Source organism: Giraffa tippelskirchi, chromosome 6 (assembly GCF_054371585.1).
Source record: "Giraffa tippelskirchi isolate mGirTip1 chromosome 6, T2T-mGirTip1v1.2.pri, whole genome shotgun sequence".
Classification (NCBI taxonomy): Eukaryota; Metazoa; Chordata; class Mammalia; order Artiodactyla; family Giraffidae; genus Giraffa; species Giraffa tippelskirchi.
The window spans coordinates 16760281-16904459 of record NC_137280.1 but is presented as its reverse complement, the minus strand read 5'-3'; the positions used below and the strand labels follow the sequence as shown (position 1 = coordinate 16904459).

The following is a 144179-nucleotide window of genomic DNA, read 5'->3' as shown; positions in this document are numbered from 1 at the left end:
GGTTGAGCGGGCAGCTCCATATCCATTTCCCAGCCTCTTGACACCACTTACAGAAGAGATGACAAGAACAAGAGGAAGACTTAGAAGTACCCAGAAGCTTCCAAGAGTGAGCAGCTGACTTCCCCAGAGGGTACTCCCAAGGAGGAGTTCAGAGAATGATGGCACATCAGTGACAAAAGGGACTTCAGAGAACTTCAACCCCTCCCCATTACAAATGAGGAAGCCGAGAAACCCACGTGGCACCAGTGGTAAAGAATCCACCTACCAATGCAGGAGACACAGGAGACATAGTTTCGATCCCAGGTTCGGGAAGATCCCCTGGAGGAGGGCATGGCAACCCACTCCACTATTCTTGCCTGGAGAATCCTCATGGACAGAGGAGCCTGGCGGGCTACAGTCCATAGGGTCGCAAAGACTCAGACGCAACTGAGGTGACTTAGCAGGCGCGCATGAGAGAAACCCAAAAGAGAGGTGATTTTCTTCAGGTGGACCCAACTGGTGGGTGGACAGGATGCTCATCCCAAAGGTGGGATGAGCACTTCCTGAGCGCTGGGGCACACTCTCATCAGGTACAGCTCTACTCTGCCCTGGGGCCTCTGGTTGTCTTTGTAGAGACAACCACCTTCCAGCTCATATGTGGACCCTGGATGTCTTGAGCTGACTTTATTTGTTGGTCATATTCCTTTACTTCTATGTTTAGAGTCAAAACCTGCACTGTCCAATGCAAGATCTGCTTGCCACGCGTGACTGTTAGGAACTTGAAACGTGTCTGGTCCAGGCTGAGATGGGCCAGATTTCTGAGGGTTAGTATGAAAAAAGAATGTAAAATAAACTTGCTAATGTTTTTATGTTGATTATAGGTAGAAATGATAATATTTGGCACATACAAAATTAAAAGGCATATATTTTTTAAATTAATTTTTACTTTTTAATGTGACTACAAGAAAATTTTAAATGACATATGTGGCTTACATGCTATTAATGATGGTCAAAAAGTAAAAATCACTTATTAAAAAAAAAAAACTTTTCAAAAAGTTAAGAAAAAACTCTTAAATGTAAAATGAACATGTGTCAAGAATTTTTAAAATCTCATTAATTAATTCAGTTCAGTTCAGTTGCTCAGCCAAGTCCGACTCTTTGCGACCCCATGAATTGCAGCACGCCAGGCCTCCCTGTCCATCACCAACTCCCGGAGTTTACCCAAACCCATGTCCATCGAGTCAGTGATGCCATCCAACCATCTCATCCTCTGTCGTCCCCTTCTCCTCCTGCCCCCAATCCTACCCAGCATTATGGTCTTTTCCAATGAGTCAACCCTTCGCATGAGGTGGCCAAAGTATTGGAGTTTCAGCTTCAACATCAGTCCTTCCAATGAACACCCAGGATTGATCTCTTTTAGGATGCATTGATTGGATCTCCTTGCAGTCCAAGGGACTCTCAAGAGTCTTCTCCAATACCACAGTTCAAAAGCATCAATTCTGTGGCGCTCAGCTTTCTTCACCGTCCAACTCTCACATCCATACATGAACACTGGAAAAACCATAGCCCTGACTAGACGGAGTTTTGTTGGCAAAGTAATGTCTCTGCTTTTAAATATGCTATCTAGGTTGGCCATAACCTTGCTTCCAAGGAGTAAGCGTCTTTTAATTTCATGGCTGCAATCACCATCAGCAGTGATTTTGGAGCCCCAAAAAATAAAGTCTGACACTGCTTCCACTGTTTCCCCATCTATTTCCCATGAAGTGATGCGACCAGATGCCATGATCTTAGTTTTCTGAATGTTGAGCTTTAAGCCAACTTTTTCAGTCTCCTCTTTCACTTTCATCAAGAGGCTCTTTAGTTCTTCTTCACTTTCTGCCATAAGGGTGGTGTAATCCGCATATCTGAGGTTATTGATATTTCTCCTGGCAATCTTGATTCCAGCTTGTGTTTCTTCCAGCCCAGCATTTCTCATGATGTACTCTGCATATAAGTATATAAGTTAAATAAGCAGGGTGACAATATACAGCCTTGACGTACTCCTTTTCCTATTTGGAACCAGTCTGTTGTTCCATGTCCAGTTCTAACTGTTGCTTCCTGACCTGCATACAGGTTTCTCAAGAGACAGGTCAGGTGGTCTGGTATTCCTATCTCTTTCAGAATTTTCCACAGTTTGTGGTGATCCACACAGTCAAAGGCTTTGACTAATTAAGAAACCAATAAAATGTTATGACCAGTACAAAGAACACATGAAAAGCCAAGATGTTAGGAATTAACAATGAGTGAATAATGAAATGGTAGGACACAATTGCTGGATTAGATATAAAACCAGTGAAATCTTAAGGGTTATTTGTTCCACTCAACAGAAATTATCTGCATCTCTACTGGAAAAAAAGTTTATAAATTAACAAGTAACTTCATTACGTCTAGAACTTTTAATCAATAGGAAACAATGAGATGTACTAAGTACATTCCACTGGACCAGTCCACTCAATAGAAATAAAATGCAAACTGTAAACATAATTTAAAATTTTTGATTGGCCATATTTAAAAAGGAGCTGAAATTAACTTTAGTAATAAATTTTATTCAACCCAATATATCTGAAATATTATCACCTCAACATGGAATCAACATGAACTTTTTTAATAAGCTATGTTACAATTTTTTCCATGCTGAGTCTATGAAGTCCAGTGTGGAGTTTCCACTTAACAGGACATCTCAATCCCGAGGCCACCATTCGAAAGCTCACAGGCAGAGTGGCTAGTGGCTACTGCATTGGGCAGGGCAATTCTAGACACTCTCGGGTGCTCTTTTACCTGCTATGATGTGAAAAGGATATGCCATTTTCACCTTCTCTGCCGTATTTCCAAATGGTGGTTTTTACAGAGAGTACCCAGAGCTCCATATGAAATAGGTGGGCTCTGAGGATGTTGGGATGGAGAAGCTTGTGCAGTGAATCTGAGCGTGGACTATGGATGATTGAATACGATGATACATGTCATATTAAGCTCAGTGTCTAGCACATAGGAGATGCCCCATAAGAGCCAGTGGCCCCTCTGGTGAGGGAAGGAGTCATTCAGATGAGTCACCTGTACACAGAGCATGGCAGAGACTCACCCCAGCCAGGGCTAAAGTACTGCTGGCTGAGAAATGTTTTTCAGAAACTTCCCCCGTTTTTAGTGCTCACTCATCCACAATTCTCTGCAGCCTCCATGGGGCTCAAACACGTTCAGTTCAGTTCAATTGCTCAGTCGTGTCCGACTCTCTGTGACCCCATGGTCTGCAGCACGCCAGGCCTTCCTGTCCATCACCAACTCCCAGAGTTTACTCAAACTCCCGTCAATTGAGTTGGTGATGCCATCCAATCATGTTAGCTTCCTTCTTCTCCTTGTCCCCAGAAAGGCTGAAAAGGGAAAATGCAGCTTCTAAACTCTTGTAGGCAAGTCAAGTCCCCTTAGACCCAAGCAGCAGCCAAAAGGAACAGCTGTGTTGTACACTCCACAGGTGGCTTGGAGGTGAAAACCAGTCCGGACCCAGCCCACAGAGCCGAGAATCATTCACTCGGTAAAGGAGGAAGTGAGGGCAGGAAAGCCTGATAAGAAAGGGCCACAACCTTCAGTAAAAATGCAGATGCGTGAAAAGCTTCCATAATAGTTAAAGGCAGGCATGATATTCAGCCTTGAATGCTGGATTCAAGCATTGAATTCAAGCATCAGTCCAGCTGTTGACAGCCACTGCCTATTCTAATAGGCTGGCAGCCAGGCCTTTCCATTTAAGATGTTATTATTCAAATAGTTCCTCTGGATGGAGGCGCCCTTTACTGAACCTCTCAGGATGCTTCGTGATGCCGAAAGGAACTTACGGTCCTTCACTCATACTACTTCCTTGCCCTTTCCATCTCTCTTCTCCTCTCTTCTCCGCTAGATTCAACATCAACAGACAAGCCAGCTACTCTCCTGTAGCTTGCCTGGCCCTTGGAAGAGAGACTTCCCAATACTATGCACTCGGTTGATTGGACCAGAGATGGTCAGCTGAGCCCCAAACAGTTGACTAGTGGTTAGCTAGTGAGTTGGGTGTCCTGGATTGGACAACTGAGCTGGATCAATCATTCTAGAATTCAAATGAATTCTGTGCCTTGTGGTCAGGTAGTGATAAAGCAAATAAAAACAAAGCAAATCAGAAACGGTACTAGAAGTTTATCTGGATTCTGGGCTTGGAGCCTATGGCAGCAATTTTGGGGATCATTTACAGGCTGGTGAGCCCACAGGGAAGCTGATCTACAGAGAAAAAGGAAGAGACGTACAGAGGGAATCAGAAATGAGCAAGAGTGAGGAATGGAGGGTGGTGGGGAAGGTAGGAGTGGGAGAGAGAGAATGAAAGAGAGGCGGGCTTTCCTGGTGGTTCGGAGGGTGGTTTCCAGGTGGTTCCTGCCAGTGCAGGAGACACGGGTTTGATCTCTGATCTAGAAGATCCCACATGCTGTGGAGCAACTAAGCCCCTGCATCTACTGAGCCCAGGAGCTGCAACTACTGAGCCCATGCACCCTAGAGCCTGTGCTGTGCAACAAGAGAGTGCACCGCAGTGAGACGCCTGAGCACAGCACCCAGAGGAGCCCCCACTCGCCACAACTAGAGAAAAGGGCCCGCGCAGCAGTGAAGATCCAGCACAGCCAAAAATAATTAAAAAAAATTTTTTTTTTCAAAAAGAGAGAGACCATGTGTCTCCTCTGTTCTTTCCAGTGTCCCATTTCAGATCGATGACCCTGGGCTACATAACTCATTTTCTGGCTTAGGTTCCAGCAGATCCCTCAATCCCTCATTTGAAGAGATTTCTATTCCTTGAAGTCATATCAGCCTTGGCTAGAATATTATTCTTTGAGACTCAGATTGAGTGCCGCCTCATGCAAGGACTCCCCCCACCCTTCCCAACTCTCACTGTCCTTGGCTGTTTCCTCTCTAGGTCCGAGGCTCCTCCAAGTCGGGGGCTTATTCTATGCTTCTTTGTATTCTCAGCACCCAGCACTGAGCTCACTAAATATCTGTTGCCCCATAGATGATTGAGAGAATTAAGCATATCTTAATGTTTCCCATCTCCAGTAAAAATTTCTTACCTTTGCATGGGTTTTGTACCTTATAAAACCTGTTCATCCCCAGGCTTCTAGCTCATAGAAGACCTGGTCAACCTGACTGTATTCTTCTAGAATGACACAGACTTAGTTAGAGATGACTGCCGGGGAGGGCTTCCAGAGCCGCCTCTTACTTGACGGACCTGGGCAACAGAGCAGTTCAGTGACTTGCCTGATGTCACACAGTTGGTGACGTGACAGGCTGGAAGTTGGGTCTCCTGACCTTGAATCGGGGTATTTCCTATACTTGTAATCTGAATCCTTGCATTTATCTCCACCTTAATGTAATTTAGGCTGTGACGATCCCCCTGAAATGCTAAGATGATCCTTGAAGAAAGCTTTTTCAGTCCCACCTCTGAGCGCTCTCACCTTGCTCCGAGCACTGACTGCTTAGCAAATCTAGGGCAAGGCTTTAAAGGACATCAGCTCTCTAGGAACTAGGGTGGCTCTGCCCTTTCAAAGCAGCACTTGGCTCCCTGGTTGCTCTCCCTGGCTATAACCCTGCACAAAACCATAGTAATCAGGCCTCTGAGCTCCACACTCTCCCCATTCCCGAGCTGAGAATCCCTCCTCAGCTCATCCATTTCATTACCAAAGCATTCCCCATGATTCCCACCCAACTCATCATGTCTTGGTACCACTGAGAATGCTGAATGAAGTATCCAAGCTCCAGAAGCAAGCTTCATCCTTCCTTGCTTGTATTAGCCACTCCTCCCTACCCCCCAGCAGTAACATGTGGGATGTCTAGTTCTCAAAATGTTACCCTTTAGTCAATATGCTGTTGATAAAAGAACAATTCTCTACAACATTTTAAGTGGAATCTCCAAATTCTAAATGCTTCACATTAGTGGATTTTCCCCATTAGTTTACAATACTAGGAATATATATACTAAACCAGTAGTCTGAGTATATCCCAGTAACTAATGCAATTAAAACCATTTTGGCATTTTGGAAACACTATTGAGTTTGTCAAAGAAAATGACTTATTCTCTTATTTTACACTCTGTCCTCCATGACAGGCCAGTATGTGTCTTTTCTGACAAATGCAAAATATTCTTTGAAGCTCTCTACAAGGGGAAAAAAAAATCCCCAAATTATGAGAAACATTTATGCTCCACAAAAACAACCACCTCTTATTTTTTTCATTGATGTGAATTCATGTTACACAATGTAAATCATTTTAGAGTGAACAATTCAGTGTCACTTAGCACATTCACAAGGTTGTGTGGGTGACCCTGTCTAGCTCCAAACCATTTTCTTCCCTCCAAAAGGAAATGGAATGCCCATTGAGCACCTGCTCTCTTCAGCCCCTGGCAACCACCAATCTGCTTTCTGTCTCCATGGGTTTACCAATTCCGGGCACTTCATATATTGAATCACAATATCTTCGATGGTAGATCCCCTTTCATTTCACAGGAGAGACCTGAGAGGTTAAGGGACTGTCCCAGGGCCAGGGAGCACCAACCGCCAAGCCCCTGGCCCCACCGCCTTGCTGTGGTGCTTCTGAAGCTCACTCTCCTCTTGGCTCCTGCCTTTGTCCATTCAGGTTACAGAAACAAAATACCAGAGACTGGGTAGCTTATAAACAACAGGAATTTATTTATCAGGGTCTGGACTGAGACCAGGTGCAAGCATGTCAGGTGAGGCCCCTCTTCCGGGGTCAGGCTCCCGTGTCCTCACGTGGCAGAAGAGGCCACAGAGCTGTGTGGGGTCTTTTCTGGGTCAGTTCCATTCAGGAGGGCTCCAGCCTCATACGCTAAGCACTTCCCAAAGCCCCACCTCCTGATACCACCACCTTAGGGGTTAGGAGTCAACAAATGAGTGTAAGGACACACAAATATTCAAACTGTAGCAATGCCTCTTCCTGGTTACCTGACCTCAGGTCATGCTCTAGCTAGATGGCAGATCTCACAGGTCCATTCCCGTCTCCTCTAGCACCTAAGCAACAGTTCACAGCTTTCAGCCTGACCTTCCTTTCTGCTCCTTCCTACCTTGAGGTGTGCCCTCCAGCACAACTTAACTGCTTCTGGTGACAGAATATTCCAGCCCCCATCATTGCTTGGTGCCTTTGCACATGCTGTTCCTTTGATGGGAGTGCCCTCCTTGTTTTTCTCCTTGGCAAACATACTTCTCCTTGGCTTCCCTTGTGGCTCAGATGGTAAAGAATTCGCCTACGATGTAGGAGACTTGGGTTCGATCCTTGGGTCAGGAAGATCTCCTGGAGAAAGGAATGTCAACCCACTCCAGTATTCTTGCCTGGAAAGTCCCATGGAGAGAGGAGCCTGGTGGGCTACAGACCATGGAGTCACAAAGAGTCAAATACGACTGAATGACTAACAACACAACAAAATACTATCTCAGTACCTAAATCTCCGCTCCTCTGTGAAGGCTCCTTGATGCCCCCACGTAAAATTAAGAGCTGGTTCCTGTGGGTCCCCAGGGTGCCTGCTGGTCCTCTGCTGTAGCTTTTGCCATCCCATCTGAGCATCTCCAAGACTCAGCCGCGGTGCGTGAATGTATGCTCAGTCATGTCCAACTCTTTGCCACCCCAGGGACTGTAGCCCGCCAGACTCCTCTGTTCATGGAGTTTTCCAGGCAAGAATACTGGAGTGGGTTGTGGTTTAGATCTTCCTGATCTGACCCTTAGCCTGCAGTACCTGCCCCAAGGCAGCTGCACCCTCACCCCAGCCCCTCGGTCCAGCTCCCCGGACAGTGTTCCAGATACGCAGCAGGTCATGGGGCCCTGGGCCAGATGAGACAGTTCTGAAAGGCACGCTGTGCAGGGGTTTGATGGAGGGGGCTAGAGTTCTCCAGTTTCTTTTGCTGAGCCGCCGGCTGTACACAGTCTCCTTTCTCTGGTGAGGACCAAAGTCTCTCTGGAACTTTGTACCTCCTTTTTCAGACCATTCTTTTTCCTTTGCTCCTGTTTTTCCAGCACTTATTTTATCTTCTTTTCCTTCCCCTGGGTGGGGGAAGGGTCCAGGTTGGAGCGAGGAAAGGGACAGTGAGATGAAGGGGCAGAAAGAGGAACAAAACTGTGCGTTTTTTAAAGGATCTTTTTTTTTTGACATGTACATGCTGCTTTATTTATTTATTTTGGTTGTGCTGGGTCTTCGCTGCTGCGCAGGCTTTCTGTAGTTGCAGAGAGCAGGGGCTACTCTAACTGTGGTCCTCGGGCTTCTGTAATCGTGGTGCTCCGGCTTCTCACTGCAGTGGCTTCTCTTGTTGTGAGGAACAGGACCTAGAGCGGGCGGGCTTCAGTAGCTGTGGCGCATGGCTCAGTTGCTCCGCGGTATGTGGAATCCTTCCATACCAGCAACTGAACTTGTATCCCCTGCATCGGAAGGCAGATCCTTCTCTACTGGGCCACCAGTGAGGTCCAAAATTGTACTTTTTTTTATCCTGAGGGAATTTTGTTTGTTTTCTTGGATTCCCCTCTACAAACAAGTGCCCTGAAGCCATCATTTCTGTGTTGTTCAAACCTTTCCCACTTTTCCAGAATTTTCCTGAGGTGGGGCATTGGTTAAATGCCAGAGTTTCAGGTGGCTAAGCTACTGAATCGATGCCAAATAAGAGAGCAGAAAAGAGCTTGAGGAAAGCATATTTTAGAAACTTGCAGAAAAAAATTGTTTCAAAAAACCCATTCACCACTAGTCTCCTTACTGGGGCCCTGCTCTCCGTTAGGGGACTATTCAGCCCCTCTAATGCCAGAGCTGCTATGATCTAGTTAGGGCACCCAAAATGACTTCAGCAAGTCCTGTTCCTCAAGTTTGTCTCAGACAAGGTGACAAGAGCGGAGCTTCTAAAAAACATTCCATTTCTGTGGCATTCCTTCATTAATTGATTCTTGCATTTGTTAAACAAATATCAGTTGAGCACCTTACCCACCCCAGAGAGTATGCTGGCCCTAAAGTTTCACCAAGGGACCACAGAGACTTTATCTGCCTTGTGTAGCTTCCAGGAAGAATAAAGATCACCATGTATCACATGTACTTCCTGCCAGATCTCTGCCTGTCTTCCTTGAATCACAGAGCTGAAGAACTTGGAAATATCTAGTTCAGTGCATACCCGTTTCAGGTGAGAGAAGAAAGTGCCAGAGGGCTAAGTGATTTGCTCAAAGCCACTCCGATGGTAGGTGGGGGCTGGGCTCGTACACAGATTCTTTGAGAGCTAGTTCTGTGCTCTGGTGGTGACCCTAGAGACTGAGAAAATCCATGGTTTTCTTTCTTTTTCTCTTAACTTCTGAGATAACAAGAGCTTTGTAGCAAATACAATTTCTTGATGTTGATTATCCCCCTAATTGATGCTCTGTGCGATTCAGCAGTTTAGCTGGGCTGGTGCCCGCACACGCCGGAAGATCAGAAGTGGTCTGGGCTGTGTAGAAGCTGATGAGACTAGCAACGGTGACCCAGAGCGCTATATTGTTCAAAACCCCTGGCTTTCAGGGTTGAGGTGTTAACCTGAGAGCACTCTGGAGCCAGCTGGGTGCCGATAGGCATGGAGCTCTGGGAGTGGGCCGGGATGCCCCTGGGGTGGGCCAAGGAAGCAAACAGAATACAGAGTCTGCTATCTGAAGAGGACAGGAGTCAGTGCAGAGATTTGGTGTAAAGGGCTCTGTTACAGGTTGAACTGTGTCCCTCAAGAAGGTGTTGAAGTTACAAGCCCCCACACCTATGAATGGAGCCTTATTTGGTAATAGAGTCTTTTTTTGGCTGCTTCTTTTTTTCCAGTTTTATTGAGATATAATTGACATATAACATTGTGTAAATTTAAGGTGTACAACAAACACAGACAGTATATTAAAAAGCAGAGACATCACTTTGCCGACAAAGGTCCATATAGTCAAGGCTATGGTTTTTCCAGTGGTCATGTACCGATGTAAGAGTTGGACCATAAGGAAGACTAAGCGCCAAAGAATTGATGCTTTTGAACTGTGATGCTGGAGAAGACTCTTAAGAGTCCCTTGGACTGCAAAGAGATCCAACCAGGCCATCCTAAAGGAAATCAGTCCTGAAAATTCATTGGAAGGACTGATGCTGATGCTGAAACTCCGATACTTTGGCCACCTGATGCAAAGTGCTGACTCATTGGAAAAGACCCCAATGGTGGGAAAGATTGAAGGCAGGAGGAGAAGAGGACAACAGAGGGTGAGATGGTTGGATGGCATCACCAATTCAGTGGACATGAGTTTGGGCAAGCTCCAGGAGATGGTGATAGACAGGGAGGCCTGGTGTGCTGCAGTCCATGGGGTCGCAGAGAGTTGGACATGATTGAGAGACTGAACAACGAACAACAAGGTGCACAACGTGTTGACTTGATACATTTCTATCCTGCAAACTGAGGTAATAAGATATTTTCTTATTGGATATTTTCCAATAAGACCCTTATTTGGACAATTCTTTGGAAATAGAATCACCAAATGGATAACCAAGATGTGGTCATTAGAGAACACCCAGTAGGACTGGTGTTCTTATAAAAGGGGAAATCTGGATGCGGAGACAGACCCACACCCACAGAGAACACCAGCTGAAATAAAGGTAGATATTAGGATGACATAGGAAATGCCCAAGAGATACCAAAGAGTGCCAGCAAACCACCCCCAGCAAGGAGAGCTTCCTGGAACAGAGCCTCCCTCAGAATCCTCAGACAGAGCCAACTTCCTGACACCTCGACCACTGACTACTAGCCTCCAGAGCTGAGGCAATAGACCTCTGTCGTTTAAGTCACCCAGATTGTGGTACAGCTGACCCTTGAACAAGACAGTTTTGAACTGTGTGGGATCCCTTATACATGGATTTGTTTGAAGAGCAAATACAGTATGAAACGATCCCAGTTGGTTGATCCTCGGATACAAAGTGGCAGGTACAGGAGGCTGACTATAGGATTTTGGATCCTGGAACCAATCTCCTCTGGGAACTGAGGCTCGACTAGCAAACTAGTACAGGCTCCAGCTGGAAGTGGACAAGAGGGAGCAGATTAGAGTTGGGGCTGGATGCTGCTTGAGAAATACCCAGAGTTCTAGAGGAGCCCCTGGGGGTTCACACATAAAGAACATTGCGAGGGAAGGGGGTGGAGGGATAAATTGGGAGATTGGGATTGACCTGTACACACAACTAAATATAAAATAAATAACTAATAAGGACCTACTGGATAGCACAGGGAACTCTACTCAATATTATATAATGACCAATATGGGAAAATAACCTAAAAAAGAGTGGATATATGTATATGCATAACTGATTCACTTCACTCTACTGCAGAAACTAACACAATATTGTAAGTCAAATATTCTCCAATTAAAAAAAGAATCAGTGGGCAAGCTCATAATTCTAGCCAAGTTCTCGGGCTGCTTCCAGACCTGATCAGGGAGAGTCCCAGACCCTTTGAAAACCTGGATCTCTTCACCATCTCTGCCCACAGGGACCTTGAGCATCTCTGAAAATCAGAGATGTCTCCGCTTTGTTAGATTCAGAATCAATTCAAATTGCCGTCAGCTTGTCTTCCAGCTGTCAACTCCAGCCAGAGCATCATATATTTCCCATCAATAATTCAATTATATCAGTGATGGAGGCTCCAGGGTGTCCCCAAGGAGCCAGCGAACACCATTCATTATTAAGTTCCAGCCCGGATGCCTTCTCCCTGACTCCTTCTCTCTTCCTCTCTCAGCCGTTCCTCTTCATCTTCTTTTTCTGCTCCTTTCTCTGAGGTTGCTCCCCATCATCTGGTGTGGATACCTTTCAGATTTTGAACAGTTTCCCACATCTATATGCGGTCACGCCACACTAGCAGGGATGCAACAATTTAAGAGGAAAGGTGTAGTTAAGAATTCTTCCAATTCTTCATCCTGCTTAAAAAGGGTTTTGATTGAGTGTAGGAACATTTATAAGTGTTTGCTGATTTGTTTCTCTTCCCCCCACCCAAGATCCTGGTGAACTGTTCAAACAGGGCATCTTGGCAGGGAAGCTGGAGTAAAGGACCACGGGGTTCCTCCTGATGGCTCCTTCCACCCACTGATTGCCTGGGAGCCACTGGTTTGGGGAGTGGTGGAGGAGAAGAGCGAGTCAGGTGAGTGGGCTGTGTAGCAGCCAGGGGAGAGAAGCAGGGTCAGGAGAAAGGGACCAGCTGAGGACTAGCTGTTTCCCGCCTGGCTCCTTGAGCAGGACAGAGCCTTCGTTAGGGGGTGAGGACAAGCAGTGAAGCAACTGGCTTCATCAGAGACGGTGAGGTTCTGGGCTCATCTCACACCAGAGATGAGTGGCTGAGACAAGCCCTGGGACAGCGTCGGTGACAAGGCCAGTCAACAGTGGCAATGGCAAGACAGCTGTCAGTGACAATGAACAAAAATGAGTGGGATTTGCACAGTCCATGGTGACTGCCACCAGCAGACAGTCTGGTTTGAGTGCACATATGGGATCCTAGTGGAGAAGGAAATGGAAACACGCTCCAGTATTCTTGCTGGAGAATCACCATGGACAGAGGAACCTGGCAAGCTACAGTCCATGGGGTTGCAAAGAGCTGGACACGACTAAGTTACTAACACACACACCTGGGCTCCTGCAAGTAACCAGGAGAGTGAAGCAGAGTGAGCATCAGGGCAAGGCCTGCTGGTGACTCAGGGCCTCTGCATTTTGGAGATGGATGTTAATTTGATCTCTTTGGAATTCACAGTCTGTGAAAGCCTGCAACATGCAACTTAAAGCCAAAAATATGGATGATTAAAATAAAAACAATTGTTGGTCACTTTCAAATATTTATTATTCAGTGTTTGAGCGATCTGAGGCTAGGAAACAAAATGACCTAAGCTTTAATGACTTAAAGCAACCATGTGTATTTTGCTCATGATTTTGCAGGTCAGGAATTTGGGGGAGAGTTCACTATCTCTTTTCTACGCAATGTTGTCTGGGACAGCTGGAGGACCCAGTCCTGAGAGAGATTTTCACCCTTGTGTCTGGCCCATTCAGTGCCCCTTGGTCTCTCTTCCTACATAATGTCTCATCTTCCAGGTCCTGTGCACACAGCTTGATCTTACAGCATGGGCATCTCAGGGTAGCAGCATTTCTTACAGGGAGACTGGTTTCCAAGAGGCAGAATGTAGAGCATGCCAAGCCAATTAAGGGCTGCAAAAAGAACTGGCACCAGGTCATTTCCACTGTGTGGCCTTGATCAAAACAGGCACGGAGTCTTTCCAGGCAAGAGGAGAGGAGAAATAGACTCCACCACATGATCAAGGACAGCAAGTTCTCATTGAAGAAGAGCATGTGGAATAATCTGGCCATCTTTGAAAAATTCAACATCCCACAATAAATATGTTATGTGTGAACATATACTTAAAATTAATTTGAGAAAAATCATAGCTATCTCTACAATCAATATGCACACCTTGTGTCATATGGTATGCATCAATTCAACAGTCTTATTCACCCCAGACACCTTGGAGCACGTCACCATCAGTGGTGGAAAGTGGTGGAAAGGACAGCCAGGATGCATTCTTTCATTTTCTAGAGGCCATGAGGAAGAGGATCACAGCTATGACATTCCTGATTTTCACCACTGGGGGCAAGTGAGCTCTCTGGGTTCTCTTTACTAGGCCACTAATCTCATTTGTGAGGGCTCCACCCTTACTACCTAATGACCTCCCAAGGCTCTACCTCCTAATACCATCACCTTGGGGGTTAGGACTTCAACATATGAATTTTTGAGAGGACACAAACATTCAGACCATAACACATGTTCATTCTTAAAAGAGTCAAGACCCGTAAGTCAAAATTTTGGGGAGTGCAAAAATTTTGTCTGTGTGAAATGAGTACACATAATGACTTCGGAAAACTCATAAAGTCTATCAAAGACTCCCCCCCTTCCAACTGCAACCCCAAAGCAAAACAATAACCCCCCAAAAATACTGTTCTCTAGTGGATAACACTAATAGTCACTCATACAAGGCTCTTTCCTAGTGTTTAGAGTCTTGGCACTGGCTGTCATCTGACTTTGATTTTGCCTAAGAAGGATGTCAGTTGGGATGAAGGCAGAGTCCCATCACATTAAGTTCTTAGGGTCCTAGAGAGGTTGTTTTGGAAACGTGGAGAGGTTGTTTTCTACTCATGCTCCCCTTGGAGAGATTTTAAACTACTCATTATTTTCCAGGCCTGCGTGACCTAATGGGGAGATAGCTGTGTACAATTTTAAAATGTCTTCGGTGTTCTTAGGAAAGGCTACTTAATAATTAGCCAACTGCTTATTTTCCCTTTAATCTCTGTAATTATCTTTTTATATCAGATGCAGGAGGAGGGCTGGTAGCCAAACAAGCCCAACAGGTGGAACAAATTTTAGGATGAGAAGAAAAAATGAGCCAGTCAAAATGAGGCGGAGAGACAGGGTCAACACAGGGAGCTAAAAGCTGCCGCGGTCCGCAGAGGGAGGGGCCAGAGGGAAGCATCAGGAAGCAGAGATGTTAAGAAGGAATCTGACCCTTTCAGCAAAAAGTTCTCCAGAAAACGTATACTTTCCTGTCTTAGTACGTGAACAGCACCGAAAATAATGGAATCACTAATGGTTGACTCATCCTTAGAAAAGCTACATCAGCCTGCAATTATACTCACATTTGTGAACTCACTGGAATAATGGCTTCCACCTCCACTGGTCTGAATATTGCATGAGACAAAATCTGGGTTAGGTTTGCTCACCATGGTAACCCCAGAGGCTAGCAAGATGCTTGGCACATGAAGCTCTTAGAATAGCGCCTGGTAAGTACCAGTGAGTATAAAAATGTTGGCTATCGTAATCATTATTGCTCATATAAGCTAGAAAATGGTTTTGGATAAATCTCTGATCTGAGTTGCAATGCTTTGCTCTTTTTAAAAGAATTTAGCCTAAACTAACCAATAGTTTCAGAAAGCTGTTTTTTTTTTTTACTTTTTATTTTGTACTGGGGTATAGCTGATTAACAATGTTGTGATAGTTTCAGGTGAACAGCAAAGGGACTCAGCCATATGTATACATGCATCCCTTCTCCCCCAACTCCCCTTCCATCCAGCTGCCACTAACATTGAGCAGAGTTCCATGTGCTATACACTACATATTTATCCATTTTAAAGGTAGCAGTGTCCATCCCAAACTCCCTAATTATCCCTTCCCCTATCCTTCCCCCTCTCCCTGGCAATCATAAACTCGTTCTCTAAGTCTGGGAGTCTCTTTCTGTTTCGTAAGTTCATTTGTGTCCTTTCTTTTCAGATTCCACATATAAAGGATGTCATATGATATTTCTCCTTCTCTGTGAAAGTCTTGAGGCTTTAAATGCAGTGAAATTATGACGCATAATTGCTGGCAGTTTCCAGCTTATCCTCACTCTTCCTACATCTGTGACCAGCTCTTTTTTCTGACATTGACCCTGCCTGCTGACCAATAGCATCTGCAGGCTCAACCCCAGACACAGAGGTTAACAGCCTCCCATGGACTTCTCAACCAGCCATGTGTGGGTCCTCCAACCGCACACCTGGCTCCCCAGGTTCCCTGAAAGCACTGACTTGTCCATCCATGCCAAATCAGCTTTGGCTGATCTTCCAGCCCTTCCTTTTAAACCCTCCTTTCTCAGTTTCTTCCACAATTGTGTAAGGTCTTATTCATATAACAAATCTCTTATTTTGTACCCACAGGGGTTCTGCTTCCCTTATCAAATTCTGTTATGGTTATGGTAGGTAGCTGGCGTCCAGACCTGACCCCCAGTTAGCCACCCAGAACTCTGTGAAGTCTGGCTGGCCTTGTGGCTCTCTTAAATCAACAGAGACCACAGTGGAAGCGACAAATATCTCTTTTGGCCCTAGGATTCAAGAAGGCCTGGAGACTTTCACTTTGGCACTTGTAGGACTCCCCCCAGTCACCACGTAAGAAGTCCTGCAGGACAGACCACGAGGGACAGCCTGGAGAGGGAAAAGCCCTGAGGCTATAAGAGAGGGAGGCCCGCCCATCTCAGCATCCCTCTAGCCCAGCTTCGCGGTCACCCTCACCAACACTGGGGGTGAGAGAGGGAGATGTGAGTGGCACCATCTTGGATATCCCTGCCCCAGCCAACGTCTGACTCTAGAGGCAAGAGATCCTGAGTAAGACCAGAAGAACTGACCGGCTGAGACCCACAAGCTCCACAGAAACAGGAAGAGCAAGAAAATCATTGTTATAAAACTCTTTTTATTTTGACATAATTGCAGACCTGCAGATATGAAAGCAGTATCAAAAAATCCTATATACCATTCACCCAAATTGCCCAAATGTTAACATTCCCTCTCCCTACCATCCACCACTCTCAACTGTTTGAAAGTCAAACACGGTAACTCCTTGCGCTTGTGCTTACTCGCTCGGTCGTGTCTGACCCTTCGCGACTGCGTGGACTGTAGCCCACCAGGCCGCTTCATCCATGGGGATTCCCCAGGCAAGAAGACTGGAGTGGGCTGCCATTTCTTTCTCCATGGTGACTCCTTATCCCTGTGTAATTCAGTGTGTATCTCTCTGAAAACAAGAAAATTCCTCTTTCATAAACAAGTTTAATTATTAAAACTGGAACATTGTATTTTATAATGCTATCTTGTAATTTACAGACCTGGCTCAAATTTTTCCAACTGTCCAAAACATGTCATTTATGGTAAAAGAAAATCCTGCATCACATAGTGTATTCATTTGCCATGTCTATAATCTCCTTTAACTTGTACCAGTTTCTGTGGCTTTCTTTGCCTTTCATGGTATTGACACTTTTGAAGAGTAACTAGCTTGTAGGCTATCCTTCAATATGGGTTTCTGCTGTTTCCTCATGATTAGACTTAGCTTATACATTTTTGACAGGAAATACTCCGAAAGAGATGTTGTCTCTTTTTCAGTGCTTCAGATCAGGAGATATTCATTGTTGACTTGCCTCATTACCAGTGATGTTGAATTTGAACTTGGTTGTGATGGTGTCTGACGGTTTTCTCAAAGTTACAGCTTTTTTCTTTGTTATTAATAGGTGTCTTACATAGAGATTCTTTGAGACCATGTGAATATCCTGTTTCTCATGACACTTTAATCGACTAGCTTTAGTATCCATTGATGAGTCAATTGATGAATCAGTTATTACCATTATGATTGCCAAATGATGATTTTCTATCTTCATCATTCCTTTTGCATTTGATGTATTCCATTGTAAGAGAGCTCTTTTCTCCCATTTATTTATTTTTATCAGTTTTTACGAATTTATTTGTATTTGGTTTAGTGGGTTATCATTTGGTCCTTTCACGATTTATTCCAAAGCTGAGTTGTCCAGGTCAGTTCAGTTCAGTTCAGTCGCTCAGTTGTGTCTGACTCTTTGCGACCCCATGAACCACAGCACGCCAGGCCTCCCTGTTCATCACCAACTCCCAGAGTTTACCCAAACTCATGTCCATCGAGTCGGTGACACCATCCAGCCATCTCATCCTCTGTCTTCCCCTTCTCCTCCTGCCCCCAATCCTTCCCAGCATTAGGGTCTTTTCCAGTGAGTTAACTCTTCGCATGAGGTGGCCAAAGTATTGGAGTTTCAACTTCAACATCAGTCCTTCCAGTGAACAACCAGGACTGATCTCCTTTAGGATGGACTGGTTGGATCTCCTTGCAGTCCAAGGGGCTCTCAAGAGTCTTCTCCAACACCACAGTTCAAAAAAATCAATTCTTCGGCACTCAGCTTTCTTCACAGTCCAACTCTCACATCCATACATGACTACTGGGGGCTCTTTGACTGGTTCTATATCCTTTCATATTTTCCATCATTCTTTGAGTACTTCTATACTTTTTTGGCATAAGATGTTCCAGGCTCACTTTGTCCTAGCCCTGCCCCAGCCTTGAAATCAACCATTTTCCTAAGAAGCCTTCTTTCTTTTTAGTGGGAAAGATTTAGAAACCAAGATCTGGGTGCTAGGCATGCTTGCTGCTACTGGAGTGTCATTGCTTTTTGTCCTTCTTAGTGGAAAGAAGTAAGAAATATATATATGTTTGTGTGAAAGTGAAAGTTGCTCAGTTGTGTCTGACTCTTTGTGACCCCATGGACTGTAGCCTGCCAGACTCCTCTGGCAATGGAATTCTCTAGGCAAGAATAGTAGAATGGGTAGCAAGTCCCTTCTCCAAGGGATCTTCCTGACCCAGGGATTGAACCTAGGTCTCCTGCTTTGCAGGCAGATTCTTTACCATCTGAGCCACTAAGGAAGCCCATATATATGTATACACATGCATAAATATATATGTATATATATATGTATATATATATATGTATAGATATATATAGCTTCACACTTTATATATCTACATCTATATTAAAAACCATTAATTCAAACCATGAGCTCATGCTGATACCTCTCATCCTCGCACTTTCTATATTTATAATTTCCTTTTCCAACAATGAAAATCCTGGATCCTGTTATCCATGACATACTGACTTTTCTTCATAACCCTAGAATATATAAAAAGGCATTTCAAAATTGTTAAACCACACCTCCTCCCAGCTTTGCCTGGGAACCCCTCCCAAACCTCTGTTAATCTTTCCAGGCTCTCAGCTGTGGGTCCTTGATAATTATTTTGATCCCCAGTTGGGGAACTAAGATCCCATATGACGTGCTGCATGGCCCAAAAAATACAAATAAAAAAGTAAAATATGCTGAAGAATGATGCTGGCCTTGCTGCCGTCCCCACAGGTGGGACATCGGTGACTTCTCAAATTAAGGAGCTTAAAGAAAACTCCTTATTGCTGACTTGCTCCGGTGCGTGGAGCGCTGTAACCACCACAGCAACAGCCCCACCGGGTGGTGAGTGGGCTTCAGAAGGATTGATCATAGACTTGGTAACCATTTCTCAGCATTGAGACATTATTTAGGGAAGGAGGTGCTTATAATAAGAACAGAGTTTCCATCATAATCAGGATGAGGGCTGAGTCATTTTATTTGAATTTTCAAAGAGATGCAATCTTATTCGGTACTCCAGACTGGCTAGGCAGGGCATAACTCCTTATATAATGCTGTGTCAGGTGAGAAACAGGGCCTGCCCATCCAAATTGGTCTCCGCAGCTAATTTCACAAGTGTCTCAAGGGCAGAGCATGATAAGTGGGCATAATGAATTTCAATATTACAGAAAGATTTCCAGGGAGTTACATTACAAATTAATAAGCTGAGACTGAATTTGGTGGGAATGATTATTAAAGTGCCTGCCTAGTCTATCTTCTGCGGCAGAGCTTTTTAACCTGAGGTTCAGGGGTGCATTTCAGGAGATCCACGCTCTCTCAGATTTTATGGTATTTTTATTTAGAGTTGTGCTTTGTGCATTTCAAAACTATTTATCTATTTTTGGCTGCCTCAGATCTTCGTTGTGGCACACGGGCTCCTCTCTAGTTGTGGCTGGAAGATTCAGAGGCTGTGGTGTGGGGGTTTAGTTGCCCTGCGGCACGTGGGATCTTGGTTCCCTGACCAGGGATCGAACCCACATCCCCTTCATTGGAAGGTGGATTCTTAACCACCAGACCACAAGGGAAGGCCCTTTCTAAAGAGAATATTTATTTATTTATAGAGTTGTGCTTGTGCATTTTCACAAGGAAAGAGTCAACAGTTTTTTTTAGATTCTCAGGGAGGCCCTTGACCCTCAAAGGTTAACATTCTTGATCTCTTTCCAAATCTCTGAGATGGGGCTTCCTGAGACAAGCCCGGTAGGAGCCCTCCAGCTGAAGGATGCCCTCCCATTGTGTGTTCAGGTTTTAACATCCTCCCCCCTCCTCCACCCCAAATTGTGATGGGAAGCAGGACACTACCTGGCTGCAAAGTGCCATAACTATCTGTGCTCCCTCAGTAGAAGTCTCTTTCCTCCTCACAAGGGAATATTTGAATGCAAGCGAGGGTGTGCTGCTGCTGCTGCTGCTAAGTCGCTTCAGTCGTGTCCGACTCTGTACGACCCCATAGACGGCAGCCCACCAGGCTCCCCCGTCCCTGGGATTCTCCAGGCAAGAATACTGGAGTGGGTTGCCATAAGCGAGGGTGTACGAGGAGCTAAATGCCTAATTTATTTCAAAGAGGAAATCAGTCCCAAATGAAATTATTTCCAACATTCCTCACACTCGGTTATGACAGATTTGAGAATCAATGCTCAGCTAAACAGTGAGATGTCCTTTGGAAGAACAATGAAAAATAAGAGTTTGAATTATGCAGTATTTGTGGCCTGATGAGCCTGTGAGCCCCAGGGCAGACTTCCTGGGAGCCAGTCTTGGCTCTACTGCATCCCAGCAGTACAGTCTCGGAAGATTACCTCCCTGGGCCTCAGTTTCCTCATCTGTAAAATGGGGATGATAACAATAGCACTGACTTTGTAGGGTTGTTTGTGAAGATTTAATGAGTTTATAGTTTCTAAATCCTCAGAACAGTATTCAACATGCAATAAAGACCCCATAGACTACTACTGTTCCTATCTTCACCATCAGTTTGAGCGTTGATGCCTCCCGATGCTCTTAATAGTCAAATTTATCAGCTAGTCAGTTGATTACTTGTGTAGACCCAAATTTTGCATCTACTTTGCTTTCAATTGCTGTGTTAGAGTTTCATTAAATGGTCGGTAGGTTTGATGAATCATTTCAGGAAGCATTTATGGCAGGGAGTGGATGGGCTTGCTTCTTTGGGAAACCCAGCTTCAGTCCCAAAACTGTGGATATAGCATTTCTGTGTGTGTGTGTGCTCAGTTATGTCAGATCTTTGTGACCCTATAAACTGTAGCCTGCCAGGCTCCTCTGTTCATGGAATTTTCCAGACAAGAATTACTGTAGTGGGTTGCCATTTCCTTCTCCAGGGGATCGTCCCAACCCAGGGATTGAACCTGTGTCTCTTGCGTCTCTTGCATTGGCAGAGGGACTCTTTACCACCTGTACCACCTGGAAAGCCCTAGAGCATTTCCGCCTGCGTGGAAAAATCCAGATCACATGATGGTGATGAACAGTAATGATCCCAGGGACCACTTACTGAGGGCCTTCTATTTTGTAAGGACTCTACAGATATTATTACACTTATTTTTCATCATAATTCTATAAGATCAGCCTGATATACCATTTCACAGATGAGAAAATTGAGACTCAGAGAGGTTGAATGCTGTTCTCAAGGTCACACAGCTGACGGATACACACATGGACTGACTTCAAAGCCCACACTCTCCCTTCTAGATTTGGCTTCCTCCTGTTGTCACAATTACCAATCAATGAGATGAGAATAGTTTCATGATGCCTCCCAATGCTGTTTTATTAGCAATGCAGCTTGTTTCAAGGGGGTCTCTCTGGGAAAAGTTCCAGCGGATGTGACCCATCGATTTCTTCATCCGGTCACCTCTCAGATTCAGTGTGTACTAGGTTAGCCTTACTCGCCCACGCTCCTTGTTCTATGCATGTCCTTCCCAATCCCTCCACCTTCTGTAGCCTTGGTCCTACTGACCAGCTCACTCTCTTCCCTATCCCACTGGCAGGAAAGCAAGGAACCTCTCGGCTCCTTCGCCCCCAGCCTCCACTTTTGCTCAGTCACCAAAGCCTATTGTTTCAATCCTTAAAACACTTCTCCATTCTCATCACTGTTTCTTAATTCGGGCCTTGTCATTTTGTGGCTTGATTATTTCAACACTTTCCCAAGCCTTGAGTTTCTCCCCATTATGATTCATTTCCATGTTGTCTACAACATTTCTAAAGCCAAATGTGATCTTTTTCCTTCCTCTCAGTCTCTCCAGTTGCCCACAGGATAAAGTCCAAACCCCTTATCGTGGCTTCCAAGGCCACAGGTGAGAATCTCTGGGGTATCCACCCAGTCCATGAGTCACAGGTCCCCTTTCTCTGGGAATCGTTCCTTCTCCCATCCAGGGTGGGGCTACCAGGCACCATATTCACAAAAATGTGACCTTGGACTTGAGCAATAGTTGATTGAACTAGGGGCAGTCCCATGACGGGAGCTGTACCAACCAGAGTTGTCACATCAAGAACTGGCACTGGGACCACAGAATTATTTTCTCCAGGTGTCTGCGTCTGTTCCATGCAAACTCTAGTGCTGTGAACAGGACAGGCGTCACAGAGACTGGATTGACCAGAATTCCTGTCTGAAAAGAGAAAGAAGGAAACATTTCTGTGTGCAGAGAGAACAGTAAAAATTGAAGTGTGAACACTGCCTGGGCTCACCATGACTTTCTACCTCCAAGTTGTAGTCCTTCTTGGCTCCGTGATGTGGTCTTGTCTTTGGGTTCTGAGAAATTTCCTGTTTCTTAAGCAAATCCATCTTTTCAACCTCAGTCAGCTTCAGTGGGTTTTCACATACCATCCAGGCACGCGTGCTAAATCACTTCAGTCGTGTCTGACTCTGTGACCTTACGGACTGTAGCCCACCAGGCTCCTCGTGGGGATTCTCCAGGCAAGAATACTGGAGTGGGGTTGCCATGCCCTCCTCCAGGGGATCTGCCCAACCCAGGGATCGAACCCGTGTCTCCTGTGGGTCCTACACTGCAGGTGGGTTCTTTACTTCTGAGCCACTGGGGAAGCCCACATACCATCAAAGCCAGGCTAATTTGGCCCCTACTTTTCTTCCTCCCATTTCCTACTAACGCTTTCACCTTTCCTCTGATCTTCCTGTGACTCATCTTTCACGTCAGCCATGAAACCATCCTTAGCATCTTCCTTACCGTCTCCTCCACTCTCATCACTCTAAGCCCTAGGTCATTCTGTTGTTTCTACCTGGAATCCTCTTCCCTCCCTCGTGGTTCGGTGAGACTCTAACCCTTTAAGGCATCATTCATGTACCACTTCCCTTCTGAAGCTTTACGTTAGTCCTTCCTTTGTGGCCTCAGAACTTCCTTTCTGTACTGTTGTAGAACTTACCCTCCTGACCCTGTGTTTGTTTATGTGCCATCTCAATAGATACTGAAGAGGCATTTGAAAAAATTCAATAACCTTTCATGATAAAACTCTCAGCAAACTAGGACTATGAGGAAATTGCCTAAAAATAATAAAGAAAATATAGAATTTGGATTTCTAACAAGTTACCAGGTGATGCTAACACTGTTGGTCCAGGGACTACACATTTGGAACCACTGATTCAGAGCCATGGTTCTCAACCTAGGTTGTGCATTAGAACTTTTTAAACACCCAATTCCCAAGTTGCACCCTGTGGATATAAATGAAAAAGACCCAAAGCAAATCAAAAACCATTTATTCACAGTTTGCTCTAGCAAGAGAAACAGCCACCATCACCAGCATTTGGTAGACTCAGAGGCAGGCAGAAGAGTAGGAAAGCTTTAGGGTGGAAAAAAAGGAAGGCTCCAGGGGTGCCTTGATTGTGGTTGCTAGCATGGGGAAACTGAAGTGGGAAAATGAGAAGAAGCGTTTCCTATGTAGTTGGTTAGGGGTGCATATTTGACTTTTCTTGGTTCTTCCTAAGTTGGAAGCAGGAGCCCAAATTAGGGAAGCTGGCAGATATAGGTTAAGTACTGTGTGTTTGGGGCCAGTTGCTAAAGAGGTTGTAGTTTGGTTTCCTGAGCTGGTTGCTGCAGACGGTGGGTCAGAGTTCTGTTGTCATATGTGGTTTGGCTATTATCAGTTTATATATTCAAGTCTCTCAATACAGACCAAATAAATCAGAGTTGGCGATCCAGGGGTTTGGGCTTAAATATTTTAAAAATAAACTCTCCAGATGATTCCCATGAGAGCCAAGGTTAAGAAGCGGATTTTGAGACAGCTCGAGTTCTCTTCCAGGGGAGGTGGAGAACCAGAAGGTACAAGGGAAGTGTTCTTCCTCTGCTCTCTTCCCCCAGGAACAAATGGCCTGGGTGAGGTGACCGGCTCTCCAACAAGCTGGTTAGCAATCATCTTATACCTTGAGGCACCCTTAGAGGATGGGTCCCTAATCCCAGTGCAGAAACTTACCAAAAACATGACAGTGAGCAGGATTTGTCCTTTGTTTTAGCGTCTCTTATAGATCGGCTTTTATTGAAATTAGCATAAAAATCCAAATTCACCAGGACCTATAAAGCGTTAGTCACTCAGCTGTGTCCAACTCTTTGTGAGCCCATGGGCTGTAACCTGCCAGGTTCCTCCGTCCATGGAATTCTCCAGGCAAGGACACTGGAGTGGGTAGCCATTTCCTTCTCCAGTGGATCTTCTCAACCTAGGGATCAAACTAGGGTCTCCCACCATGCAGGCAGATTCTTTACCATCTGAACCACCAAGGAAGCTGTAGGACCTACAAAGTCCCTGCCAATTCTCTGTCCCGCCTTCTGTCGCTGTCTATCCCCGTCTCCACACTCCCCCTTTACCATCCCCGGCTCAGCCTGGTCCTGAGGCAGGGCCTGTGGTCTTCTCCATCCACTGTGCTCTCCCCTCAGATCTTCCCATGATTTGCACGTGATCATTCAGGATTTAGAAGAAACTCACATCTCGGGGAAGCCTTCCCAAGCCCCCTTGCTGGGGCACTTCTCTTCCAGTTCCTTTTTTATCCTATTGGTCTATTTTATTTTTCTTATAAAATTCACCTATCTGAAATTAATCAGTTTATATATTTATTGCCTCTCTCCCCCAGCAGCAGTATAAGCTTCCTGAAGGTAGAGATTTTTGTCTGTTAGCAAGACACAGCTGTATTCTTAGTGCTTGAAATATAATAGATGCTAATAATAAACCTTTATTGAGTGAATGAAGGCGATCAGGACTTTGCTCTCAATTCGTCCCTCTGTCATTTACTAACTGTGACTTTGGGTCAGTCAGTTCAGTCTTTCTGAACCTCAATTTTCGCATCTGTACGATCTTCCAGTGCTGCTGTCATGGTCTAGTCATATTTTGGTGGATTTAGGCTAAGAGTGCTCTTGAGATCACCACATCTGCATTTCAATAGGGCCTTCAACCAACATAATGGCTTAAATGTCCAAGAGCAAGTCTAGTGAAAATGGGGATATTTTGAGGAGACTGGGCACTTCCAGGGTCCTCAAATTCTGCCACCTAAGCAGCTATCATCTCTGACTACACCCAGAACCAGCCAATGGGCTACCTTCTAACACAGTCTGTATCACTCATGACAGGGGTGCTGCAATTCTCGGGGTCTTTGGGTGAAATCTACATCAGTTGGTTCAGGGGTGGAGGTGGCGGTCAAGGAGATGGTCCCCTCCCATCTCCTTTCAAGAGGACCTGCAGAAAGCAGAGGTAACTGACAACTTCTAGCTTGCATGCCTTTGTCTCCACCATGGCATTCACACCAAGACCATGGTTTCCCGGAAGCTACTTCCAACTAATGCGTGAGCACAGTAGAGATTCTGGAGCTGGGCATTTCTGCCCAGTGTGGGATCTTCCAATGGGCAGCCTTTGCTTGGAGACTGCACTGTCCAGGTAAGACTCTCTCAAGCTGTACCACAGTCTGAAGTTATTCCTGTCTGGGGCTCCTCCTTTCCTCTCTCCTTGCATAGGTGTCAGACCTGCAATGTGAACCGAAGCCTCCCCCTGCCTACTCCTGATTCCTCCACTTTATCCTCTGCAGTATTTCCCTCAATCTCTCTCTGGCACATCTAATCCCATTTTGGTATCTGTGTCTCAGAAGACTTGAACTAACATAGAAGAGTTGCAGGCAACTCTCTTTTTTCCCTGTAGCCATAACCTCCTCGTTTTGATCTAAGCCCAGTAACAACTTGCTAGGTATAAAATTTTAATAAGCATCATCGATTAGGAAACACCCTGTCTCCCCCTCCTTTAATGGAGTCTGGAGCAAGCTCATCTGATGGAGTAGACATCACTTTCCTAGCTCAGGGCTGAGTAAGGCAGCCCAAGGGCCCTGGTAGAGAAGACTTGTGGAAATCACAGAAATGCATACTTTGGGAAGTCCTCTCTTTTCTAGAATCCCCGGAGGACATGTGCTTCATTGACCTCAAATCCAGCTCTTCCTATAAGGAAAGAAGACCTAGGAAAAGAGGTTTGGAAATTAGGACAAACTTGCTAAGTAGAACTAATCAATGATAAGATGCAAAGAAAGTCAGGGAGGAGGAAGTAGCAATGCACTTAGGGAGATGTGCCTGGTGGACAAGATCCAGGAACAATTCCCATTCATCATGTAAAAGCCTTCAGTAAGCCCCTAGTACAGAAAGTACTGCTTGGAGAGCTTGTCCAGGATAAATGAGAGACAGGACCATAGGACTTTAGAACAGGGGTGCTGAGGGAACATCTTCCAGCCCAGTGCATTTCAAACAAGTCCCAAGCCATTACCTCTGACACTTTCTGGAAGGGGACATGGTGGTACCTAAGGATGAGTCTTGTCTTCTCACTGCAATCAAAACATTTGAACCACAAGGGTTCTGCCTCTCAAAACCAAGCCTGGAAACCACTAAGGTCATCTCCCTCTTTCCTGTTATGTACAGAATAATGGAAGCCCAGAGAGGCTGTGTGATTGCTCAAGGTCACACAGCAAATTAACAGCGACGGTGATAGGATTAGAACTTGGGACCTTTGACCTTAGTCCTTCCTGCTCTCTTTCTGTTTCATAATGCCACCCCTCTGAGGAATTTATAATTTATATGTCAGCTTGGACATAATCCATCAAACTGAATTGACACATTAACCACATCAAGCAGATGTTAAGGCTGCACTGGGCAGATATGTCAATTTTCTGTTCAGAGAAGATGAGTCCAAAGGGATTTCCCTGCTTTTCCCTCAAGGTGTCATTTATACATGTGTTACTTGGATTTACTCATGGATATTTAAATCCATCATTTGACCAACGTTCTACTACAGAGGCGATGTAGAGAGGTGGCAACAGACAGGCCTGAGAGCTGAGCAAGTACAGGGTTGAGCCCTGACTCCTACCAGGACTTCAGAGAAGTTATGGCATCTTTTGGAGCCTCAGTTCTTTGTCTGTAAACTGTGGAGAGCACTTACTCTCCAGGTTTCTTTGAAGATTAGAAATGATGCAAGTGAAGCACCTAGGGGATCCCTGGTCACTCAAACCGTAACGAATCTGCCTGCAACGCAGGAGACCTGGGTTTGACCCTGGGGTTGGGAGAAACCCTTGGAGAAGGGAATGGCAACCCACTCCAGTATTCTTGCCTGGGAAATTCCACGGACAGAGGAGCCTGGTGGGCTACAGTTCAGGGTCGCAAAGAGCTGGACACAACTGAGCAACTAACAAGTGAAGCACCTAGCCGTGCCTGGTGCATAGTAGATGCTCTGTAACTGGCAGAGAGTGTAATGGAAAGATTAGACACATGCCCTGAAGCCCCTTGCAGGGTCCCAATGTTGTGGGGAAAACAAGGCCGGGGGGAATGAAGGAACAATGAACTGCTCATTATCTCTGCTGATGGTAGGCATTCAGAGGTGGAAGAAGTAGGAGACTACTCCCAGAGATGATTTAGAGGAGAAGGGATGTGCCTTGAAGCTTAAGGGTTGGGAAGGCAGAAGGTATATGAGAAGAGCCTAACGACGTGAGCAAAGCGGCAGAGGAAGCAATCAGAGTCAGAGCCGTGGAGCTCCTGGGAGTGGACTCAGCGAGCAGCGGCCGAATCACTGGAGGGCCAGGAGAAGCTCTGGAAACCCATGTCACCAGATAGATTCTTACTGCTCCAACAGGAAGGAGAATTCTGTGATGTTTCAGTCAGTGAGTTCTGGAAAGGGTTAACAGTTCTTAATGTGAACTCTGCTTTGGTTTAGGAGCTGAAGAAGGCGTTAACCCTCGGTTTTCTCCTTTTCCTGTCTCTGAGCCCTTATCCCAGTTTTCCAGAGGTGAGGAAACTGAGAACCAAATGACTAAGTGCCTTCCCCAAAGTCACCCAGCTGGGAAGTGGCAGAGGTGGAGCTGGAGCCCAGACCTTCTGCCTCCTCAGGTCCATGGCCCCCGCCAGTTTCGCAATTCTTTGGTTTCTCCGTGGTGTCAAACACAGGACTGGGCAGCTAGACAAATACTTGGGGGGAAAGCGATAAACCTTGACTGCAAGTTCAAATAAATTGCAAACCTTACAGCAGCGCTCTTCAACTCTTAAATGCACGTTGGAATCATCCAGAGAGCTTTACCAAAGAGAAATGCTGATCCCCCAGGCTCCGAGGCACCACTCACAGCCGAATCTCTCTCTGGGGCTGGGCATGTTTTAAGACCCTCAGGTGCTTCTGGTGGGCAGCCAGCACCGTGAGTCATCGAGCTGCTCTGTTTAACACGCCTGGGCCAACCTACGCCGCCGTTTCTCAGAAGAGCTCTTGAATGACACGCCATCTGTGTGCCCCTCGGGCCCTTCTGTGCTTGCCTCATCCGCAGGCAAGGATCTCCCTCCCTCTCTGGTTCTCTGCCACGTTGCCTCTGGATTGGGTCTTCATACTCGCGGTGGTGACTAATTAATCTTCCTGGAACAATCAAAGAGGACCTCGTCGTGGGTGAGCCATCTGGAGATGCCTTGGGTTGACTTGGACTTCGGGGAGGCTGAGGGGAAGAAAGTGGGAGATGACTCATCCGTGAGATGAAACACAAAAATTGCATTTATTCAAGGAAGGTTGTGGCGCTTGGGGCGGTAACTTTTCCTCCTGGTTCTCAGTGGTTCCAGATGGTCCATTTCCCCCTTCCACACCCCAAAGTCCACACTCATCACCGTATACAGGGACCGTGTGCGAGCCCTGCTTACGTCCCTTTGTCTGGGTCAGGGCGCTCACCCCTCAACTGCCATGCACGGTGGCCGCAGAGAGCTCCCAGCTGCCACCCTCTCTGAAGTGGTCTTGGCCATTAGGTGCCCCCGGCCCCGTCCAGGAAACCATGCCCATAGCCCATGACTGCCCAACAGGGAGTACAGGATGCAAACCCCTTGCCTCAAATTGGGTGTGGTTTATGGCCCACAAAATCATGGCTTGCGTAGACGTGAGCCACCCGCCTTGCGTAGCATTTTCACTTCTCTACCCCCAGCTTCCCCTAATCACTTACAAGACTCCCCTTAGGCCACTGCCTCCAAATGCCACAGACTCTGAGATCCATTCTCAGAATCCCTTCCAGGAAACTGTCCAGAGACAAGAAGTTCTCTAGGTGATGTGAAGAGCTGCAAAGATGTTTAAGTTGTAGTTGTTTAGTTGCTAACTTGTGTCCAGTTCTTTTGCCACTCCATGGACTATAGTCCACCAGCTCATCTGGTCCCTGGGATTTCCCAGGCGAGAATACTGGAGTGGGTTGCCATTCCCTTCTCCAGGAGATCTTCCCAACCCAGGGATTGAACCCAGGTCTCCTGCACTGCAGGCAGAATCTTTACCACTGAGCTACCTGGGAAGCCCAAAAGATGCTTAAACCCCAATTCTTATTTATAAAATGCTTCTTGGTTCACTACAGAGGCAACATATTAACATGAAAAAGTTAAAGAAGTTAACAACAATGAAGTTACTTTGGGACATGTCACAAGGTACTAGGCCATATTCAAACAAATTTTAGTGGTAGAATGGCTCAAAGGAGGATGACAGCGACCCATGAGAAGCATGCAGGAAGAGGAAATAGGATGAACAAAAATATGAAGAAAAAACAATGTGTAGGAGGCACTGCTGCAGGGCAGGGTTCCCAAACCTTAGCGTGCAGCAGATTACCAGCAGGGGCTGGGAAAACGTGAATTACCTGCCCCACGCAGTTTCTGATTCCATAGATGTATGTTAGGGTGCAAGGAATTTGCCATTCTAACAATGCTGGTGCTGCTGGCCTGGGACCACACTTTGCAAACACTGCTATCATGAGATGGGCTTCCAGGGTGGCACTAGTGGGAAAGAATCCTCCTACCAGTGCAGGAGAGGTAAGAGATGTTGGTTCGATCCCTGGATCAAGAAGATCCTCCTAGAGGAGGGCATGGAAACCCACTCCAGTGTTCTTGCCTTGAGAATCCCACGAACAGAAGATCCTAGCAGGCTATAGTCCATAGGGTTACAGAGTTGGACATGACTGAAGCAACTCAGTACAAACACACACGCTATCATGAGATAAAGTTTGAGATACCAAGAATTTTCTTTCTCCTATGCATTATTCCAGGGTCCTCCCTGCTACCACGCAGGTAGCAGATTTCAGGGGAGAAAGGGTAGAACCTTAAAGAACGGATTGTCAAGTTCCTGGCTTCTGACCTTTCAGGAGACTTTCCTAAATAGCAGGCAGAGAAGTAATGACCTTAAAAGCCATGACTTCCTAATGCAAGAACCAGGGCTCAGAGAGAAAAGGGTCTTGTGGGTTTTAAAAGCCTGGTTCTGAGTATCAAAAGCTAAAATCACTAAGACTGAGATCATAGAGTTTCTACTATGAATCCAGGATCAGCAAACAGGGCCTGTTGCCTGTTTTTGTGAATAAAGCTTTATTCACTCACAGCCACACCCTTTCATCCACATATTGAACAGGTGCTTTCCTGCTGCAGTGGCATGGTTGAGTTGTCACAGAATCAACAATATTTAATAAATGAAAAATTTTGCCAGCCTCTGCCATCAACCACAGAGTAAGGAAAATGGGGGAAGAAGAGTCTGATGATGGGAGAGCAGTTTTCCCATCTCTGATGAAGAAGACAAATCTGTTACCAGCTGGAGGGAAAGCAAGAAATCATTCAGGTTATGAGAATTTCTCTCTGAGTCCGCAAATGAGGATGCAAGCAAAGTTAAGTTTAGTTATCGGAAAAAATCTTCCATTTTTGCATTTCTGAATGATCTATAAAATTCCTATCTGCATAGGAGTAATTTAACAGGATCAGAATAGGAAGAGAGGGAGAAAGTGAGAGAAAGGTACATGTGGGTCAAACTATAGAGCGCCTCTACGCTTGGAGGATGAGGACTGAGTGTCCAGCCCTGGCGCAGAGCAGGGCTGCTGGCTGTGAAGAGCTGTAGAACCACCATCGTTCCAAACTGTCCTCCCCGCACTCCCCCGAGGCCACACCTCATGCCTGGAGAGCTGCTTTCATGCACTTCACCTCAACCCGGCCTCACATCACCTCTGTGGGGGCACCTCCTGTCCCATCTTAGAGCAGAGGCACTGGAAGCTCTGAAAGTCTCCAGAACTTGTCTTGGGTTCAGAACCCAGGTTTCCAACTCCCTCTTCAGCGCTCCCCCAGTTCTGCCCAAGGAAGGGAGGGGCTGGCCCATACCTCAGGAAGGTGACTGCCAGAACTTTCTCCTGAGCTGGGCACCTGGGTGTGAGAGAGGATACAGCACGCAAGGAGGCTGTGCAAGATGGTTCTGTTATAATAGAGGGAATACATTCACTCATTCATCCATTCACTCATTCATTCACTCACTCATTCATTTTCTTGTTTCAGAGGGCCTGTTCCTCTTGACTTCTGAAGAGAGTGCATTTTGATCTTTGACCTTTTTTTTTTTTAATCCTGAAGAGCTGTTGATCATCCTTCATAGTTAGCCAATCACATTGGTTTTGTAAAGCGGCTCAGCAGGTGAAAAAAAGGGGGTAGGGGGAGGCATAAGGCTCTATAGTCAGGTAACTTTAGGTTTACATTCCAGCCTTATCCATTTACCTGCCAAGTGACCAAGCATCTGTGCCTCAGTTACCCAGTCTGTAAGTCGGGTTAATAAGACCTGCCTTCAAGCCCGCTGGGTAACAGCAGTATGTGAAGAGACAGGATTTTCTGCTGAGTGACCAGGTGCGAATTACAGGTAGCTGGGCGCTGAGCTGGCTGAGATGGGGGCTCCCCCTCCTCCAGGAGGAGGGCTGTACTCATCTCCCAGAGGGGTTCCTGGCTCCTATCAGCATCAGTGTGCACTTCCAAGAAGCCTTTCTCTGCCGTCCAGACCACTCTCAGGATTGCAGAAGCCTGCATTGTCATATGCTCATCTGGTGCTATTCTGTCCCCACCCAGAGTCCCTTAAAAAAAAAAAAAAAAGGAAAGCACAGGGGCTGGGGTCCCTCTCCTGGAGCACAACCTGGATATTGTTCAGCCAAGCTCAGACAGTGCCAAGCCAGGTAGGCCCCTTGGCCACCCCCCCATTTTATTCCCAGCAGTAACTAAAATATTTATTTAAAGTAATACATTTACAGCCCAAATAGTTCTACATTGTACATTTCAGGTTTAACCAACTTTATAAAAATACTTGAGAACAGCTGTATCCACAGATTTAGACTACTAAATTATTTCTTTCCCATTCTTCTCTCTCTTTTCTTTCCTGAATGACCTCTTTCAGATATAGTTCAAGGTAGAATTTATCCTCCTCATACTCTGTCCACTGCTCTTTAGGCAGGATCTGCTGCCTCATGCCCAGGTCCAGTGGTCTATTAATGAGAAACACTCTGTCGTTACAAAGGTTCTCAGGAAGCCTTCTTATGGCTTCTTTTACATCGTCATCCTCATATATTGCATCATCTCTCATTAAGCCCAGTTTATTGAACCTATGCTGCACCAGGGGTTGGGATGAATTCCAACATCCACATGGCATGGATTAAAGAACATGCTCTATTGGCGAAAGGGGAAATTTGCAGAGTCCAGTGCGGAACCAGGGAAGAGAAGGAATCTTCTCTGGTCCAGTGCAGAACCAGAGACGAGGAATCTCCCTGCATTCTCCTTTCAGCCACAGAGAATTGTGCCTGGGGCTCAGACTCTGCTGACTGGCAGTTTGGTCTGTGTTCCATGACCAGACCCTCCCCCATGGGCCTCCCTTTGTCTAGGGTAATTGTAGGACAGCAGCTTTGACTGGAGACTAACTAGGCAGCTTGGACCGGTGGTCTGGATCAGGGGCAGTGGGAGAGGGCGTGGTATGCAGGATGCAAAGAATGTTTCCTGGCCTGAGCAGCCACAGCAGCTCCAGGCTAGCCCCTCCTCATCCTCCAGGCTGGGGGAACCTAGGAAGAGGAGGGGAGTCTGCATCTAGTCACGCTGCACAAAAACCACCCACAGGCCATCTTGAACACTTGGGCCTGGACCCCAGGCTGTCTTCCCAAGGCAGGCTGACAACAATGCTTACAACCAAGTTCAGGGCTTCTGGAAACACTCACGATTCACAAAGCAGAGCTGGCTTTTAGCAGAATCATGAGTTTCATTTGGGGATCAAATAGGATCTCCCTCCCTGGGAAGTGGATTGAATCAGAAATGCTCTATTTTGACTCAGTGACAGAGAGGCAAGTCTGGATGAGACCAGATGACTAAAGGATGGCTCACAGAAGGGTTCTTATTTAATCCTATTCTTCCTACAGAGCAGAGGGCCCATGCAGTCACTGGGCATTGATGCCACTGACAACCTTCCAGAAGGAGGGATGAATAATGCTAGCTGATGAGTCAGGCTGGCTGCAGGCACTGTGGTGAGCACCCACAAGGCCTGGGGCGAGTTGAGGTAAACTGTTGTATCCACTTTGGAATAAAATGACTAAACAGTAAGATCCAAGCCTTGTTCTGAAAGGAACAATTTGTTTAAAAATAAACTTTCCCCAGGAAAGTAAAGAAAAGCAATCAGTTCACGTTTCCTGCGACACTTTCTACATAAAAATCTGTGTTCTCAGTGGAGGCTGGAGACACAGAATGGGCTGGTTGGGGAGGTGGTGGGGTCTCCTGCCTGGGAAGCCAGGAGTGTTAGGCTGAATTCACTGGCCTGAGATGATTTAAGTGTTGTTCTGCCTAAAAGCAAGTAACTGAACCACCAAAGGGCAAGCCTGTGGGGCAAACGATGGTGTCTTTAGCTGAATATCTTGTTTGAGAAACCATTTGTTAAGCACCAATATCCTCCTGTTTAACCCTAGTAATAACTCTATGAGGTAGACATTAATATGATTGTCACCATTTTACAGGTTAAAAAAATTGTGGCAATGTCCTGCAAAAGGTGAATGGATCACCTATCACATAGCCAGATGACTTAATATTAAAAAGAAATGAGCTATCAAGCCACAAAAAGACATGGAACTTAAATGCATTTAGCTAAGTGAAAGCCAATCTGAAGAGACTACATACATGCTGCATGATTCCAACTATAGGACATTCTGGAAAAGGCAAAACTCTGGAGATGATAACAAGTCAGGGGTTATGAAGGAGTGAAGGATGAATAGGTAGAGCTAGTATTCTCTGTCTGACGTTATACTGGTGAATATACATCATTATGCATTTGTCAAAACCCATAGAATGAACAACACAAAGAATAAATTCCAATGTGAACTATGGATTTTGCTTGATTGAAAAAACAAAACAAGCGAGGGGAGGGATAAATTGGAAATTTGGGGTTAACAGGTATGCACTACTGTACATAAAATAAACAATAAGGACCTACTTGTAGCACAGGGAACTATTAATATCTTGTAATAACCTATAATGTGAAAGAATCTGAAAGAGAATATATAAATATAACTGAATCACTTCGCTGTATACCTGAAACATTGTAAATCAACTACAATAAAAAAAATATTGTACAACACTGGGAAATAGAAAATATTTTATAATAATTATAAATGGAATATAACCTTTAAAAGTTGGTTACAATCACTGTATTGTATGCCTGAAACTTATAAATATTATATGCCAGCTACTCTTTAATAAAAAATAAATTAAAAACAAAACAAAACTGTGGTAGGTACTTATCCACCATCCATGTTCCCTGTGCCACACCTCCACCATCCTTCATGCTGTGCCCAGCATGCAGTGCTCAATAAGTGTTTGTCAGATGAACAACTGAATAAGTGCCTGCTAACAGACCCAACTGTATTCAGTTAGCAGGTGGACATTTCTCTTATCCCTGGGAATGAATCATGACTAGTTCAAATCAGTTGTGGCAACTTGGTTTCCTTGTGCAGTGATTGGCCTAGGAGTGGGTGTACAGCTCAGTTTGGTCAATATGACAGAGCAGAACTGATGTTTAATGAAGTATGTCAAAATGGTGGTACTAATTATTAAAATAGTGAAATACTTCTGTACCAGGTAGTAAATACTGTTCCCCTGGTCTTCTCTTCCCTTGCATCTCTTCATAATCCAGCACCTACAAGTTTACTTCTGGCATTGAAGGGGCTTCCAAGACTTTGCTCCATGGCTATATCCAGCATTTGATCTGTTCTGATTATCCAAGGAAAGTTTCTAACGAAAGTTTCTCCTTGAATAAAAAAGCAAAGGCTCATATCTTTTTGCTCATATCCTTTCTCCCTGCTATATCACTGTTGTTGGCACCATGGCAGCCATCTTGTAACCATAAGGCAACAAGATGATGATAAGACAAACAGAGCCTGAGTCCTTAATGATGCTGGTAAGCCACACTGCGTCAAACCTGGAGCTCTCCTCCCTCTAGATGTGTTATTATGTGAAACAAATATCTTTCATAGAAGGTTTAAGTTTTCTGTTATTGTTCTAAACAATACAGACTCAGGCTCAAAGGGTTAAGTAATAACCATGTTGACACTGAGTGCTAACCATGTGTAAAGTGCTATGCTAAGCTACTTGTGCCCATCATCTCCTTTGCTCTTCTCAGTAAATTTGAGAGGTAGTATTGTTATCCTCACTTTTCAGATAAGGAAACTAAGGCTTGGGAGATTTAAAAACTTTCTGAAGCTCATGAAACCAGCAAACTAGAACTTGCACCCAGCTCTGGGCTGTACTAGAATACAAATTGTATTCATTCTGACTACATACAAAGAAGACCCTGTGGGGAGATTGTTGGGGGCAGGAAGGATTCACCTTGGGAGGGCCACTGGCCCTCAGATGGGTCCTTGGCATGAGGCAGCTCCATGGCCTGGTCCCGTATCCCAAGTCTGGCCCTTGATGTGCAGGTTAAGAAATTCAATTGTCAGTTACCCCAGGAAGTGGGTACCAATTACCTGCCACACAAAAAACACGAGTAAGTGGGTGAAAAGAAGAGCTATAAAGCAGATCAGGTGCAGGTGAGCACTCGCTGGCACCTTCTCTTCCTTGAGGCTTGGAGATGCCCACGGAAAATGCTGCCTGCTAGACATGGGCTCCGAGATGGTAGAGAGCTAGTGATCCTCACTGCAGATGTTCCCAGGCTCTGCAGCCCCTGAAGACAGACGGGGAACTCGCTGTGTGGGCCAAGGCACCCACCTGCAGACACTTACATCATTGGGCTTGCTCAGATTTTGTACATTTTTCACTTGGATGTGTGAATACCTTCAGGCAGCTTGCCCCTAGCTTCCCAGCTGAAACCAAATCATTCTCCTTCAGGGTGATTCTACCTAGTTTGTATGCAGCCATTACAATCTTGCTTCATCATTAAACTTCCTGGAGGCAATCTTGTTTCTGACTCTTTGTTAGTCCAATACTCCACCTTAGGTCTACATTTTGGTCCTACATGGAGTTTCATTCAAAAAAGCACCCTCTGAGTGTGATAGTAATTTAAAGAAATTCTGATCTTTACTTGAGTGGTTCAGGAACACTCAAGGGAATAATCCATAGCAATCCCTGGGTTGGGATAATCCCCTGGAGGAGGGCATGGCAACCCACTCCAGTATTCTTGCCTGGAAAATCCCCATGGACAGAGGAGCTTGGCGGGCTACCGTGCATGTGGTTGCAGAAGAGTCGGACATGATTTAGTGACTAAACAACAATAACAAATGTGTCTCTGAGCTCATCTGTTCCCTGGCTCTCATGGTCCCACACTTCCTCCAGAGTCTCCAGCATCTGAAACAAGACTCAAGCACAAGCGGCTTTTTTCTTCTTTTTCTGCTTCTTACTTTGCAGCTCTTTGTTCTATAAATTGACTCAGCCACTCTGCTAAGACCCTTGCCCTTTTCTTCCAGCTTGTCCTCTCTCTCCTGGTTCTGTACCACAAAAGCTATCCCGTTAGGGGACAGGAGAAGATAAAAGGAGAGGATGGGAAAGCAGGAACAGGTGTTAATAGGTTTGCACCCACCAGAATCTCCCCCAGCAGACACCAAGCTGGACCAAGATGGTGCCCACAGCAGGGTTCTGGCCTCCACGGAGCTTCCCAGTTCTTGAAAGAGAGAGTTCCTGGCAACCTAGCCCAGCTGGAGGGAGCTCTGATGGACAAGTGGGTGTGTGGATAGAGACAGAGGTTGGGTGCATACTGAGGACCGTGTGGACCTATTGCACAGATATTTATTGGCTGTAGTGCTGCACCACCATTGGGAACCATGGCTGAGAATGTGGAGTCAGTGGAGAGAAAACCTCAAAGAGGAAAAGGGGCTACATCTTGCCTTAAGAGAAGTTGAAGTGCTTTAGTAGAAGGAAAGCAGCCTTGCCCTGGTCAGAGAGAGATATACAAGATTATGCATCTTCCTTCCTGTCACACCAAGGAAAGGGATCAGAGCAGCAGAGAGGCTACCATTACTGGCCACGGGGATAAACTGGAGAAGTCAGTTACCTGTGCCTGTCTGTCCTGTGGGGGTGGAATAGAGGAATGGAGAGATGTGGGCGCAGCCTAGAGGATGGGTAGGCGCAAGCTCCCAGGGGCAGACTTATGAAGTGCAATGATGTCCCAGGATTTGTTCTGCTTCATCCATTCTCACCTCCCAGCCTCCCAACGTTTTTTCTATTACAAATAATGTGACTAAAACATCCTTGGACATTAGCCTAGGGTGCTTCAGCTTCTATGGGGTAGATTCGCAGGAATGAAATTGCTGAGTCAAAACTTTTTTTTGTTTTATTGTAATGGATGTTGTCAGATTGCTTTGCAAAATGCCTATAACCATTTGCCATTCCACAAACAATGCAAAAGAGTTCCTTTTTCTTTGCATGGTTCAGTCACTCAGTCCTGTCTGACTCTTGCCACCCCATGAACTGTAGGCTGCCAGCCTCCTCTGTCCATGGGATTCTCCAGGGAAGAATACTGGAGTAGGTTGTCATTTCCTTCTCTAGTGGATCTTCCTGACCCAGGAATTGAACCTGGGTCTCCTGCATTCAGGGAGATTCTTTACTGACTGAGCTACAAGGGAAGCCCAATTTCTCTACATCACTGCCACCAAAAGTGTTCCAGCTATTTTCATTTTTTCCAGTGTGGTGGATATAAATTACTTTAATCTGCATATCCCTGGTGAGTTTTGGGCATCTTTTCAGATGTTTGTTGCTATTGAGATCTGCTTTCTCTGAGTTTTTATTTTTTTCCTTTCTTTTCTTTCCTTTCTCTCTTTTCTCTTATTTTTTGATACTTTCTTTTCAATTGTATATTACTTGTATATTATAAATATGCTTGTATAAAATATAAATATTTCTTATTACAAATATATTTATTATAAGTTTGTATATGCTATAGATGTATATTTGCATAAATACAAATAAATATTAATATTATAAATATTTTACTCTGAAGATCTATGCCCTTCAGCTTGAGAAAATTATTTTCTGCTATTTGATGATTTTCCACTCTTATTTTCCATGTTCACCGGAACTCATGAATCAGCTTGAAGTCCTGCGGGCAGGCAGTTGGGAAAGGAAGATGGGGGTGAAGTGGGAAGAGCAGGGACAAGGTGGAACCACAAGCACGAGCTGAGCCCCACGGGGAGGACAGAGTGATACCAGTGCCTGTTCTTATCGCCTTGACCCTTTGCTGTGACGTGGGTGTCTGCCAAACACACACCTGGACCCCAGGAGCCAGAGAGGCTAAAAGTGGAGCAGGAGCTGCTCATCAGATGAGCATGCAGATAATTCAAGCTACAAATTGGTGGCCACTTCACTTCTACCCTCCAAATCACTCCAATCTCTCTGGTGGCCAACCCCAACCAAAATATACAGGGAAGGGAATTCTGGGAAATGTAGTTCAGCAGAGCCAAGAGGGTTAGTCACAAAGCCACCACAGCTTTCTTTGAAATCTTACTTAATACTCTTATAGCACACATATAACTATATGTCAACTACTGTGCTAAACATTTTGTGTATATTAACTCATTTAATTTTTATAATGCTCCTAACAAGTGGCTATTGTTATAAATATTCCCATTTTGCAGAGAAAGAAACTAAAAATAAAAAAGCTAAGTAAGCTGCCTAAGGCACACAGCAGGTAAGTGGGAGAGCTGGGCTGTAAACCCAGGAAGTCTGACTCCACGGTTTGCACACCATGCCACAGTGCAAAGGCAGCATTGTGCCCTGGCCAAGTAGATATTTAAAAGTGAAAATTGGTGAGCTGCAGAGCTTTATGTGGAGAGTTGTTTATTTGATTGGTTGTGTTTTTATTTTGGACTCTTCCACAAATTTGTTGAATTCTGTGTGTATGTGTACGCTAAGGAATGTGTGTTCCAGTAAACAGAGGATCAAGATGAAATAGACTGCTCGAAGCATCTGCATTTTGTCCTCTCTTGATTCCTGTGCCCTCATCTCTCGAGTGCAGGCAACTCTAGCAGAAGGATGAGGTGGGCTCTCAGGAGGCCACCTCAAGGCCCCTCCTGTCTCTCTGCAGGCTCCAGGCTCCCAGGACTGAGATCCCTGGGCTGGGACAGCCCCAGAGGTGCCTCTGCATCCTGAGCCTCTCTCTGCGATGTAGAAATGTGAGCTAACAGAGCCCGCTTTGCCCCGGGTGCTATTCCCCTGGCACAGAGGAGAAAGCACAGGGTGCCTCTATGTTTAGGCACAGCCTGGTCTTCAACAAGGAACCTGAATCCCACACAAAATGGCAAGCTACCTCCCCATGCCTTTTGCCTGGTGGCTCAGCAGTAAAAAGTCCTGAAATGCAGGAAAGGAGGGTTTGATTACTGGGTTGGAAGATCCCCTGGAGGAGGAAATGGCAACCCACTCAAGTATTCTTGCCTGGGAAATCTCAAGGACAGAAGAGCATGGTGGGCTACAGTCCATGGGGTCGCAGGAATCGGACACAACTTAGCGACCACCACTGGACACAACTTAGTGACCACCACCATCATCACCAAGTAGGTCATTAGAAGGGGTGGGGGTAGCAACCTTGGCTTCCTGCTCTGAAGCTCCTCACCCATGTATACAGAACCCTGGTGTCCCCAAGGGCGAAGGTTGAGTGTGGGATCACCTGGCCCCCTCAGCCCCGCTCAGGAGCCAGGGACCAGACCTCTCCCAGGGAACAAAACCTTCACTCACGGGTCCTATCTGGGGCTGCTGTGGGAGGTGCAGGAGGTCACAGAGAAGCCTCCGGCCTGGCTTCCCCGCGCCGATACCCAAGCCTGAACTCAGGGGCAGATGCTAGAATGGATGTTGGGACTGGTTGGCTGGACCCTTGTCTGCTCAGCAGCTGCCCCCGCCCTCCCCCGAACCCCTACAGTGGGTGTGAGAAGGCAGGTTAGCGCGTGACGCAGTGATCCTCAAACTTGAGTGCACAGCAGATTCCCCTGGAGGGTTTAGGCCACCAGCCCCATCCCCAGAGCGTCCGAGGCCTGTGACTGTGCATTTCTTACAAGTACCCGGTCGCTGCAGCTACCTCTGCCAGGAGGATCCCGCTTGGAGAACCACCTCGGCGGAATACCACATTGTCCTCTGAGGCATGACGCCCTTCCAATATGCACTGCTAAACCGCTGCTGCCAACCCAGCCCCCGGTGTTAGCGGGGGTGGGACGGGGAAGCAGCCTGGAGGCCGGCCTTTCCTGCTCGCTGGCTTCCAGCGTGGAGTTGCACAGCATCAGCAAAAGCCGCCAGGGAGGCCCCGGCCCTCAGTTGAGCCGATCGCCTACACAAAGCGTCCTCTGTGGTGCAGACTTGCTGACAAGCACCACCCTGTGTTTTGGGGATGAACCAAATCTTCATGACATTAGACCCGTGGATTCCTGGCTCTAAAAACTGACGCGAAAAGTCAGCACGCTCTGCCAGCCGGCTCACCCGGGGGCAGCCCCTGCAGGCCGGAAATGGAGTCTGGCCTGCCGGAAGTCTAAGAGCTTCTTCCGGTGCCCCTGACACCGCCACCTCAATACAGCTGAGGTGAGAATACTGTACTTCACAATCCCCTCGGCCTCTCCCACTTTGGCCTTAAAGGGCCTGTGGCCGGACCCAGTACTCAGAACCACAGTCACGGGCCGGGCTGGCGGCTAGAAGCTGCTGAGACCCGTCAAGGATGTCAGCTTTGCAGACAATCACGGAGGCGCAGGGCAGCCTCACTTGACTCAAGCGTCCCTCTCAGAGCTTCCGTGGACGCCTAATGGTTTCTCCCACTTTGGCTTTCAGAGTCTCGAGTCTCCTGTCCTCTCTTCATTTTCCCATCACAATGAACTTCAGGTGAAGGGCGAGGTATTCGTGTCTACAAAGATCTACTAACGACCTTCTTCGTGTTTAAACGCAGACTGTCTGGTCCACGTGTCTTAATCTGGGCCCTGAACCCAAATACGGACAAGGAGGTGAGTAGGTCAGCAGGTGCTGAGGTGTTATTCATCAATCACGTGCCCCCAAGTGGAACTGGAGGGTTCGGAAAGATGGTTCCTGCTTCCACAGGCAACACTTGCCTGACTGGAAACTCTTCAACCGCCCTTGGTCTCAGACTCCAGAGAAAAAACAGAACATTCCTCACTGGGGTTCTTTCTGTTGAGTGTTTTTGCATGGTGCCCAATCCGCAGACATTTGCAGTCGGTAGAATAAATCACAGAGTTGTGCTGGCTATCAGAAGTCATTTATTTCACTAACTTTCAAGGGAATTTAAGAAGTTCAGAAAACTGCATGTATATAAGTAAATTCTAAACTCAAGCACAAAGAGGAGCAGTACTTTTATTGATATAAAATTTGTTTCTCTCTGCTGCTGCTAATAAATATTTGTTAAAAATGGATTTGAAGGGGATGCAAAATTATAACTTGTCACAGATCTCAATATGACTCTGTGTAGATGTTACTGAATTAAGTTCTGTGGCCCCTGCTCAGGCCCTAGGCTGACCTAGGCTCTCTGCCTCAGGTTTAAGTAAGCTAGTAACCAAGATTGAGGCAGTACAAACTTTATTAGGTTGCCAAAGAAAGGAGAAGCAGGAACTAAGTTTACAGCTCAACTTCTTGCCCATGTGGAAAAAGACAAAAGGAAGAGGAATGAGGCTAGTGATGGGGAGGCAGGTGCATTAGTCTGCTGGGAAAGGGACCAGGCTTCTTCCCAGGCAGTGGATGCTATCCTCTTTTTATCCCTTTTGGTCCTTACTGTCAGTCCTGGTCACTAATAGGTGTGCCATTTATTCACTAATGAAGTAAAGTGAATGAAGTGTATGAGACTCAGCATCTGTTGAAGGTCAGATTCCTGCCATCTTGGTCCTGGCTGGTTCCATTTGGTTTCTTTTTTTTTGGCCACACCATGTAGCACGCAGGATCTTAGTTCCCCAACCAGGTTTTGGGGAACCCTGTGCATCCCCTGTTTTGAAAGCACATAGTCTTAACCACTGGACTGCTAAGAAAGTCTCCATCTGATTATTGTTTGTTGGTAGCTTCCTTTCTAATATATGGGCCCTTTAACTTAAGATTTATGTTAATTCCTGCTAAAGGTGGGGTTGCAGGTTTTGAGCAAAGATCTAGAGCAGCTCTGGTAGCATAAAGTCTATGAAATGTAAGCTTGTCCAGTTTTCCGGATGAGTATTCATAGCTTTTGTTCCATCACTAAAAGCACGACGAACAACATCACCAGCTGGAGAAGGACAGGAACCAATGGCTTAGATAAAGCTCATAAGCCACTCCTGACTTCTCTCCCCTCCCCTCCTTCCCTCTGCCCAGATGTCTCCAATCCTGGCTTTCCCCTGTGGACCTGATGAGGCACTAGTCTGGAGTCATGCGTTTCACGAATCACCACCCAACTGTGGGTTAAAGTGAGCTGAAGGGCTTTTATAAACCAAATGAAATACTTTACAAAATTATCCAAAAGTAAGGAGTTGAAAAAAAGGTAGGGAGTTGCCAGTATTGTGTTAGTGCAAAGACCAATTCCCCATCTCCTGACTATGTATCCATGGGTGTTTACTTAATGCTGTAAGTGCTGAAGGGTACTGATGACCACAGCTAAGGTGTGCTGGTAGCTTCCTGTTCCATTTAGTCCCCACACTAACCCTATGGGGCAAGCAGTGTTATTATCAGCACTTTACAGATGAAGAAACCAAGGCCTGAGACAGTTTAGGTAACCTGCCCGAGTTACTGGAGGATGTTTGAACTGAAGGCATTCTTGCTTTGGCCCTTAGCTAGTAACCGCCCCTGAGAAGCTGCTGTTTACCAGGAGCTGTGCTAACTGTGCTATGAGTATTAACCTCCAGAGTCTTTACAGTAAATCTATGAAATGAGTTCTATTAGTATTCCCATTTTACAGAAGCCCAAACTGAGCTAGAGACTGCCTGTCTCTGGCCACAAAGTACAAAACTAAAAATACTGGAACTGAGATTACCCCACTCTTACTCCAGAGTTCACACTCTTAACCCTCACACTGAAATTCTAGACTTTAAAAAGCTGCTTAAACCAGCCTCCAAATAAGTATGTGGGGTGGGGATGGGGTGGGGAGGTGCATTCATTAAAGGCTATTTCTGTTTTTGGAGGATTTGAGCTATCAAGATGCAAAATCTGATCAGTAAAGAATAATTTCATCAGTCTTTTCCCACTTCCATGATCCCACTTTGGCTTCAAGAGATACTCTCTATACACCTATTGTGTAGAAGCACTGGGTGCAGGGTGTAGGGGCTGCAAAGTTGAAGAAGAGTGGTCCTCACTGGCTGGGGGTACTTGTCTAGGCTGACAGATGCGGCCATGTAAACACCACAGAAAGCAGACTGATGAGATGGCCTGACAAGGTACTAGGGAGTTTGGGGAGCATGCTGGGGACCATTGGGTTCCCTGGTTGGGGGCTGGGGTGGGTGGGGGCTTGGTTGTGTCAGGTGTCAGGGTTTTAAGGGGAGACACACAGGGCTGAGATGCTACTCAGCCCACTAGCTCCTCTGCTGGTTCCAAACTAAGGAAAAGGAGGATTTGGTCTCATCATCCATCTGGTCACATGCCCCAGCTGCTCTTTATTTCCTCTGCCCAATTTCTCTGTCCATGCCCAACACAGGGACACATTTCAGGGTTGTGGGGTTCTGCGTGGTCACACAGGAACAGACACATCTCTCAATACTTCTGGCCTTGTGTTGGAGACATGGAGCCCTTGAGGCCCCCACCTGCTTGTTTCCTAACTGATGATTAACTGTAGCTGACAACCTTGCATTACATAAGAGGATTATGAAACTCTGTAACAGGGAGGTAGGTGATCCATGTGTATAAATAGACAAAAACCTCATGACTGTGCTACTTTAAGACTTAGAGACATCTAGTGGCAGAAAATTATATCTGCAGCCCTAGCAAATCTCCAAATAAGTAACTTGAAAAAGTTTTAATTTGTACCCAAACTAGGAAACTTTAGGTTAAGTTATTTTGAAAGAGAAGAAATGTACTGGTTTTCCACTTGTTAGGAGTACAGTATTGTCCTTTTTTTTTTTTTAATTGAAGTATAGTTGATTTGCAACATTTCAGGTGTACATAAAAGTGATTCAGACTATATTCAGATACTTTTCCATTATGGGTTATTACAAAATAATGAGTAGAGTTCCCTGTGCTATGCAATAGGTTCTTATTACTTATTTTATGTATAGTGGTGTTGGCATGCTAAGTTGCTTCAGTCGTGTCTGACTCTGCGACTGAATAGACTGTAGCCCGCCAGGCTCCTCATTCTATGGGATTCTCCAGGCAAGAATACTGGAGTGGGTTGCTATGCCCTCCTCCAGGGGATCTTCCTGACCCAGGGATCAAACTCACCTCTCTTATGTCTCCTGCATTGGCAGGCAGGTTCTTTACCACAAGGACCACCTGGGCAGCCCCACATGTATTCCTTAATCCCAAATTCCTAATTTATCCCTACTCACCCTTTCCCTTTGGATAACTATAAGTTTGTTTTCTATGTCTGTGAATCTGTTTCTGTTTTGTAAACAAGTTTATTTGTATCTTTTTTTTTTTTAGGTCCCACATGTGATATCACACTTATATTCACACCCTTTCCAGCATTTATTATTTGTAGACTTTTTGATGATGGCCATCCTGACTGATGTGAGGTGATACTCACTGCAGTTTTGATTTGAATTTCTTTGATAATTAGTAGTATTGAGCATCTTTATTATGGTATTGTCTTTAACAAAAAGTACTATAAGTCTGGGGCTTCCCAGGTGGTGCTAGTGGTAAAGAATCCACCTGCCAATGTAGAAGACACAAGAGACATGGGTTCCATCCCTGGGTCAGGAAGATCCCCTGGAGAAGGAAATTGCAAACCACTCCAGTACTCTTGCCGGATAATTCCATGGGCAGAGGAGCCTGGAGGTCTACAGTCCATGGGGTCACAAAGAGTCAGACGTGACTGAGCGACTGAGCACATACACCATAAGTCTACTTTAAGCCTGTATTTCCCAAAGTTTTAAATGCACACAATTGAACAGTGTGTGAAAGAGAAAATCAGAATATAAGAAATGACTCTATTAACCACCTCTACATACTCACCTGTCATGATGCTGAACTTTTTTTGATGTGATTAGGTTTTACACCAACTTCATAATTATCACTATCAAATTGGCCTTGTAGATGAACATACACAGACTGAGTAACTACTAGGTAAAATATTTAGGAGAATATATGATGAGAAAGCTTCTCCATGGTCAGACTAGAAAATATGTTTCCTTGATTGAGGAGAAACAGAGAGAGCTGCAGGGGGAACAATTTAAGGATGGGGTTGGTGGGTCCCAGAGACTGAGGCCCCGTAGCCTGAACCACAGGCTGGGATCCAGGAAGATGGTAAGCTACGTCGTGGAAGGACAGAGTGAGAGCAGCGGTGGGACATGGGTCATGTGTCCCTGGCTGAGCCCTAAGGGACCGGCTAGACCTAGAGAAGCAGTGATTATACATATGATGTGATGGTGGGACTCAGGCAGCCTCCCAGTTTCCGATACGCCAGAATATCACAGGAATAGCAGAACAATACCTGCATGCCTGTGGGCAGCATAGAAAGAGGAGAAGAAAACACTGAAATTCTTGAATTGTTCATTGAGGACAAAAGAGCAATGGGGTGTCTGAGTGGTAACATACAATGACATCCCAGTTGCCAATGCCTCAACACCAGGAGAGTGCCCCATCTAAGGCACAAAACCAGGGAAAAGTAGGTGGAGGCGTAAGTCCCAAACCGAGTGACCCTAAGTGTTGCCACTCCAATGAAATGGACATGCAAAATAGAAATTAAATGGAGCTATAGAAAATGATGAAAGTATTATTTCTTTAGTACCTGTATTTGTGGTCTGAGATATATGCTACCTATCTGCTACATACTCACAGAACAAAGTGGGACTTTTTGATAAGACTATATACAAGATGTTTTGAAGAAAATTACCCCTCTTCGTATTATACACACATACGCACAACACACACACACACACACAACAACACACACACACACACACACCTTGTGTATTAGGATCCTAGCTGGAAAAAGATGGCACACCCAAAATGGGTAATTTACAAAGTCATGGGTAGAATTCCCAGAAACTAGCAAGAGGTCATGCAGTACCATGGGTTAAGGAGAACAGGAGAGTTTACCTCCACTAGACAGAGGATGGGGCCCAGAGGGGTTTGCTGGACATGGACAGAGCCTCCAAACAGGAGCTGGGGAATTTGCTAGAAGGATGCAGCCTGAGACATAGGGAAGGAGCTTGGGAACTAAGTGCTGGTCTCATGTTTCATTCCATAGTCTCTGTTAGTGCACTTCCATTGGAAATCCCAACCGGAAGCCAAGATGCAAGGAAATCATCCATGGCATACACGTGGGTTAGCCTCCTCACACACAGAGAAGAAAGGAAAAGAGTGGGCAGGTGGAAGAAATACAGCCCCGATAGCTTTGTTCAAACTTCATCACCTTAAATATCTACTTCTATCTCACTCTACCACCTCCTTATCATTGCCTCAGCTCCTGCCACCCATGCATATTCTAGCCACTCCTTCATTTTCAAAAACAGAAATTAAATGGATGGCTCAGTTGGTAAAGAATCCTCCTGCAATGCAGGAGACCTAGGTTCAATCCCTAGGTGGCGGAAATCCCTTGGAGGAAGAAATGGCAACCCATTCCAGTATTCTTGCCTGGAAAATCCCATGGACAGAGGAGCCTGGTGGCTACAGTCCATGGAGTCACACAAAGAGTTGGACACGACTTAGTGACTAAACCACCATAGAAAATGATGAAAGTATTATTTCTTTAGTATCTGTATTTGTGATCTGAAATGTATGCTACACGTCTGCTATATACTCATTGTAGCCTTTGTTATTCAGGGTACAACCAGATTTTTTCTGATTATAAAGGTAATACGAAGACGTCCCTGGTGGTCCAGTGGCTAAGACTCCATGCCCCCAATGCAGGGGTCCTGGGTTCGATTCCTAGTAGGGGAACTAGAACCCACATGCTGCAACTAAGACCCGGTGGAGCCAAATAAAATAAATATTTTTTAAAAATTAATATGTATTCATTAAAATATGTATATATAAAGGTGTAAAGAAAGTAAAACTCATCTTAGTTCCACTACACAGAGATGACCACTGTCAATGCTTTGATCTGTATCCACTTATACATCTTTTCTATGCATATCTGGATATATATTTAAGAAATGAATCTTACCAACAAAAGATATTTTACAGCATATTCTCACTCAATAAATTGCATAGCTCTTTCAATGTCAGTGTAGTTACATGTCATCAGTAGTATACAAGCATAGTATCGTATACTGTTCATAAACCATGTCACTTTTTTGAGGAGTATGTAGGTGGTTTCTAATTTTTTGCAATTATAAGAAGTGTTGTGATACACACCCTTGTGTGCTGAGATCTTTGGTTGCTTGTCCAGTTCTTCACCCAGGACAGTGGGTTTTGAAATACATTTCATGGAGCCCATGGGAATGCCTCAGGGGCTCTTGCGGGGGTGAGGTGAAGGCTGCAGGGCTCCAGCCCTCACCTTCCTTCATAGGTTACCTTATCAATCATAGGTTCACTTCTGTCTACTCTATTTGGTGAGAAGAAAGAGTTCATCCCTAACTGAAGCTGGAAATCCAGTGCTTTAGAACATAGTCAAGGAAAAATAAAATTGTTATGTCAGAGAGTAGGCATGTTTAAAGATCTGGTATGTACTGCCAGATGACTCCTGAAAGGATAAACTGATTTACATTCCTACCAAAAGCATATGTGTGCCTGTGTTTCCCACACCAGCACCTTTTATTTATACAGATCTAAAGATATTCTTTTAATTTATATTAATATAAATTTATATATATAAATTAAATTTATATTTCTTTGATTAGTCATTATATTACTTTCTTATTGCTGCTGTAACACATTACCACAAACTTGGTAACTTAAAACAGCATAAATGTATTATGTTGTAGACCTAGAAGTTAGAAATCCGGCACGGGTCTTATAGGACTAACACCAGTGTGCCAGCAGGTCTGCATTTCTTTCTAGAAGCTCTAGTGGAGAACCTGTTTCCTTGCCTTTTCCAGCCTCTAGAAGCCCTGCATTCCTTGGCCTGTGGCCCCTTGCTCCATCATTATTCCAATCTCTGCTTCTTTCCTTACATCTCCTTTTCTGACTCTGACCCTCCTTCTTCCCTCCTTTGGGACCACCCAGATAATCCAGAATAATATTATAAATATTATAATAATATTTCAGAATAATCTCAAAATCCTTAGTCACTTTTTCAAAGTCTCTTTTGTTACATAAGGTTAACATATTCACAGTTTCTGGGGATTACAACATGACGTCTCTGGGGAGCCATTGTCCTACCTGTCACAGTGGTGATATAGAGCATGTTTTCTTTTATTAATTGACAACCTGTAGTTCTTTGATGTCAGAGAAGGCAATGGCACCCCACTCCAGTACTCTTGCCTGGAAAATCCCATGGACGGAGGAGCCTGGTAGGCTATACAGTCCATGGGGTCACTAAGAGTCGGACACAACTGAGCAACTTCACTTTCACTTTTCCCTTTCATGCACTGGAGAAGGAAATGGCAACCCACTCCAGTATTCTTGCCTGGAGAATCCCAGGGACGGGGGAGCCTGGTGGGCTGCCATCTATGGGGTCGCACAGAGTCGGACATGACTGAAGCGACTTAGCAGCAGCAGTAGCAGTTCTTTGATAAATTATTTCTCTGTGACCTTTGCTCATTTTGCTATTAAGATATTTGTATTTTCCTGGTTGATTCGTTTAAATATATATATATATTTTGGAATTATAACTGTGTTGCCTATTACATATATTGCAAATCTTTTCCTTCACATTTCTGGTTTCTGAACTCTCTTTAGGTTGTGTATTTGTCTGCTTGGGTTGCTGTAAGAAAATAGAATATAGTCTTGATACTTTAAACAACAGAAATGTATTTTCTCACAGTTCTGGAGGTTAGAAGTCCAAGATCAAGGTGCCAGCATGGTCGATTTCTAGAGAGAGTTTTCTTTCAAGCTCACCAAAGTCTGCCTTCTTGCTGTGTCCTCACATGGCAGGGAGAGAACAAGCTCTCTGTGTCTCTTCTTATGAGATAACTAATCCCATCATCAGGACCCCACCTTCTTGACCTCATCTAACCCTAACTACCTTCCAAAGGCATCATCTCCAAATACCATCATGTTGAGGGATAGGACTTTGACATACGACTTTTATAGGGACACAGACATTCAGTCCATAATAGGAAGAATTTGGATCTTTGTGTGGTCAGATCCATCAATCATACTTTTGATAATTTTGGCTTCAATGATATGCTTAGCTTAGCAAGGCCACTTTTACCAGAGATTTGTAAACATGTACATACACTTTCTTCTTCAACTTTTATATATTTGCCTTATTTAACATTCAAATTTTAGTCATTCAGTAATATAATTTGGGGTAAGGTCTTACTCTGTGTTTTGCCACCTTTATTTACCATTTAATTCTTCAAATGCAGCTTCAAAATAGTTTCTAAGGACATGGCCCTTTAACCAGACAGGAGTCCTGAATTTGCAATCACGTGGATACTGGCCTGCTGAAACCAGTTTTCTTCCTTTGCTTTCTCTGCTAGTTGTAGAACACTATTTTCTGTCTTTCTGGAAAATCCATTCATTCAATAAAAGACCAACAGCTGAAGCCAACTTTTATTTTAAAAGGAAACAATGAGTTTCCTTAATATTTCAGGCTTGAACAGCATTCCATGTCGAGCAATTTACCATCAACTCATCTGAATGTGTACTTACAGTTTTCACATTCCTTTGAAGCCTAAAATTATTGATTTTCAAAACCAATGGAAAAACCTATCCGTGGAAGAAAATTATTTAGATATTTGAACTTTAAAAAACTTGGGCTGTATCTGTTGGGGCCATTCAGTGTTCTGCACAAACCAGCATGAAATGTTTGTGCCTGGGAATCAGTGATTGGGGTAAAGCTTCAAGCTGCAGAAAAATGAGTTCTAAATCTTATGAAACTGACTGAATAACTTGCAGCCACATGCAATAATTGTATATTATACATTAATAATTGTAATTCTAAAATAACATAACAGTAAATAATAATACAAGTATAAAATGATCTCAACGATTAAATATTCAATTGGATTAAAATTCCCATTTATTCCAGCGCCTTTCCTAAGCTCCTATATGTGTCTTGGCCCTGTGTTTCCAGGGACTAAAAAAATGCATGACAACAAAACAAACATTTGTGATGCAAATAATTTTGAGATACAAACAACAAATATAACAATGTATATAAATTTACATGTTGTATATATGGTGTGATATTGCATGTGATATGGTGTCATATTACATGGTACATTTTGAGTAATACAGTAGAAGCAATTTTTCTTCTTCGTAGTCAAACCTTGAAAATGAATAGTTTCTAATCCACAAGTGTGTCAAATTTGAAAAATTTGTTTCTAAATCAGTTGTTCAAAACTCAGAAATTATGTAACTATAACGATAAGATTCTAAGTGGTGGTGAGAGCCAGCCTGTGGGTGTGTGCCTGCTTAGTTGCTCAGTTGTATCCGACTCTTTGTGACACCATGGACTGTAGCCCACTAGGCTCCTCTGTTCGTGGAATTTTCTAGGCAAGAGTACTGGATTGGGTAACCGTTCCCTTCTCCAGGGGATCTTCCCAATCCAGGTATCAAACTTGGGTCTCTTGCATTGAAGGTGGATTGTTTACCATTGAGAGCCAACCTAGCTATAGGTTTTTTGTTTGGTTGAAATTATATGCATTTTCTATGAGAGGTAGTTGAAATAATATACATTTATTACAAGGAATACTTTTCAGATATGATACTAGTGATTAAAAGAAAAAAATACTACTTAGTAAGACATATTTTGTTTATCTAGAACGATAATCCTTAAGGAAGTTGAAAGCTTAGTGAATGCTTTTTTGTGGACATTTCAGAAAGCTTCGGGATCTTTCTAAGGGGTTAGAGGTTGATGGCATGGGTCTAAATTATGTCACAATTGCTCTTCTCCTTGTTTTTAATACAGTGTCTTGCCCTACTGTTCTTGCTTATCAGTCATATTCACTGCTCTATTTTAATTAATAAACGGGATGCTGAGAAGCCAGAAGAGCAGTGAGTTAATGAAGGAGAGGGCACAGCATTGTGAGATCCCTTGGGGGGAAAAAGGAAAGGTGGAGAAAAGGATGGTGGAGAAAAGAGTCAAGGGCTTCTGTGAATTGGCCCTAAGGCCATTTTGGGGGAATCCTGCTAAAGATGCATAAGCTTCCTCAAATAATAATGATGGTCTCTGCTGCCATGACTTCCTCATCTAACCTGGTATTGAACATTGCCAGAATTAGGACTAAGACTATTGCTTCCCTAAGGGAGGGGAGATTTACATAACTTGGGGAAGAATTTGGGGATTGATGATAATTAAAGAAACAAAAGCAACAAAGTTAATTATTAATTCAGGAGAAAATAAAAAACCAAGTAGGGAAAAAAAAGTGACTATAGTATACTACATGGCTCAGCTGTCAGTAAGATTTTTACAATTATAAGAGATAACTTGTACCAGTTAGCAACTTGTTGCCTTTGGCCCCAGATTCAAACTTCATTTCCTGACAAAAATTGACCTGGATCTTCCATTTCTCCTTTGCAGCTGACATGGTGTTAAAAACTGTGTCAGTAGAGGGCGCTGGAGGGACACTGGAGGACGAAGGGGCCTCTCTTCCAGTCTCAGCGTTTTGTTTTCCTTCTTCTTGCTCCTGCTGTTTGGTTGCCAGCCGTGGACAGGTTGGGAGAGACATCAGTGGCATTCACCTATATTAAGTTTCAATAGCACCTCATGGAGAGCTTCCTAATGAATTTTCATGGCACTCCAATGAGTAGGTTTCCACTGAGTCATGCCAGCACCCTAGTGGTTGGCTTTTCAGTCTTGACCTGTCAGCCCTCCTGAAAAGCTCCTTCTGCTTTCCAGTCTTGGCCATGGTTTTCTACCCACCTGGACCCTGGTGTTTTCTGCTTGTCCAGTGACTGTTGACTAGCTTTGACCTAGAGTAATTCAGTACATTTTTCTGCCAACTCAGCCTCAGGAAGGAATGTTTCTTCCTTGAGTACGCTTACTAATTTCTAGGGTTATTGTTCAGAGTTATGTTTCTCCAATAATATAGTCCTATATTTCTGTGAATAGTTGTTATACTAAGCTTCCCCTTTACAAATTTCTGTGTGGTTTCTGTCTCCTGATTGGACCTTGATTAATTCAACACTGAAAACTAACCAAAATTGATTTCACTATTTTGAGAAGATGGGGAGTTGGAAAGCATGAGTGTGTGTGTGAGAGAGTCAGAGACAGAGAGAGAGAGAGAGAGAGAGAGAGAGAGATAAGGTAGTTAAATCTTTATCTTCCAGGCTTCCTGGTGGCTCAGTGGTATAGAATCCACCTAACAATGCAGAGGGCACAGGTTCAATTGCAATCCCTGATCCAGGAAGATCCTACATGCCATGGAACCAACTAAGTGAATGCACCACACCTATTGAGCCTGTGCTGTAGAGCCCAAGAGCCACAACTACTGAGCCCACATGCCCTAGAGCCCATGCTCTGCAGCAAGAGAAGCCACTGCAATGAGAAGCCCACACACTGCAACTAGAGAAAACCCGTGCAGCAACAGAGACCCGGCACAGCCAAAAATAAATTAAAAAAATTTTTTATATCTTTACCTTCCATAGTAAGAAATTGATAAATAAAATCTAAAACTGAAAATTTATAGAATATAGTATAAGATTGTCATTTGGATATTTGAAAGAGGTAATAATAGGAAATAGAGTGTGAGGTATCTGCTATTTTTGTAACAAGACTTACATTTGAAACTATGAACATAGACAACTTTGACAAGATCTTAAGTGATTAAAAGAAAATCACTGGGGTTGAAACAAACAAAAAAGAGAAAGAAGGAAAGACAGTAACAAAGTTTGTACAATATCAAAAGATGTGTTGCTGAGATAGTTTGGTGATCTTTTTTTTTTTTTTATCAAACACACAATACATGATCAAATAGTAAAGACAGTTGAGCAATCACTTATAAGGCTTGTAGGAAGGTTAAGAGACAAAAGTAGTAAAATCATCTATATCCATAATAAGTGGTTAAGAGAGGCACATAACAACAAGATGTAAAATATGATGTCAAAAACATTAAATGTGGGGTGGGGAAGTAAAAATGCCAGACTGTTTAAAGGTATTCAAACTTAACATAATTACATATGTAGAGATATTACTGTATATAAACCTCATGGTAACTACAAAACAAAAATCTAAAAAGAGAATCACACACAGAAAAAGAGAAAGAAATCCAAACGTTAACACTGAAGATAGTCATCAAGTCACAAGGGAAGAGAGCAAGAGAAAAAGAAACAAAGAAGGACTCCAAAACCAACCCAAGAACAATTCACAAAGTGGCAATAAGTACATACCCACCAAGGATGATTTTAAATGTAAGTGATGAAATGCTGCAATCAAAAGATATATAGTGGATGAATAGATACAAAAGCAAGACCCATAAAATATATGCTTCCTACAAAAGACTCAATTCAGCATCTAAAGACACACGGACTGAAGGTGAGGAGATGGAAAAAGGTATTCTATCCAAATGGAAATCAAAAGAAAGCCAAGGAGCTTCGCTGGTGATTTAGTGGTAAAGAGTCTGCCTGCCAGTGCAGGAGACACAGGTTCGACACCTGATATGGGAAGATCCCAAGTGTCACAGAGCAACTAAGCTCTAGAGCCCAGGAGCTGCAACAGCTGAGCCCATGTGCCACAACTACTGAAGCCCACACGCCCTAGAGCCTGTGTTGCACACGAGAAGCCACTGCAATGAGAAGCCTGTGCACCACAACTAGAGAGTAGCCTCCACTCACTGCAACTAGAGAAAAGCCAGTGCAGCAACAAAGACCTAGCACAGCCACAAATAAATAAAATTATATTTTATAAAAGAAAGCCAGGGTAGCAATATTTACATCAGACAAAACAGATTTTAAAATAAAGATTGTTAAAAGAGACAAAGAATAACATGACATAATGATAAAGGGATCAATCCAAGACAAAGATATAATAGTTGTAATACACCTAAATAGGTTGTATATACATCTAAATACACAAAGCAAATATTAATACACAGAAAGGAAGAAACTGGCAATAATGTGATACTAGTGATGGACATTAACACCCCATTTACATCAATGGACAGATCACCTAGAAAGAAAATCCACTGGGAAACACTGATCTTAAATGACACATGAGAATAGATGACTTAATAGATAAATATATAGAATATTCCATCCAAAAGCAGCAGAACACACATTCTTCTCAAGTGCGCATGGAACATTATCCAGGATAGATCACACACTAGCGCAGAGAACAAGCTTCAGTAAATTTAAGATTGGAATAATATCAAGCATCATTTCTGACCACAACCCTACGGGACTAGAAATCAGCTGTAAGAAAAATACTACAGAAACACAAACACGTGAGGGCTAAACAATACGCTACTAAAAAACCAATGATTTCTTGAAGAAACCAAAGAGGAAATAAAAAAACACCTAAAAACAAATAACAAAAATATGATGATCCAAAATCTATGGGAAAACAAAACAATGTACAGAGAATTTCCTGGTCCAGTGGTTAGGACTCCGTGCTTTCACTGCTGTGGGCCTGGGTTTAATCCCTGCTCAGGGAACTAAGATCTTACAAGCCATGCAGTGTGGGGACCAAAAAAAAAAAAAAAAATCTATGGAATTCAGCCAAAGCAGTTCAAAGAGAGAAGTTCACAGAGATGCAAGCCTACCTCTGGAAATAAGGAAAATCTCAAACAACCTAACTTTACACCTAAAGGAAGTAGAAAAAAGAAGAACAAAGTCAGTAGAAGGAAAGAAATCATAAAGATCAGAGAAGAAATAAATGAAATAGAGGTTTAAAAACAATAGAAAATATCAATGAAACTAAGAGCTGTTTTCTTGAAAAGATAAACAAAATTGATAAATCTTTAGGCAGGTTCATTAAGAAAAAAAGGGCCCAAATAAAATCGGAAATGAAAAAGAAGTTACAACTGGCACCACAGAAGAAACAAAAATCATAGAGATCACTATGAACAACTATATGCCAATAAAATGGATAACCTAGAATAAATGGACAAATTCTTAGAAATGTACAATCTCCCAAGACATAATCAGGAAGAAATAAAAAATATGAACAGACCGGTTGTCAGGAGTAAAATCCAATCAGTAACAACAACAACAAAACTCCCAACAAAGAAAAGTCCAGGACCAGATGGCTTCACAGTGAATTCCAGCTTTTAAAGAAGAGTTAACACCTATTCTTCTTAAACTATTCCAAAAAATTGCAGAGGAAGTAATGCTTCCAAACCCAATCTGTGAGGTTAGCATCACCCTGATACTAAAAGTAGGCAAAGATCCTGGAAAAAAAAAAAAAAAGACCAATATCACTGATGAACAAAGATACAAAAATCCTCAACAAAACATTGGCAAACCAAATTCAGCAATTCATTAAAAAAGTCATACACCGTGCTCAAGTGGGATATATCCCAGGCATGCAAGGATGTTTCAATATTTGCAAATCAATCAATGATATACCACAAATCAATCAAAATGATATACTACACTAACAAATTGAAGAATAAAAGTCATATCATAATCTCAATAAATGCAGAAAAAAGCTTTTGACAAAATTCAGCATCCATTCATGATAAAAACTCTCAACAAAGTGGGTGTAGGGGGACCATACCTCAATATAAGACTTCCCTGGTGGCTCAGATGGTAAAGCATCTGCCCACAATGCGGGAGGACCCAGGTTCAATTCCTGGGTCGGGAAGATCCTCTGGAGAAGGAAATGGCACCCCACTCCAGTACTCTTGCCTGGAGAATTCCATGGACAGAGGAGCATGGTAGGCTACAGTCCATGGGGTCGCAAAGAGTCGGACACGACTGAGCAACTTGACTCACTCATTCATGTACAACAAGCCCACAGCTAAAATACACTTAATGGTAAAACGTTGAAAACATTTTTTCTAAGATTAGGAACAATATAAGGATACCCACTCTCATACGTTTATTCAACATAGTATTGGAAGTCCTAGCCACAGCAATTAGAAACAGTCACAATTCAAATGGTTTCAGGCACAGCCCAGGAAGGCAAATGAGTCACGTGGGCCTGGTGGGGACTGTCGCCTGTGAAGACAATCTAGTCAGAAAGCTTTCACTCCTGTCAGCTAATGTTGAAGCTGAACTTCTGAGTATGACCTGCTGCAGGGTTGATGTGCTTAGTTGCTCATTCGAGTCCAACTCTTTTCACCCCCATGGACTGTAGCCCCAGGCTCCTCTGTCCTTGGGGATTCTCCAGGCAAGAACATGGGAGGGGGTTGCCATGCCCTCCTCCGGGGCTAAAAGGAACGGTAACTACTAGTCCGCTCCTGTGCAGTGCTCTCACCAGGGGTCCTCCATGACCCTGTTGGCTCAGGATAATCAGAGAGACCTTATCTAAGCCCTGTCCTCCCCATTTGGGGCGCTCATCTTCATCCCCCTCCCAGGACCCTCTAAAGGCCTGGCTAAGGCAGTTTTTCACACTGCAGTGTTAATGAATTAACAGCTCCCTGCTCACAATGGGTGTCTACCTTTTCAAAGAGAATGCTCAGGATGGAAATAGATCTGGTTACCAATGCAGGGATTTTAGGGCCCTTCACACGTCAGAGGAGGGTCTTCCTTGGCTTTTCAGATCACACCAAACGAGAACAAAACTCGGTCTTTGTAGGAAGCTAGCTGAGTTCCAGCCTCTTCTGGGGCCTGGTTTAAAAGTCTTCAGGGACCCAGTCTTCCCTGCTGTTGAACAGTCAGTTGACTTATTCAATGCCCATTGTCAAGTTAAGAGCCGTTTAATATCTACCATGTATTGGTCAAAAAATAAATCAAAAAAGATATACTAAACCAGTAAAGAGAATGATCACTATAAGTTGGTCTAGAATGATTAATCATTATTTCTAGTATTAAAAAAAGTAATCAGGTTTTTTTTTTGGTTGTAAGTGCATTTCTTTGGTTTTCTCCATTCAGCCAAAGGATGTCCCCCTGGCTCCTAAAAGCAGGCCCTGCAATTTAAATGTGTGGTCACCAGGTGGTGGAAGTGGGCCATGTCCATGGAATCTAATTGGTGGCCCAAGAAGCTGAGTTCACCTTGCCTCAAACTGCCTTAAACCTAGGACGAGGTAGGACTTCTTTTCCTTTCAGTCATGTTCAACATGGAGTTCATCAAAAGATGTTTGCCTTTCTGGCAATTCCTGGCCGAAAATGTCTAGGTTGTAACGTACAGCCCTCTTGCTGAAAGATTTCACCCTTCTGTTCACTTCTGAGAAAGTCAAGAGTTCCTGTAAAAGCCTCAGAACGCTGTTTTTTCAAGCAGTGCATCCTTGTCATCTGACACTTTCTGTTTCCCTTTCCCCTCTTGTTTCCTTGGAAGAGCCTCTCCCCTCTCCTTACATGCTTAGGGAGGACTGCACGCTCTGCTTGGGGGCAAGCCTGGAGGCTTTACTGAGTTGTAGAGGCAGGCAGCAGGCTGGGAGGGACCTATCCAGGCAGGAGGGGATGGTGGTGATGGACACAAGAAGGGATGAATGTTTCCTCTCCTTCCACTGCTGTATCTGACAAGTTGATCAGTAACTCCTTTTGGATACTTTGCTCGCTGGGAATGGCCTCACCTAGTCCCTCTGGTCCTTTACTGGTTTCATTTCCCCTCCAAGGACAAGAGATTCTCATTATTCATGGTTGTTGTGTCCCATAGAGTTGCCACAAATAATCAACCATCGCACCTATGAAAACACAAGTTTAGGTTTGCATAAGCCTTGAACATTGCCAACCATTGACCAACATCTAATCTTGTTTCATATATATTTCTATTTAAAGACACCTTACTTATCTTTCGTAGCTCAGTGGGTAAAGAATCTGCCTACAATGCAGGAGACCTGGATTTGATTCCTGGGTTGGGAAGATTCCCTGGAGAAGGAAATGGCAAGCCACTCCAGTATTCTTGTCTGGAGGATCCCATGGACAGGGGAGCTAGACTTAGCGACCAAACTACTGCTACCACTTAACATATTGATTTACTTTATATATTGTGTTATTTTTATATACTGATTTGATATATTGATATATTTGATATATTGATTAACCTTGATAGTAGTGGCCGATAGTAGTATAACTACTATATAACTACTATAGTAGTTATAGTATAGTATAGTATACTATACTATAGTATACTACTATACTATAGTAGTATATAACTACTATACTATGAGTAGTATAACTCATACCTGAATAAAGCTCATCTAACACAAGGATTTTCTCCATGAGGCACATGACAATCTTTCTGTACTTAGAGTAGGATCACGACTGCACTTAGGGGCCATTTCAACAGTTAAGTTACCAATAAAAGGCATAAAGGTATGATGTGTGATAAAAGGCATAAAGATGTAAAAAAACGTGGCAGCAAATGGACTGCAAAAAGTTTACAGTATAAAAGCTGAGACAAGAAAGACTTGTCTTGTGTGGTCTCAGCTGGGAACAGATACATCAGGCAGCTCGAACTTTTACTGATCTGCATCATGTATTGATGTGGGGGTTACAACTGAAGTTTAGCAAGCAGGCAGATTTACAAAGGCAGACCTTATAAATAACAAGGATCAGCTGTATACATGCTCCCAAAGTTCAGATCTCAGCTCTCTGAACTTTTCATTTCTCCTTCCAACAAGAGCTCTCCTGTTCTCACATTGTCAGCTATCATCTCCAGGCAAACTGCTTCAGAACATTCATTCAGAGCCTTTCCGGGGAATTCCCTGGTCGTCCAGGGATTAGGACTTGACGCTTTCACTGCCAGGGTCCCAGGTTCAACCCCTGGATGAGGAACACCAGTGAAGCTTTCCAGCAGTGTCCCGCAATTCCTCTAACCAGACTTTCGTTCTTTCCTCGAGGAAGAGGGTGGTGGAGAGGATTTGGTGGCACGTGGGAGATGGCTTGCTTCACTCCATATGCCAAATTGTTCTGCATCCCTGTCATAGTTCATCAGGACAGACCTTTACAAGTGAAACAAGTATGAATATATTCCACTCACAAACTTACGTAACTAACAAGTCACCCTCCCCTCTTCCTTCTCCCTAGGATTAGTGCTAAATCTCACGGCTTATGCAATAACCTGATATTGGTGTGGAAGGGCTAATGCTTCTTGATTTTAGTCTGGCCTATGCTGGCCTTCAAACCACTTCAGTATTCTTGTCTTGAGAACCCCATGAACAGTATGAAAAGGCAAAAAGATAGGACACTGAAAGATGAACTCCCCAGGTCGGTAGGTGCCCAGTATGCTACTGGAGATCAGTAGAGAAATAACTACAGAAAGAAGGAAGGGATGGACCCGAAACAAAAATAACACCCAGCTGTGGATGGGGCTGGTGATAGAAGCAAGGTTCGATGCTGTAAAGAGCAATGTTGCATAGGAACCTGGAATGTTAGGTCCATGAATCAAGGCAAATTGGAAGTGGTCAAATAGGAGATGGCAAGAGTGAACGTCGACATTCTAGGAATCAGCTAACTAAGATGGACTGGAATGGGTGAATTTAACTCAGATGACCATTATATCTACTACTGTGGGCAGAAATCCCTTAGAAGAAATGGAGTAGCCATCATGGGCAACAAAAGAGTCCGAAATGCAGTACTTGGATGCAATCTCAAAAACGACAGAATGATCTCTGTTCATTTCCAAGGCAAACCATTCAATATCACGGTAATCCAAGTCTATGCCCCGACCAGTAACACTGAAGAAGGTGAGGTTGAATGGTTCTATGAAGACCTACAAGACCTTATAGAACCAACACCCAGAAAAGATGTCCTTTTCATTGTAGGAGGCTGGAATGCAAAAGTAGGAAGTCAAGAAACACCTGGAGTAACAGGCAAATTTGGCCTTGGAGTACAGAATGAAGCAGGGCAAAGGCTAATAGAGTTCTGCCAAGAAAACACACTGGTCATAGCAAACACCCTCTTGCAACAACACAAGAGAAGACTCTACACATGGACATCACCAGATGGTCAGCACTGTAATCAGATTGATTATATTCTTTGCAGCCAAAGATGGAGAAGCTCTATAGAGTCAGGAAAAACAAGACCAGGAACTGACTGTGGCTCAGATCATGAACTCCTTATTGCCAAATTCAGACTTAAATTGAAGAAAATAGGGAAAACCACTAGACCATTCAGGTATGACCTAAATCAAATCCCTTATGATTATACAGTAGAAGTGAGAAATAGATTTAAGGGACTAGATCTGATAGAGTGCCTGATGAACTATGGACAGAGGTTCGTGACATTGTACAGGAGACAGGGATCAAGACCATCCCCATGGAAAAGAAATGCAAAAAAGCAAAATGGCTATCTGAGGAGGCCTTACAAATAGCTGTGAAAAGAAGAGAAGCAAAAAGCAAAGGAGAAAAGGAAAGATATTCCCGTTTGAATGCAGAGTTCCAAAGAATAGCAAGGAGAGGTAAGAAAGCCTTCCTCAGCAATCAATGCAAAGAAATAGAGGAAAACAACAGAATGGAAAAGACTAGAGATCTCTTCAAGAAAATTAGAGATACCAAGGGAACATCTCATTCAAAGATGGGCTCGATAAAGGACAGAAATGGTATGGACCTAACAGAAGCAGAAGATATTAAGAAGAGGTGGCAAGAATACACAGAAGTACTGTACAAAAAAGATCTTCATGACCCAGATAATCACGATGGTGTAATCACTCACCTAGAGCCAGATATCCTGGAATGTGAAGTCCAGTGGGCCTTAGAAAGCATCACTGTGAACAAAGCTAGTGGAGGTGATGGAATTCCAGTTGAGCTATTTCAAATCCTGAAAGATGATGCTGTAAAAGTGCTGCACTCAATGTGCCAGCAAATATGGAAAACTCAGCAGTGGCCACAGGACTGGAAAAGGTCAGTTTTCATTCCAATCCCAAAGAAAGGCAATGCCAAAGAATGCTCAAACTACCGCACAATTGCACTCATCTCACATGCTAGTAAAGTAATGCTCAAAATTCTCCAAGCCAGGCTTCAGCAATGGCTGAACTTCCAGATGTTCAAGCTGGTTTCAGAAAAGGCAGAGGAACCAGAGATCAAATTGCCAACATCTGCTGGATCATCGAAAAAGCAAGAGAGTTCCAGAAAAACATCTATTTCTGCTTTATTGACTATGCCAAAGCCTTTGACTGTGTGGATCACAATAAACTGTGGAAAATTCTGAAAGAGATGGGAATACCAGACCACCTGACCTGCCTCTTGAGAAGCCTGTATGCAGGTCAGGAAGCAACAGTTAGAACTGGACATGGAACAACAGACAGGTTCCAAATAGGGAAAGGAGTACGTCAAGGCTGTATATTGTCACCCTGCTTATTTAACTTATATGCAGAGTACATCATGAGAAATGCCGGGCTGGAGGAAGCACAAGCTGGAATCAAGATTGCTGGGAGAAATATCAATAACCTCAGATATGCAGATGACACCACCCTTATGGCAGAAAGTGAAGAAGAGCTAAAAAGCTTCTTGATGAAAGTGAAAGAGGAGAGTGAAAAAGTTGGCTTGAAGCTCAACATTCAGAAAACTAAGATCATGGCATCTCGTCCCATCACTTCATGGGCAATAGATGGGGAAACAGTGGAAACAGTGTCAAGCTTTATTTTGGGGGGCTCCAAAATCACTGCAGATGGTGACTGCAGCCATTAAATTAAAAGACGCTTACTTCTTGGAAGGAAAGTTATGACCAATCTAGACAGCATATTAAAAAGCAGAGACATTACTTTGCCAACAAAGGTCCGTCTAGTCAAGGCTATGGTTTTTCCAGTAGTCATGTATGGAAGTGAGAGTTGGACTGTGAAGAAAGCTGAGCTCCGCAGAATTGATGCTTTTGAACTGTGGTGTTGGAGAAGACTCTTGAGAGTCCCTTGGACTGCAAGGAGATCCAACCAGTCCATCCTAAAGGAGATCAGTCCTAGGTGTTCATTGGAAGGACTGATGTTGAAGCTGAAACTCCAATACTTTGGCCACCTCATGCGAAGAGTTGACCCATTGGAAAAGACCCTAATGCTGGGAAGGATTGGGGGCAGGAGGAGAAGGGGACAACAGAGGATGAGATGGCTGGATGGCGTCACCGACTCAATGGACATGAGTTTGGGTAAACTCCGGGAGTTGGTGATGGACAGGGAGGCCTGGCATACTGCAATTCCTGTGGTTGCAAAGAGTCGGACACGACTGAGCCACTGAACTGAACTGAACTGAACTGATGCTGGCTTTCTTTATGATATGATAGAATCATATCGGTGAGGAAGATCGGCTTCCCCAGTGGCTCAGCCTCTCCCCTCTCCTTACATTCTTAGGGAGGACTGCACGCTCTGCTTGGGGGCAAGCCTGGAGGCTTTACTGGGTAAAGAGCCCACCTGCAATGCAGGAGACACAGGAGACATGGGTTCGATCCCTGGGTCAGGATGATCCCCTGGAGAAGGGAGAGGCTACCCACTCCATTATTCTTGCCTGAAGAATTCCATGGACAGAAGTGCCTGGCAAGCCATGGGGTCACAGATTCGGACGCGACTGAGACTTAGCATGTATATGCTGACCTCCTTTATAATGTGAGGGAATAGACTTGGGAAGAAGGTGTGAGGAATCACCACTATGGTTTCTAGTCCTGTGTCATTAGGGAGTCCCTTCCACAGACTTTGTTTCCAGAAAGATCCCCATGGTAGCCAAGGCACATAGATTGCTTTTCTCTTGGGAGCTAGTTACTGATGCTTGATAATAGTGAATGTTTATTGCACTCTTCCAGTGGGACAGTCTCCATACTGGAGGCTTTTAAGACTTTATCTCATTTAATTGTCACAAGAATCCTATGAGATAAGTATTGATATTATCTCTACTTTATAGACAGGCTTAGAGGACAAAAAATAATTTGCCTCACTTAACAGCTAAGTAGCAGAACTGGATGTTACCCCTAAATCCATTTGAGTCCAGTGTTCATGCACTTAGCTACTCACAATAAAACCCTTCCTCCCCTGGAAGGCTCTGGAGCCCTCCCTACTCTCCACTTTGCTGCAGTGACTCTTGTGTCCTGGTGCTGGTTGAGGACTAAAATTAGGTAGCTGTGTGTGCTCTGCTATACTGCAGTCAACTGTTTATTCCATAAGCCAGGGTAAAGAAGAGAACCAGACCCTGCCTTCTAGAAGTTCACACCAAGCTCTGCCTAGCAGTTTGCTCCAAATGCTTCCTTTGAAACCATTCATCTCAGATTGGAACTTGAACCCATGTGCTGGGACTCAAACCAGGCCAAAACCTTGCTTGGGACTTGAACCCACATGGCCAAGACTCAAACCCAGTCAAACTCCAGTCTCCCAAATGAGATCACACACTTGGTTTCAGGACCTAACGAAGCTCAAATTCTTGATGTGTCATCACAGAAAGAATTCTGTGAGAGACAAAGTGATAGGCAAGAAGTGGACTTATTTAGAGAGAAACACCCTCCATAGACAGAGTGTGGAACATCTCAGAGGGTGAGTGGGGCCTTGAAATGTGGTATGATTAGCTTTTATGGGCAGGGTCTTTTCATAGGCTAATGAGTGGGAGGATTATTCCACCTATTTGGGGGAGGGGATGGAGATTTCCAGGAATTGGGCCACTATCTGCTTTTTTTGGGGGGTGGTGCTTCCCAGGTGGCCCTAGTGGTAAAGAACCTGTCTGCCACTGCAGGAGACATATGAGACACAGGTTCAATCTCTGGGTCAGGAAGATTCCATGGAGAAGAGCATGGCAACCCACTCCAGTATTCTTGCCTGGAGAATCCCGTGGAGAGAGGAGCCTGGTGGGCTACAGTCCGTAGGGTTGCAAAGAGTCAGACATGACTGAAGTGACTTAGCACCCACTTTTTGGTTTCTGATGATTAGCCTTAGAACTATCATGGTGCCTGTGGATGTCATTTAGCTTGCTGATGTGTTACAATGAGCATACACTGAGGATCAAGGTCTAGTCAAAGTTGACTTGTCTGCCATCTTGGACCCATTTGATTCTAACCAGTTTATGTTGGTATCCTTGGGCTATGTCATTCCTTCAAAGGTTGTGCCCTGACCTCTTCCCTCCTGTTTTCACTTTTGCCTAACACGAGCCCATGTGTCCAATGCACAGTGAGGCCAAACATACTGAAACAAAGGTCTAAGAGGCTGAAGTCTTTTCCCCACAATCAAGGAACACTGGAAAACTTTTATACCCTGGAGGCTCCACAGGGTCCTTCAAGACTGCCAGGGTAGAAGCTGTCCTACTATTAAAAACAAAAACCATCATCTTTGTAGCTTAAGGCCACAATGCCTATTAGTTAGGCCCATGAAGAGCCAAGGAGAAGGGCTAGTTGATTCTGACATGAGGCCTTTGAGGAGTCCCAGAGCCTTCTCCAGAGGCATTGCCCTGCAGAGGGAACCTCAGTCAGCCGAAGGTACAGAGAGGCAGAAACAGAGGCTGGAGAGGGAAGATAGCAAGAGGGAGGAGGAAAGGTGGCAGAGGGCTAGTCACAGACAAGACGCCTGGTGTTCTCAGGGAACACGTTCCAGGATGCTGCCTCACAAAGACTTGCTCTGTGCTGAAAATGTCATCTAGCAGGGAATCCTGTCTCCTGCCATTTTGTACCAACTTCGCCCAAAGGTCACCTATTGTCAGAGGGAGCCCAGGTAGAAAGTAAGACGAGAAAGGGTCCAGTAGGCTGATTTCATTCTGATTTTGATGATTTCTGTTTTTTTTTTTAATTGAAGTATGGTAATTGAAGTTGATTCTTGACTAAAAAGGTTCACAACATGAGAGTTGTGAGCTAAGTTTTATTTGGGGCAAAATGAGGACTGCAGCCCGGGAGACAGCAGTTCAGTGAGCTCCGAGAGACTGCTCCGAAGAGGCAGTGGGGTAAGGTCAATATATAAGATTTTGGTGAAGGGGGAGTTCAGTGCAATCAAGCACTTACTTTACAAAAAGTTTTCTGCTAGTCACAAGGAGCTGATGTCACCATGAAGGGATTTAGTGCTTTTCTAGATACCAGGAGATGCAAGGATGCAAGGATTTTGAAATCAGTTCCTGAAAATATCTCACTATCTAAAGACCTGTTCTACCAGTTTCCCTGGAGCACAGAGTCCTTCACTCTCCACCCTGAATTCTTTTCAGGGAGTGCTGAAGGTCAGAAGCTGCAGCAGCACATGTGTGGCTACGACGCTTCAGTCATGTCTGACTCTATGTGGCCCCATGGACTGTAGCCCGCCAGGCTCTTCTGTCCATGGGATTTTCCAGGCAACATTACTGGAGTGGATTGCCGTGCCCTCCTCCACGGGATCTTCCCCACCCAGGGATCAAACCCATGTCTCTTATGTCTACATGCATTGGCAAGTGGGTTCTTTACCACTAGAGCCACCTGGGAAGCCCACAGACAGATGACAAATGCCCTTGTTGTTGCTGATCAGTCACTGGCAAATGCTCTTGGCAAGTGTCAATTTGTAGTTGACATGATTTACGATGTTTCAGATATACAACAAAGTGATTCACTTGTACATTATATGTATAAATCTGTATTTTTTAAAATTCTTTTCCATTATAAGTTATTACAAGATATTGAATATAGTTTCCTGTGCTCCACAGTAGGTCCTTGCTGTTTATTTTACATATAGTAGTGTGCATCTGTTAATCCCAAATTCCTAATTTATCCCCGCCTTTCCCCTTTTGGTAACCATACCTTTATTTTCTATGTCTGTGAGTCTATTTCTGTTTTGTCAAAAAGTCCAGTTGTATCATTCTTTAGTATTCCACATATAAGTGATATTGTTTGTCTTTTCCTGAGGTACTTCACTTAGTATGATCATCCTAGGTAGCTGGTTTCTGTTTAAGTAAATTAATAGGGGTAGAATTCCAACTGGTTCCCAAGTGGCAGTGAATGGTACCCTGCCACCCCAAAGTGATAGCTGATTTTAATATAAACAGGATTGTTCCACGTTTTCTGAAGGCAGTGGTGATCCAGGGAAGCAAAGATGGATGCCCAGTCACCTAGAGAAGCTTGGAGAAAGCAGCCTTCAGAGAACAACTATCTGTTGGCCAAAGTTGAAGGTCGACACTGGTCCATGTGGCAGCAGAAGAGAGTCTTGAATAAACCACAAGAAAAAGACAGAAAAAGTTCTCAAATAATTGCAAACACTTGTATTACTCAGGGCACTTGGGTTGCAAACAACAGAAATAAATTCTGGATAACTGAAGGCAAAAAGAAGAGTATTTCTTTAAAACTTTTTATTTTGTATTGGAGTATAGACAGTTAACAATGTTGTGGTGGTTTCAGATGGACAGCAAAGGGACTCGGCCACACATACACATGTATCCATTCTCCCCCAAACTCCCTTCCCATCCAGGCGGCCACATAACATTGAGCAGAGTTGCATGTGCTATACAGTAGGTCCTTGTTGGTTATCCACTTTAATATAACAGTACATACATGTGGATTCCAAACTCTTTAATGATCCCTCTCCCCTGGTGACAAGCTTGTTCTCTAAGTCTGTGAGTCTGTTTCTGTTTTGTAAATAAGGCAATTTGCATCATTTCTTTTTAGATTCCACTAATAAGGGATGCCATACAATATTTCTCTTTCTCTGTCTGACTTACTTCACTTGGTATGACAATCTCTAGATCCAGCCATGTTGCTGCAAATTGCATTATTTCATTCAAACAGAAGAATTTGAGCAGCCCAGAGAACTGAGAAAAGGCCTCAATAGGGGCAGAAACTAGGGCAGCTCAGAGATCCAGGAAGCAGGAAGTGATGGGCAACCCTGTCCTTGGGGATGAACCTGTTTTGCCATTTGGGGTCCTTGTGTTCCAAGGCCCAGGGTCTAATTTTTATAGGACCACAGTCCCATTTGCTTAGTTTGGAACGTGTGTTCACATTTGGTTGGAAGTGGGGCATCTTGCGGGACAGCCCCACCAGGCCTGCGTGCTGTGGACAGGGCAGTGTCTGGATGGGAAATAGAGATGCAAGGACCATGCAAGGAATGTGCCCCTGTGTATTTACTCACCTGAGCTTTCCCTGGAGACAAGCAGGTAGGCTCTCATTGGAGTGAATTTTAGAGCAGCCCTGGTGGTTAGAATTGAGGTTGGAAATAAGAGAAACACCAATAGAGAAAGTAGTATAGGAGGAAAGAAACGGGAGGCAATGTCAGAAAAGGGCACCGTTCAGGGATGTATGTGAAGAGAGGTGGGACACTTCTCTTCCTGTTATCCTCTCTTCAGAGCTGCCATGTACAGTTTGGGGAAAACGCCCCATTAGCTGTGCCTGCGGGAAGGCACTAGTGCTAACCACAGATAGGAGAAAAATATGGAAGAAAGAAAAGGAAAAAAATTCACAAACTTTGAACCAAAGCATAACGGCTAGCCTATGTTCAGGTGTCTAAAGACAAAATAAGTAAATGTCTTCAGTCAACATAGTCCCTCTTAGATTTCCCTAGTGGTCCAGTGGTTAAGAATCTGCTTGCCAATGCAGCAGGGGACATGGGTTCGATCCCTGGTCCAGAGACACAGACTAGAAGACTAAAAGGACTATGCTTAGAGAACACTTGAAGTCAAGACCAAAGGCCTACTGAGCAACAGAGACAAGTATGTCCTTAAATAGAAGAAGGTTGAGAGGCCTCTCTCTTGCTTCATTTACTCAACGAGCAGATACTGAGCTTTGTTTGAGGTGCTGTGGCATGCCTTGAAGAGATACCACCACTGACTCAAGGGATCTATATTTACTACCACCTTACCCTCTCCTACTGAAATTCTTCTTTAAAGACCTAGTGACAAAAACAGGGCAATATAGGGATTTCCCTGATGTCTAGCAGTTAAGAATCTGCCTTGCAATGCAAGGGACGCGGGTTCAATCCCTAGTTAAGGAGCTAAGATCCCACATGCTGCAGGGGAACTAAGCCCGTGCACCGTAGCTACTGAGCACACGAGCTATGACTAGAGAGAAGCCCACAGAACCAAAGAGAAGATCCTGAGTGTTGCAACTAAGACCCCATGCAACCAAAAATAAATAAATCTAAAAAATTTAAAATAGGGCAATATAATGGTCACCAAGCTTTACAATTTCATTTCTATATATCTTCTTGAGGATTTCTCTGGTAGGTCAACTGGTAAAGAATCCGCCACAGTGCAGGAGACCCTGGTTCGATTCCTGGGTCAGGAAGATCCTCTGGAGAAGAGATAAGCTACCCACTCCAGTATTCTTGGGCTTCCTTGGTGGCTCAGATGGAAAAGAATCTACTACAATGCAGGAGACCTGGGTTCAATCCCTGGATCAGGAAGATACCCTGGAGGAAGGCATGGCAACCCACTCCAGTATTCTTGCCTGGAGAATCCCTGTGGCCAGAGGAGCCTAGCGGGCTATACAGTCCATGGAGTTGCAAACAGCTGGACATGACCGAGCGACTAAGCACACACATAGCTGCTTGAATCCATCATTTGAAAAAAGAAGCACAAAAATTGCAAATACAGTATGGAACTTGAAATCAAATTTTGTATCAGTTTTCAAAATTTTTCTAATTAAAAAAGAAACTCTTGAAGCTTATGAACTCATTTTGCTGTTCTTTCAAAAGCAAAGATAGAATCTTTGTTTAAAAGGTCATGCTTCTCTTATGATAATAAAATAGTTTTTTAAAAAATTATTTAACATATTACTCTACTCAGTTGGAAAATTACAGTAAAACATGAAGCAGGTTCAGAACTGAGAAAGATCTAGTCTAGTCTTGTGGGTTGTTTTTGGAGAGAAGAAATAGGGTAAGAAAGTTTTTGGATTTTGTCCAGGTCAGATCCAGTTCAAACTTCAAAGAGAGAACAATATTGTTATTTGAGTTCAGTTTCAATTCAAATTAAAATATCACTTTCCTACTTTGGGTTTAGTTCAACTCCCAGCTCAGAGTTGAGAATGCCATTTAATGGAAGGAAAGACTCCAGGGCAATTATTTTTTAACTCATTTTGTTGCTCCTGAAGGTAGTGGAAGTGTTAGTTGCTCAGTCGTATCCAACTCTTTCCCATCCCATGGACTGTAGCCCGCTAGGCTCCTCTGTCCGTGGGATTTCCCAGGTAAGAATACTTGAGTGGGTAGCCTTTCTCTTCTTCAGGGGATCTTCCTGACCCAGGGATCAAACCTACATCTCCTGTTTGGCAGGTGGATTTTTTTTTACCACTAAGCCATCTGGAAAGCCCTCTGTTCTACCTACTGAGAGTTTTAGTAGCAATAGGTATTGAATTTAATGAAAAGTTTTTCGATATCTCTGAGATATTCAATTGATTTTCCTCCTTCAATCTATTAACATAGTGAATTATATTAATAGAGTTCCTGATGTTGAACCACTTTTGCAGCCCTAAAATTGAACTGCCTTGGTCATAGTGCATTACTTAAAATTTTTTTGTTTAGTATTTTTGCATCTATGTTCTGTGAGAATAGGACCTTAATTTTGAAGACTCTTGAATGCCAGGCTAGGGAATCTGGATTTCTTTGCTGGAAACAATGAAGGTTTGATTAATATTTTTACCACCTTTGAGCATCATTTTGTGATCAGTCCAGTGATAAGAATGTATCTTCAGTTAATTGTCTGGGTCTCTTCTCTGCTCTCTGTTGCTGAATGTTTGTGACTCTGTCTTTTTCCAAACAGCCTTATTTAGTGACTATTGCAGAGACATGACTATTAAATCTTTCCTCTTTGTATTGGAAGGGATGGATTCTATATACTGACTTGTAAGCATTTTAACTGGAAAGCAATACATTTTAGGCAAGTAGTGTTTCTTTCATGCTTTCATGCCAACTACTCTCCAATAAAAATTAAAACAAGCAAACAAACTGCACTTCCTGGTGGTATGATAGATAGGGATCCGCCTGTGAGTATAGGGGACACGGGTTCAATCCCTGGTCCAGGAAGATCCCACATGCCTTGGGCAACGAAGACTGTGCGTCACAACTACCGGACTGAGCTACAGAACCCACAAGCCACAACTAATCAGTCTGAGAGCTGCAACTACTACAGCCATATGCCTAGAGCCTACGCTCAGCAACAAGGGAAGCCACCACTATGAGAAGCCCACCCCCAACCCCACACAGAGACTGGAGAAACACCGTGCATGGCAACGAAGACCCATCACAACCAAAAATCAATCAATAAATATGTTATTCAAAACAAACAAAAACAAATTAGTTACACACTTCTGATGGTACATTTTCTACTTTCCCAGAAATAGAAGCCAGAGTTGGAAGAGAAAGCCCACACGTCACACATCTGTCCCTCACTCTCCTGTCATAAAGGTACTAAGTCGTATCTCTTCAGGGCTTGCCTAACTATAGGGGGACAGGCAAGCTTTGGCAGGTGAGGGACCAAGGGTCAAGCATTTTTAAAAAATATTTATTTATTATTTACTTGGCTGCTCCCGGTCTTAGTTGCATGATAGGGTGTATCTTTCATTGTGGGACATGGACTATCTAGCTGGGGCATGCGGACTCCAGAGTGCTCAGTAGTTACGGCACAGGTTTAGTTGCCCCAAAGCATAAGGGATCTTACTTCCCTGACTGGGGATCAAACCCGAATCCCCAGCATTGCAAGGCAGATTCTTTACCACTGGACCACTAGGGACCTACCTTGGTGGCTCAGTGGTAAAGAATTTGCCTGCCAATGTAAGAGATATGGGTTTGATCTCTGGCCCAGGAAGATCCCACATGCCTCGGAGCAATGAAGCTTGTGTGCCACAACTATTGAGCTTGTGCTCTAGAGCCTGGGAGCTGCAACTACTGAAGCCCGCAGGCCTAGAACCCGTGCTCCAAAACAAGAGAAGCCACCACAGTGAGAAGCCTGCACACTGCATCTAGAGCATAGCCCCTGCTAGCCATAACTAGACAAAAGCCCCATGCAGCAACAAAGACTTTGCACAGCCAAAAATAAATCAATAAATAAAATTATTAAAAAAAAAAAAGACCCCGAGGGCCACACCTTTTAACCTCTTCCTGTACCTAGAGACATGTCTGCTGCGTGCATGTTGGTGAGAGACAGGCCCCACTTGCCACGGAGGAAGCCCTAAAGACCTGTTGTTACTCACACAGAGAGAGAACAAAGCTTAGCCCACAGGTACGCCTGCCAGCTCAGAGGTAGGAGGCCTGGAGATGCCAGGGCAGTTTAATATCAGTTGGAGGAATGAGTAATAATAGTACAGTAGTTAAACGTGTATTAGTTCAAAACATAAAGAGTGAGAAATTAAGTAGAATTGTTATAGCAGATACAATCAGACATAATGAAATAAAATTCAGGGGAAAAATTTAAATCATAAACACAAGGGAACATTCTAATATCAAGCTAACTAGATTATTACAAAATATTTTAAGATTTCCGGCAGGGCTCCTGCTTCTCTGCAAGGCAAATTAAGCAACACACATTTAACTTTAAATTGCAACAAGCCAACTTAAACGTTGGTTAAAGCTCGGAGAGTATGACTCCCTGGGCTGGGCACAGTGGCAAAAACCTCCAAGGAGAAATTATTTTCAGAGGCACAAGCTGAAAATATAAATAAATGAAGCAAACTTACAAATCAATTAAACAAGTGAACTTTAAAAAATAAATGTTCTTTTCACAAATGGTGCTGGAACAACTGGACATCCATATGTAGAAAGGTGAATCTAGACACAGACCTTAACACCCTTCACAAAAGTTGGATCATAGACCTCATTGTAAGGTGCAAAACTATAAAACTCCTAGAAGGTAATGTAAGAGAAAACCTAGGTGATTTGGGGTATAGTGATGTCTTTTGTAGATACAACACCAAAGGCACAATTCATGAAATAAATAATTGACAAGCTGGATTTCATTAAAATTAAAAACAGAGGATTTGAGGGGACTCCCCTGGCGGTCCAGTGGTTAACACTCTGCTCTGCCAATGCAGGGGGCTTAGGTTCGATCCCTGGTCAGAGAACTAAGATCCCACAGCACAGACAAAAGATTTAGAAAAAAGAGAGTTGGAGGGGATTTTTGGAAACTATAGTGGTGGACATGTGTCTTCATACATTTGTCCAAGCTCATAGAATGCTCAGTGTCAAGAAAGAGCCCTAAGGTAAACCACGGACTTTGGGTAATAATTATGTGTCACTATAGGTTCATCAATTGCCACAAATGTCCCACTCTGGTGGTAGATGTTGGTAATGGGGGAGGCTAGGCATGGGATGGGGGAGGAGGTATATGGGACATCTCTGTACCTTCCTCTCATGGTTTCTGTAGAGCTAAGGCGGCTTAAAAAAATGAAACAAACAAAACTGTTTTTAAAAAGGAATGTAAAGAACTAAAATGATTAGGGCCAGGCATTCTTAGACAACTCATTTAGCTGAAAGGGCAGGAGACGAGGACTCAAAGAATACGTGTTCTCCAGGCCCACAAATCCATTGAAGTCTTTGTAGCACTTAGCAATACCTGCAGTTTTCTTATTCGTTTGTTCCCATGTTTATTCTCTGTCTCATAACACTGTGCACATAGGGATGGACTCTGTCTGCTTCTCACTGTAGAGACCCAGCACCTCAAGCACACAGGCCAGATGCTCAACATAGATTTGTGGTGGCTTGATCCCCTTCCCCTTTCTTTGGGACACATCAGAACCTCAGTTCTGCTCACTTCCCTGCCGACTTTCTCACCCTCTACTCTCCAAGCGGAGGAGTCCTCACTAGATCTGAGATGTGTTGGAGGGGGGCTGGGGAACCTTGCCCCATATCATTGCCCACGATTCTCCCAGACTTGGCTTTGCCAATGTGCTTCCTTTGCCCCATAGGCCCAAATTATTGAATTGATGAAAGGCCATCAAAGACCCCTTTGCCTCTGAGCCCCTCTCTTCCTAAGGCAGTGAGCCAAGGACCACCAGGCTGAGAGGCCAGAGTCACCTGCAGCAGCGCCAACCAGTAAAAAGTTCATCTGAGCCACTGATGCAAGCCACATATCTATGTAATTTTCGATTTTCTAGCAGTCTTATTAAAAAATATTAAAAGAACATGAAAACTAATTTTATTACTACTACCCTATTTTACTTAACTCAGTATATCCAAAACATTATCATGTCACTATGCAATCGGTATGAAAGAGTTATTAATGAGATAATTTCCCTTTTATTGTACTGTCTTTGAATTTCCATGTATATTTTATGCTCACAGCACTACCACATTTCTTTAGGTTTGCACTAACCACATTTCTTTTTTTATTTCTAAAGAATATTTTCTGTAAACTCTTATTGAAATACAACACGAATAGAAAAGTGCACAAATCTCATGTATACAACCTAATGAGTTTTCACAAGTGAACACCAACAAGCATTTTAAAGTGTTCGTTATATCTATATGTAATCCCTGAGAGGATTCCAGATAATACATTTTATTCTTGAAGAGGACATTGGTGAAGAGGATTCCCTTTCCCCAAGGACCTTTTTCTTTTTAAAAAATTTATTTATTTTAATTGGAGAATAATTACTTTACAATATTGTGATGGTTTCTGCCATACATCAATGTGAACTGGCTACAGGTATACACGTGTCCCGCCCCATCCTGAACCCCCCTCCCATCCCCCTCCCCACCTTATCCCTCTAGGTTGTCCCAGAGCACCTGCTTTGTGTACCCTGCTTCATGCATCCAACTTGCACAGGTCTACTATTTTACATATGGTAATGTACATGTTTCAGTGCTGTTCTCAGAAGTCTGTTCTTTACCCGGCTATGTCTCTTTTGCTGCCCTGCATGTAGGATCATAGGTACCGTCTTTCTCAATTCAATATGTATGCATTAATATAGAGTATTTTTCTTTCACTTTCTGAACCACATTTCAAGTGTTCAGTGACCACACATGGTAGGTGGCTTCGCAGTTTGGAGCAAGGAAAACACGGGGAGAAAAAAACCTCCATCGGTATTTTAAGATGTCCCCTCCCACCCTCATGGTGGCATCTCCACTATACTTGGTGCGTCCAAGGGAAGGGGAAGGAAGGGGGGGATGGGTGGCAGGGGCGGGGCAGGGCGGAAGGAATTGGCCACGCCCCCTGTCTTGGATCCCTTGACTACCTCTAAGACACTTGCTCCCTTGGGGTGTCTGGCAGGCCGCTTGGGCCTTGCTGGGGAGTTGGAAGCGAGGTGCCAGTCCCCCCGAAAGCTCACAAGCAGACAAGCGGAGACCGCCCCCTCCGTGGTTCCACTTGGTCCTGACCCAGGTGGCATGGAGGGCTGGCCGGCAGAGTGGCAGGCGCATCTCCAGGCTTCTAGTGGGCTTCCCCTGTGTCCTGAGGTGTTAACAGCATTACTCCAAACGCCAGCACCCTTGTGCTATTCTGTCCGCGTTCCAAATAAATGCTTTTACAGCGTCTCGGCGCCAATTAGCCTAAAGCGTAATTGCCCTATTGTGAAGCCCGGCCTTCCTTTTAGAACTTGCCATCAAAGATCTCCGGGGCTGCCTACCAAGTACTCGTGAGCTTCCTCCCCCTTTTTACTGGAGGCGAAGCGGCCTGAGAAGCCAGCGGCTGCCTATAAACAGCCGGTGAGTCAGGCAGGAAGCCAACGCCTCGCCTCTCCATCCGCAGGAGGCGGAAGCCCGGGAAGCCTTCCTTATTGAGCGAGGTCACTGTCCACCTAAGGAATGTTTCACATGCTTGCAGCTCACCCTTGTAACCACCTTTTGACCGATAACCTAAAAGGGATTATGTACGGAGGATTATGGACATGATCTAACTTTTTCTTCATGAATCATGCTGATGGCTTAGGACCAGTAATTCTTAAATTAAGCCTCAACAAATAGCTTTTGTCTCTTCTCTAGCTGTCACTCCTAGCTGTCACTTCTGTTACATGAGACCTGCTTGCCTCAATCGCTCTTTTTCAAATGGTCCATGAAAGTCAGACACTATGCCCTGTAGGAATGTGTGCAAACGAAGAGATAGTTAGAAGCCCTGAATAAGGATGGAGGGGGTCTCTCTCTTAGTGGTACTTAAGTGCTTGGGCTTTGTCACAGCTATTTTAACTGGCAGGTTTTTTTTTTTTCCTGAATGTGATTTCCCCCCCCTAAAGTTACACTTATCTACAGAAAATTGAGAAATTCTTTGATTTGTTTGTAAACATTACTTTCCCAGGTTATACCAAGTTTTATTTCATGTAATCTTAAGATATTGGAGAAAATGATTCTAGCTTAGGATCCAAGCTTAGAGAACTTCCGGGAGAACACACAAAGCTGGCATTATTTGCTGTATCAAATGTTCTTATTTTTCACTAACCTCTGGGCACATTTACAAATATTCTTAAAGAAGGCATTCATAGCTTATTATCTATCCAAGGAAAAAATGGAACCGAACCTGCTTTCACTAACACCTACCTTTCAAAAACACATTCACACAGTTTCTTATTATGAAAGGGAAAAGAATGGTTGCCAGTCGGCAACAGATGAGGTTTGTTTTGGAATCTAGTGTCATGGTTGTTTTGATGGAATCAGAGTTCACTCTGGTTTTTTTTTAATCCTTGGGAGCATTTCTTCTTTGCTCCTAACTCAATCAACCCTAAATTCTGTGAGATCTTGATAGGTATAAGTCTCATTATAAGGTATAAGTCTCATTTGTGGTAGAGGAAGAAATGCCATTACTCTGAATTCTCCCTTCACAGAGTGAAGAGCTTCCCTGGGAAAGAGACCAGATGTGGAGCTGGTGGCAACGTAGAAAGTGGAGGGGCAGAAAGTTTAGCAAAGCTCATCTTCATGGAAATGGGATCACATAACAGCAGGTGAAACAGATGACCCCACCATCCCAAAAAGTTTCGTTCCTACACACTGGGGTAGGATTTGGGGTGGGGAAAGCAATGTGACCCTGGAGGACTTCTAAGTGGTAATTTGCTAACGAATTGCTGAAAGGTATTGCAACACATCACAATAGAAGGAGGTGGGATTCTGAGGACTGCAGATAAACCTGCACAGGGAAGCTGGTGTTGTCCAAGGGGGCCCTCTGCTTCTCATTTCCTTCTCAGGGACACAGCCTCCTCCAACCTGGGGGAACGTTTAAAAGCCCACAGCAATGCTTATTCGCCAGAGAAGCCATGAAGAAGCTACCCCTTTCCAGGAAGTCTGTGACAACAGGGGGTAAGCATAGGTGAGCAAGAAGGTATAACCAGCCCAGCCAGCTCCATCTCTGACTCACATTTTGACTATGCTTTTCTGGCTTCCCTGTGCCTCAGCTCCTCTGCCTGTCAAATGGGAGGAGGAGGGCGTGGGATCGTTTGGTAAAAGTCTCTGAAATCTTTTGCTGAAAGGTTCTTCAAAAGGGCAAGATAGTATAATTACCCCTTAGCTATCCGGTGTGAGGTTGCTATAAATAAGGTCTGGAATACGGTCACAATGTCACAGGTTTGTTTACAACAATATAAATGGGGCCATATAATGATCTACAGGAAGCTTAGCAGAATTTTTTGATAGTACATGCATTCAGGAAAGCTGAAACTCAGTCCTCCCCAGGACCAAATAGCCCCTGTGCATGGGCTTTCAGCAAAGATTTTCCTTCCTCCCAGAGCCCTGCTTCTCAGTGTGACCAGCCCAAGGCAGCTGTAGAGGAAGGTGGGTTCTGGTTGATCTAGGAGGCTGGTCCAAAATCTAATTTATACTGAAGTGATGTGCAGGAAACTGCACGTGTGCGCACATCCAGGCATCTTCTTGCCAAATCTGAATGTACCTTTAAAAATACAAAAATGAGGGGACTTCCCTGGTGGTCCAGTTGTTAAGGATCCACTTTGCAATGCAGGGGATGCAGGTTCGATCCCTGGTAAGGGAACTAAGATCGCACATGCTGTAGAGCAACTAAACCTCCACACCACAACTAGAGAGTCTGTGCACCACAATGAAGTATCCCGCGTGCCACAGCTAAGACCCAGTGCAGCTGAATTAATTAATTTAAAAAAAGTTTTTAAGTTAAACATGTAGGCTAGACGACCCCACTAAGTCAGTTCTAGGATGATGCATGTCTCTGTGTTATAAACATGGTGGTGGCCAGCCTTTAGCTCTACTAGACTGAAATGGGAAGCATTGAGCACAGAAACTGTGGTATATTCTGAAAGGATGGGTCAAAGAATCCCTTTAGTTTGGGAAGAAGCAGGAGCAAAAATGTTGGCTGGGGCAGGATTTCAGTAATGTTAATATCCTCCTAACCCATAAGGGATGACTGGGGCGTGGCAGAGGGGCAGGTTCAGGAATAAACACCGGAATGGGGTGTGTGACCCCATTGTCTGTTATCACAGGACACTTTGGTAGACGTATATGGGACTCATTGGTGCATGGGGAAGCCGAATGTTCAGCTTTAGCCAAGTGAAATGGTAAGGTTTCCATTCTACTTTCTCTGGAGTGCAGAACTAAGGAAGGCGCTTCTTAAAAGAGATTTAATTATGGGCATGAGCATAAGAAACATATCAGAACTCGCTCTCGCCCTCCCCCACTCCCTCAAACCTCTTATTTCCTCACATTTTTGTTGACCTAGGTGATTAAATTTATTGTTTTAGATGCCTGGTACAGAGTAGTTGTCCAACTGATATTCAATGATTGAATGAAAAATAGCGTTTAAACTTTTCAGAAATAGACACTGAAGCAGCCTGGTGAAGGTTAAGTCCATGACTGATCAGCAGAAGGAAGGCAGTGGGGAGAGGTTCCACAGAGCAGAGACTCCCTTCCTGCCTGGCTTTCTGTCTCTCCGCTTTCATTTGGGCCTCACTCCGCCTGCCTCATCTGCCTGGAGCCTCTAATCTCTTGGAAAATGGATGTTGATACTACACAACTGTGAATTATCCTGGACTCTGATGCCCTGGAAGGGCCAAAGCTAGATTTCCCAGTCATTCCTGCCTGCCTGGAGTAACAGGGGGACACTGAAGATGTCACGTAGGAAGGACAACCTGATGAGGTATCCCCACGTCCCTGGCGAATCCCAAGTGAACTTCCCAGACAGCCGAGTGAGGTGGTTTAGAGCTTGGGCTTGCATCCCAGCTCTGCCACTAGCCGCGTGTTCTTGTAAATGGATTTAATAATTGCACGGACCTGTACGATCAGGCCACCCAAGATGCCTATTCTCCTGCTCTCTTATGTCCCCTACTCAATCAGGCCCTTTAAAAAAAAAAAAAAATTATTTATTTATCTATTGCTGCACTGGGTCTTCATTGCTTTGTTTGGACTTTCTCTGCTGCTGCTGCTGCTAAGTCGCTTCAGTCGTGTCCGACTCTGTGCGACTCCACGGACTGCAGCCTACCAGGCTCCTCCATCCATGGGATTTTCCAGGCAAGAGTACTGGAGTGGGTTGCCACTGCCTTCTTTCTCTAGTTGCGGTGATCAGGGTCTACTCTTCATTGCAGTACACGGGCTTTTCATTGCTATGGCTCCTCTTGTTTCTGACCACAGGCTCTAGGCACGTGGGCTTCAGTGGCTGAAGCACACAGGCTCGATAGTTATGGCTCTCGGACTCTAGAGCAGAGGCTCAGTGGTTGTGGCACATGGGCTTAGTTGCTCCACGGCATGTGGAATCTTCCCGGACCAGGGATCAAACCCGTGTCCCCTGCTTGGCAGGTGGATCCTTATCCACTGCACCACCAGCAAAGTCCAATCAGTTCTTTCTTCACCTACACCTACTCACATGGCTGACCTTCTCTCTTAATCATAGAGCTCCCAGCCCCAGCTAGTGATTGTTTTAATCTTTACATCAGAATGTCTCTACTACCATAGCTTATCAAAGGGGCTGTGAAGGGCATGTTCCTCTCCTGGTTTCCCTGGTAACCAGTGAGCCAACTGATGTCCGTTCCCCCTGTAACTGGTAACCTCCACCTTCCCCCAGAGCAAAGACTACTTCCATGGTCTGCCTGCCATCCACTGCACACAGTGGACTATCACCCCAGGACCTTGCTTCAGACCTGTAAGATCCTCTATCCACTAAGCTGCTGAGGTCCTTGTCACTGATGCTGGGCTCTTTCTTCCAGCTTGAAGCTGGGCAGATACAGGACCTGCAGGCCCATGGGATGCAACCCAACCAAACCTGTCAAGCTGTTGTGAGGACTAGGAAAGAAAATCCATGCAAAGCCTCTTAGTGCAATGCCTAGAACATAGTAGGTATTCAACAATGGTTAGATTATTGTATTCCATGATTCCTGCCAAATGGTCTCCTACCCATGCTTCTGAGCCTCCATCACAGGTACATTGATTCAACCACCCATTCTTTCAGTAACCATTCCTGAGGATCTATGGTTTGTTAAGCCAGGCATAAACCATAGGATTCACGTATGAATCTGAATCTGACCCGAGTCCTGCTTTCAGACAACTTATACTAGGAGTGACCAAAGTGTAAGAAACAGAAAGTGTCTTGAAAGAGATAGGAATAAAGCGTGATATGGACACTCAGAAGAGAGAACACAGTGGGGACTCCCCTGGTGGTCCAGTGGTTAAGACTCCACACTCCTAGTGCAGCGGGTGCAGGTCTGATCCCTGGTCGGGAAACCAAGATCCCCAAACTAAGATTTTTGGGGTGGCCAAAAAAAAAAAGAAAAGAAAGAACACACTGGCTTCCAGGAGGGGAAAAGAATCTTCAGCTGGCCCTTGACAGCCGGGCAGCTTTTGGAAATGGTTGGAGGTAGGAGTGGGGATGAGAACATTTAGGGTAGAAGGCAGAGGAGGAGAATCCACAGAGTGGAGAAAGCAGCAGAAGGCGTGCTTGGCTTCAAGTGTCAGTGAAAATGGTCTGGAAGGGGGTTGGAGCCAGTTAAGGGGCACGGGCCTCATGTGTTTACTCAGCCTCCTATCCAGAGCCTCTTCTAAGCCCCTAGGTCTGTTTTTCAGGACCAGGATACAGAGACATAGGTGAGGGCATTGGGGTAGGCATCGGACCCAAATGCAGGCAATAGACTGGTTAGTAACCTATAGAACAAAATCAACGAGGCTAAGACTTCTTTCTCGAGAACTTCAATAAAAATGGTTCTGGTTACTATTGCTACACCACAAGTTATCCCAAAACATAGCTACTTTTGCTCTGCCAGGGCAGGACTGGGCCGTCATACATACAAGAGTGGTGCTCAGACTCTGTGACCCCGTGGACTGTAGTCCTCCAGGCTCCTCTATCCATGGCATTTTCTAGGCAAGAATACTGGGGTGGGTTGCCATGTCCTTCTCCATGGGATCTTCCCAACCCAGAGTTAGAACCCAGTATTCTGTGGTTCTGCATTGCAGGCAGATTGTTTACCCACTGAGTCACTTGGGAAGCCCTCCCTTCTCCAGGGATCTTCCTGACCCAGGGATCGAACCTGGGTCTCTGGCATTGCAGGCAGATCCTTTACTGTCTGAGCCACCAGGGAAGCTCCCGAGCCATTATTACACAAACCAAATAGCCCTCAAAGCCATATTTATCATCATTGAGCTTTTTGGAGAAAGTTTACCAGCTGTGTTGTAGGAAAACCAGTCCAGGAGCTGTGTGTAGGATGGGCTGGCAACAAAGAGAGTGGAGGCGAGAAGATGCATTGAAGGCCACTGTCAGGCTCTGGTAGTAGGAGGTGGAGAGGGAGTGACAAGAGGAAAGGGTGTGTCAAAGGTTAACCAACAGGTCTGGACGCTATTTGTGCAAGGAGAACCCAGGGAACCTGAAGCCTGCATTTCCAGATGACTGTCCATTGTGTTCTTCACTAATATCTAGCAACAGGAAAAGCAGAAACCTGTCTATATATTTCCCACCAGACCCAGGGGAAGGTAGGTATAAATGGATATGCAGCCATGACCCAGGACACTATGCTCTGAACTAATTGTGAGATCAGGTAATACCCAGAAACAAAAATGAGAAAACAGACCATGCAAATGAAGGTAATTTCAAAAATTTTCAGATCCTTTTCTTTCTTTTTAATTGAAGTGCAGTTGATTTATAGTGTTGTGCTAGTTTAAGGCATACAGCCAAGTGATTCAGTTATTTATCTTCTTTTTCAGATTCTTTTCCATTATAGGTTATTACAAGATATTGAATATACTTTGCGATACAGTAAGTCCTTGTGTATCTATTTTATATATACTAGCTTGTATCTGCTGACCCCAATCTCCTAATTTATCCTTCCCCTACTCCTTTCCCCTTTGATAACAGTAAGTTTGTTGTCTATGTCTATGAGTCTGTTTCTGTTTTATAAATAAGCTCATCTGTACCCAGATTTCTCAAATGCCATGAAAGAGGGATAGGTGGCTGCTGTCCCTACCTACACCCCTGCTCTTGAGTGGCTCATGGTTCTCCTCCCAAAACAATCCAGTATCTCTAACAGGCTTCTGGGTCCTCAGCCTCTTATCACACTTCTTTCTACCTCCTCTCTGAAATCTCCATCAGGGAAGCCACATTGGCTTTGGCAAGGCCTCAGGGAAGATGGGGAACTGGGTCGAACCTGGCTGGAGTTCTCACTGGTGCACTGAAGAATAACCATAGGCTAACAAATCTTAATCTCATCAAAACAGGATCCTGTACACACATGATCAACATCCTCCACCAGAATGGTACTCTGAGTAGATATGATAGGGGGTCCATGGGAAAGAGAACCAGGAAAGGGGGTCCACAGGGAAAGAGAACCAGGCATGACTTTCTTGACATAGGAGAAGCCATTTTGGTCTAAGCCATTTTGTGATCTAAGCCTGGCCAAAATACAGGGGCCTAAATGGGTCTCAGTGATTACTGATCTCAAGAGAACCAAAGAATGCAGGAACAAATAACTGCTATTAGGCAAGAGAAGTAACAATAGTAAAAATAATATATCAGTTGTAAAGATCCCTCAGTTCCATTCAGTCGCTCAGTCATGTCCAACTCTTTGTGACCCCATGGACTGCAGCACGTCAGGCCTCCCTGTCCATCACCAACTACCGGAACTTGCTCAAACTCATGTCCATCGAGTCGGTGATGCCATCCAACCCTCTCATCCTCTGTCGTCCCCTTCTCCTCCTGTGTTCAATCTTTCTCAGTGTCAGGGTCTTTTCTAAGGAGTCAATTCTTCACATCAGGTGGCCAAAGTATTGGAGTTTCAGCTTCAGCATCAATCCTTCCAATGAATATTCAGGACTTATTTCCTTTAGGAGTGACTAGTTGGATCTCCTTGCAGTCCAAGGGACTCTCTCAAGAGTCTTCTCTCATACCACAGTTCAAAAGCATCAACTCTTCACCGCTCAGCTTTTTTTATGGTCCAACTCTCACATCCATACATGACTATTGGAAAAACCATAGCCTTGACTAGATGGACCTTTGTTGGCAAAGTAAGGTCTCTGCTTTTTAATATGCTGTCTAGGTTGGTCATAGCTTTTCTTTCAAGGAGCAAGCATCTTTTAATTTCATGGCTACAGTCACCATCTGCAGTGAATTTGGAGCCCCAAAAATAAGGTCTCTCACTGTTTCCTTGTTTCCTTATCTATTTGCCATGAAGTGATGATACTGGATGCCATAATCTTCATTTTTTGAATGTTGAGTTTTAAGCCAGCTTTTTCATTCTCCTCTTTCACTTTCATCAAGAGGCTCTTTTAGTTCTTCGCTTTCTGCCATAAGGGTGGTGTCATCTGCATATCTGAGGTTATTGATATTTCTCCCAGGGAAGTAAAGATTCCTAGTAGTAAAAATTAGCCTGAAGACAACCACCAGATAGACTGGAGCCTAATGATATTGTTTATTTCTGGCCTTTGTGACTTTAACTAAAGCTTGGACTCTGTTGACCTTTGCCTCGGTTCTATGCTGAATTCTCTGCCAAAGCCCTTTCATTAATATACATGTATGCTTAGATTAAAACTTTCCCAATTTTGCTGTTCAGGAAAATTTAGGAAAGATCCTCGGTGTTTTCCTTACTTGTTGCAAGTAATAAATTCTTCCTTATCCCAATCTTTGGCTTGGTTGTGTCTTTTGGATCAACACCCACCAAGAGGCAAACACAGCTTTTTGGGTAACAGTACTTTTGTTACAATTGCTGAACCTATATTGACACATCATAATCACCTAAAGTCCATAGGCTTCTTTCTTGGTGTTGTAGGATCTATGGTTTGGACAAATGTATAATAACATGTATCCACCATTATAGTATCACACAGAGTAGTTTCACAGCCCTAAAAGTCCTATGTGCTTTCTATTCACCATCCCTCTACCACTAGCCCTTGGCAACTACTGACCTTTTACTGTCCCCATAGTTTTTCTTGTTCCACAGAATGTCATATAGTTGGAATTAGACATTATATAACTTTTTGCATCAGTTTTTTTCACTTGCTGATGTTCAGTCACTACGTCATGTCTGAGTCTTTGCAACTCCATGGACTGCAGCATGACAGTCTCCTCTGTCCTCCACTATCTCCCTGAGTTTGCTCAAACTCCTGTCCACTGAGTCGGTGATGCCATCCAATCATCTCATCCTCTGTCACCCCCTTCTCCTCTTGCCTTGAATCTTTCCCAGCATCAGGGTCTTTTCCAGTGAGTCAGTTCTTTGCATCAGGTGGTCAAAGTAATGAAGCTTCAGCATCAGTCTGTCCAATGAATATTCAGGGTTGGTTTCCTTTAGGATTGACTGGTTTGATCTCCTTGCTGTCCAAGAGACTCTCAAGAGTCTTCTCCAGCACCACAGTTTGAAAGCATCAATTCTTTGGTGCTCATTCTTAGTAATACACATTTATGGTTCTTCTGTGTCTTTCTTGTCTTGATAGTTCATTTCTTTTTAGCACTGAATCATATTCCCTTGTCTGAATGTACCACAGTTTATCGATCCATTCACTCACATTCAAATAATTGTTGCTAATACAATTATGAAAAAATTATTATCTATTATATCAATTAAGAATGAAAAAAAAGAAAGATTTGGTTTTACTTTCCCTTATTCTTTCTTCTATGTGCCCCTTTTATGTAGCTCAAAGTTTCTAACCTACATCATTTTCCTTCTCTCTAAAGAACTTAACATTTCTTGCAGTGCAGATCCATTGGCAAAAAAATTCCCTCAATCAATTTTTGTTTGTCTGAGTAAGTATTCTTCCTTTACTATTGAGGGTTAATTTCACAGAGTACAAAACTGTTGCTTTCTTTCTCTCATCATTTTAAATGTTTCACTACATTCTCTTCTTGCTTGCCTGGGTTCTGAGGAGAAGTCAGATATAATTCTTATCTTTGCTCCTCTCTATTGGTAAGATTTTTCCCCTCTGGCCTTTTTTGGGATTTTTTTTTAATCTTCTATTTTCTCTAGCTTGAAAATTATAAGCTTAGGTGTAGTTTGTTTGTTTGTTTGTTTGTTTGCTGTTATTCTGCTTGGTGTTGTCTGAGCTTCTTGGATCTGTGTTTTGGTGTCTAACATTATTGTTTCAAATTCCTCAGCCACGTCTATTAATCCATCAAAGGCATTCTTAATTTCTCCTGTGCTTTTGTTTTGTTTCCTGTTATAGTATTTTAGATCTCTAGCATTTCTTTATTCTTTCTTAGAATTCCATCTCTCTGCTTCCATGCATGTGTATGTGCATACTAAGTCACTTCAGTCGTGTCTGACTCTTTGTGACCCTATGAACTGTAGTCCACCAGGCTTCTCTATTCATGGGATTTTCCAGGCAGGAATACTAGAATGGGTTGCCATGTTCTCCTCCAGGGGATCTTCCAGACCCAGGGACTGAACCTACGTCTCTTGTGGCTCCTACATTACTGGCAGATTCCTTACTGCTGAGCCACTAGGGAAGCCCCTCTCTGCTTACCTTGCCCATCTATTCTTGCACTTTGTCCATTAGAGCCCTTAGCGTATCAATTATAAGTTGCTTTAAATTCCCAGTCTGATAATTCTAGCATCTCTGCCATAACTGAGTCTGATTCTGACGCTTGCTTGCTCTGACCCTTCAAAATGTGTTTTTAATTTTAAATTAAAAAACACTTTTTTCTTGATAGCCAGATATAATGAATTGGCTTAGAGGAACTGCTGTAAATAGGCCTTTGGTGATGTGGTGAATTGCAGGGCAAGGGGAAGCATTTTATAGTCCTAAGATTAGGGCTCAGTCTTTTAGTGAGACTATGCCTCTGAACTGTGAACTTCACAGGTACTTCTCAGCACTCCCCTCTCTTTAGGTGGGCAGGATGCCTGGAGGGAGCTGGAGTTGGGGACTTCCTTTCTCCTCTGTGGAAGGCTACAGCCAGCTGAAGTCAGCTTGGATCTGATAAAGCTCCAGCATGTGAGGCTCTGGTTAACTAGTTTCTCTTGAGAGTGGATCTTGTTAAGAACAGAATGCTCAGAAGTATTTCAAAATGATTCCTCTTCCCTTTCCTTACCAGAAGCATGGGGGAATTTTTCTCCAACATTCACTGTAAGAATCCAGTAGAGCTCCAGGAAGTAAAACTCAGGAAAGTTTCGGGTGTCCTGATGACTGGATCCCTCTGGAATTTTTCACTTGCCCGCACTGAGCCTCCAGTAATTCATCAGTTACAGTTCAGGTTTCCCTAACGTGACGCTGGTTCCCATGAAGGGTTCTTCCTTGGTAAGTCGTGATTCTCTGTATTTGCCTGTCACTCTTGCCAGTTTAGGGGACAGTGATTTGTCCTGTGACCTCACTTCCATATGAATCTAAAAAGAGTTGCTAACTTTGCAGTGTGTTCAACCTTTTACTTGTTGCTAGGATGGAGTGGTAACTCGCAAACTTCTTACAATGCCAGACCAGAAACCAGAAGTTCCATCCATATGTTTTGAAAAGTAGAAGGACAACTGATATGTATTGAGCACCTGCCCTAAATCAGGCGCTTTACCTGATCCACTATTTCATTTTTTCCTTTTAATAGTCCTCTGTGGAAGATATGATTCTCCCCATTTTGCAGATGAGAAGCTGAGAGTCACAGGAGAAAAGCACTTGCTCAAGTGTTGATGACAAGTACATGGTCTCCTTCACTCCAGACGCAATCTGATTCCAACTGTGTTCTTACATAGGAAATAAAGGAGGAATAAAGGGCAGAAGTAAGCAACAAAAATCATTTTCCATGATTATAAAAGCAGCTTATACTATAATATTTACGAAGAAAAGAACTTTTGTGTGATTAGATTCTACAGAGATGAGTGTTGGTAAAGCCCCAGAGACTGAGTTTTTAGCATACTGCTCCTTAGACATAGTGCTAAGTCATTTCAGTCATGTCCAACTCTTTGTGACCCCATGGACCATAGCTCACCAGACTCCTCTGTCCATGGGATTCTCCAGGCAGGAATACTGGAGTGGGTTGCCATTTCCTCCTCCAGGGTGTCTTCCCAACCCAGGGATCGAACCTGCGTCCCTTATGTCTCCTGCATTGCAGACAGGTTCTTTACCACTAGCACCACCTAGGAAGCCAGACATACACTGGGTATTTAATAAATTCTTGCCAAATGAATGAGTGAATGAGCATTCCATCCGGTGTGTTGTATGTCATTAAAGCATTCTTTCAGTGGGCCTGGCACTGTGCTAAGTACTTTACATTCTTTATTTCATGTAATCCTCATAACAACACAAGGGAGGGGCAATTTTTTCCTCCGTTTTTATTGTTGAGGAACCAGAGACTTAGAAAAAAATAACTTTGTGCAAGGTCATATAACTAACAACTGTAGAGGTGGGGCTTGGGCTAGGCCTGTACAGTTCATGCTCTAGACCGGGACTGTCCTTCTTCCTGAGAGGAGTAGGGGAGGGGTTTCCTCCACACACCCACCACTATAGGCAGGCACCCCTGCTGATGCTCCCACTAAGTGCCTTACATCCACGGCACAGGATATGCCCTTACCTGCCCCAGATGCCTTCTCTCAGGTGCAGAACTGAGGGTGTTTAAAGCTTCCCCTAGACTGCAGTTCATGACCTCACAGAACCAGCTAAGCTAGAGAATCAGACAGAGGACAAGCCCAAGTGCTCCTGCCTGAAAGACTTGCAGTGTGGCCCAGGAAAGTCAGGGTCTTGGGGTCCCTGCTTGGGTATGGACATGATCCTTGCTCTGGCTTCTATTTCTGACCCCAGGGCATCAGATGGATGGAGTACAGGATTAAAAGAAGGTCAAGCTACAGAGACCTGAGCCAGGCTGGCTGTGTCATCCTGGGAAAGACCCTTAACTTCACCAAGACTCAATTTCCTTCTCTATTGCATAATAATCAGAGTAAGAATAACAATTTCTATCTCTTGGGGCTATTGTGATAACTCAGTGAGACTGGGCAGAGGAAGGTTCTTTGTAACTGGGACGCACTCTACAAGTGACTCGGTTCCCAGAGCCCAGGACAGGGGCTTTTCTACTCCACCCTGCACCTCTTCATAAGGGGACAGGAACACATTTCATGAAGCAAGGATCTCCCAGGACCTGGTATTTTGCCTGTGTCTGTTTTTTGACCCCAGCATCTGGAAGAATAGGCAATGAAGGAGCTATAGCTTCCCAGGCCGTTCTAGCTGTGGTCGTCCCTGTGGAAGAGTAGGGTTCGAGGCCTATCTGAGGTCCTTATATCTTTAGGAACCTAGAAAATTTAGCCTCTCCTTTCTCTCCCCTGATGATCACTGACACCTCTCTCTACTCCCTGCACAAGACTACTAGTTTCTCTCCTCCTGTAGAAGGTAAAGCTGAGACATTGTAAGTGACATGGGGCTTTTTTCTCCCTTGGGACACTAATAATCATGCCAAGACCCTCCGTTGTCCTTACTCCACCCTGGGACAGCCAGTGTCTGCTGGGAGCAGGTGTGGGTCAGTAGGAGTTGTTTAACCCCTTAATCTACATTCCTACCCACCCAGAAGCACAGAAACAACAACACAACACACACACACACAAGTTAACTAGTCACTCTTCCTGGACCTCATTCTTCACAAACTGTTGCTCAAAGAGTGTGGTTATCAGAGACTGCTTGGTGAACAGTCTTCTACTCTGAACTGAAAAGCTTAACTTAGAAGGAGTGGCCAAGATGGTGGACTAGGAAGACCCTGAGCTCACCTCCTCCCACAGGCACACCAAAATCACAAATATTTACAGCAAAATTATTAAGAAGAAAGACCTGAAGCCTAGTGGAAGAGATTTCCTACAACTATAAAGAAGAAACCACAACAGGATAAGTAGTAGGACTGGAGACATGGTATAATCAAGACCCATATACCCAGGTAGGTGGTCCACAAATGGGAGGATAATTACAATTGCACAGGTTCTCCTAAGGATCAAAGGGTACAAGCCCCACAGCAGGCTCCCCAGCCTTGTGGCTCTATATCAGGAAGACAAACCCCCAAAATGTTTGGCCTTGAAGACTAGTGGGGCTTACTTTAAGGAGGGCCAGAGAACTGTGAGAAATACAAACTCTATTCTTAAAGGGCACACACACAATCTCACACATTCTGAGACTCAGAGAAGAAGCTGTAAATTGAAAGAATCCTGGATCAGACACACCTTCTGATCTTGGAGAGCCTCCCAGAGAAACAGAGGCAATTGGAGCTCACCCTGGGGACACAGACATGGGCAGAAGTCACTTGGAGAAACTTATTCTACCAAGAGGACTCTGGAGCTACCAAGCACTATTTTGGAATCCCCTCTCTAACTTAGCACTAGGTCATGACCCCACCCACCAGCTTGTCAACACCAGTACTGGAACACTTCAGGTCAAGCAGCTAGCCAGGTGGGGACGGAGGCCCACTCACCAGCAAACTAGCTGCTCTGGGACACAGTGCCATCCACCAGAGGACCCAGGACTTGGCCCCACTCAGCAGAAGACCAACACAAGCTCCCAGACCATAGGCCTTGCCTCCAGGGACCCCCAGGACCCACAACATCAAGTGTACTAACATTCATATCATAGGAGTCTCAGAAGGAGAAGAGAGATAAAGGGACAGAGAACATATTTGAAGACATAATTACTGGAAAGTTTCTTAACTTGGGAAAGGGAATAGACATCCTGGTCCAGGAAGCATAGGCAATCCCAAACAGGGCTTCCCTGGTGGCTCAGTGGTAAAGAATCTGCCTGCAACACAGGAGACTTTGGAAAACCCCAAACAGAATCAACCCAAAGAGGGCCACACCAAGATACATTGTAATTAAAATAACAAAAATTAAATATAAAGCAAGAATCTTAAAAGCAGCAAAGGAAAAAGCAACAAGTTATGTACAAGGGAATGCCCATAAAGCTATCAGCTGATTTTTCAGGAGAAACTCTGCAGGCCAGAAGGGAGCGGCCCAATATGTTTAAAGTGATAAAAGGGAAAAAACTACAACCAAGAATACTCTACCCAGCAAGGCTTTCATTCAGAAATGATGGAGAGAAAGAGCTTTACAGAAAAGGAAAAGCTAAGAGAGTTCAGCACCACCAAACCAGCTTTATAAGAAATGTTAAAGGAACTGCTCTGAGCAGAAAAGAAATGAGAAATATAAAAATTATGAAAGGAAAAGTCTTGCTGGTAAAGGCAAATATACAGTAAAGAAGGTAAATCAACTTGGTATAAACCTAGTAGGAAGGTTAAAAGACTAAAGTAGTAAAGTCATCTATATCCACAATAAGTAGTTAAAAGAGACACAAGACAAAAAGATGTAAGATATGATGTTGAGAACAGTAAAAGGGGAGGGGAAGAGTAAAAATTCAAAGTTGTTAAAATACATTAGAAATTAAGAGATCAGCAATTTACAATTGTATACATACATAAGTTTATATATATATATAAACTTCATGCTAATCACAAACCAAAAATCTATAATAGATACACACAGGAAAAAGAGTGAAGAATCCAAACGTAACACTAAAGATTGTCATCAAATCATGAGAGAAGAGTGCAAAAGAAGAAAGGAACAAGAAAGAACTACAAAAACAACCTCAAAGCAATTACCAAAATAGCAATAAGTACATTTCCCATCAATAGTTAACTCTTAAAGTAAATGGGCTAAATACTCCAGTAAAAAACCTAGTGTGGCTGAATAGTTACAAAAGAAAGACCCACATATAAACTACCTACAAAAGACTCACTTTAAAGACACACAGGTAGAAAGTGAGGGGATGGACAAAGGTATTCCATGTAAATGGAAGTGAAAAGAAAGCCAGAATAGTTTCATAAATATAAAACATTCCATCCAAAAGCAGCAGAATACACATTGTTCTCAAATGCACATGGAAAATTCTTTAGGCTAGATCACGTGCTTGGCCACAGAACAATTCTCAGTAAATTTAAGAAACTGAAGTCATATTAACTTTTTTGACCACAATGCTTTGAGACTAGAATTCAACCACAGGGGGGAAAAAACTGCAGAACACGAACACATGGAGGCCAAACAGTATGCTACTAAATAACCAATGGAACACTGAAGAAGTCAAACAAGCAAAATAAGGAAACAAACAAAAATACCTTGAGACAAATGAAAATGAAAATGCAATGATCCAAAATCTAGGGGACACAGCAAGAGTAGTTTCTAAGAGTGAAGTTTATAGTGATACAAGCCTACCTCAGCAAACAAGAAAAATCTCAAATAAAAACCATAACCTTACACTTAGAGGAACCAGAGAAAGAATAAACAACCAAAATCTATAGAAGAAAAGAAATCATAAAGATCAGAGCAGGAATAAATGAGATAGAGACAAAAAAAAAAAAAAGATCAATGAAGCTAAGCTGATTCTTTGAATGGATAAACAAAATGGACAAACCTTTTCCAGAAGGTTTTCTTTTCATCAAGATAAGAAGATAAAGTCAGAAACAAAAACATCACAGCCACCACAGCCAACGCCACAGAAATTCAAAGGATATCATGATATCCCTATGAACAATTGTATGCCAATAAAATGGGTAACCTAGAAGAAATGCCTAGAAATGTATAATCCTCTAGGACTGAATCAAGAAGAAATAAAAAATATGAACAGAGCAATTACTAGTAATGAAATTTAGTTACAAAAAAGAAAAATTGCCAACAAACAAAAATCCAGAATCAGATGGTTTCACAGGTAAAATCCAGCAAACATTCAGAGAAGAATCGACACCTATCCTCAAATTATTCCAAAAAATAGCAGAGGAAGAATTTCTTCCAAACTCATTCTATTAATACAAGGCCAGCATCACCCTGACACCAAAACTAGACAAAGATAACACAAAAAAGGAAAATTACTGACTAATATCACTGATGAACATAGACACAAAAATCCTTTTCAAAATATTACCAAATAGAATTTAATGGCATATAAAAGGAGATCTTCCCCAGGTCGGGGAAATCCCCTGGAGAAGGGAAAGGCTACCCACACCAGTATTCTTGCCTGGAGGATTTCATGAACAGAGGAGTCTGCCTGGCTACAGTCCACGGAATTGCAAAGAGTTGGACATGACTGAGTGACTAACACTTTCGCTTTCAAAAGATCATACACCATGATTGAGTGGAATTTATCCCAGGGATGCAAGGATGTTTCAACAATCATAAATCAATCAGTGTGATACACTATGCTAACAAACTGCAAAATAAAAATCATATGATCATCTGAATAGATAAAGAAAAAGCTTTTGACAAAATTCAACATCCATTTATGATAAAAACTCTCAACATCCTAAAAGCCACATATGACAAGCCCAAAGCTAACATCATAGACAATGGTGAAAAACTGGAAGCATTTCCTCTAAGAACAGGAATAAGATGAGGATATTTCCACTTTCATTCAAGATAGTTTTGGAAATCCTAACAACAGTAATCAGAGAAGAAAAAGAAATAAAAGAAATCCAAATTGAAGAGGAAGAAGTAAAATTGTCACTGTTTGCAGATGACATGATACTATTCATAGAAATTCCTAAAGATGTTACCAAAAAGCTACTAGAACTCATCAATGAATTTGAGAGTTGCAGGATACAAAATTAATATACAGAATATGTTGCATTTCTATATACTAACAAAAAACTATCAGAAGAAGAAATTAAGGGACTTTGCTGGTGGCTCAGTGGTAAAGAATGTGCCTACCAGTGAAGGAGACACAGGTTTGACCCCTGATCCAGGAAGATCTCACATGCCATGGAGCAACTAAGCCCATGCACCACAGCTCTTGAGCCTGGGAACCACAACTACTGAGCCTACATGCCACAACTGCTGATGCCTCCATGCCCTAGAGCCAATTCTCTGCAACAAGAGAAGCCACCGCAGTGAGAAACCCACACACTGCAACAAGAGAGTAGCCCTTGCTTGCCACTAGAGAAAAGCCAGCACAGCAAGCCAAAAATAAAATAAATAAATAAAAGTAAATAATAAAAAGAAGAAATTGAGAAAACAATCTCATTTACAGTTGCATCAAAAAGAATGAAACATCTAGGAATAAACCTAATGAATGAGGTAAAAGAGTGTTTTCAAAAAACTGTAAGACACTGATAAGAAAAATTGAAGATGACACAAACAGATGGGAGATATATCTTGGACTGGAAGAATTAATTGTATTCTAGTGATCACACTCGTCAAAGTAATCCAAAGATTCCATGCACTCTATCAAAATACCAATGACATTTTTCACAGAACTAGAACAAGTAATTCTAATAATTGTATGGAAATACATAAGACTCAAAACAGCCAAAACAATCTTAAGAAAGAATAAAACTGGTGGTAACACACACTCTGACTTCAAACTATACTGCAAAGCTACAGTAATAAAAACAATATGATGCTGGCACAAAAGAAGACACACAGATCAGTGAAACAGAATAGAGAGACCAGAAATAAACTTACTTTTGTATGGGCAATTAACGTACCATAGAGTAGGCAAGAATATATAAATGGAAAAAGACAGCCTCTTTAATAAATGGTGTTGGGAAAACTGGACAGCTATGTGCAAAGGAATCAAACTAGACTATTCTCTTATACAAAAATACATTCAAAATGAGTTAAAAACTTAAATGTAAGGCTTGAAACCATTAGACTTAGAAGAAAATATAAGCATTACACTCTTTGACATCAGTCTTAGTAATATTTTTTGTATATGTCCCCTTTGGCAAGGGAAAGAAAAGTAAACAAATAGGACTACATCAAACTAAAAACTTTCACATGGTCATGTGGAGGAAACTCTCGACAAAACAAAAACCCTATCTACTAAGTGGGATAAGATATTTGCAAAGGATATATCTGACAGGATTAATGTTCGAAATATACAAAGAACTCATACAACTCAACTTCAAAAAAAAACTATACAATGTGATTAAAAATGAACAGAAGATCTGAATAAACATTTTTCCAAAGAGGACATACAGATGGCCAGCAGACACATTAAAAGATGCTCAACATCACTAATCATTAGAGAAATGCAAATCAAAACCACAATGAGGTATTTCATATTTGTCAAAATGGATATTATCAAAAGACAAAAAATAGCATGTGTTGGTGAGGATGTAGAGAAAACAGAACTATAGATGGGAATATAAATTGGTTCAGCCATTATGAAAAAGAGAACAGAGATTCCTCAAAAAAATTTTAAAAGAAAGTATCACATAATCCAGCAGTCCACTCCTGGATATTTATCTGAAGAAAATGAAATCTCTATTTAGAAAAAATGCACACACCCTTAGGTTTATAACAGCATTTTTTATAATAGCCAAAATGTAGAAGCAATCTAAGTGCCCATCCAGAGATGAATGGATAAAGAAGATATGACATATATATGTATACACACACATATATATACACATACACAGATACATACACATTAAACGGAATATTACTCAGCCAAAAAAAAGAATTACGTCTTGTCACTTGTAACAATATGGATAGATCTGGAGGGAGTTATTTTAAGTAAATCAGAGAAAGACAAATACTGTATGGTTTCACCTACATGTGAAATCTCAAAAATAAAACAAATGAACAAACAGAACAATACAGAGTTATAGATGCAGAGAACAAACAGGCGGTTGCCAGAGAGGAAAGGAGAAGGGGGAGGAGAGAATTAAATGAGGGGAATTAAGAACTACAAACTTCCAGTTGCAAAATAAATGAATCACGGATATGAAATGTACAATGTGGGGAATATAGTCAATAATTATGTGGTATCTTTGGAAACATATCATAATGTATCATCAGATTTATCATGGTGATAATTTGAATTGCATAGAAATATCAAATCACTATGTTGTGTCCCAAGAAGTAACATAATGTTATAGGTCAATTATATTTCAGAAACGAAGGAGCAAACTTATAGAAAAAGAGATCATATTTGTGGTTATCAAGGGCAGGAGGTTTGGGTAAGAGAACTGGATGAAGGCATTCACAAAATTCCCACTATAAGATAAATAAATACCAATATAACGTATATAATTAATGCTGCTATATATTTAGTATAGAAATTGTTGCAAGTAAATCTTAAGAGTCCTCATCACAAGGAAAACTATATACATTTTTTATTTCTTTAATTTTATATCTATATGAGATGATGAATATTCACCAAACTTACTGTGGTAATCATTTCATGATGTATGAGCCAAATCATTATGCTACACGCCTTAAACTTATACAGAGCTATTGGTCAATTATATCTCTATAAAACTTGAAGAAAAAAGTTTAATGTAAGACTTGTGATTCAGAATAGAGCTAGTGCTGTGTATCATATGGAATTCCTTATCACTTTTCACCGGAGGTTTGCTTCTGAAAGAAAGTTTTCTCCTATTTCCTCTTGTTAAAAGGCAAGATCAGCCAGGGGACATCTCTTGAGGTTGAAACGTAGCTCGGAGAATTAACATTCTATTAGACCCCTGGATGATAACCAAGGATCCCTCTGGAACCTTTGTCTAAAGATAGTTGCCAAATGTCCCAATGACAAGTCAATATTGATTATCATACTTATAATTAAATACGTTATGTAAGTACAAACTATAGCAGCAACAGTTACAGCAGGATTCTTTTTAATCTCCCTCTGTCAACTATTAGTAACTGAGTCTCCCATACGATTTCAGAGCAAAACATAAATAAAACAAAATCTCATCACCTGTTACATGTATGTACTTCCTTTATTTTTACTTATAGGTCATAATATCCCTCCTATTACTAGGAATTCGAATATGGTTGATTAAATAACTAAAGCAACAATTCCGAATTTGTCTTTATCATTCAATCAAATAATATTTTGCTGAGAGCTCCCTGGTGGTCCAGTGGTTAAGAATCCACCTTGCAAAAAAAAAAAAAGAATCTACCTTGCAATGGAGGGGAGGCAAGTTTCATCCCTGGTCGAGGAACTAGGATTCCACATGCTGCAGAGCAGCTAAGCCTGTGCACCACAACTAGAGAATCCTCATGCCGTAACTATGATCTGGACTAATACTATCAACCCTAAACACAGACATCTCTATATATTAACACTTCATTGTGGTGAGAGACAGTGACTAGCTCAGGAGAGCGATCAGGAGAGACTGTCTTACTAACAAACAATTCTTTTGGAGAACTCTCTAAGAATACTAATATTTTTGCAACTTTGACTGTGTTTCCAGAACATTATCTAAGATGCATAAGCATCATAGAATTTGTTAAGGGTCAGGAATCTTGAGAGGCCATTTTAGAATTCTGCCTACCGCACAGATGTCAGTGGCTACATAGTCTTTAAACTACTCACTTCCTCTCTCTGAAGCTATGGGTGTTCTGAGCCCAGGAAGACAAACAAAAATGATATCACATACGTGCTGTGAAAAACGTATACACAAAGCAGAAAGAAGAAGTGATCTGCTATGCACAGGTGGTGGGGCTGCCTAGGGGATATATAAAGAAAGTTTCAAGAAGTGATATTTAACTGGATGGTTAGAGAAAGAACCATGCCTTCGCATTTTTGTCTTCACTGTCTGGCACAGTCTTAAGGTACATAACAGACCCCTGTTGATGTTTACTGAATGACCTTGTAGGTGTCTTCTAGTGGAGGAGGGGAAAGAGAATTCTAGGAGAGTGAATCTCATGTACCGAGACCCAAAGCGTTGTTTTTGTTTTTTTTTTTATAAACATTTGTTTTTATTTTTATTGTTTTTATTTTTATTATTTTTATTTTTATTTACCTTGTCGTCATATGGCATGTGGGATCTTAGTTCCCCAACCAGGGATCGAACCTGCAGCCCCTGCATTGAAAGTGTGGAGTCTTAACCACTGGACTGCTAGGGAAGTTCCCAGAGACCCAAAGATTTAAAGCCACTTGCTAGGTTCAAGGATCAGTGAGAAGTGTCAAATTATCTAAACATACAAGGCAAGATGTGGCAAGAGAAGAGGCAGACGATGGGGCCAAAACATGGGAGGCCTGGAATATGGTGCTAAGGAGACAAGACTTTATTTTGTAAATGAAGAGGGATACTTGAAGAGCTTTAAGGAAGTGAAAACGAAAAATTTGTGTTTGAGAAAATTAGCTCCAGTGGAACGCATGTGTGAAGGCTACTCTGAGGTGAGGGTTAGGATGGATGGGAGTGAGGCTAACCCAGGGCTGTAGAAATTAGTGCCTCGTGGTCTTGGAGTTCAAGTGAGGGAGGAGGGTCTACACCAAGACAATGGCAGTGGGATGAAGAAGGGATTGGCTCCCAAAGCTAGTTGGGAAGTAGAGGGACTGAAGAGCATGGCTGGGAAGAAGAGCTAGTTGAATTTGAAGGATGACAAAGTCATGAAGGATGACCTGAACATGACTCTGGTTTAGGAGATGGATAAATGATGAGACCATCCATTGACCTTGAAGTCAGAACAGGTTTGAGGAGGAGGAGGAGGAGGAGGAGGGTGTTGGCAGTGATGGAGAGAAGGGCAGTTGTTAATGATAAGTATGCTTTGGGGCATATTGAGTTTGAGATGCTTGTGGAATATCCTAACAGAATCCAAGAAGAGGCTGTTGAGTTCTGAGCTCTAGAGCTTAACAGGGATGGATGCACATTGGATTCTCTAGCTCCTAGGTGATCAATCAAGTCATAGCATTGGATAATCACAGAGGGACAGTGTACAGAGTAAGAAATCAAGGAAGCTGAATATAAAACCATGAGTCACCAAAAGTTGCCATGTTGAGGGCAGAAAACATGAGCTAGAATCAAAGGTGGGAGAAGAGAGGCTTTGATGGGAACCAGTGAATCTGGGAATATGTAGTGACCACAGAAGGTAAACAAAGAAATGAGCTTCATGGTCAGAAAAAACTGTACCCGTGAAAATATTTGCTGGTATTGATTTCACTGGCTTGAACTGGTTAAAAAAAAAAGCCTAGGGAGGGCAAGACCCACCAGACCACATGTAATTTAAGCACAAAACTCTAAGTAAATTAGCTCATAGGACAGATGGTCACAGATTTCTTTACTGGGTTAGGAAATACTTGGTTTCACTGGGTTCTATTCTTCTGAAGAAAAAAAAAAGAACTTAGAGTGAAAATGTATGATTCTCCTTTGATCTCTATAATTAATAGATTTGACCCGAGTATTCATCAGCCCTTAATGAAAATCAGTGGTGTTCCTGTTACTTTCCATGGTTTGTTTTCTCATAAATTGAAGAACAAAAGAATATCTTTCATAAGATCATCAAGGGTAAACAGGATGTCGCAAGGAGAGGTCACTGTGGAATAATAAAATTTTTAAAAGAGGGCTGATCCATTTCTAATTTAGTTTTCCTTTGCCCATGTCAGTTCAGTTCAGTTCAGTCACTCAGTCGTGTCCAAGTCTTTGCGACCCCATGGACTGCAGCACACAAGGCCTCCCTGTCCATCACCAACTCCTGGAGTTTACTCAAACTCTTGTCCATTGAGTCGGTGATGCCATCCAAGCATCTCATCCTCTGTCGTCCTCTTCTCCTCCCGCCTTCAATCTTTCCCAGCATCAGGGTCTTTTCAAATGAGTCAGTTCTTCACATCAGGTGGCCAAAGTATTGGAGTTTCAGCTTCAGCATCAGCCCTTCCAATGAATATTCAGGACTGATCTCCTTTAGGATGGACTGGTTGGATCTCCTTGCAGTCCAAGGGACTCTCAAGAATCTTCTCCAACACCACAGTTCAAAAGCATCAATTCTTCGGCGCTCAGCTTTCTTTATAGTCCAACTCTCACATCCATACATGACTACTGGAAAAATCATAGATTTGACTAGACGGACCTTTGTTAGCAAAATAATGCTTCTGCTTTTTAATGTGCTGTCTAGGTTGGTCATAGCTTTTCTTCCAAGGAGCGTCTTTTAATTTCATGGCTGCAGTCACCATCTGCAGTGAATTTGGAGCCCCCAAAAATAAAGTCTGTCACTGTTTCCATTGTTTCCCCATTTTGCCATGAAGTGATGAGACCGTATGCCATGATCTTTGTTTTTTGAATGTTGAGTTTTAAGTTAACTTTTTCACTCTCCTCTTGCACTTTCATCAAGAGGCTCTTTAGGTCTTCTTCACTTTCTTCCATAAGGGTGGTGTCATCTGCATATCTGAGGTTATTGATATTTCTCCCAGCAATCTTGATTCCAGCTTGTGCTTCCTCCAGCCCAGCGTTTCTCATGATGTACTCTGCGTATAAGTTACATAAGCAGGGTGACAATATACAGCCTTGACATACTCCTTGCCCTATTTGGAACCAGTCTGTTGTTCCATGTCCAGTTCTAACTGTTGCTTCCTGACCTGCATACTGCCCATGTCAGACTCCACCAAACAACCTGAATGTGAAAGTTGTTCAGTCATGTCTGACACTTGCGACCCCATGGACTATACCGTCCATGGAATTCTCCAGGCCAAAATAGTGGAATGGGTAGCCTTTCCATTCTCCAAAATAACCTGAATAAATACTAGCAATTGCTGTGCCCCACCAAAATTTGGACATGCTTCAAACATCTCCGAAGAAGGACAATATACTTTTTCAAAAAAATATAAAGATGAAGTTAACCAAATGCGTGTAAATTCACCACAACCTCTCCTCATTATCCAGAGGGGATGGCCCATGATGATAACTTAAGGCCAAGTTAAGTTAAAATGCAGAGATTCAAGTGCCAAAACGTCAGTGTGTCTCTGCTTTTCTCCTCTGCTCCCTGGAAGCTGATGTCTTGCTAAGTAGCTGGCTAGGTATTCACATTCTTGGTGACTTGGAGGAGGCGGGAGCCTTGGCAAAGCAGCAGTAACACACAGAGACACCTCATTTCTGTCCTCTACGATCCCCTCAAACAGTAAGAATGTCAAACTTTCAGTTCTAGAATGAGACTGAGGGTGTTTATGTGAAATTATTCTGTGTGTGTGCTCAGTCGTTCAGTCGTGTCCAACTCTCTGCGACCCCATGGACTGTAGCCTGCCAGGCTCCTCTATCCATGGAATTTTCCAGGCAAGAATACTGGAATGGGTTTCCATGTCCTCCTCCAGGCAATCTTTCCAACCCAGGTATCAAACCCTCATCTCTTGCATCTCCTGCATTGGCAAGCAGACTCTTTACCACTGCCTGGGAAATTATACTATTTCTCTGCTATTCAGTTAGCAGGTGGCTGTGTGACTGGGTTCGCACCAGCAGATGAGAGGATTGGTGAGGATCTTGACCAGTGGAGCCAATAACATGGTCAAGAGAGACCCAACCTAAGGAAAGAGGAAGAGGCTCAAAAGAAACAGAGCAGCAGGGGAAGCAGCAGTGGAAATGCCAAGAGCTCCTGGAGCCCATGAGAACAGAAAGCCGAGGTCGGGTAGTCCATTCATCAGAGCAGAAGTGGAACCAAAGAAGAAAGCACACACAACTGGAAAAAATAGAAAGGACAGCAGATTTCCTTAGCAAGACTGAGAAAGTCACACACCCTTCTCCTCCCCTCCCCAAGCATGCGTGGAGTTTGGTTTCACTCATCTCTTTGAGAAGGTGTTCCCATATGTGCTCTGGCCTACCAATTTACAAGAACATGTATTAATCACTCCCATTAAAAAGGAATGTGAATGTCACCCATGACTAGTTTCTAAAGTGGCACGGAAGTAGGGCAGGTTTGAGTACTTTATTTCCTGCCACATGAAGGTTTGCTGTCAAGCTGAGGTGATCACATGCAATGGGCTGAACAGAAGCAGACTGAGTCCAAACGCTGGCCCTGTCCCTCTCGGTGTGACCGTGGATAGGCTCTTCATGGAGCTAAACCTCAGTTTTCTCACCTGTATAGTAGGAATTATAATATTATAGATCCACAATCCCTTTGTAGCAATTCTGAAATCCAAAGGGATCCAAAGAACAGAGTTTTTTGTAAACTTGTACGAAATTCATTTGATGGCAAAACCTGACCTGAATTAATACTGTGAGACGTAGTTTTCATTTATCCCATTAAACATGATTATCTGGAAGTTTGCTGCAGAAACATCAGTGTGTTTGATAACAGATGGATATTATGGGGATGTTATCAATAATCCAGTATATGCACTGATTTGTCTCTCACAAATGTGAACCATTTTGAATTCTGAAGCATACCAGGGACCTGTGTAGAATCTGAATAAGAAATTGGGGACCTGTTCTTTGGGGTTGTAGGAAGTACTAAGGGAAAATAACGTGTATCAGGTGATTCTAACAATGCCTTGTTGCTGCTGATATTTAATCACTAAGTTGTGTTCGAATCTTTGCAACCCCAAAGACTGTAGCCTGCCAAGCTCCTCTGTCCATGGGATTCTCCAGGCAAGAATACTGGAGTGGGTTACCATTTTCTCCTCCAGGGGATCTTACTGACCCCAGGCTCAAACCTGCATCTCCTGCATTGGCAGGCAGATTCTTTACCACTGAGCCACCAAGGAAGCCTACAACAATGCCCGGCAGTTTGTAAATGCTCAAGAAATACAAACTAGAATTTATTATTATAAAATATGCAGATTGGGAGTGCTCTGCCCCAATCCTGCTACTCTGGAGTTCACTCAGGGGAAACATTAAACTCTGAGGTTCTGACTCCCCATCCACCAACTATATCACTGAAGAGTCTGGACTTTTTGAGAAAAGAACCTCCCTGAAAGGCCGTGTGTACATTCCTGCAGGCACTGTGGAGTTGAGACCCAAGACCTAAAGCCGAGAAAGAAATTTCAAATGCACAACATTTGAGGATTGCAAGGACAGGGAATGAAAGAAGGGCTTAAACTGGACATACTCCTCCCCAAAGGTGATGGGGCCTGGTGGAGGGAGGCTTGAACTTGGAGCCAGAGAGATCTCATTCCTAGCCCTGCCCTCCCTCGTGATGGGAACTTCCAGATCTCAGTTTCTTTATGTGGAAAGTGGGCTAACAGTACTTCTGAAAGCTTCACTATGATGGAAAAGCATTCTTCATGGGGGCCTGGTACATAGATGAGATTCAGCAAGGAACAGGCGGAAACACACAGACACCAGTATACTGGATGCTAAGAAAGCCAAAGTTTCTACAGAGTATAATTCTGCCTTGCCCTGATTTCCTCCCCAGAGGAAAAGCCTTATGTTTCCTGCAAAAGTGAGACTAACAGGCCACGCGGAGGGGGCATTCCGTCTATGAAGAACTCTAAGCCTGTAGTGAGAGGTTCTTCTCTCTCGACAAGACAGTCACCTGTGCTCCTTGGAGGACTTCTGACTCAGGAGGACAGCCATGCACAAGGTCAAGTTCAAAACTGTAAAGGTGATCTGTGGATACACGGATGGTCGATAAGACTTATTCACCCCTTGAATCCAATTTTGGCTGGATGACCAAGTCCCAGTGTGACCCCTTATAAAAGGAACATTTGTCAAGGGTACTTGGAAGAAAAGAGGTTGTTTTCTGCTATTCAAAGTGGACCGTTTCATGAAGGAGACCTTTCACCCAAATAATCACCTTGTCCTCGCATGTCCAAATCAGGACCAACACAGAGAGTAAACAGATACCCATTATAGAGGCGGCCTTGAGATTAACCCCAGCCAATGCCTGGTTTTCTACAGAGACTTTGACCTGAGTAATCATGTTCTCTCCAGACCTGAGCCACATGACTTGAGACACGCCAGGTGTTAAGACATTCGCAACCTCCGGGCTTTCCTCAGCACTCCTTTCCTCTTTCCTGCCCGTCATGGCTGGAGGTGAGGATTCCCCTCTTTCCACCCTCCTGAACCTCAGGGCTTCAGTGCCCTCATTCCAGGAGAGTCAAGGCAGCACTGAGAACACACCTTAGCAGTACCTGTCCGCAAGCCCAGCATGAAGAGGCTTCCTTGGAACCGTGGCTCCCTGTGAACTCATTCCCATTTCTTCAGAGCAGAGGCTCAACAGCCAGACCAATCTCAGGGTTAGGGTCCTGCAATCTCAGGGTCAGGGTCCTGTCAACCAAAAAGAAGCACAACGTGAGAGTTGCGAGTTATGTTTTATTTGGGGCCAACCTAGATAGCATATTTAAAAGCAGAGACATTACTTTGCCAACAAAGGTCCGTCTAGTCAAGGCTATGGTTTTTCCAGTGGTCATGTATGGATGTGAGAGTTGGACGGTGAAGAAAGCTGAGCGCTGAAGAATTGATGCTTTTGAACTGTGGTGTTGGAGAAGACTCTTGAGAGTCCCTTGGACTGCGAGGAGATCCAACCAGTCCATCCTAAAGGAGATCAGTCCTGGTTGTTCATTGGAAGGACTGATGTTGAAGCTGAAACTCCAATACTTTGGGCACCTCATGTGAAGAGTTGACTCACTGGAAAAGACCCTAATGCTGGGAAGGATTGGGGGCAGGAGGAGAAGGGAACGACAGAGGATGAGATGGTTGGATGGCATCACCAACTCGATGGACATGGGTTTGGGTAATCTCTGGGAGTTGGTGATGGACAGGGAGGCCTGGCGTGCTGCGATTCATGGGGTCGAGAAGAGTTGGACACGACTGAGCGACTGAACTGAACTGAGGATTGCAGCCCAGGTGACAGCACCTCAGATAGCTCTGAGAGACTGTTCCAAAGAGGCAGTAGGGGAAGGTCAATATATAAGATTTTGGTGAAGGGGGAGTTCAGGGCAATCAAGAACTTGTTTTACAAAAGGTTTTCTGCTAGTCATGAGGAGCCATGTCACCATGAAAGGATTTAGTGCTTTTCTAGATATCAGGGAGGAGATGCAAGGATTGGGATCATGAAATCAGTTCCTGAAAATATCAGTATCTAAAGATCTGTTCCACCAGTTTCCCTGGAGCACAGAGTGCCTCACTCTCCACCCTGAAACCCCTTCAGGGAGTGTCCAAGGCCAGCAGCTGCAGTAGCACAGGCACATGGAAAGCCCATGTTGCTGTTGCTTGGTTGCTGGCAAATGCTCTTGGCAAGTGCCAATTTGTAGTTAACAGTACCAACAGAGCTGGAGCACCAGAGAAAGGCATAGAGAATGAACATGAGAGTGAGAAGAGGGAATTAGTTTAGAAATAATTTGACATTTGATTAATTTCTTAAAGCATCAAAGTATAAAAGAAATATCCATGAGTCCATCCTGGTATAAATAAATAGCTGAATAAATAAATAGATGGGGACCTCCCTGGTTTTCCAGTGGCTAAGACTCTGTGCTCCCAATGCAGGGAAACTGGATTCATTCCCTGATGGGGGAACTAGATCCCACAGGCCACAACTAAGGGTTTGCATGCCACAGCAAAGTCAAAGATCTTAAGTGCCGCAACTAAGACCAGGTGCAGCAAATAAATAATAAAATAAATAAAAATAAATACTTTAAAAGTAAGTAAATACATAAATGTAGGAGAAAAGACAGCTCTTCCTTGCAAAAGAATTCCACTTAATAAATGTAGAAAGAATGAAGAAAATAGAAATTGACCATTAGAAACCACAGGAGTAACTGTGGCAGGGAAGATCCTGCTAAAATTAGCAGGCAAAAGTTTGAGGAGAAACGGAGTATTTGCATAGTTTCCAAGTGTTTCTCCTTTGAAAGCAAAAACTCAAAGTGTTTGTGGCTCGGTCGTGTCCAACTCTTTGCAACCCAATGGACTGTAGCCCGCCAGGGATTCTCCAAGTAAGAGTACTGAAGTGGGTAGCCATTCCCTTCTCCAAGGGATCTTCCTGACCCAGGGATCGAACCCGGTCTCCTGCATTGCAGGTGGACTCTTTAGTGTCTGTGCCACCAGGGAAGCCCATGTACCTCAATACTGTTGATGCATTAGTGTTCCTCCCCAGGTTGTTCTTCCCACCAGCACTGCCACTGCTACCATCACTCCCACCACTTCCAGCTGAGGACCCTGAGCCACCCAGGGTGATAATTTCACACCTAGGCTCACAGTCTAAGGTTGGCATTGCTGTGACCACTGTAGCTGAACTTGAAAGTCACTGTTAGTGTTGTATGACATCTGCTGCTGCTGAGTGTGTGGCCAAACACTGCTAAGATGCTGTCACATGGCTGGCGTTTCACCTCCCGTATCTCTCAGCCCTGGTTTTGTGGCAAGGCTCCCTGCTGTCTCCTGAGACTTCATGCTCAGCCTTCTGTTCAATGAGGATTGTGTGCAGAGTCCAGACCTTGGATGCCAGGATGAGACACTGTCTTGCAGAATTTTTCTTTTTTTATGTTTTTCTGTAAGGAACACTGTATTGTTCCACATTTTAGCTTTGGTTTTGTAATCACTGATTATATAATGAGTTCTGGTTCTCTGCTGGCAAAATTGGTCTGCACTGTTAAAGACACAGCTGCTTTAGAACACACTTAGATGGAGACCATGTTCATATGACCCACTGCCTCCACCACCATCCTTGCTAATCTCCTGAAAGATCAGGCCCACGTTATACTACAATGTGGTGGGTGGCAGTGCGACAGCATGACAACTCCACTGTTGCACAAAGAGTAGCAGATCCTTGTTGTGAAGTTGGCAATTTTGTAAAACATCAGCTACCTCTAGTGGGGCCAACTTGATCTGGTTCCCTCGTGTCTCAGAGCTTGAAAGTCTGTGTCCTTGATTTCCAAATTTGGGTTTCCAGATAAAACACACAACTCCCAGTTAAATTCCAATTGCAGATAAACAATGAAAACATTTTTTCAGTGTAAGTTTGTCCCATACAACAGCTGGGACATACACTGAAAACCAGTATTCATAATTTGTCTGAAATTCAAATGTAACTGGGCTGTGCTAAGTCGCTTTCAGTCATGTCTGACACTTTGTAACCCCATGGACTGTAGCCCACCAGGCTCCTCTGTCCGTGGTATTCTCCAGGCAAGAAGACTGGAGTAGGGAGCCATTTCCTTCTCCAGGCGATCTTCCCAACCCAGGAAAATGCAACTGGGCAGCCTCTTATTTTTATTTGCTAAATCTGGCAATCCTACTCAAGATCAGACTCTTGTCATTGTCCTGTCCTCTGGGTCTGTCCTTGTGGGACTCTGATAATTCATTCTGCCAAGAAGCTTGAGACAGAATGAGGCAAAGGAAGAATCTTAATCACTCTTGGCTTTTTGTTCTTATCTAGCTCTGAGTGTCACAGATATGCATTAAATTCATAAATAAATTAAAACCTCTCATTTGAAGTTTGATTCATTTCTATCCTGAAACTTTAGCAACATTGGATTCCACTGAGAGGAAGGATGGTGTAAAGAGGAAAGAATGATCTAGGGATGGAGGAACCTGGCCAAGCGGCCATGATGTGGCAATCCCATGGCGTAGCACTCTCTCTTTAGTCTCTGTTTGAGAACTTAAAGGAGTCAATAATGACCTCTAAGATCCATGCCAGGGCTAATAATTCTATGGTTCTGGCTTCAAAAAGTCTGAAACGTATGACGTGGCTGGCTGTGGCTGTGAAAGTCGCTCAGTCGTGTCCAACTCTTTGAGACCCCACTGTATGGGACCATACAGTCCATGGAATTCTCCAGGCCAGAATACTGGAGTGGGTAACCTTTCCTGTCTCAGGGGATCTTCCCAATCCAGGAATCGAACTGGGGTCTCCTGCATTGCAGGTGGATCCTTTACCAACTGAGCTATCGGGGAAGCCAAAACTTAAGGCATATGTAACTGAAAGTCACAGTATTAGATTAAAAAAGTTTAAATATCAGGAATTTTTTATTTATGCTGAATTTTTTAATAAGTTGCTTACCAATTTTCTATCTGTTCAGTTCAATTCGATTCAATTGCTCAGTTGTGTCCTAGTCTTTGCGACTCCATGGACTGTAGCACGCCAGGCCTCCCTGTTCATCACCAACTCCGGGAGTTTACTCAGACTCAAGTACATTGAGTTGGTGATGCCATCCAACCATCTCATCCTCTGTCATCCCCTTCTCCTCCTGCCTTCAATCTTTCCCAACATCAGGGTCTTTTCCAATGAGTCAGTTCTTCTCATCAGGTGGCCAAAATATTGGAGTTTCAGCTTCAGCGTCAATCCTTCCAATGAATATTCAGGACTGATTTCCTTTAGGATGATCTGGTTGGATTTCCTTGCAGTCCAAGGGACTCTCAAGAGTCTTCTCCAACACCGCAGTTCAAAAGCATCAATTAGAAGAGTACATATCTTGGTTTCCTCAGAACTCTTGTTACTACATTAAATATTTTGTGCAAACTTTTGACGTAATTAGTATTCAAGTACAAGATTCGCCTGTCAGAATACTCTAATAGAATTTTCCAGTCTATCATTCTTTTTTTTTTTTTTAATATTTATTTATATGGTTGTGCCAGGTCTTCGTTGCAGCATGCAGGATCTTTGAATCTTTGAACTTTGTTGTTGCACATGGGATCTAGTTCCCTGACCAAGGATCGAACCTAGGTCCCCTGCATTGGGAACTCAGAGTCTTAGCCAGGGAAGTCCCCATGTCTATCATTCTTAAATGACTTTATTAAACTCCAACATTCTTTTTTTTTTTAATTAATTAATTTATTTTAATTTTATTTTTGGCGGCGCTGGGTCTTCGTTGTTTTGTGTGGGCTTTTCTCTAGTTGTGGTGAGTGAGGGCTACTCTCTATGTTGTGGTGTGTTGGCTTCTTGTTGTGGTGGATTTCCTTGTTGCGGAGCATGGGCTCTAGGCACATGGGCTTCAGTAGTTGTGGCACAGGGCTTAGCTTCTCCTTGGAATCTGGGAACTTCCTGGACCAGGGATCAAACTAGAGTCCCCTGCATTGCAAGGTGGATTCTTAACCATGGAACCACCAGGAAGCCCAGTAAACTCCAACGTTCTAAATTAAAGCTGTATCCTGAACTTGAGCCATTAGTAGTTACTCTAAGGAGAGACCAGAATCATCTTGGATAAAGGAAGATATTTTATGAAGATGTTCTTTCTCAAGATCTAAAATACATGCTAAGGAAAAAGCACTTAGGCTTAGGTAAGCATACTTTTCAAGTAGATTCAACAAACATATTGACTATCCCACTGGACTATCCCATATACTCTCTGGTTTTAAACTCCATTTTATAAATGTTTATGGCAGCCAAATCTCCATGTTCACATTTCATTTTTCTCCTCAGTTTCAAACCAAATATCTAACTCCCTAATAGAAATCACCACCTAAATGTCCCACAGATACCTCAAACTCAGTAAATGTAAAATAAAGTGGAAATTAACAAAACATTGTAAATCAACTATACTTCAATTTTAAAAAAAAGTGCACTACCTGTTCCCTTCACCCCACAACCTGCTCTATTGGCCGCCTCGAACTTGATTAATGGTATTAATATCCACCATCATCATTATCATGGTGGAATGATGTGGCAAGAATGCTGGAGTACGTTGCCATCTCCTTTTCCAGGGCATCTTCCCAACCCAGGAATTGAACCAGCATCGAACCATAAGACATCTCCTGCACTGACAAGCAGATGCTTTACCATTAGTGCTACCTGGGAAGCCCATTGGTGAGCAGAGGTGAGGTCAAATGTCAGCAGACTGTAAGGGGGCAGGGATATTCTACAGATTGGACAATCTGTTTCTCAGTTGTTAAAAACTCATTACTCGTTAAGTAAATATTCTTTGAATACCACTTAATCTCCAGGCTTCTTGATCTTTATTTTTACTTTTTTTTGGCTATGCTTCATGGCTTGTGAGAACTTAGTTCCCAGACCAGAGATGGAACCTAGGTCCTAGCATGGAAGCACGGAATCTGAACCCTGAACCACCAAGAAAGTTCCACTTTTTACATTTTCTATTATTATAAAGTATTCGATATTACGGAAAAGTACGTAAAATATATGTGTGGTTTAAAAATAATTATTACGTGTGTCACCTCCACCCTGGGCTCCCCTGGAGGCACAGTGGTAAAGAATCTGCCTGCCAATGCAGGAGATGCAGGTTTGGTCCCTGGGCCAGGAAGATCCAGTGGAGAAGGAAACAGCAACCCACTCCAGTATTCTTCCCTGGAGAATTCCTTGAGCAGAGGAGCCCAGCAGGCTACCCCATGTCTGTCCATGGGGTCAGACATGACTGAGTGATTAAACAATAGCGACCTCCACTCATGCCGAGAAATAGAATTGCCAGGGCCTCAGAACTCTACTCCTCTTGTCTTTCTTCCTGAGCACTGGAGACATCACCATCCTGACTTCTGTGATAATCATTTTGCTGCTTTTATTAGTTGCTTTGCCACATTGATAGGATAGAGAGAGAGATACAGGTATATATTCCAAGTTTTCTAGGACAATAAACAGTGTATAGTAAAAAATAACTAAGCCTACAAGGACATATGCTAACAAGAATGAAAACTAGAAGAAAGAGACCTCCAAAGAAATTTTAAAATTACTACACAACATATACAAGCAACTATGCTTACTAAATTCAGAGAAAAAAGAAAATATATGCAAAAAAGGAAATGATAAAAAGTGATTTAGCCAATTTAAAAAAGAACCAAATAGAATGTCTCAAAGTAAAAAATACAATAAACCAAGTTAAAAATTCAATAGAAATGTTTAAGCAATTTAGACACACTGAAGAGAAAATTAGAGAAACAAAATCTAGATCAGGAGAAATTATCCAGAGTATAATATAGAGAAACAACTGGAAAAAAACATAGCTTTGCAAATATGACTCAGACGGTAAAAAATCATGAAATTAAAAGATGCTTGCTCCTTGGAAAAAAAGCTATGACAAACCTAGACAATGTATTAAAAAGCAGAGACATCACTTTGCTGACAAAGGTCTGTGTAATCAAAGCTATGGTTTTTCCAGTAGTCATGTATGGATGGGAGAGTTGGACCATAAAGAAGGCTGAGCACCGAAGAATTGATGCTTTTGAATTGTGGTGCTGGAGAAGACTCTTGAGAGTCCCTTGGACAGGAAGGAGATCAAATCAGTCAATCCTATAGGAAATTGGTCCTGAATATTCATTGGAAGGACTGATGCTGAAGTTGAAGCTCGATACTTTGGCCATCTCATGCAAAGAGCCTACTCATTGGAAAAGACCCGGATGCTGGGAAAGATTGAGGGCAGGAGGAGAAGGGAGTGACAGAGAGTGAGATAGTTAGATAGCATCACTGACTCAATGGACATGAATTTGAGCAAACTCCAGAAGATAGTGACGGACAGGGAAGCCTGGCATGCTGCAGTCGATGGGGTCACAGAGTCAGACACAACTTAGTGTCTGAAAAACAAGGAGGCACACAGGGACATTTTAAATCACTTTAAACTAAATTCACTTTAGCTTGAGAGAGTTTTATGGTATTATGGTTTCCTTTTCTCTCTGTTTTCATTTATTTATTTTTCATCATCAAATGAATATGGCTTTCAAGCTGTGAGAGTACTAACCTGCAGTTATATCTTGTCAGGGCAGTTCCCTGCCTTTTCCATCTGTCCTCCTCTGCCCAGTGTAAGGACCTGAGGGAGGCAGCACATTTACTTTTGTTTCACCCTTGCTCTGAGGGGTTGTCCTGTTTTAGTAAGGAGAGGAGCAGACTCTAGGTTTTAACTCTATGTTCCTTGTCCTAAGAAGCCCTAAGAACCAAACTGGCCTAATTGGCAAATGTCCTTAGTTCAAAAACAGCTTTAGGGTACCACTTAACTTTCAGAGACTTTGTTTTCCTTTGATCTGAGGCTTTAACCTATTACTATCTTGTCTGATCTTTGATGCTTCTAAGAAGTTATAAATTTTTTTTTTTTTTTTTAGTGAGTGTTTTTGGTTGTTTCTGATAGGAGATTGGTCTGATCCTCATCCTGCCTTATTCTTGGAAATGCAAGTCCTCTCATCTTTCTAGGCTTAACCGAATGGCACACTCAGAAACAAAAACCCAACACGATCTTCTATAAGCAAGTTACCATGGGAAAAGCAAGCGCGTGTTTTTTAAGTCTCCTGTACTTCAGGAAAAGAACCATTGTAAAGTTCATTTAAATAGGCTTCAAAACTTGAACTGCCATTAAAATTTTTAAGAAATATATCTGAAATTTTATAAGACGTTATCCCCCCAAAATTTAATTTTTGAACCACTGCTAAATTATTTTTAAATTGCAACACTTTATCCAGAAATTGCTTTTCCATAGAACTCAACTACCCAAGAATCTAAAGGTATATAAAATGACTCTACATAATCCAATTAGATGACAAAAGTGTTATCACCTTATTTAATGTACTTTATTCATCAGAAGTATTTGAGGCCTCATTCAGAGTTGATTAGCTCTTATTTTATACACAATCCAAAGAAACCTCATTCTTTGGTTTTTCTAGCCCATAAACACAGAGAAGGGATAACTTGAAGGAAAACATGTATTTTCAAAGGCAGGCTCATTACAAGAGTCAGGGATGGCACTTAACAAATCCACAAGTGTAAAACAGGATTTTATATATACATGTATAAAATGTTCAGAAAGTTCTAGAATTCACAATGGAGAATTTTTTGGCTCTTGTGGGTCCTCGTTGCTGCTCTCAGGTTTTCCCTAGTTGCGTGTGGTGCATGGGCTTCTCATTGCAGTGGCTTCTCTTGCTCTCTAGGGCACGTGGGCTCAGTAGTTGTGGCTCATGGGCTTAGTTGCCCCGTGGTATCTGGAATCTTCCTGGAGCAGGGATCAAACCCGTGTCCTACACTGATAGGCGGATTCTTAACCACTGGGCCACCAGAGAAGTCTACAGTGGAGACATTTTGCCCAACATTCTACAGTAGCTCCTGGGAGGCTCATGGTACCATTCACAGCTTAGTGAACAAACCTCTACATTCTTGGTATTGATCCTGTGGTAACATCAAACCAGTGAAGCTATTTCTGAGAAAGCCAGGGATGTAATGTCTTTGATATATTTTCTGTGTTTTTTAAGGAATAAAATTAAAAATTACTTTTAGGGTAAAATCTTGCTGATTTAGAGAACCTCACTCACTAGTTGGGCCTGAAAAATAAACATTTCTGTATTACAGCCTCCTGAAATCCAAGTTCCCTTTGAGATTGACTCCAGAAAATTCAGAGCTTATAAATACCCTAAATGTACCTTTCAGTTCTTTAGCCTTCAATCTAGGAGTTGAGAGAAGGGGCATTTTTCTCAGTATCACTGACGTCTAAAACAGGAACTTAAAGAGAAAGCAACTATACTAGCCACAAGTGAAAGAAAGAGGCAGAGATGAGGAGGGTCTGATTTTACTTTAAAGCAGTCCCATTTGGGGCAGGTTATAGATATAGAAAAGATAACTTAACTGTTGCAAAATGAAACTGTCAAGAATGTTAAGTGATAGATGACAATCAAGGTTCAAAAGTTACATGGGGAAGAGGAGATGAAGGGAGTTGGAGGACAGGAAACGTCCCCAGATGGTCCTGCTTTTGTTTATCTCCGTTTCAGCACAAAGGATGCCAATCTGCTTCCTGATGTACGTTAGGAGACATGGCTCTCAACTTCCACATTGATTTTGGATCTCCCTGAAATGTAGGCTCTGTTTCTGTGGTATAGGAGAATCATTATAGAAAGGTTTCAGACTTCCCTGACCCCAGGAGATGAAGTGCTGAGTTTTAGTATCATTCTCATTATTACATCATTAGTATCATTCTAGAATCTCAAAAGCGGGAAAACCCAGACACCTGCTTAACTGCAAGATGCTGGCTACTCTATATCCAGTATATTTCCCCTTGTTTTCCCCGTAGTGTTTATCATACCAACTTGACTTTCCAAGTATTTAATTTGTAAGCTATTTTTTTTTTAATTTCACAAATGAACTTAACTGAAATGTAGTAGGAGAAAAGGACTTCTGTTTTGGTTAGAATTGGCAAGTAGGTTTCATTTTGCTAGTCAATTCTGGTAGATCTGATTGCAAGCCACATTCTGAAGCATATTGAAACTGCTTCTAAGTTCAGGAGGAGAGAGCTCTGAGATCCATGTGCAATGTCTGCTCCAACATAGGACTGCGAATATAGCATGCCTGTCGAATATTTCTTATCCGTGGCTTAGTTCAACAAATACTGAATGTCAAGTAGTATGCAAAGTACAAGAGTTTGTCTTATATTGTTTTTGTTTTAAATAAAGAAAACATAGTTCCTTTATTTAATATAATAAATGGTAGGCATATGACCAAATAACTAAAATCCAGTGTGGAATATGCAGTAAGGAAAGTGTATCAAGGTCCAGAGAGCCAGAGAGGAAGAAGGGGAAATGTATCTTCAGGGAATGGGTCTAGGAGAAGGCCAATAATCAGCAGTTTCAGATAGACACCTGGGCGACCTCAGTTTTGGTCCGACTCTACCCCTTCACACTTCAACCACAAATGGCAGAGCACCAGTATATGAGCAATTTCCAGGCAGGCAAATTTCCTATAGTATTTAATAACTAGCTCATAGAGCTCCTCTCTTGTCATCCACAGCCTTTATCTCTATCAGTGAATCCTGGCTGGATGCCACAGGGTATAGACTATGCTCTGTGGGCATCTGAAGGAGCCAAGGGGGACTGCACAGAGAGCATCCCAATGGGCTTATCCTTTCAAAGCACACAGGCCGACAATGACAGGAGTGGCCCAAAACCAAGAGCAAATATTTTTAAAAGGCATCAGCTTTGTGAGTAGCATCAGTAAGGTCATAAATCCAGAATAACCCAAGGTTAGAAAATGCTAAACAAAAGAGCTCTTTATAAGCTATGTTTGGAACAAAACAATCAACCAAGTAAGACTATGATCAATTTGGGGGAAGAGATGCATAATGCTAACATATATAAAACATTAGAAGAAAATAACTGGGACTTTCCTGATGGTCCAGGGGCTAAGACTCTGTATTCCCAATACAGAGGGCCTAGGTTTGACCCCAAGTCAGGGAACTAGATCCCAAATCCCATTTAAGACCCAACACAGCCAAATAAAAAAATACTTTAAAAAATCATAATCACCAAATTACTTCCTGTCTTTTTCCTCTGTATAAGGTATTTCTCATAGATGATGCATCAAACTCATCTTGAGTGTCTGTAAAAATGTATGTTCCCAGGGCCCATTTCAGACCCACCAAGCCTAAATCTCTAGAAGCCTGTGGGGAATGTGCATTTTTAACAGCTCTTCCTCCTCCAAGTGATCCATACATACCCTATAGATTTAAAACCACTACTCTTAGGGACAGAATGACAAGGGCTACAAGCTTCCCCAGTGGCTCAGTGGTAAAGAATCCACCTGCAGTACAGGAGATGTGGGAGACTCAGGTTCGATCCCTGGGTCAGGATGATCCCCTGGAGGAGGACATGGCAACCCACTCCAGTATTCTTGCCTGGAGAATCCCACCAGAGGAACCTGGTAGGCTACAGTCCATATGGTCGCAAAGAGTTGGACATGACTGAAATGACTGAGCACGCATAAGGAAATGAAATCCAGGATAAATGAGAAGGTGGTGAGAGTACCAGCTGCTTTAGATGTGTTTAATTCTGCAACTCCCATGAAATACATCCAGGATAAAAACTAACCAGCAGATGCAGTTATGTAAACCTCAACATCAATCTTTAAGAAATCATGCTACTGCTGCTGCTAAGTTGCCTCAGTCGTGTCCGACTCTGTGCAACCCTATGGTCAGCAGCCCACCAGGCTCCTCTGTCCACAGGATTCTCTAGGCAAGAAGACTGGAGTGGGTTGCCATCTCATGGGAATGGTGTAATTCCTAGAAGCCTGGAGGTAGACGAATATTTGTTGCCATCACATGGCAAAAGGGAAGATTCAATAAGTTACAGAATCGTCAATTGTATATGGATTCCTAGTAAAACCTTGGAAAGCATTAATAGTACTCATGAACACTTAAAAGTAGTGTTGATCATTAACAGTCAGACTGGAGTCATCACAAATAAATACATGTGTCTTTTACTTTCAGCTGCATCAACCTCTTCTTGAAAAATGTCGTTATAAATTATAAATAAAAAAACTATGCATACTAAACTGATCTCATTTTTAAAATAAGTCTCTTACAACAGCAGAATGAAGGAATTAGTTTATGTTGAGTTTTTCTTAGGCATTTGCAAAGGGCCTCATGATATATACTGAGCAAGATGGAGAAATCTGAGAAAACTGGTAGGACTAACCGTTTTTAGCCACTGGACCAACAGGAAAGTCCCAGTTATTTTCTTCTAATGTTCTTATATATGTTAGCATTATGCATCTCTTCCCCCAAATTGATCATAGTCTTACTTGGTTGATTGTTTTGTTCCAAACATAGCTTATAAAGAGCTCTTTTGTTTAGCATTTTCCAACCTTGGATTATTCTGGATTTTTGAGAGCCTACTTTATGTCAGGAACTCTACCAAGTGTTTTGTGATTACTATTTAATTTAAACATCTACCCATTTCTATAAAGTAAAAACAACTGTCCCATTTTACAGATGAGGAAACTAAGCAGAGAATCATCAGGTAACTTGCCCAGGGTCATATAGCCAGAATATGGTGGAGCTAAGGTTGAGGGGTCAACTCTGTGATCAAACTTTGCGTGCCTACCAACTGCGCTTTATTTCAGCTGGAGGGAGTCACAACTAGGTAGAATGCCGTGTCCAGGAAGAGTTGATCTGCGGTTCATGCCAACCTGAAGGATTCACTAATGACTACCAAGGGTCAGAGTTGTCCCAGAACTGCTCAACATTTTTACTAGTGACTTAGATAAAAATATAAATGTTGGGCTTGTTTACAGATGGCATAAAGCTAAAGGAAGGGATAGCTAAAACCGTAAATGAGATTGGCAGATGAGAACAACAGGCCAGAGTCGAAAAGATAAAAATTTTTAAAGGACCATGGTAAAATCCTATACCCTGGTTACAAAAGAAGGTACAATTAGAAACACACAGCTTAAGACAAAAGGTAGAAACTTGTATTGACCTGGTCAGCCTTCTATAGACTAGTTCAAAATGATAAATATGTGACGACAACAAAATGACTTCACGTACTTCTTTAACTGGCTCCCTGACCCATGCCCCTCCAAAGCTGAAGTTACCGTATTTCATCTAATTTGAGATGCCGTTGATTGCAAGATGCACCAGTGGCTTAGCACCACTGAGAAAAGAGGAGGGAGAGCCATCCATTAAACGAGGACATAATGCTTTCATATTCAGTTCAGTTCAGTTCAGTTCAGTCGCTCAGTCATGTCCAACTCTCTGCAACCCCATGGACTGCAGCATGCTAGGCCTCTCTGTCCGTCACCAACTCCCGGAGTTGACTCAAACTCCTGTCCATCGAGTCGGTGATGCCATCCAACCATCTCATCTTTGTTGTCCCCTTCTCCTCCTGCCTTCAATCTTTCCCAGCATCAGGGTCTTTTCAAATGAGTCAGTTCTTCTCATCAGGTGGCCAAAGTATTGGAGTTTCAGCTTCAGCATCAGTCCTCCCAATGAATATTCAGGACTGATTTCCTTTAGGATGGACTGTTTTGATCTCCTTGCAATCCAAGGGACTCTCAAGAGTCTTCTCCAACACCACAGTTCAAAAGCATCAATTCTTCGGCACTCAGATTTCTTTATAGTCCATCTCTCACATCCATACATGACTACTGGAAAAACCATAGCTTTGACTAGATGGACCTTCTGCTGGCAAAGGAATGTCTCTGCTTTCTAATATGCTGCCTAGGTTTGTTATAACTTTTCTTCCAAGGAGCAAGCATCTTTTAATTTCATGGCTGCAGTCACCATCTGCAGTGATTTGGGAGCCCAAGAAAATAAAGTCTATCACTGTTTCCACTGTTTCCCCATCCATTTGCCATGAAATGATGGGCCCAGATGCCATGATCTTAGTTTTCTGAATGTTGAGTTTTAAGCCAACTTTTTCACTCTCCTCTTTCACTTTCATCAAGAGGCTCTTTAGTTCTTCTTCGCTTTCTGCCATATTGCTTTCATATTACTTAACATTTTTGTTTCATAATGGTGGAAGGAACTTTTTAAACTTTACTAGCTCTTTGTGGCACTTCCTGACCCTCAGCTGTTAGTCTTGTGCAGGAACAGGTTAGTGAGGGAGTTTTTAAGGATACTAGAATGAAACCCTCAGAGTCAAAGAGAGAGATTCACTGAATTAGAGTTGCATTAACCAGCTATGATGGAAAGGAAGCCCCTGCAGGAAGTGTGGGTGTCTTTATTAGAGGCACAAAGAAAAGAACCACAGAGTGAAAGTACTTGGTCTTCTACCAAGACTCTGAGAATTACCACAAGAAAAATTTCTTGTGCTAACGGTCCTAGGACTTGGGGTCACTTTCAGATGAGAGTCCAGAGAATTCCCTGGCAGCCCAGAAGTTAGAAATCTGTGCTTTCATGGCCAAGGGCCCAGGTTCAATCCCTGGTAAGGTAACTAAGATCCTGCAAGCCACGCAGCCAAAAAAAAAAAAAAAAAAACAGATGAGAGTCCAGAAGCGATCATTGATTTGTGCAGATTTTTGTGATTTTTCCAAAATTGTTCAACAGGTTACTTCAATACAGAGCCAGGAATATAGGCTGATGTCACCATTGCTGATGACTCTTAATTGCAAGAAAAAAAAAAGAAGTTTAATAGACATAGATTTTTTTTTTCACATCAATTGTGCACAATACAAAAGGAAAGCATAAGAAAACATATATAGGTTAAGGTATTCCTCAGACCTTTCTTACGGAATCCAATGTTCTAAAACACATTTTACTTCAGAGTTGGGTATATTTGTCCTTTTTCCAAAGACAGTCATCCTCTGTGCTACCAGAGGTGGTGTCAGTTAGGCAGGATTTCTTTAAACAATTCTTTCAAGGATTTTTTTTCCCCTGAGTCAATGACTCTAGCCCCCAACCCCCAATTTTTAATGCAGCTCCTTTCTTGATTCTTTTCAGAAGGTGTCAACAGAAGATTCCAGAAAATAACCAAGACTGTATTCCTTCCTGAAATGATCCTTAAATTGTTTGTTGAATGAAAAGTTGATGAGTGGCCATTGTCCATTTGTACCATTAGAAATATAAAGAAGGTTGGCTCCTATGCAAGCAGTCACTCGCCATGTATTATCTGTTACCTGGCCAACAGCAATTACAAGACACCATTGATCAGAAAAGACATCCTAATTTCAGAGATGTTAAATGTGAAAAGATACATATCTAAGAATCAATCAAATTCAGTAATTATGCTCTACTTGCAGACTGAACCCAATCCAAACGTTGGAATCTTTGCTGTTCCCTGACAAAGGAGGTTCAAGAGGCTCTTGAACATTGAAAGATTTCATAGCCACAGTTCTGTTTACTCTGGTGTAATGTAATCAAATCATCCATCATTTTTCTAAGAGAAGTATTTGAATTCTCAACTTTTAGGTTGAAGCATGAGTGAGTTACTCCACCGAAGAGTGACTTTGGCTAAATGACATCTAGTAGCCCTACCTCAATGCATCTTCCTGGTTCTTTACATCTCATAGAATGGTCGTTGTCATCACATACTCATCATCAATCTTGCATAACATAGCACTCATGAAGATGGGGATTTCTAAACTTTTATAAATATGATGAAGAGCATAAAAACTGAACTCAGGTCAACTTGAGTTCTATTATGACACTCACTAGATGTAAGATCTTGGCTGAGTTTGCCTTGCTAAGCTTCAGTGTCCTTATCAGTAAAATAGAGGTTAAACCATTATTATTACCATTATTGTTACATATTAATATTATTATTATACATTTTCTTATTATTAAATAAGGTAACATATGTAAAATGCTGAACACCATGCCTGGCACACACAGTAAATGAACAATAAATGGTGCACCACTGAATCTCAGATGGATCAGAGATTTCAATGTAAAAAGTGAAACAATAAAAATAGTTGAAGATAACACGGGAGATTATTTTTATAGTACCAGAATGGAGAAGGGTTTTTAAAAATGATATATATGAAGAAGGAGGAGGTGAAGGGGAAGAAAAGAGCCCCAAATGAAAAGACTGATACATTTGACTACTTAAAACATAAAACTTGTCTATCTAGAATTAAAAAATACCATAAAGTGAAAAAACAAACGACAAATTGAAAAAAGTAGTTGTGTCATACAACAGGAAAGATTAATTTCCTTGATATACAAAGATCTTCTAGAAATCAACAAGGAGAAAACCTGCAAATTAATTGAAGGTTTTGCAAAGGATGTTTAAAAAGATTATAACTTGCTCTTGCTGCTAAGCTGCTGCTGCTAAGTCGCTTCAGTCGTGTCCGACTCTGTGCGACCCCATAGACGGCAGCCCACCAGGCTCCGCCGTCCCTAGGATTCTCCAGGCAAGAATACTGGAGTGGATTGCCATTTCCTTCTCCAGTGCATGAAAGGGAAAAGTGAAAGTGAAGTCACTCAGTCGTGTCCGACTCTTAGCGACCCCATGGACTATAGCCTACCAGGCTCCTCCGTCCATGGGATTTCCCAGGCAAGAGTACTGGAGTGGGGTGCCATCGCCTTCTCCTTGCTCTTAAATAGATTAAAAAAAAACTTTGACCTCACTCTAAAAAGTTAAGTAGACAAGTTGAAACTACAATAAGTTATTTGTCTTCTGCACCCTTCGCCAGGCACAATGCCTTCCTCCCTGCCAGGACCTCTGTCCACTGACAAGGGTTGGGTCTGCCTCATGGTGCCTCTCTTCAACTTGGACTCCCCATCTTGCTTCCTTCTATAAACCTCCACTGGATATAAACCCATTAAAAAAAAAAAGGCTTCACTGGACTTCCCTGGTGGTCCAGTGGTTAAGAATCTGTCTGCTAAAGCAGGAGACAAGAGTTTGATCCCTGTTTCGGAAAGATCCCACTTGCCATGGGCAACTAAGCCTGAACGCCACAACTACTGAGTCCACAAGCCACAACTACTGAGCCTGAATGCTGCAACTACTGAAGCCCACACGCTCTGGAGCCTCTCCTCTGCAATAAGAGCAGTCACTTCAATGAGAAGCCCGAGCACCACAACTAGAGAAAGTCCACACACAGAAATGAAGACCTAGCACAGCCATAAACAAATTAATTAAAAGACCTCATCGCTACTGGCCCCCTAGAATTCTCCCTAACTTCCAGGATCTGACGATTCTAGTCTGGCTTCTCCAGTGGAGACTGAGTTCTGCTTAGGGTAAAGCTTAAAAACACATTTCATTTTGATTTCATGCAGTACTGGGTCCATATCCAGGGAGTGGTAGTCTAAAATGTTCTGTGCTGATCAACTCACCATAGAGGGAAATGTGCTTGAGATAAAGGGTTGTGAATTCAGAGGAGGGCAGCTGTCAGGGTGGTACTGAAACCATGTTATTTGCGAACCAGCTGAAAGAAATGAGGATGTTGGAGTTACGGGGAAACTCCTGGAAGGAAATAGATGTTCTCCAACAGGTGGGGGGTGTCTGTCCTAGGAGAGGGGGTTAGGCTTCCTGGGTGCAGCTACTGAAAGCAGAACTCAGGATGAAGGGTAGAAGTCACTGGGAGGAGATCTGATAAGCTTCAGAGAAATCAGAGCTTGTTTAGAATGGGATGAGTGCCTTTCTGGGAATGAACTCTCTGTAGCTGGACGTATTCAAGCAGTTAGTGGATAACAGACTTTGGGGGAGACTTCTCAGAGAGGTTACCACTGGCCAACCTAAGCTCTTTTTCTTTCTTTCTTTTTTCCTTTCATTCTGTTTCTCTCTCTCTCTCTCACACACACACCATTCTTCCCCTTCCCCTTCCGCAGTTTATTTTTTATTTTTAAATTTTTTCTCCTTACCATGTATCAACACCTGACACCCTGTATATTCTTTTTAATCACTGTGATTAAAATCTCTCCCCAGTTTATTGGCAGTCTCCCCCAACCTGAATGGAACTTCCTGGCCACGAGGGATTTGCCTATCCTATTTGTTGCTGTATCCCCATCACTCAGGACATGCTTGGCACACAGTAGGCATTTATTGCTGGATGACTAAATGATCAGGGATCACTGTAGAAGGAGACCCTCCCTGGGATGGGTGGTGGGTCTGATTATCTCTGGGAATGTTCCAGCTCCAGAATCTTAGGATTGATAAGCCCTACAAGGTGGGCCTTGTGTCTCCTGACACTTGAGCTACTCTTGACTGGAGAGGAGCACTGCTGAGAAAACCATTAGGGCCGTGTGTGTGTGAATTTCTAAGTAGGTGCTGAATGCACGCGGGGGCACAGAGCAGGGTCTGATGTGTGGTTGCTGGGCGGTAGGGGAGGAAGGCCTCAGAGAAGAAGGGGTTTGAGCTGTATGAGCTACATACAGAGGAAGACATAGGTTTCGGGTGGGAATCTCAGCCTTTGAGCACGTTACTTAATATCTCTGAAGCTCAATTTCCTCCTTTGTATTAATACAAACCTAGTAGGATTGTTGTGAAAATGCAATGTGAATCACTGGCCCTAGGGCGAATCACAGAAGTATGCTGTTCAGCAAATGCTTGCTCCCCTTTGGGTGATGGCTGTTGTGCTATTTATCTTGAGTTTTGACTGGGTGAGATTTTATAGAGATGTGTAAAAAGACTTGCAAAGTAAAGGGCGTGGCCTCTATGAAGACTTGGATGCAGGAACACAAACATTACACTGGAGGACAGAGTTCCAAAGCAGGGAGTCTAGACCCAAACCGCCTGGGTTCAGATCCTGGCTATCACTTATAACTGGGTAAACTCCTTGACCTCTGTGCCTCAATAGCCTCATCCATACAATGGGCCTAATAATATTACCCATGCCCTAGGTCTTATGAAAATTGAATGAGTTATCATATGTAAAGCACTTAAAACAGTGACTAGCCCAATATGAGCACTCTGTACACACCAGCTATTAGGATTATTATGCATTCTGAAGAAAGTCTACCACAGATCTGTTTGGTTAAGGTCAGGAGGGAGATGTGGGAAGGAAGGGTGAAACCAGACATGAGTGTCATAACAGCGTGAACCCTGCCAGACAAGGGCTTTTCACATCCAAGGCCCAACCCATCTCCCTCATCTGCCTCCCACAGAAAGCCTCTCCTGACTGCCCTGCCCCTGGGTCCCTAGGTCACCCTGGATTCCTGTGTTACATATACCACCTTGTATTATCATTTGTGTTTTTATATTCTACATGTTGCCCCTGCCCCTCTCCCAACTCAATTGTGAGTTCATTGAGGAAGGAAGGGAAATACCTGTGAATCCAGTCCCTTTCCACTGTCTTCTGCTATGAACATGAAGGGGACATAGGTGAGTAGGGGGATAAGAGCAGTTATGGAGTCACATGGTCCTGTTCCTGCTCTCCTCCTTTCTAGATTGATATGACCTGGGCAAGCTGCTTAACCCTATGAGGCCTCAGTTTCATCATCTATGAAATGGGGACATTATTATCGCCTAGGGCTGTTATAAAGATGAGCTAATTCATGAAGAGTATTTAGCACAAAGCCTGTGGCCATAACAAACATGCAGTAAGTGGTGAGTGTGACTATGCTAAAGGCAAAAGAGAACACTGCTAAAAAATGATTCTATCAGAAGTAGAGGTTGTGGTTTACAGTGGATTGGAGCAGTAAAAAGTGACCACCCAATGGTCCATCACTGAAGTGATCAGGACTGTGGGCCTACACTCCTCAGCCCCCAGCCCTCCACCCTCAAGCCCTTAGCACTGTTTATTCCATTCCTTGAAGATGACAGTCTTAGTTTCAGTAACAAAATGAAAAGTACCTGCTGTGCATTGTATCCCTATCGTGCTATAGTGCTGTAGTAATGTAACATGTTATTATTGAGGGAAGCCGGGTGAAGGGTATAGGAAAGTGAAAGTGTTAGTCGCTCAGTTGTGTCCAATTCTGTGACCCCAGGCTCCTCTGTCCTTGGAATTCTCCAGGCAAGAATACTGGAGTGGGTTGCCATTTCCTTCTCCAGGAAATCTTCCCAACACAGGGATTGAACCTGGGTCTCCTGCATTGCAGGCAGATTCTTTACTGTCTGAGCCACCAGGGAAGGGTATATGAGAGGTCTCTAAATTGCTTCTTATGACTGCATGTAAATTTGCAAGTATCTCAAAATAAAAGTTATTTTAAAATAAGTACCCAAATTAACTTATCTTTCATGACCCCTCTTTTTTATGGCCTTCTTTCCCCCTAGCTCCCTTTCTACAGGCCTTGATTATACATCCCTGTGTCCTGAACACAACAGCACTTACACTGAATATTGATGTCCTGCCAGAAACACAGGGAGAAAAGAACAACAATAATGGATTATAATGGAGTGTTTATGTGCCAGAATTGTTCAAAGCACCTTATATATATATTAACTCTTTTAATCTTTACAATAACTCTTGAGGTTTCTATAACTCTCATTTCACAAATGAGAAAACTCAGGCTTTGAGAAATGAAGTAACTTGTTCAAGGTCACACAGAGCCCTGACTCCAAATTTCCTGGGCTCCAAAGCCTCCTTGGCCACTCTTTGTAGATCTTGTAAATCTACGAGTGACGTTATTAAAAACAAAATTTTAAATGATTACCACAGTAAATTTAGTGAACATCTGTTATCTCCTATAGATACAAAATAATAGAACAAAGAATAATTTTCCTTGTGATGAGAACTCTTGGGATTTATTCTCTTTCATATATGACATACAGTAATGTTAATTATATTAATCATGTTGTCATTACACTCCTAGGAATTATTTATCTTACAACTGGAAGTTTGTACCATCATTTCATGATGTATATAAGTCAAAGCACTATGCTGTACACCTTAAACTTATACAGGGCCACAAGTCAATTATATCGCAATAAAAATGGAGGGGAAAAATTTTTCTTTCTTTTTGGTTTTAAATTGAAATATAGTTAATTTACAATGTTGTGTTCATTTCTGGTGTATCACACACACACAGACACACACACACACACACACACATATATATATACACTGAATTGTTATATATATATATGTATATATGATATACATATTCTTTTCCAGACTCTTTTCTACTATAGATTATTATAAGCTATTAACGATAGCACCCTATGCTATACAGTAGGTTCTTGTTGTTTATCTATTTTATATGTAGCGGTGTTTGTCTATTAATCCCAAACTCCTAATTTATTCCCCCTCTCCCTTTCCCTAACCACAAATTTGTTTCCTATGTCTGTGAGTCTACTTCTGTTTTGTAAATAACATCTGTATCATTAAAATTTTTTTAATGTGGTTTTTGATAACCATTGGGATTTCCTTTATCTGTGCTTAACCGGTTCTGTAGACAGGCTCCCAGGAACCATACAACAGTAAGGAACCACAAACTCAATCCCTCACCTGTCCACGAGGCTTTTTCTGGCCTCTATATTAAATGTTGGCCAATCCCCTCCACAAACCTACCCCTGCTAGGTGACCAGCTGTCCTGGTCTTCTAGGAAGTAAGAGGGCTCCCATGGTTTTTCAGTTTTAAAATCAGGACAGTGCCTGGCAAGCCTGAAGGAGATGGTCACCCCTTCCTGCTCATTCAACCTTACCTCCCTTCTGCAAAAGCCAGGGAGGTACCCAGGGACAAAGCATTCTTAGTAGAATCATAGCAAGTACAAAGCCCTGAGGAAAAACATGCCTGATAGGTAGAAGGAAGAGCGAGGAGGCCATTGTGGCTGGAGTGGGATAAATGGAAGACAGCTGGTGGGCGGTTAGGAAGGGGACTGAAGGAAGGCACAGATTGTGTGGTAATGGCTGTGGATTCTACTTTGAGTGAGAATGGAAGCCATTGGCATGTTTGAGGAGAGAAGTGACATGACCAGAGTTACATGTAGAATTCTGGGGATAAAAGATCAGAGTGGGTATTTAAAAAAAAATGCACTGTGGGCTAAATGCAGTGTGGTGTCCTGGACTCGAGCAAACAGGAAAAGTACAATACATTAGTGAAGAAACTGGTGAAACCCCAATCAAGTCTGGAGTGCAGTGAATAGGAATAGTCCAATGTTAGTTTCTTGATTTTGACAAATGTACCACAGTAATATAAAATAACATTGGGAGTAACTGGGTAAAAGACACATGGGAACGCTCCTGTTTATCTTTGCAACTTCTCTGTAAGTCTTAAATTATTCCAAAACAAAAGTTGAGAGAGAGAGAAAGAAAAATGAGAGAAGGTAAAAAATATAGATAACTCTCTCTTCTCTCAAGACGGGAAAGTTTGTGGATGAGTTTTTGGCTCTGCTGAAATTCTGCCACTAAAACTTTCTGATCTTTACCAAAGATTCCTTTTACCTGCTTTATCAGCCGTTTATACCTTAGTACGTTATTTTGGGCTTCCCGGTGGCTCCACGGTAAAGAATCCGCCTGCAACGCAGAAGACCCAGGTTTGATCACTGGGTTGGGAAGATCCCTTGGAGAAGGGAATGGCTACCCACTCTAGCATTCTTTCCTGGAGAATTCTAGGGACAGGGGAGTCCGGCAGGCTATACTCTATGGGATCGCAAATAGTTGGACATGACTGAGGGACTAACACTTTCACTTTTTTTTTCATAAATTAGTTTATCAGCTACTTTTCTGAGAGCAAGTGGGGCAAGAAGAAAGGAAGTCAGGGTTTGCTTCCTTCATAATTTTGTCTAGGATGAGATAAATTGAGTGAGATACCTTAAGCATGGTTAGCTTTTACTTTCATTCTTTGCCTTGCGTGTGCTTAGTCACTCAGTCGTGTCCGACTCTTTACCTTCCACAAGTATAAATACAGATAATTCTTAGGCTTGTTTTTTTCTCTTTTTTTTTTAAAATGGTTGTTTACAAAATTAGTAAAAACTGGGGCAGAAACTTGTTTTCTCCCTTGGTTTCAAAAGCTTTTAGGAAGTTGCATTTTTTTTTTTACAACTGCTTTACTCCTGGCAGTAACCCAAGGGTAATCCAATACAGAAAACCATATCTGAAGCCCTCAGATGGCATTGCCTAGCCAGAGGATGGTGGCAGGAATGGCAGTCTCTCTGAAAATTACATGTTCTCGCCTTATCTCACTGTCACAGAGCCTTGAATTTTTTGCTTCTCCTGTCATTAGGCTGAGAGTATTAGATTCCCAGGAGCAGGAGAGAAACCATAACAAGATGAGAAGATCTTATAAACAAAGTGTCCTATGCATCCTTTTTTCCTGAGTCAAATACAGTACACAGAACTTTATAAGCCATTAATTATAAATGCCTTATGAATGAAAGCAATATACATTTTGGACTAACCATATTTTATATAAGAAACTACAAAACTTTGACTCTTCGAGGATGAAGTTGTACTTAATTTTTGTTTCATCCAAAGCAAAAATTTAATTTCCGAACACAGGAAAATACATGCTAGCCAATTAGTAAGTGTGCAATTTCTATTAAACTTTAAAATACAATTGAGTTCATTATTACACATGAAATCCTTAGTTCCATAAAATGTGCCATGTTGTTTTTTCATTAGAAACAATTCCAATCATAATATCCTTTTCAAATTTTTACTGTTGTAATGAGTCCTTTTTGATCTTTGTACACCGAAGTTCTCCTTGGCTTGTCTTATGAGGTCCATCAGCACCCTCAGGGCCAATTTATAGAAAAATGAGAACCTGTCCAAGACCTCATTAAAGAGAAACACAAAATCTTTTAAGCTGATCAGATGTTCAGTGCAAGTGGAACTCAGGATCCTTATTTCATCTGTAATTCAAAATGCTGTGATTTTACCTGGAAAGGAAAGGAAGTCCTTAGCACGCCTTCACATAGCACTCAAAAGCCTCCTTTGGCATGGTTGGTTGGGAAGGACCCCCCTGGGAAAGTGACATTTAAGCTGAGGCCGAGGCCAGTGCCAACTTCAAGGGAGCAAGACCTGTGTGGTCACACAGGGCCCACATTCAGAAGGGCCTGTGCTTGGTTTAATGCCCTGCTGTTAACATCTTGAAATTGTGAATAATTTGGGACTAGGAGGCCCTGATTTTCATTTTGCACCAGGCCCTGTAAATTATGTAACTAGTTCTGCCTGGTAGAGAATAACGCTTTGTGGAATATTTGTTGACTGGATGGCAACAGAGCCTGCTGTGAGACAAACCTACAGATGGTTGTACCAGGTAGAAGAACTAGCAAGTGCTAAAGCCTTGCAGTGTGTAAACTGGACTGCCGTGCCGGGCATTTCTGGGTCCATCACGTACCCTGAACTTACTGAACACCCCTCCCAGAGTTATGCAGCACACAACCTGCACGTCTGCACGTGGTGGCCCTGTGAGCAAGAAACAGGAAGGCCATTGTGAATAGATCGTTGCAAGGCAGAGGAAAGTTGGTGCAGACAGATTACTACAAAGCAGAAAAGAGTGGTATATGAGATGGGAGAGTCAGGCGGTGATCAGATCACAGAGGGCCTCATAGACTGTGGTGTTAAACTTGGGTTTTATTCTGAGATGAGATGGAACACAGATGAGTTTTAAGCAGGTGAGTGACATGATACATTTTACATAGAGGATGACTCCAGCTTCAGTATGGAAAATGGATGGAGGGGGTCAGGATGAAATCAAGGAGGCTGGTTAATAGCCCAGGTCAATGATTGTTTCAAGATAGCTTGGACTTTGGTGGTAACAGCAGAAAGTGAAGAATGAGCTGATAAGGTATATATTTGAGAACCAGCAGCAGTATTTATGCCTAGTTTCTGCTGACAGCTACTAATCGGGTTTGTTCTACGTCATAGGAAATCACTGAATTCTCAGGTCATCCAACATGTCAAAGTTGATGGAATTCTGTCTGACTCACCTGCCAAGAGAAGACACAGCTGCATCATAGATCTGGGTTTATTCAATTTAGATGATGAAGTCACGCTCATGTATGACACAAGGAACCTGAAATTTGCGAATATCTTTATCTTGGGTTATCAACAATCTCTTTTGTATCAAAAGGAAATGAAACCATAAAAAAAAAAAAAAAACGTATCTAATGTACTCAAGACAGGAACTGCTGTATCATAATGACTGTGTTCCCATAGAGATCTCACAAGATATGCAAAAACCTGGGGCCACTCCGCAGTCAGCACACGACTATGGATTGATAATGAGCCCGTCGGTGGATGGTGGGAGTCTGCCTGTAGCTGCAAAGTCCTTTTATCAGGCAAAAATATTCATCAGAAGCAGGATGCTGAAAGTTGCCATAGAATTCAGCTGCCTTGAAAGTACCCTGATACACAATTGTCAAACATTTAGGAACCAAGATTAAAAAGGAAAAAATTGAACACTTTGGAAATAAGCAACTTTGCATGGTGCCAAGTTCATGACTGACCTCCAGAACAACAGGAAGCCTGGAGAATAAGGTCACACTGGTGGGATTTGTCCTTGACCCTGGTGTCTGGCATCTTCAGCCAGTCAAGCACATGAAAATGCATGGAATAGAAAGTCAGTGGTGCAGTGGATTTAAGCTTGAGTCCTGCTTTTTAGTCATCAAGCTCCTCTTTCCAGCACTGGGCTGACAGAGTATGGTGGCTAAGGGTGTGACAACTCCTCTCATTGCTGGGATGCTGGGTGAGACACACCACAAGGACAAAGGCAACATGACCGTGGAATGCTTAGGAGGAAAGGGAAGCCTATAAACCAACCTGGTGTCACAATTAGACTCAGGGCGGGCCAGCGCAAGCAAATAGGAGGCAGAAAGAACTGTGACAGTTTTGGAAACCAGTCCTACAGATGGCTAGAGAGTCACAAGCCGATAGACAGTGTTGATGCCCCAGCTCATTGTCGAGAGAATGCTAAGAACTTCTGTGCAGTCAGCGTTAGGAGAGCAGCAATGGCTGCCTCGGCACTGTCTAAGGGGAAGGCTGGAACCAGAAGACATGGCTCTGCTGCCTACTAGCCTTGGAAACTTGGGTGTGTCTCCTAAGTTGTCTGAGTCACAGATTTTCTGGTTTGTCACCAAAGACCATTTCTGAGGATCTGTCCCACTGCAGCAAATGACACTGGTACCATCCTGACCTTGAAGTGCCTTCCTTCCTCCACTGACTTCTCTAATCCCCTGGTCTTGGCCCCAATACCATGCTGACCACACTACATGCACCTCTTCTCCAGAGCCCACTTTATTTTTTTTAATTAATTAATTTATTTTAATTGGAGGCTAATTGCTTTACAATATTGTGGTGGGTTTTGCCTTACATTGACATGAATCAGCCATGGGTGTACATGTGTCCCCCATCCCGAACCCCTCTCCCTCCTCCCTCCCCATCGCATCCCCCAGGGTTGTCCCAGGGCACCGGCTTTGAGTGCCCTGTTTCATGCATCGAACCTGGACTGGCTATCTGCTTCACATATGGTAATATACATGTTCCAATGCTATTCTCTCAAATCATCCCACCCTCGTCTTCTCCCACAGAGTCCAAAAGTCTGTTCTTTACATCTGTGCTGCCTCTTTTGCTGTCTTGCATACAGGGTCATCGTCACCATCTTTCTAAATTCCATTTATATGTGTTAATATACTGTATTGGTTTTTTCTTTCTGACTTACTTCACTCTGTATAATCCAGCGCTCACTTTAAATGCCAATGTCCCCTGCACTGATCCCTCTTCCCATGTCGTACGCTGGGCCATCCAGTTCATGCTCAAGCTCCCACCACCATGGTGTTTGCAGACTCTAACTCTAGCACCAACCTTTCTCAGGGTCTTTGGACAAGTGTTTCCAACTACCTACAAATCTGGATATTTCTCCCTGGACATTACTCGGTCCGCTTAAATTCATGGTGCCTAGTGTCAAAGGTTGTATTTTCCTCTTTGCTCTTCCCCTAGAATGTCTACTCCAGGCAACACCATCACCAAATACCCACCTCGAAACCTAGGAGTTATCACTTCTCCTTCCTCTCCCTCACTGTAGGATCAAAACAACACCTATTTCTCAAACATATCCCTTCCTCTCCATACACACCCACTACTCCTTTTAAAAAATATTTTTGGCCACACTGAGTCTTAGTTTCAGCACAAGGTATTTTCACTGTAGCATGTGGGATCTTTCCTTGTGGCACACAGGCTTGTCTCGAGTTGCTGCAAGCAGGACTTAATTGTCCCACAGCATGTAGGATCCCAGTTCCCCAAACTGGGATTGAACCTGAGTCCCCTGAACTGCAAGGTAGATTCTTAACCACTGGACCACCAGGGAAGTCCCCATAACCCACTACTTTAGTGGGAGTGGTGCCTCTCACTTTTTTGCCTGTCCTGTTGCAATAGTGTTGGAGGCTACTAATTTTCTGCCAGTATTCATTCCCTGATCTTTCTTTTAGTATAGAGCCCCAAGTTTTAGCTAGACACAGACTGTCCAGTTAGAGACTACATTTCCCAAGGTTCCTCATAGCTGGGTGGCCACATGACCAGTTGTCAGCCAATAGAATGTCAAAGGAAGTGATACATTCACCTTCCAGGCACTTTTTTAAAAAAAGAAATAGTTTGCCCTCTTTTTTGCTTTCTTTCCACTTTTCCACAGGCTCATCCCACAGTTTTGACCTGATAGATGAGGGAAAAAAGTCCGAGGTGAGTGTTTCTCAGACTTGAGTGTGCCTCAGAATCACCTTCATTTTCTTGGGCTCCAAAATCATTGCACACTGTGACTCCAGTCATGAAATTAAAAGACACTTGCTCCTTGGAAGAAAAGCTATGACAAACTTAGCGTATCAAAAAGCAGAAACATCACTTTGCCGATAAAGGTCTGTATAATCAAAGCTATGGTTTTTCCAGTAGTCATGTATGGATAAGAGAGTTGGATCATAAAGAAGACTGAGCACTGAGGAATTGATGCTTTCAAACTGTGGCATTGGAGAAGACTCTTGAGACTCCCTGAGATAGCAAGGAGACCAAAACAGTCAATCCTAAATGGAACTCAACCCTGAATATTCATTGGAAGAACTGATGCTGAAGTGGAAGCTCCAATACTTTGGCCACCTGATGCAAACTGCTGACTCATTGGAAAAGACCCTGATGCTGGGAAGGATTGAAGGCAGGAGGAGAAGGGGACGACAGAGGATGAGATAGTTGAATAGCATTACCAACTCAATGGACATGAGTTTGAGCAAACTCGGGAAGATGGTGAAGGACAGGGAAGCCTGGTGTGCCGCAGCCCATGGGGTCGCAGAGAGTCAGACATGACTGAGCAACTGAACAACAACAGAATCACCTGAAGGGCTTGGTAAAACAGATTTCTGGGCCCTACCATATGGGTTTCTAATAAAGTTCCCAGGTGATTCTGATGCTGCTGGTCTAGGAACTACACTTTAAGAACCACTGTCTTGAGGGATAGTAGAGCAACAAGATCAAAAGGAATCTCAGTTCCCAAGTGGCCTTATGGAATAGTGTCACTTATATGGCCTTTGACCACTCATGTTTAGACTCGTACACGAAGAAGAAAGAAACTCTCCTGTTTGGGTCTAATTTATAGTCTCCATGGTACAGAAGCCTAGACTATACCCCTACAATTCACCCTGTATTCCATCCTTTATGATTCAACTTACATATTTTCAAACCACTGATTTACTTTACATTTCTCAAATCTTGCCTTTTGTCTAGCACAGCTTAACTCAACCAGGATCTCCTGACAAATGATGAGACCTGGGACATCATGAGAAAATGGCGTAATTTCAGGCAAACTGGGAATTGGACAGGACTGTCTTCTGTTCCTCAGGCCACAGTAAGAGATTTTCAAATTCTAAGTGCTGCAAGGGAGAAACAGTGAATATCCTGTCAGGGTAGATAACCAAAAGGGCAGATAACCCCAGCAGCCTGGGAGTTACATGCCAGGCATATAATTGCCCCATGGGTGATCTACTATAATATTTCCATTTTGCCAATGAGAGGAGAGAGACACAGAAGTAAGGAAACTGTTTGTGGCAGACCCCAAGGGTGCCCTGCTCAGAGTCCCTCCAAGGGAGGACTTGCTGCCCCACTGTCTGCAGACAACTGCCTCCTCCAGGGTCTGCTCCAGCCATAGAGACCCACATCACCCGAGGTCATGCCTAGCCTGGCCTCTGATGCCAGTGTGGGGTGGGAGTAAAGGCCTGGCTGTTTCACCCCGATCCACGACAACCTGGACTGACCAATATCCTCACTCCAGAGCTCCCTGTCAGGCTGGCCAAGACTTTCAGGGGCCAGTCTTATTTTCCTCCTCTGCCCAACCCTGTTTCCTTCTTCTTCCTCCCAAACCTTGATTTCTAATAGCCATTCTCCCAAGTGCATGTCAGCATCTGCATCCAGAGAACCCCACCAGCAATGCTGCCTGGAATCACAGAGCTAGTGACTGGTGAGGCTGCACTTCCGACATAGCCGTCTCCACACAATCACAGCTCCACAGCAGTTTGCCAAACCGACTCATGGGATAGACTCAAGTTCCTTAGGGTGACATTCAAACTGTGTAATTTGATTCCAATATTCTTTGCTCACCTTACTTGCCACACTACCCATTAAGGGCCCTATTCCATTGCCATACCAAGAGTTCACTCAAGAGGCATTTTGACTGGAAGGCCCTCCTTCCTCCCATCGAGGACCTTCCAAATCTGGCTGAGACATCATCTGTGAGGTCTTTCTGATACCCCTAGAGAGGAAGAGGAGAAGGCAATGGCAACCCACTCCAGTACTCTTGCCTGGAGAATCCCAGGGACAGGGGAGCCTGGTGGGCTGCCGTCTCTGGGGTCGCACAGAGTCGGACACGACTGAAGTGACTTAGCAGCAGCAGCAGCAGAGAGTAGGAAACATCACAGAGTAATGACGGAAGCCCAGTCCATCATGCCTAGTCCGAATTCCAGCTCCATGACATAGCTGTGTGACTTAGAATTCTGTAATTTCAACTCCCATCTTTAATAGAGGGATAATAAAAATAAATTCACTGGGCTGTCTATTAAACAAAATCTGTAAGTCACCTAGGCCAATGCTCCTCAACCTTTAACGGGCAGAGATATGTCCTGAACATCTTGTTAAAATGCAGATTCTGAATCAGTGGGTCTGGAGTAGGGCCTAAGATTATGCATTTCTAACAAGGACCCAGGAGATGTAGCCTCTGGTGGTCCGTGGACCACACTTGGAATAGGAAAGTCCTAGCTCAGAACCTGGCACTTTGTAGTCAGTCAGTGATATTTGCTTTCCCTACCCCCAGCTCTACTCCTTCCTCTTGGCACCTATAACATTTTGTTCCCATCACTTGCACAATGTTCACCAAACATACTTTAGTTAGTTGTTATATTCGTGTCTCCTGCCAGACTGTGAGCAAACTGAGGATAGAAATTGTATTACCCTTCTCTTGGTATCACCAGGACCCAGTGTAGGGCCAGGTACATAAAAAGGAATCAATAAGTATTTGATGAATTAAGCCTATAAAATAGAAATAAAAATATCAACCCTGCCAGTCTCAACAAGTTATTGTAACAAGCGAATGCGATAATTTGGGAGAACGTGGAAACATGGATCGTGTGGTAGAAATATAAAGCATTATGATCCATTCAGTTTTGCACTCTGCCTCAGCTCAGATTTATGCAGTTGATGCATGTTTACTTGTGGCAGTTACTCAGACTCTGATGATTCTAAAACTCAGACTCATCTATGGTTTAAAAATAAATTCTTTTTAGGATAATTACTGTGGCACTATCTGCCTATGATAAGAAACTAATTATGATGATGTAAATAAGAAGGGTGTATCTTTCAATCAATCAATCAGTCAAGAAGCAGGCACTGAGCACCTGTCCCAAGGTGGTTCTAAACTTTCTTATCTACCTCCTTCAAATGAGTGAGTGATCCCAGCCTTACCATCTCCTGCCTGTTTGAAGGTGGGAGGATTCACGCGGGGTAGGCAGGCTTAGAAGCAGGGTGAGAGCAGGTTAGAAACACTTGAGACCAGGGAGAAAACACACATGTCCTCTTGCAGGAAGGGGTGGGGATCCAAGTGGCTATTCCTGGTGACACTGCCTGTGCCATGCCAGGTGGTCCCAGGAGTTTGGAGAGAGTGGGCTTTAAAACTAGCCACCTGGAATTCATTCGTGAAGAAAGGCTACCACTGGAGGCTCCTGCGGTGATTCACCTGAAACATGTTCAGGTGTGTTTTCTTTTTGTGTCGCAGAAGATGATGACAGGCAGGCCAGCTGCTTCTTGGTGGTAGTGATAATAGGTGGTGGCTCATGGCGGTGAGACGAGTCATTGAGAAGACACTGCCACACCCTTAGGGACCTCTGGTCAAGTATAAGATTCTGACTGGGGGGACTGGGGTGGAGGGAGTAGGGGAAGGTTATGTGGAAGCCAAAATTCCAAAATGTAGCAACCTGGAGACCATTAGTAAGGCAGAGCTGAGGTGACAGTTTCATGTAGATCAATAATAAGAAAAAAAAAAAAAAAAAGAATAAGAGCCTACAAACCCATAAAATAATATTTTAAATAATTTTTATTATAATTAAGTAAAGTTCATGGCAAATTTTTTTTAAAAAGCAAAATACAAGATGTATTAAGAATGTTCAAAATTAATTAAATGCATATGTGTATATCATTCAGAAAAATGTGAATTTTGGTTATACTTGGACAATTTTAATTTCTGTGTTTATTTTTTCTGTATTTTTTCCAATTAATATGTTATTTTATTACCTACCTTTTTAGCCATCTTTTTGGTGTTTTCAGACACTTTCTTAGAAACCTTTCCTCATAGTATCCTTCCCCTTTCTTATCACTAAATTCCTGCATGCCTATCTCATCGGCTTGATCTCCAGCCAATTTCAGGAGACAGTGGTTGTTATAGAACAACCAGGTCAGCCCGGGAACCTCTTCCTCCTTCTGGCGCTAATTCTCAGAACACCCAGCGTTCCAAAAAGGAGGTTCCTTGCTTGTTCCACCTTTCCCTATCACCCCATATGGGACATGCTCATGCAGTGGGAGAGAGGTTTGGGCAGAGTGTGCTGTGAGGTCTCTGAATGCGATCCAAAGTCTCTGCACGCTTGGGGCTGTGGAGCACAGAGACCCACGTGACATCTGGCTCCTCTCCCAGTAACTGGGCTCATGGAGCCCGAGTGCCTCGAAAGGCCTGCCTTCGGGGGAGTTACCTGACTACTCCGCATTTGATAAGTCAGCTATGGCCTCCATACAGAGGGATATTGTAAATGTATTCGATTCAGTAAGGTATGTACACCAGCTGTGGGTGGTCCTCTAGGTCCCTTTTTCTAGATGCAACCACTGTGACCATCTGATAGATGTTTACTTAATTCACAGGATTTAGATAAGATAGGGTAAGTAGGTTAAGAAACTCAGGGACTACGGATATTTTCTCTAGGCCTGCCCACATTTTTGATGATCACAAAGATACTTTGTAATGAATATCACATTACAGGACACAAAATCAGGAGATTGCTGATTTTTTTTCTTCTTCAAATGTATTTTATTGAAGTATAGTCGATTTGCAATGTTGTGATAGTTTCCAGTGTACAGCAAAATGATTCAGTTATACATATATATTCTTTTTCATATTCTTTTCCATTATGGATTACTGAAAAAAGTGAAAAGTGTTAGTCGCTCATCGTGTCTGACTCTTTGTGACCCCATGGACTGTAGTCTGCCAGGTTCCTCTGTCCATGGAATTCTCCAGGCAAGAATACTGGAGTGAGTTGCCATTCTCTTCTCCAGGGGATCTTCCCAACCCAGGGATGGAACCTGGGTCTTCTGCATTGCAGGCAGATTCTTTACCATCTGAGCCAACATTCTTTTCCATTATGGTTTATCACAGGATATTGAATCTAGTTCTCTGTGCTCTACAGTAGGACCTTGTTGCTATCCATCCTATATACAACAGTCTGCATCTCCTGTTTGCTGATTTTTAATTCAAATACTTACCAGGCTATCTCCTGACTCCTCAAGCCTCTGTGCTGTTTACTGTAGTTGGACAGATTTCCAGACAAACTAGAAAATCTGGACCTCCACAGCAAGGCAGATAACATGTGTATGGTGATCTCCAAGATGAAAAGATTTGCTATCCTCCAATACTACCCACTGGGCTTCTCTGGTGGCTCAGTGGTAAAGAATCCACCTGTCAATGCAGGAGACCTGGTTTCAATCCCTGGGTCAGAAAGATCCCCTGGAGAAGGAAATGGCAACCCACTCCAATGTTCTTGCCTGGAAAATCCCATGGACAGAGGAGCCTGGCAGACTACAGTCCATAGGGTTGCAAAAGAGTTGGAAATGACTGAGCAACTCAATGACAACAATACCACCCCCCTGGGTCCTCTGAGACAGACAGCACAGTGGCCTCTGCTCTGCTCTAAGGCAACACAGTACAACATGGAGTTACACAGAGAACATGTGCTAGGCAGGCCTGGATTCAGAGCCCATGTCTGTGTTGTGTGAACTGTGTGACCTGGACCATGATGCTTAACTTCCCTGAGGCTTTTCCCTCTAGTGTAAAATCAAAATAATATCTACCCCTTAGGGCTGTTTTAAAGATGAAATGAAATCATATGTGCAAATGGGCTCTCACCAAGGAGGCATGCCCCAGTTTGTTAAACAACTTTATGATCCACTGAAAATCCAGAGATGACCTCCCCCAAGAGCAGCTGGCCCTATCTGACTCTAAGTAGCATCGGTGTCTGCTGGTCTCCAAGGGTGAGTCTCCATCTTCCCGTTTGGATTACTAACATTTTCAGACCTACCCTCATTATTTTCACCCCACTTAATCCCTCACCCACTAGATTCTATGAAACCAACCCTGGCATGTTCCCGCCTGTATTCCTTACATGATTTCACAGCACTGCTATCCACTCCAACACCCAAACCAGAGCCTGGGTATTCTCTTAGACTCCTGTCTCCCGGATCCTTCCTTTTCATGCTGTATGTCCAAATACTAAATCCTGCTGGTGTTTGTTTCTGCAGTGTTGCAATTCCACTGCAAGAATTCAGAACCAACTTTCTTCTGATCTCCCGCATTGCAGGCAGACCCTTTACCGTCTGAGCCTCTTCTGGGCTATGACCCCCTAACTGTCTCTGGATTAGCTGCTTCTTAAAATCATATTCTAGGCTTTGTATTCATATTCTCCTGGAGCAGGAGTGATAAATGCAAAATTTCCCTGTCGTCTTCTCACTTAAAAAACTCAAATGACTCCTCCTTCTTACCCATGAGACTTGAGGCTCTCCTTGATTTGACCCCTATTTTTCCAGCCACCTTGCAACTCAACTTCCTATTGCTCATTCCCTTTTCTGTGGCCTAGGTTATGCTGAGAATTCCCTGCCCACCCCTCTTTACCCACCAACTCTCATTTGGCCTTTAAGATACAACTCAGATGTTATCATGTCCAAGAACCCTCTTCTGAATGCTCAGGCGGCTTGTAGTTCCCTGTCATTTATCCTATGACCATGTCTTGAGGAGTAACTGGGGAGACTAGCACCCAGCCTCCTAAGGTTTTCCCTTGATGGGGGTCTGGTACTCAACCTGGCAGATTCAGATACTGAAATCTGGTACTCAACCTTTGCAGATTTCATCAGCAAATTGATTGAAAATAAATCCCTCTCTTAATGGCAGACTCAAATTACTTAACTTCTTGAAAAATGTATAAAGACAGAACATAAAAAATTAATTGTAAGAAGTATAACTTTCCTAAGGATGGTAAGACTGGAATGTGAGAGACCAGTGCCTTCTTTCCCTACAGAGAGACTTGCCCATGAGATGAATGAGAATCAGAACAACGGAAGCTAGATGAATCAAACACAAATGGAATCAGGCTAAAAAAAATCTGATGCCTCTATCTCCACATCAGGAAAAGCCTCCTTGCCAGTGGGACTGTAATATTAGAAGTCTGTTAAGTAATGTTTCCTTTTCCCCGGCCAAAGCCTGGATAGTCCCTGCCAATGCTTGTCTCTGTCATTCCGAGTTTCCTTCCCCTGCCCCTGCTCTCAGTGCTTCTCTCTCTCATGAATCCTTTAGTGAAGTTATTGAAGAGGTCCTTGGCTAAGGCCATCTTTTTGGCTTTTGCTTTAATCACGTAAGTGTGGATTTCGTAGTTTAAGAACTCAACCTTATTTCCAGGTTCTTGATGGAGGCCTCTCTGTAGCAGCCAGAGAGAAACTAGGAACTTTAACATTTAACCCTCATTGTCAGAAACAGGGGCCAGGGCCTTGCAGGGGAGGCAGGGTGAGGGGGTAAGGGGAATGGAGATAGGTGTAAGGATTGATTCCCCTCTGCCACTTCCATTCCAATTTCCAAAAGCAACAGCCTTCTTTAAAAAAAAAAAAAGTTGTTTATTTATTTGGCTATAAGCTCTCTTGGACTTCCCTTGTAGCTCAGTTAGTAAAGAATCTGCCTGCAATGCAGGAGATCAGGGTTCGATTCCTGGGTCAGGAAGATTCCCTGGAGAAGGAAATGGCAACCCAGTCCAGTATTCTTGCCTGAAGAATCCCATGGACAGAGGAGCCTGGCAGGCTAGTCCATGGGGTCGCAAGAGTTGGACACAACTTAGCAGCTAAACCACCACCACCACCACACCCTGTCTTAGATGGGGCATGCGAGATCTTTGTTGCAGCGTTCAAACACTTAGTTGCAGCGTGTGGGATCCAGTTCCCTGACCAGGGACTGAACCCAAGTCCCCGGTATTGAGAGTGAGGAGTCTTAGCCACTGGACTATCAGGTAAGTCCCGGCAACGGACTTTTAAACAATGCTTTAGAGTGAGAAGTTGCCTCTACGGTTGTGGTGAAAAGACTTTAGAGAAAGTGATTGAAACTCAGTGGTCAGACCTCGGAACTTACAGAGAAGAAAGCCAAAGGACAGCAAGGCTTGGTGTGCTTTCACACCTCCGCACCATCCCACCGTCCACCTAGTACAGTGGTTCTCAAGTGGAGCCCCAGAACCAGAAGCAAGAGAATCAACTGGGAGTTTGTTAGAAATGCAGATTCTCCTGACCTGTCAGAAACCCTAGGAGTGCGACCTGGTAATCTGTGTCAACAGGCCATCAGGGTAAGGGTGATATGCAGCAAAATTGGAGAACTACAAACCCATGGCCCACACACCCCACCCACATCCAGGCAGACCTGTTTCACGTTGAGAAGTGGCTTTACCTGGGCCAGCCTCAGGGTTCTTGTTTGATGTACCTGTCTCCTCTGGGTCTACACACTCAAGGGGTTTACTACATGGCTAATGGACTAAAACGAATTACATAAACTGAATATATATAGTGAGATAATAAGTTCGTTTATTTCTTAGGTCTCTACAATTTGGCAATATCCAAGATCACCTCTCTTTAATAGCGTTTCTTTCTCTTTTCCCCAAAGGCTCCCTTTTCCCTTCCCCACCTCCCTGAATAATATACACAGCTCTCTAAGGTCCTGTGGTGCATTGTCTGTTCTTTCTGCTCTAAACTCAGTCCCTCAGAAACATTCATGCTGCTTTAAATATCACGCTGTGGGGTAACTTCCACCGGAAGGTCCCAGGGTATCATATTCAACATTGCCGCCACAGGCTCGCTGGCGCTGACTTTCCTTCCTGCCCATCCTGCCCCCGGTTGTTGGACCTGGTCTCACCATTCTCTCTCGCTATGGTTCCAACTCTTACTGACATCCCTGAGTCTCTCCTGCATCTTTTGTATCCGTTCATTGCTGTCAACACCACAGTGGCTAACATCTTAATTCCCGGACAACTGGGATAGGCTCCCAGCTGCTCTCTATGTCAAATCTCTCCTTGCTCTGGCCTAACCACAGCTCATCACTGTCAGATCAATTTTCATCAGATACCACTATGATCCTGACAGGAGGGGAACACTGCAGAACAAACTGTCATGAACATTACACACCCCTGTTCTTGCAGGCACCATTTCTGTCACCAGGGAATTCTCACAGGTTTCTCCCATAGACTCCATCCACCCACCTTGTCCACCTCCTTCACCTCTCCTTCTGAGTTAGGCTCCTTTCTCTTCCATTTACCCTAATTTTTCTCCCCTTCCCTCTGGAACTCAAAGTTTATTCTTCATCATGTCAGGCTAACTCTTCCTACCATCCCCTCAGAACCACCTTTTGACAATTAAAATAGCCTAAGAAATTGCTTTGCTAAATCCAGCTCATTAGCTGAAGACAGTTCTTTCTCCTGAAGGAGGTTCTAATGGCTGCTTTTAACCTTAAGAGTTTTTCTCCCCACTGCAGAGATGGAGAAGGAAAAGGATGAAGAAGTTCAGACTACGGTGGGCTAGCAATGTGACCAGGCCTAGCCCAGGCCTGCAGGCAGAGTTTAGGGCCTGCAGAGGCTTCCTAAGTGTGCTGGAATCCTGAAGGAAAGGAACCAGCCTTGAGGGTGCTGGGAAGGAAGTGTGGTATTGGAATCTGGCTGACTACACTTTCACAGAGAAAGCTGACTCCCTTAATTTTGGATGCCAAGAGAGAGGCCAACAACTAAAGACCCAGAGGCCAAGAGACACTCTTCCCAAAGAGAAACCTCCTAGCTAAGAAGGTAAATCCAAACATTTTTTGGGAAGGTGTTCCTGGATTTGTTTGGGATAACATAATTGTTTTCTTACTGAAAATGCATCTCTTAATCCTGGGAAGATTTAGAATTAAACAGAGATAGTGAAGGAAATCAAACCTCATGGTGTTGTAGTTTTCTGTTAAAGAAATCTCTGTATTTTAAATACTTCTAATTTTTTATTTTTATTTTTTGGCCATACCGTGCAAATTATAGGATCTTAGTTCCCCATCCAGGGATTGAACCTGAGCCCCAGCAGTGAAAGCTGAATCCTAACCACTGGGCAACCATGGAATTCCCTGTTTGATATTTTAAATACTTCTAATTTTTAATAGATTCATTAAAAGGACTGATGCTGAAGCTGAAGCTCCAGTACTTTGGCCACCTGATGTGAAGAGCCAACTCATTGGAAAAGACCCTGATGCTGGGAAAGATTGCAGGCAGGAGGGGAAGGGGGTGATAGAGGATGAGATGGTAGGATGGCATCACTGATTCCAATGGACATGAGTTTGAGTAAACTCCAGGAGATAGTGAAGGACAGGGAAGCCTGGCGTACTGGAGTTCACAGGGTCCCAAAGAGTTAGACATGCCTTAGCGACTAAACAATAACAACAACGTGTAATAAAGTATCTAAAAATTAACCTTGCAATGCTGATTTAAAGTATGTAACTGGCTAATTAGTTTCAACTTTTGATATCAAGTTAAAAATCTTTGAAAAACTTATACACCATATTGAAATTTTTAAGAGAACTTGTTGTTTAGTTGCTAAGTTGTGTCCAACTCTTTGGTGACACCATGGACTGTAGCCTGCCAGGCTCCCCTATCCATGGAATTTCCCAAGCAAGAATACCACTTACCATATTTATTTGTTTGATTTATTAGTTTTATGAGAATTACTTAAGTATTTTGGAAGCTGTGTTAATCAGAAAATTAATGTGTTTGAAAAAATAAACAAATTATTAAATGAACAAATGCAGTTTAAAATGATTAACCAAGTAGATCAGACATCAGTTTATTTGATTTATAAATAGAATAATAAATGGGTACACTTAATGTAAAGCTGAAACACAAATTTGGAATTTAAAAGTAATGAATTTTTAAAATCCAAAGTAACTTCTTAATAAATGTTTCAGGGTGAAAAGTTTAATGCGTTTTTTAAATCCTTTATTCTATTTTTTTATGCTACCATAGAGAAAGTTCATAAGGAAATATACAAATTTATAAATAAATGTAGATCTTCTGAATAGTGAATTGCTGAGAAAGGAGCATCTGAGGCTATGTGAGTAGGCAGTGAGTGTATAGTTTGAGAAAGAGAGACAGAGATTGATAAAAATGACACAGTATAAATTTTGATGTCTCACCTTCTTTCCAGACTTAGTTCTCTGTTGCCTTCAACTAAATATCCTGCACCACCTTCAACTTTGTATTTTAAAAACTTTGCTCATGCTTTTTTATACCCAGGTCTCTACTTCTGGCCTCAGCTAAAGCCTTCCCTGTAGAAATAACCCATTATTGCACCACAGTCAGTCCAGGTCAATAGATTGGAGACCTTGTAGCCAGTTTTCATTCTTTCCTGTCCTCCCTCACTCTAAATTCATCACCTAGTCCTGATGGGCCTTTCTTTGCAAGGTCTACTTTCCTTCCCATTTTCTCAGTCATCACCACAGTCTATGACCATGTGACCCTACACCAGGATTACTGCACCAGCCTTGGTCAGTCTCCCCTGCTGCAATTCATTCTACACAGAGCTGCCAGAAGAGCCATCAAACTTTGTTTTCATCCCTAATGTTTATTTGCACGAACTTTTACCAACTCCAGTGTCTGTCAAATAAAATCTAAGCTCCCCTTGACATCTAAGGTCTTCTGTCTTCTAGGAGTATTCCTCATCTGAGCATTCTCAGCTTTCATTATTTCTTCATGGAGCCCCCTCTCTTCTTGTCAAGCTAATTTGCTGGCGTGCTTTCTACACGACACTGTGCCTTAAAGCACCGTGTAAATGTATGTTTTTCAGTAATGATGCAAGGTAAGCATGTGACTAATAAATGTTAACATAATGACCAATACATGTTGACCTAATGACTCAAAAAGATTATGAGATGAAGAGCATGAACCATTATGTCATAAGCAGCATAACTTCATAGAAGTCATGTCACAGCTGATGCAAGTCAATTTAGTGATTCAAACATACTGAACATCTCTGACTTAGAAAAGAAGTAAATAGGACTCCAGATAGATGTTAATAGAATCAAAGTCCTCATACAAAAACAGCTTATTTTTAGAGTAATTTACTGTGTTTATTCAATTATGTGGGACAATTTGAAAGGCATGGCACTTGACCAAATTCTCTCAGGTTCTGGGCATCATATTTGAAATGAACTCAATATTTGCTCATTCAACATTTTTTTGTTTTAGCAAATATTAATTGTTCCCCAATTGTATACCAAGCACTGTTTTAGGTCCTAGAGTTACGCTGGTGAAGAGAATTCAAGTTCCTGTTCTCAGGGATCTTACATTCCAATGGGAAAGAGAGGACATGTAAATAAAATAATTACAGATTATAACAAGGGCTATGAAGAATGCAGTGGTGAGGGGGCAACTGCAAGGGGGCCCTATAGATGGCACATTAAAAAAAGGCATCAAGAAGGAGGTGACATTTAAGCTGAGACTAGAGGATGAAGTAGAGAGTGACAGAAAGAGCCCAGAAAAGAGCATGCCAGAGTGAGTACAAAGGCTCTGAAGCAGGAAGGGGCTGGCCTGTGTTAAGAGGCCTATGTGATTGGAGCCTAGTGATAAAAACATCTGGAGTCAGATCATGCAAAGCCCAGTGGGTCTCTGTGAGGAGTCTAGATTTTATTCTACATGTAATGGAAAGCTGCTAACACAGCTTACATATTATTGAAATTATAATCATACTATTAAAAAAAACATAGTCAGTTTATAAATATCTTGGGCCACTTCACAAAACTTAGCATGATTTGGTTCAAAATACAAGTTTAGAAGAAAGATGTCTAGGCATTTTAAAATTTGGGCCTCCTCCATAAGGATGGACAAGCTGGCTATACTATCCCTATGCTATGCGATGGTTGCCATAGGTTCTACCTGCTGTTAGCCTTACCATCTTGTGAAATCAAGATTCTTCACATTCCAAATGCAAGCCATCTCATCAACAGAGAGGCCACCTTCAGGGATCCTTTAAAATAGATTCTTATGGCTATGCAGTCATAACAAAGGAGACTGCTGATGTACTAATATGAAATATCCCTAAACAATGTTAGGAAGAAAAAGCCTTGTGCAAAACAAAGGTGTCCTTGTATATGCATGGGATCCATAAGAAATTGATAGCATTAGTCACACCAATAGTGAAGAGACCTGGGTAGCTGGGGAAGAGAGTGGGAGAGAATTCTTACTGTATACTTTTCTAAAAAATATTTTTTAATGTTTTAAGTAATGTAAACCTGTTACCTTTTCAAAAAAATTTTTATCAAAGTATAGCTGATTAATAATGTTGTTAGTTTCTCAAAAAAAAAAAGTTTAATCCTAAATTTTTTTCAATATAGATGCTTTATCTTAAAGGAGATGAACAATGTCCCAAATTGATGAGAAGGAATTTGCATTTCTGAGTAAATCTAAAGGTATTTTATGTAATTAAAAAGAAGCTTAAAATCTAGACCTGTGCTGTTCAGTACAGTAGTTGCAAGCCAGGTGTCTATTTAACTTTAAACAAATTAAATTTAATTTACAATTCCATTTCTTGGTCACACTAGCCACATTTCAAGGCTTAATAGCCTTTAGCTGCATGTGACCAATGTCTATTATACTGGACAGCACTGATATAGAACATTTCCATAGCATGGAAAATTCTTTCAGGTAGTCTGTGCTATAGACTTATACAAAATACCACCAGGGGTCTGATCTAGCTCTCAAGACTTAATCCTGCTGATTAATACATAGAGACTCAGGAGTACAGTAGTTCAAATATATTCCAATGCTAATTTCCCCCAAGATGACTCACTAGAATGGTACAATCAAAACTCCACCACTAGATTTCTAAGGCAGGCAGGGATATAATTTTGTCACCACAAAAAAACAGTTTGCACTAGTATAGACACTGACAGTTATGGCCTAAGAGTTAAAAATTGTTTTCCTAAATGTAAATTTAGATTAAGTAAAACTAACATACTTGATATTTACTGAATTTGATATTCTGCACTAATTCAATAAATGAGTCAGTAGTGCTAACATGATAAGGGTGAGTAATGAGATTTAATTATATTCAACTTCTTTAGTACAATTTGTCAGCTTTTCTCATTTTTGCTATCATTTATTTATTTTTTATCTTTTATCT

At 43.1% G+C, this 144179-nt stretch overlaps 1 long non-coding RNA gene and 1 pseudogene across 1 annotated transcript; one reads left to right on the top strand and one right to left on the bottom strand.

Annotated features, from left to right (window-relative positions):
• Positions 1 to 32167: 32167 nt before the first annotated feature.
• On the bottom strand, positions 32168 to 32419 carry LOC145509438 (cytochrome b-c1 complex subunit 7 pseudogene; annotated as a pseudogene).
• An 8192-nt stretch (positions 32420 to 40611) lies between these two features.
• Positions 40612 to 127641, top strand: LOC145511037 (uncharacterized). The gene is made up of 9 exons (XR_014057457.1): positions 40612 to 40857; positions 41101 to 41270; positions 57472 to 57623; positions 76120 to 76236; positions 81437 to 81488; positions 85749 to 85951; positions 86250 to 86421; positions 87440 to 87575; positions 127113 to 127641. It is a non-coding gene; the product is annotated as an uncharacterized LOC145511037 (long non-coding RNA).
• The last annotated feature ends 16538 nt before the right edge of the window (positions 127642 to 144179 follow it).